General features: G+C 47.8%; 8 protein-coding genes and 1 long non-coding RNA gene across 11 annotated transcripts; 5 read left to right on the top strand and 4 right to left on the bottom strand.

The window, feature by feature from the left end:
* Positions 1 to 7,207: 7,207 nt before the first annotated feature.
* LOC122095735 (C-C chemokine receptor type 1-like) lies at positions 7,208 to 11,137 on the bottom strand. The gene is made up of 2 exons (XM_042666103.1): positions 10,969 to 11,137; positions 7,208 to 8,656 (listed from the first exon to the last, which is right to left on the bottom strand). The coding sequence occupies exon 2, from the start codon at positions 8,643 to 8,645 to the stop codon at positions 7,536 to 7,538; it is 1,110 nt and encodes a 369-aa protein (XP_042522037.1). The 5' UTR covers positions 8,646 to 8,656; positions 10,969 to 11,137; the 3' UTR covers positions 7,208 to 7,535.
* Positions 11,138 to 20,127: 8,990 nt separating this feature from the next.
* On the top strand, positions 20,128 to 24,560 carry Ccr3 (C-C motif chemokine receptor 3). Its single transcript, XM_042666011.1, has 2 exons — positions 20,128 to 20,192; positions 23,218 to 24,560. The coding sequence occupies exon 2, from the start codon at positions 23,229 to 23,231 to the stop codon at positions 24,306 to 24,308; it is 1,080 nt and encodes a 359-aa protein (XP_042521945.1). The 5' UTR covers positions 20,128 to 20,192; positions 23,218 to 23,228; the 3' UTR covers positions 24,309 to 24,560.
* A 10,696-nt stretch (positions 24,561 to 35,256) lies between these two features.
* On the top strand, positions 35,257 to 40,452 carry LOC122095629 (C-C chemokine receptor type 2-like). Its single transcript, XM_042665952.1, has 2 exons — positions 35,257 to 35,420; positions 39,202 to 40,452. Exon 2 carries the CDS (start codon positions 39,229 to 39,231, stop codon positions 40,330 to 40,332), a length of 1,104 nt encoding a protein of 367 aa, XP_042521886.1. The 5' UTR covers positions 35,257 to 35,420; positions 39,202 to 39,228; the 3' UTR covers positions 40,333 to 40,452.
* LOC122095633 lies at positions 39,855 to 51,118 on the bottom strand. Its single transcript, XR_006145183.1, has 4 exons — positions 51,041 to 51,118; positions 43,569 to 43,572; positions 40,030 to 40,035; positions 39,855 to 39,879 (listed from the first exon to the last, which is right to left on the bottom strand). It is a non-coding gene; the product is annotated as an uncharacterized LOC122095633 (long non-coding RNA).
* Positions 47,494 to 51,585, top strand: LOC122095631 (C-C chemokine receptor type 5-like). The gene is made up of 2 exons (XM_042665953.1): positions 47,494 to 47,563; positions 50,405 to 51,585. The coding sequence occupies exon 2, from the start codon at positions 50,416 to 50,418 to the stop codon at positions 51,487 to 51,489; it is 1,074 nt and encodes a 357-aa protein (XP_042521887.1). The 5' UTR covers positions 47,494 to 47,563; positions 50,405 to 50,415; the 3' UTR covers positions 51,490 to 51,585.
* Positions 51,586 to 56,377: 4,792 nt separating this feature from the next.
* LOC122095632 (C-C chemokine receptor-like 2) lies at positions 56,378 to 60,721 on the top strand. Of its 3 annotated transcripts, none has more exons than XM_042665955.1 (2): positions 56,378 to 56,441; positions 58,915 to 60,721. In XM_042665955.1, the coding sequence occupies exon 2, from the start codon at positions 58,956 to 58,958 to the stop codon at positions 60,021 to 60,023; it is 1,068 nt and encodes a 355-aa protein (XP_042521889.1). In that variant the 5' UTR covers positions 56,378 to 56,441; positions 58,915 to 58,955; the 3' UTR covers positions 60,024 to 60,721. The 3 variants fall into 3 exon arrangements, with proteins under 3 accessions (XP_042521889.1, XP_042521890.1, XP_042521888.1); XM_042665956.1 differs by lacking the exon at positions 56,378 to 56,441 and adding an exon at positions 56,484 to 56,692 and having other exon boundaries at positions 58,943 to 60,721; XM_042665954.1 differs by lacking the exon at positions 56,378 to 56,441 and adding an exon at positions 56,484 to 56,692.
* On the bottom strand, positions 60,276 to 75,054 carry Ltf (lactotransferrin). Its single transcript, XM_042665951.1, has 17 exons — positions 74,990 to 75,054; positions 73,493 to 73,656; positions 72,823 to 72,931; positions 72,173 to 72,355; positions 71,438 to 71,585; positions 70,239 to 70,294; positions 69,822 to 70,000; positions 68,930 to 69,101; positions 67,864 to 68,018; positions 67,189 to 67,279; positions 66,859 to 66,906; positions 66,179 to 66,334; positions 64,790 to 64,931; positions 63,742 to 63,809; positions 62,267 to 62,451; positions 61,794 to 61,983; positions 60,276 to 60,451 (listed from the first exon to the last, which is right to left on the bottom strand). Exons 1-17 carry the CDS (start codon positions 75,030 to 75,032, stop codon positions 60,417 to 60,419), a joined length of 2,124 nt encoding a protein of 707 aa, XP_042521885.1. The 5' UTR covers positions 75,033 to 75,054; the 3' UTR covers positions 60,276 to 60,416.
* Positions 75,055 to 84,866: 9,812 nt separating this feature from the next.
* Positions 84,867 to 89,199, top strand: Rtp3 (receptor transporter protein 3). The gene is given in 4 exon segments (XM_042665901.1): positions 84,867 to 84,916; positions 86,269 to 86,529; positions 86,532 to 86,601; positions 88,737 to 89,199. Coding segments are annotated over 3 exon segments (696 nt in total). The 5' UTR covers positions 84,867 to 84,916; positions 86,269 to 86,366.
* Positions 89,200 to 91,394: 2,195 nt separating this feature from the next.
* Lrrc2 (leucine rich repeat containing 2) lies at positions 91,395 to 100,950 on the bottom strand. Its single transcript, XM_042666046.1, has 9 exons — positions 100,876 to 100,950; positions 98,580 to 98,723; positions 97,977 to 98,184; positions 96,960 to 97,116; positions 95,060 to 95,196; positions 94,338 to 94,483; positions 92,856 to 93,011; positions 91,985 to 92,121; positions 91,395 to 91,548 (listed from the first exon to the last, which is right to left on the bottom strand). Exons 2-9 carry the CDS (start codon positions 98,702 to 98,704, stop codon positions 91,499 to 91,501), a joined length of 1,116 nt encoding a protein of 371 aa, XP_042521980.1. The 5' UTR covers positions 98,705 to 98,723; positions 100,876 to 100,950; the 3' UTR covers positions 91,395 to 91,498.
* Positions 100,951 to 106,159: the final 5,209 nt, after the last annotated feature.

The following is a 106,159-nucleotide window of genomic DNA, read 5'->3' as shown; positions in this document are numbered from 1 at the left end:
CATTGGGGGTTGGGGGGCTGGAGGTGGTTGGAGCTGAAATGACAAGCCAGTGACTCACTTCTCTAAAGTGTTCCCATGATTCCACAGTGGTGGGGGGGAGAAAGGGCCCAGTCATGAGGTTCAGATTGGGGGCGGAGGGGGGGGGGGTGTTTCCTATGCATGAGTTGCAGTCTGACAGGGCTGCAGGAAAGAGCACCAGCCCAGGGGACAGGAGCATGCGCATAGGATGCCCAGGGAGTAGACCCTTCCCATCATTGGCTTGTTGCTTTGCATCCTGGGAGCTCCAGACCAAGAAAGGGCAAAGGGGGTTTTGGGGCCTATTTCTCAACCCTGAGTTCCTGGGTAAAGGGTGTGTGTGTGGTAGGGGTGGGGGGGGGTTGTGGCTTGGACTTTTGGGGTAACAGCAGCCATGTCATTAGACTGAGAACCACACCTCTGAATCCACACAGGATGAGGCCTCCGTTGGGGCTGGCTGCTGAGCATCTGGAAGGTTCCATGTGTTCGTTGCCTGTTGGATTTTATTATCTCTAGTCCTGTGGAAAAAAATGACCTTGGGGACCCAGGGGCATCCATAAGAAGGATTAATTCATTCGATGTATTTTGTTAGGCCTGGGGGCTTGAACTCAGGGCCTGGGCGCTGTCCCTGAGCTCTTCAGCTCAAGGCAGGTGCTCTACCACTTGAGCCACAGCGCCACTTCTGGTTTTCTGGCGGTGGTTCATTGGAGAGAAGAGTCTCTCGGACTTGCCTTTTCCTGACTGGCTTCGAACTGCGATCCTCAGATCTCAGCCTCCTGAGTAGCTAGGATGACAGGTGTGAGCCATCAGTGCCCAACTGGCTCATACTATTTTCTTTTTAATGGTGTGTGTGTGTGTGTGTGTGTGTGTGTGTGTGTGTGTGTGTGTGTGTGTGCAGGGGATTGAAGCCAGGGTCTTATGGCTGCTAGGTAAGCACTCTACCACTGAGCCACGCCCCCCTACCCGTTTGTCTATTGATGTTCTTATATGGTTAATACATCCCGAGCCTGTGGTCTTAGTTCAGAGAAACCTCTTGATCTCTATCTGTGTCTTCCACTCAGAGGAAGGCAGATTACATCGAAGCAGCCCCGGCTTTGTTTCCCTCATCAAGAGGCCTGATGTGGCAGATTCTCCTACCTCTCTTCTTCAGTTCAGGAGCCGGAGGATAGGAGCGGAGGTCTTTAAGATTCAGTTCTCCCATCCATAGAAGACACTTCCTATCCAAATGGTGCTGAGCTGGGAAGGTGGCTCGGTGGGTAGAGCGCTCGCCTCGCATGCATGAAGCCCCAGGTTCGATTCCTCAGGACCACAGACACAGAAAAAGCTGGACATGGCGCTGTGACTCAAGGGGTAGAGCTCAAAAAAAAAAAAGGCTCAGGGACAATGTCCAGGCCCTGAGTTCAAATCCCACTACTGACACAGAAGAAAACAAAAAACATGGTCCTCAGATCTCAGCCTCCTGAGTAGCGAGGATGAAAGGCGTGAGCCACTTAAAGGGTTGTTGGTGCTGCTTTTACTGTCATATGGAGACTTGAGTTCATGCCATAGGACTGTGACCTGCTCACATGCATACATGCGTATACACACACACACATATAGCTTGTTTATGGAATTGTGTTTGTATGTGTGTGTGTGTGTGTGTGCTAGGGTATAACCATTTAGTTAGGGCCTTCCATCTTCAAAACTCAACCCCAGAACGTGAGTAGAATAAGGGACAATCAAGTGATCTGGGATTGGTGATATAACTCCAGCATGGGTGTGTGTCACTTTGGGGAAGTGAAATTTTGAGGTTTCTCTGCTGGTACTTTTGTTCGGCTAGGACCATAATACCACACATAGAACTTCATAGATGAAAAGCGATCCTCTTCCAGCCAAGTCCTGTAGAGATGTTTGCACAGTGCTAGCTCCTGGTGCCGAATGAGCCACATCCCACGTTTCTAGCTCCTGGTGCTGAGTAAGCAACATCCCACGTTCACAGGTCACCTCTGGGTCTGAGGTGGCAGTTTTTGGCTGGGGTTACAAACTTTCAACATATTTCCTCCCTTGTTTGCAACACAGAAAGGTTGCTCATCCCTCTGCGGGCGGCCAGACAATCACAAGTTTCTTCTAGGGTTGAAGCAAAGGCCCCGGGGTAGACATTTTGACCTCAACTCAGGGTGTTAGGTTTGGAGCCTTTGTCTATGCTGCACACATGTGGATTTTTTTCCCCAGCAAGTTATTGTCATGCTGTTAGACAAACAGGGGATATGAAAGATGCCCAGATTTCGAGTAGAAATCTAGTCAGATCACTGGGCAGGATCCCAGCCTTTTCTTTATCATTTTTTGTTTTATTTTATTGTTCTTGTTTTTATTTTTGTGTCCATCCTGAGGCTTGAACTCAGGGCCTGGGTGCCGTTCCTTAGTTTGTTTGTTTGTTTTTTTGCTCAAGGCTAACACTCTACTACTTGAGCCACAGCACCACTTCTGGCTTTTTTCTGTGTAGGTGGTACTGAGGAATCAAACCCTGGGTTTCATGCATGCTAGGCAAGCACCCTACCACTAAGCCACATTCCCAACCCCCTTGCCTTTGAATTCTTAAAGCCAACTTTTCTCTATTCTCTCTCTCTCTCTCTCTCACACACACACACACACACACACACACACACACACACACACACGAATGGCTTGTTTTATAGAATTGTGTGTTGTGACAGCTTTCTTTCTTGCTTGGGGCTCTTCCACTGGAGCCACAGCTCTGCTTTTTTTTTTTTCATGATCCCTTGGAGATAAGAGTCTCACCCCGAGCTGGGCGCTGGTGGCTAATGCCTAAAATCCTAGCTTCTCAAGGAAGGCTGAGATCAGTGGATCATGGTTTGAAGCTAGCCTGGGCAGAAAAGTCCCCATGAGACTCTTAACTCCAATGAACCACTCGAAAACCAGAAGTGGTGCTGTAGCTCAACATGGTCAAGTGCCAGCCTTGAGCCAAAGGAGCTCAGGAACAGTGCCCAGGCCCTGAGTTCAAGTTTCATGACCAATGAAGGAGAAGGAGGAGGAAGAGGAACAACAGACTTTTCTACTCAGACTCTTGAGTAGAATGACAATGGGATTTAGAAAGTCTGCTGGACACATTTCTCTGGGTATGGCTGAGCAGCTCACGGATGCCTGAAACATGCTAGGCCCAGAATCAAGTTCATCATTGTACCCCCCTGACCCCAAGCTGGGTTTCTAGTCCCAGCAACACGCTCATCTAATCTGTCCATTTGGGTCTATCCTCACTTTCTCGGTCATTTTTTTTTTTAAATCCCTGAGAATCTACACTCTTCTGATTACTTTTTTTGGGGGGGGAGGGGGGTAGATCCAAGACCGGGACTCGAACCTACTACGTGCCACTTTCTGTGAGTGGCCAGCACTCTGTCAAACGGAACCATACCTCCAACCCCTACACTCTTCGGATTCAAAAACCAAACGGACTGCAGCTAGATGGAGCCTTCTAAATTTCACCTCTAAGGATGGGCTCACATGCCCTGCCCCAACTCCACCCATCCCTTCCCCAAATTTGACTCATTCGCTGACCAAGGAAAATGCAAACCTTCCCTAGAGCTTGCCTAGCTTCTTGTGGTCTGATCTCCACTAAACCACAGGAGCCTCCTCGTTCCTGCTCACCCCATCCGCACTCTGTGCTGTCCGTCTTCGTGGCTAACTTTCAGTTCCTACCAAGGGGTCCAGTTCTCTGGTATCACTTCCAGATCTGTGAATCTGCATCTGTGAAGCTTTTCTGCCTGGCACATCCCTTCTATTCCCTAACACCCCTCCCTCCACCCTGCTCCACCCTGCAACCTCAGGCCTCAGGATTCTGATTGAAATAGTGCCATCAAAAATGCAGTGCCAAGCTGGGAAGGTGGCTCAGTGGGAGAGTGCTTGTCATGTATACGTGAAGCCCTGGGTTCCATTCCTCAGGACCACCTACACAGGAAAAGCCAGAAGTGGTGCTGTGGCTCAAGTGGTAGAGTGTTAGCCTTGAGCAAAAAAGAAGCTCAGGGACAGCGCCCAGGCTCAAACCCCAGGACCGTTATACACACACACACACACCACACACACACACACACACACACGCACATGCACACGCACACACACAGAGCGCAGCTACTCTTGTGAGGTCCAGGGTAGTTCTATCACAGTGTCTGAGCTGGGTCTCCAAATTGCTTCCCTTCCCTCCCTCCTTCTCCCCTTCCTTCCCTCCTTTCCTCGATCCTTTCCCTCCTTCCTTCCTCCCCTACTTTCCTCCCTCCTTTTTGAATATCATCTGCAACAAGCTACCATCCACTCTGCCCTGTCTTTGTTGGGAGCATTTCCTTGTTTCTTTAACTCAACAGGATCTGAAGGAGGAGGAGGAGGAGGAGGAGGAGGAGGAGGAAAGGCAGACTCCTTTCCAAGGAATCAGATGCATTCTGGGGCTGGGAAGGTGGCTCAGTGGTAGAGCGCTTGCCTCGCATGCACAAGGCCCTGGGTTCGATTCCTCAGCACCACATAAGCAAAAAAAGCCAGAAGTGGCGCTGTGGCTCAACTGGTAGAGTGTTCGTCTTGAGCTGAAGAGCTGAGGGACAGCACCCAGGCCCCGAGTTCAAGCCCCAATGACTGTCAAAAATAAATAAATAAAATAAAACACAGAGAACACACTCAAAACTGACTTGCTAGGGGTCTTGTACAAGATACCTCAAAAGAGCTTAGGGTTATGTGTTCGTGTTTTTCTACACCTAGGTGTGCTTTCTACTCATTCATTCACTGTTTTTGTTGCTGTTGTTTTTTTTTTTTTTAGTGTTAGGCTTGGGATTTGAACTCAGGGCCTGGGTGCTGTCCCTGAGCTTTTGTGTTCAAGCCTAGCACTCTACCTCTTGAATCTCAGCTCCACTTCTGGCTTTTTTTGTTTGTCTCTTTGTTGGTTGGTGGTTTATTGGAGAGAAGAGTCTCGCAGGCTTTCCTACCCAGGCTGGCTTCGAACCACAGTTCTCAGATCTCATTCTCTTGCATAGCTATGATGACAGGTGTGAGCCACCGGCACCTGGCTATTTTTTTTTTTTTTTTTACTTATGATTCAATTTTAATGAACTTTTTCAGAATTTCAAGAGATTGGGCTGGGCTGGGGGTTACAGTTTAATGTGTTTAAGTGCCCGGGACTTCCTCTTCAGGATCAGCCCGCCATCATTCTCTCTATTCTGTCTTTCCAGACCCATTTCCCATTTTCCACTTCCTTTACCACATATGTATGTGGAAAATTCCTGCTATTTTTGTGTCCTAAGTTCTCTTTTCCATTCATCCACCCCTTCTCCTACCATCCTCATCTCCCCATGCCCCCCAAGTCTCATTTTACCTTCTGGTATTCGCCCTGTTCTTGGTTTGCTATACTGAACGCGTATGGCCTTTATCATGTGGGCGAAGGAGGAAATTTTACTTCAGAAATGAAGTCAGGAGGTAGTAGCGCGTGCCTGTAATCCATCCACTCGAGGGGCAAGCGATAAGAGAAGTTGCAGTTCTTGTACAGCCAAATGAATAAAAAATAAATTAATAGGGCTGGGAAGGTGGCTCAGTGGTAGAGCGCTTGCCTTGCAAGCATGAGGCCCTGGGTTCGATTCCTCAGCACCACATAAGCAGAAAAAGCCAGAAGTGGCACTGTGGCTCAAGTGGTAGAGTGCCATCCTTGAGCTGAAGAGCTGAGGGACAGCGCCCAGGCCCAGAGTTCAAGCCCCAGGGTACACACACACACACACACACACACACACACACACACACACACACACACACACACACACAGCTCAAATGATAGAACACTTGCCTTGCTTAGCAAACTCCAAGGGCTGGAGTTCAGACTCCCGTCCTAGAAAAGGGAGGAAGAGGAAGGGAAGGAGAAACAGTCCTCATGAAGAAATCATTGTGACTCAGGTATTGTTTTTATTTGTACCATCGTACCAGGCAAGTGTTTCTTAATGCAGTTAAGCCTTCTTCGCCCCACAGTGTAGCAAGAGAGCCTCGTACAAGGAACAGCTGACCTCCAGATGCCTGCCCATCCCCCCCATGCCGATTTCCTCCTACCCGTGTTGTGCACGGGCATTAGGGTCTTCAGTATACAAAAAGAACCATCAGCAGAGTACCAGTAGCTCACGCCTGTCATCCGAGTTACTCAGGAGGCTGAGATCTGAGGATCATGGTTCAAAGCCAGCCCGGGCAGGAAAATGGGTGAGACTCTGCTCTTCAATAAACGACTCAGAAAAAGCCAGAAGTGGTGCTGTGGCTCAAGCAGTAGAGAGCCAACTTTGAGCAAAAGAAACACAGGGATCCGGGGCCCTGAATTCAAACCCCAGGACTGGCAGGAAAAAAAGAAAATAAAAAGCTAAATAAGAGTGAAAGATCTTGAATTTAAGCCCCAGTACCAGCACAAAGAAAAATGGAATAAAATAAAAAGAATAATCAAGGGGCTGGGAAGGTGGCTCAGTGGTAGAGCGCTTGCCTCGCATGCATGAGGCCCTGGGTTCGACTCCTCAGCACCATATAAGCAGAAAAAGCTGGAAGTGGCGTTGTGGCTCAAGTGGTAGAGCGCTCGCCTTGTGCTGAAGAGCTGAGGGACAGCGCCCAGGCCCAGAGTTCAAGACCCACGACAGACCAAAAAAAAAAAAAAAAAAAAGAATACTCAATACCAAAGCAATACTTTGGAAATTTTTTTCTGTTATAAACAAAAATACAGGGGTAGGTGGAGGGTGGAGACACTAGATAAAAATTCATTGAAAAATAGCACGGTGGTTTTCTTTGGGTAGAGGGGGTATAGATGATTTCAATGTTTTTCTATTTCTTTGGTGGCTATAGGCTTTTTATTAGAGACAATGTTTGTTCTTAGGAAAAGAACTTTAAAAGAAATAGAGCTGAGTGCCGGTGTCTTGATTGTCATCCTAACTACTCAGGCAGGAAGCTGAGATCCGAGGATCACAGTTCAAAGCCAGCCTTGGCAGGAAAATCCACGAGACTCTTAGCTCCCGTGAGTCCACCAGAAAATCAGAAATGACACTGTGGCTCAAAGCACTAGAGTGCTAGCTTTGAGCAAAAGAACTCAGCGACAGAGCCCAGGCCCAGAGTTCAAGCCCCATGACTGACCGAAACCAAAAAAAAACCAACAAAAAAACCCAAGCCTGAAGTGGAGGGGTGGCTCAAGGGGTAGAGTACCAGCCTTGAACAAAAGCAAGCTCAGGGACAGAGCCTTGGCCCTGAGTTCAAACTCCTGGGGGTGGGGAATGGGTTTGCCAATACCAATGTGCTCAGTTCCAATATCCTATTAGGGGTCCAGAGCCTTTCCTGGCCCTGATTGGTTTTTGTCTCTAAAATGTCTCTTTGCAGTCACCTAGGACGAAGTTTCTGGAAAAGACTGACACTCACAGATGGCATCATTTCTTGCCTCTCTCTCCAGCCACGTCTTCGAGATCCCAGAATTCTCCCTTTGCCCTGGGAGTAGGGGACACCACCTGCCAAGGTCAAAGGTTAGCGTCTGGCACTCTGAGTCAGAACCCAGCCGAGAGCTCGTGCTCTCCCGTGGACGGTGACACCGAGCTGGCTCTGTCCAGCCGGTCCACGGAGATGAAGGGCAGCCAGTGAACCAGGTGCACGGCCACGTGCCTCTGGAACAGCTGGCGGAGGTACTTCCGGAAGCGCTCTCCCACGAAGACGTAGATGATGGGGTTAATGCAGCAGTGGCTGTAGGCGATCACTTCGGTCACCTGGATGGCCACGTCCAGCTGCCGACTCTGCTCGCACATCTGGGTGAACAGGGAGTCCTGAAACGCCGAGACAAACATGCACAGGTTGTAAGGGGCCCAGAAGAGGAAGAAGATGATCATGATGGCGAAGATCAGCCGCACGGCTTTGGCTTTCCTTTCGTTGGGTCTCCTCAGGAGGATACTGATGATGCCCGAGTAGCACACGATCATCACCACGAGGGGCAAAAGAAGGCCGAACAGGTTCATCTTCAGAGCCTGGAATCGCCGCCAGTGCCTCAGGCTCTCGGCTGGGAAGTGAAGGCTGCAGGTGCGATGCGTGAACTCTAGTTGGGTCCTGGAGAAATACAAGCCGGGGATGGAGGCCAGGAAAGCCACGACCCACGTGAGCATGCTGGTGATGAGGCCGAAAGTGACAGTCCGGGCCCTTAAGGCAAACACGGCGTGGACGATGGCCAGGTATCTGTCGATGGTGAGCAGGATGATAAAGAAGATCTCGCTGTACAGGCCCACGTAATAGAGCATGGAGAGGAGTTTGCACATGGCGTCCCCAAAGACCCAATCGTCCTTCCGCTTGTAATGGATCCAGAAGGGCAGCGTGAAGAGGAAGAGCAGGTCCGAGATGGCCAGGTTGAGGAGGTAGATGCTCGTCATGCTCCGGAGCCTCCTGTACTGCATCAGAACCAAGACGACCAGAACATTGCCCACCAGGCCGATGATAAACACCAGGGAATACAAAGGAGGGAGCAGCTGGGCCCCAAAATCTCTCACGGCTACCTTCAGACAGGGAGTGGTGTCTGAGTAGTCGAATTCCGTGGTTGTCTCATACTCCTTGGTGATCGTGGTCTTCTCCATCGTTGTGGTCATCATCTCCATTGTTGTCATTGTCATCTCCATCCTGGCTTCTCCTATGGATCAAGAACAAGAGGTCCGGAATTGAGTTTTGCTACAAAAGGGCCAAGAAAGACAAGACAGGGACGCCTCTAGTCCTAGTTATTCAAGGGGGAAGCTGGGCTAGGGGGATCTGAATCCCAGAGACTCTCATCTCCAATGAACCAGCACGAACAACATCACCAACAACAAAAAAAGCTGGAGATGGAGCTGTGGTTCAAGTGGTAGAGCGCTAGCCTTAAGCAAAAGAAGCTCAGGAACGGAGTCCAGGCTCTGAGGTTCCAACTTCAGGACTGGAATGCTTGTGCATGCACACACACACACACACACACACACACACACACACACACACACGATCAACAGCAGACAGGACTCAGCCTGATGGTCGATGAACATTTTTGGAAGCTCTTCATTCTCCTGGGAAATCTGCAACCTTCTAAGACCCTCCAACCTAAGAGAGAAACTGAAGTAGCCACACACAGCCAAGTCCCATGATCTGTAGCGCTAAATTCTAATTTGCAGTTTTGTGCCTAGGATAGAATGCATCCCTAAGGTCATCTGACCAGATTTTGGTACCAGATGGATAGAATCTGATCTACGCTGGCTTGGAGAATCCTCATTTCTAATTATCATTAAGACATGAAGCCTATAACCCTAGCTACTCAGAAGGCTGAGATCTGAGAATCATGGTTCAAAGCCAGCCCAAGCAGTCAAGTCAATAAGACTCTTATTACCAATTATCCAGCAAAAACAGCTGGAAGTAGAATTGTGGCTCAAGTGATAGAGCACCTGTCTTAAAAAAAAAAAAAAAAAAGGCGCTTGCCTTGCACGCATGAGGCCCTGGGTTCGATTCCTCAGCACCACATAAACAAAAAGAAAAAAGCCGGAAGTGGTGCTGTGGCTCAAGTGGTAGAGCGCTAGCCTTGAGCTGAAGAGCTGAGGGACAGCGCCCAGGCCCAGAGTTCAGGCCCCACGACTGGACCCCCCCCCCAAAAAAAAACAAAATAGCCCAAAAAACAAAAAGCAAAAAAATCTCAGGAACAGCACTCAGGCCCTGAGTTCAAGCCCCAGTACTAGTGTGTGTGTGTGTGTGTGTGTGTGTGTACACACATGCAAAGATTCCTGTAAATCATCTTGACATCTGCAATGCTCTTTTTTTTCTAGTAAATATTTCTCTCTTGTCACATTTTTCTTCACACCACATAATTGATTCTTTTTTTTTTCTCCTTTGTGTGGGAAAATTTGGCAAGTCATTGCTTTATTTCAATGAATTTTCCACAAAGAGCGCCTTGTGTCTCTTCAAATTGGCTCACTTTCTTGTATGTTTCAATGCTAGGGCTTGAACTCAGGACAGCTGGGAGCTGTCCCTTAACTTTTTGCATACAAAGCTGGCACTCTACCACTTGAACCATAGCTCCACTTCCAGCTTTTTTCTATTAGTTTACTGGACTTTCCTGCCCAGGCTGGCTTTAAACTGGGATCCTCAGCTCTCAGCTTCCTTGAGCAGCTAGGATGAAACCGGCAGCCGACATTACCATTTCTTTATTTTTTTGCTAGTCTTGGGGCTTGAACTCAGGGCCTGGGCGCTGTCCCTGAGCTTCTTTTGCTCAAGGCTAGCACTCTACCACTTGAGCCACAGCGCCCCTTCTGGTTTTTTCAGAGGATGTGGTATTGAGGAATCGAACCCAGGGCTTCCTGCATGCTAGGCAAGCACTCTACCCACTGAGCCACCTTCCCAGCCTGGGTGGGAGACTTTGGCAAATCATTTCTTTAGTTCAATTAGCTGTCTCCAGAAGACACCTTCTGTAAGATTGACTTTATTTTTTGCATTTTAAACTTGTTATTATTGAACAATTGGCACATTTAATCAGTCACCAACAACCAATCATTCAAGAATGCATTTCTGGGGCTGGGAAGGTGGCTCAGTGGTAGAGCGCTTGCCTTGCATGCCTGAGGCCCTGGGTTCGATTCCTCAGCACCACATAAACAAAAAGAAAAAAGTCGGAAGTGGTGCTGTGGCTCAAGTGGTAGAGCGCTAGCCTTGAGCTGAAGAGCTGAGGGACAGCGCCCAGGCCCAGAATTCAGGCCCCACAACTGGACCCAAAAACAAAACAAAACAAAGAATGCATTTCTTTGAAGCAAAAACAACCCAACAGAAAACAAAACTATTTAATACCTGACCCCCCCCCCCCACACCCCAACCTTACAAATCGCCCAGTGTTCTTAGCATTGCTCCACTCACGATTGCTTTATAGATAAAAATCTTTAAGCAAGAACTAGTCCACCGCAGTGATAACTGACAACACAGAACAGACAAAATGCCCCTTACCTGCTCAGGGCTATTCTCTGTCCTTTGTTTTCTGAGACTTTTGAAAAGGCTTGATGAATTTCAAGATTCAAGGTACTGAGCAAGAAGGAAGTATTGACTTCCTGTTAGATGAAGTAAATCTGGACTCTGAACAACTGTGGGACCTACGGGGTGGGAGGAGGTGAAGTTCTCTTTTTGTACGGTCGGCTGCCTACTAATGGCTACACTCAGTCACCCATGATCTGGTTCTGGAGTTCAAGTTCACCGGCAGGAGTGTCACTCACACGCAGATCCCTATCAGAGCAACTTGACTTCTGTGATGATCGATCAATGTGTCTCTCTTGCTCCGATGATCTCCTCCAATGTTCTTGCTCCAATGTTGGCTTCTCTCCAGGAACCCTGTCCTCAGGGGCTGGGCAGGATGCTATGAGGTTGCACTTGAGTCAGGATAGGTCCAATGAGCTGTTCGTATAACTCATGGAACAATGCCATGGGTAAGTGTCATGTGCAGGCAGGGCACAGAATTCTGCAGAATTCTGGTGATTAGTAGGAACACATTTTTTTTTTTTTTTTTCAGTCCTGGGGCCTGAACTCTGGGCCTGGATACTATCCCAACAGCTCATCAGCTCAAGGCGAGTGCTCCACTTGAGCCACAGCGCCACTTCGGGTTTTCTGGTGGTTCATTGGAGAGAAGAGTCTCACAGACTTAACTGAGAGGGTTGGCTTTGAACCGCGATCCTCAGATCTCAGCCTCCTCAGTAGCTAGGATGACAGTGTGAGCCATGGGCTCAGGACTCACTGGCTCTTCTTCCATTTTTTATTTTTGGAAGTGGTGGGGTTTGAACTCGGGGCCTGGGTGCTGTCCTTGAGCTGAGCTCAGGATTCAAAGCTAGCATTCTACCATGTTGGGCCACAATAACTTAAAATCTGAGCTCATGCCTGTCATCCTAGCTACACAAGAGGCTGAGATCTGAGGATCGTAGTTCAAAGCCAGCCCGGACAAGAAAGTTTGTGAGACTCTCATCTCCCTATGAGCCAGCACAAAAGCCCGAAGTGGAGCTGTGATCCAAGTGGTAGAGCACCACCAGCCTTGAGTTAGGGGAGAAAAAAAAAAAGCTAAGAAACAGCACACCAGGCCCTGAGTTCAAGCCCCAGGACCGGCACAAAAATAAAACAAACAAAATAAAACAAACAACAACAGAAAGCTACTGGCCTGAATGTTTCCTCCTCAGATATTATGATTTGTTTAGATGAGAGTGCAGCCTGGACATTGAAACTGTAATGTAGGGAGGGAAAAAAAAAAAGAGAGAAAGAGAGGTTGGAAACGTGTCTCAAGCAGTAGAGTGACAGCCAAAGTGTGAAAGCATTGGATACCGAGTTCAAGTTCCAGAATGAAATCTAAGAAGAAAGGATTTGCCAGGCAGAGGTGGAGCCTAGCACCCCAAGAGCTGGAGCGCCCTCTTCTGGACATGCTGTGTCTACACTTACTAGGTGTGCAATTAACCGTGTTAAGAATTGATCATGGGAGCCAGGAGCTGGTGGCTCACATACCTGTCATCCCAACTACTCAGGAGGCTGAGAGCTGAGGATTGCAGTTTGAAGCCAAACCCAGAAAGAAGTGTTCCTGTGAGACTCTTAGTGCCAATAATATACTCAGAAAAAGCGGGAAGTAGCACTGTGGCTCAAGGGGTAGAATGCCCCCCTTGAGCACGAGGAGACTCACGGACAGCGCCCAGGCTCTGAATGGAAGCCCCAGGACCAGCAAAATAAACAAACAAACAAAACAAACCAGTTGATGGTGAACCAGGAGCTAGTGGCTCACAACCTGCAATCCTAGTGATTCAGGAGGCTGAGGTCTGAGGATCAAGGTTCAAAGCCAGCCTGGGCAGGAAAGTCCGTGAGACTCTTTTTTTTTTTTGGGTCCGGTCGTGGGGCCTGAACTCTGGGCCTGGGTGCTGTCCCTCAGCTCTTCAGCTCAAGGCTAGTGCTCTACCACTTGAGCCACAGCACCACCTCCGGCTTTTTTCTTTGTGCTTGTGTGGTGCTGAGGAATCGAACCCAGGGCCTCAGGCATGCAAGGCAAGCGCTCTACCACTGAGCCACCTTCCCAGCCCCCGTGAGACTCTTCAGGACCCCTCTTCCCTACTTTAGCTCCTGGGTGGGAATTGGTGATGGGGAGACAGGGACTCGGTCACTCGAGGGAAGTCAGGAGTCCCCTGGAGGGCAGAGCTTTGCAGGTTTCTGGGAGATGCACAAAGCAGCCGCTAGGGGGCAGGATTTGAACCCCTATCTATAAATTTCAAAAGAGCTCACAGTGGTGGGCTCCAAGCCTCCTTCCTGCCTTTCCCTTGTTCTAAATCTGCCTGACTATGGTTGTGCCTTTTGTTCTAGCCACTGTCAGAAAGTACAGCCGTGGAGCCCATGAACCCTCAGAGCAGCTCGCCCAGAGTTGCTGAGGAGGGGAGGCAGGCAGGAATGGAGGAGCCTGTAATGATCTTTTTTGCACAGCAAGCCTATGCTAGAGTGACAGGTGCATCCCAGTCTTAATCACTCTGTGTGTGTGTGTGTGTGTGTGTGTACACTGGGGCTTGAACTCAGGGCCTGGGCACTGTCCCTGAGCTTCTTCTGCTCAGGGCTGGCACTCTACTACTTGAGCCACAGCGCCCCTTCTGGCTTTTTCTGTGGATGTGGTACTGAGGAATCGAACCCAGGGCTTCATGCATGCTAAGCAAGCACTCTACCACTAAGCCATGTTCCAGCCTATTCATTATTATTATTATTATTATTTATTTTGAGTAGTCTCATGGACTTTCCTGCCCTCGCTAGCTTTGAACTGCAGTCCTCAGAGCTCAGCTTCCTAAGTAGCAAGGATTACAAATGTGAGCCACTGATGCCCTACTGCAATTGTTATTATTATTATCTTTAAGCAGTTTTACAAAGGGATTTTATAAACATGTCAGTTTACAAGTACCATACCATATCCAGCAGCCATGATTTGGAAAGTTATCAGAGCTCCTGGGATCATGAGAGAGAGAGAGAGAGAGAGAGAGAGAGAGAGAGAGAGATCAAATTCCATCTGTCACAGATACAGAAATACTAGGTCCCATTGACTCATGCCTGTCATTCTACCTACTCAGAAGGCTGAACATCAGAGGATCATGGTTCGAAGCCAGCCTGGACAGGAAAGTCTGTGAGACTCTTCATGTCAACAAGTCCCCAAAAAGCCAGAAGTGGGAGCAATGGGCTCAAGTGGTAGAACACAAAACTAGCCTTGAGCACACAAGCTTGGGGACAGCACCCAGGCCCTGAATTCAAACCTCGGAACTAGCATTAAAAAAAAGAAAAAAAAAGCGGGGGGGGGAGAGCTGGAACATCTTGCACGGGGAACTGCTGGGTAGTTTCCTCTCAGACCCAGTAACCCTTGCTCTGAATGAGACAGGAAGGCCGGGCACTGGAGAATTCACGGTCCCAATTGGTCCCAATTCCCACCACGGCGTGCAGCCAGCCAATTAGAAGAGTTCTGGGCCTTCTAGCAGACTTCCTATCTCCCACAAGGAACTTCAAATGACCATGAATGTTCTGGGCAAGAAAACTCCATTTCTTTTGCGCATAGGGGTCTGTTTTCCCTTACTGGGAGTGGGGTTGGGGGGAATAAAGGTAAGGGGGTACCTCTCTCCTTGTCTGCTGCAATTGTCATTGGGGGTTGAAGAAGAACAAAAGATTTCCTCATTTTAGCCAGGTGCTGATGGCTCACACCTGTCATCCACGCTACTCAGGAGGCTGAGATCTGAGGATCCTGGTTCGAAGCCAGCCCCAGGCAGGAAAGTGCATCAGACTCTTCTGTCCAATGAACCCCCAGAAAACCCAGAAGTGGTGCTGTGGCTCAAATTGGTAGAGTGCTAGGCTTGAGCAAAAAAGCTCAGGGACAGTGCTCAGGCCCTGAGTTCAAGTCCCACGACTGACCCGCCCTCCCCCCTTCCCCCATATCATTTCACCCCTGACCTACCTTGCTGAATTGGGGAACAGACATTCATTCTCACATTAGTTCCTTATCATTCGAGAGTGCTCTCCTACTCTTCTGGTGTTGAGCTATCTGGTGGTAGAGACGGTCAAGAAACCCATATGATTTTAAGTAAGGGAGGGAAGAGTATTTTAAGGAAGTGTTGGACAAAGTTCCCTTCATGATCTACTCTGGGTTATGGTACTGCATGCCCTGTTTTAAAACTCTTAGATTGCAACTAGATTTGTGGACTAGTTGATGGATAGTGTTTTATTGTATGGGGTCATCTATGTCAAGATCTTTTCTGTCTTACTAGATGCTAAGCTTCTGGCCAGCAGGAACAGTTACTAGTGCTTGTTTTTGTGTGTGGAATACTTAGTTCTGCTCAGCACTGAAGAGAATGGATAAGTAATAGTTCATGTAAGCACTTGCTAGTTGAAGTAAATGTGTGTGTGTGTGTGTGTGAGAGAGAGAGAGAGAGAGAGGGGCACAGAAAAAGACAGAGAGAAAGAACTAGAAAAAGAGACATAGAGAAAGGCAGAGAAGCCAGATACCAGTGGCTCACCCCTGTCATCCTAGCTACTCAGGGGGCTGAGATCTGAGGATCATGGTTCAAAACCAGCCCAGGTAGGAAAGGCTATGAGACTCTATTGCCAATGAACCACTCAAAACCCAGAAATGGAGCTGTGGCTCAAAGTGGTAGAGCACTAGGCTTGAGCAAAAGTGCTAAGGGTAGCATCCAGGCCCTGAGTTCAAGACCCATGACACACTCTCTCTCTCTCTCTCTCTCTCTCTCTCTCTCTCTCTCTCTCTCTCATGCACACACACACACAAAGAAAGAGACAGAGAGCAAAAGAGAGAGAAAGAGCACACAGGTGAGTCCATTTAGACTTCTTTTGATTAGAATGCTGTTCCTGAGCTTTTGTGCTCAAGGTTAGTGCTGTACCACTTGAGCCACACCTCCGAGTTTAGCTTTTGGCTGGTTCCTTGGGGATAAGAATCTCATGGCCTTTCCTGCCCAGGTGACTTTGAACTCTGATTCTCAGGTCTCAGCCTCCTGAGTAGCTAAGATGATTATGGGTGTGAGCCACTGGTACACAGCTTCAAAATATCTTAAGAAACAAAAACAGCCGGGTGCTGGTAGCAGGAGGCTTAGATCGAAGGATTGTGGTTTGAAGCCAGCCTGGGCAGAAAAGTCCCCGTGAGCTATGCTTCTCTTCAATAAACTACACCCCCAAAAAAGCCAAAAATGGTACTGTGGCTCAAGCGATAGAGTGTTAGCCTTGAGCACAAACAGGCTCAGGGACAGCGCCCAGGTCCTAAGTTCAAGCCCTGGGACCAGAAAAACAAAACCAAACCACAACATCCGCCCCCTTCCAAGAAAAAAACCAAGAGACAACAAACCCACAACATGTCTTCCTTACCTTCTCGAATTCTTTCTCACCTGTAGCCTAGTTTTTCAGTTTCTCTCTTTGTTTTCAAAAGAATGGGGTGCCAGCTTCATTTTTCTCCTGGAATAGCATGCCAACCCCACTCTCTTGATCTGTTTTCTTAAACAGAGACTGTCTCTCTCCAATTTTTAAATTGCTCTCTGTCCATAAGGTCATCGTTTCTCTTAAGATTAATGCCTACTTAGAAAGCAGAGAATACAGTAAGTAAGGAAATAACTTTTATCTCCTAGGGCTGACTTAAACCCTCCCCTCCTAGCTATCTACCCTGAGGTTTTAGAGTCGAAGTTTACCATCTGGCAACAATGCCAGGCACTGGTGGCTCCTGCCTGTCATCCTAGCTACTCAGGAGGCTGAGATCTGAGGATCCAGGTTCAAAGCCAGCCCGGGGGAGAGAAGTCTGGGAGACTCCTATCTCCAATGAACCATCCAAAAAAGCTGCAAGTGGAGCTGTGGCTCAAGCTGGTAGACCATGAGTCTTGATCAAAGAAAGCTAAGGGACAGCACGCAGGCCCTGAGTTGAAGCCCCGTTGTTAATGGCCAAATAAAGTAAGCGGCTGAGTTTTGGACTCTCAGGATGTAATGGAAGTTTAAAGTTGATTCCCCAAAACCCTCAGGCCAGGTGGATGTTCCCAGGCTAGAAAACACATAGTTAGGTGAGGGGCTGGAGAGGAGAATCTGATAACGTTTTGGGTCCAGGAAGGGTGTTGCTGTTTTCTTCTGTGATTGTGGGCTGTTTGCTTAACCCTTTGCCTCAGTTCCTCTGATAAGGGTTAAAACACAACACACACACACACACACACACACACACACACACACACACACACACACACACACACACACACACACGTTCTACAGGATTACTGAAAGGTTTCAGCAAAACAGGACATGCACTATGGGGGCAGAAGTCTGGTAAATAAACCTCTTTTCCTGCCTGAATAGCGTATGGCCTACTCTAGCAGGTACCTCATGAAACCTAGTATATTTCGTTTCCCTTACATATGATGCAGTGACTCAGATGAAAATGATCAGTTTCCATGTGTTCAGGTTTTCTTTGTCTGATCTGTGTCTTGCTAAGTCCTTCACCTCTACTTCCCAGACCTCTCTTCTAGAAAAGTAACTTTCCTTGTCTTATAATCTCTCTTTCTCTCTGTCTTTCCTTGAGAGCGCCCACAATCTGTTAGAGGGTGCCCCTTCCTTTCCGCTTCTTTGTCTGCTTGTCTGCTTGCTTGCTTCCTCAGTAAAGCTCCACCAAGTTTGAGTCTACGGCCCATTACTCATTTTTTTTCAATTTTTTTATTGTGATTAAGTGGTTACATAATTTCCCAAATTGCACAGTATTGTGGGAGAGTGATGCTCAGTTAAAGTCACAAACACATTGTAACTTTCCTGGAGCAAATTGTCTATCATGGTCTATACATTTATGAGTTCTATGAGCTTTGCGATACAGTTATTTCTTCCACATTGGGTGATATGTACATTTCTTTTGTTTTGCATAACATCAGCTGTTTCCTCTTTCCCTCTTGTTCCCTCCCTCCCATCGCTGCCATTGAGTTGCTTAGTTCATTTTGATCAATGTCCAGTGCAGCTGATGGGTCCCGCTGTTGTATGTTTTTCCCTGATTCCCTCTAGTTCTGTGTCATCCTCCTGGTTTCCCTCCGGTGTGCAAGTATGTACCATATATGTGATCAGCAGCATGGGGGTTATTTAGTAGTGATTCGACCAGATGAGTGGAAGTCCTTTGTTTCTTAAGTCCTGTTAATTTTGTGATATCACCTAACATTTTGGATTTAACATCCACTTATCAGGGAGACCATATGCTGTTTGTCTCTTTGCTCATGGCTTACCTTGCTCCACATGATTCCTTCTAGATCCATCCATTTTTCCCGGCAAATACCATTATTTTGTCCTTTCTGATGGCTGCGTAATATTCCATTGTGTGTAGATACCACAATTTTTGGATCCATTCATCTGTGGTGGGGCATCTGGGTTGTTTCCATACCCTGGCTATTGTGAACAGTGCTGCAATAAACATGGAGGTGCACGTGTCCTTGTATATTGGTTCCTGTTGTTCAGGATAGATGTCTAGAAGTGGTATGACCGGGTCATAAGGGAGGTCACATTACTCATTTTTGTGCACGGTAAAACTTAACGTGCACAGTTTGTGTATGCGCACGTGCGCACCTATGTATGCATGTCAGTGTCTGTGTAAACTTGTTATCTGGCATTGCAATCAAGTGACTTGGCTTCAATGGTCTGAGATTCCTGAAGTGTGTTCAGTTTGGATTCGTAGTTCTGTGCCAGCCAGTCTCCATGTAGACCAGATCCAGTCCATCTCTTCCAATCTGGAAGACAGGTCTTACTCCTGCCTAGACCATTCTGACTACCTCCACCATGGTTAAAAAAAAAAAAAAAAGACTAGACTCTAGCTTGACTCTATTACAGGCAGCTGATTCTTGGTGAAAGATTGCTTTGGATTTGCAAACACTAAGACTCTGGTGTGACATTCTTTTTGTAGTATTAGATTTGCAATCTGACCCAGCCTGACCTGGAAAAGGCTGGTTATGTTATGCTAGTGAAACAGATGTAGTTTAGGAGAGCTTCTTGTAAACTTTGGTTGATTTAGGCATTGTTAGGATCACCAGAAATCAATACTATATCTGTGCTAAAACTTAGCCCATCACATCTACCGAGTTTTGTCATTGCAGAATATTTGTTGGTTAATTCTTGACAAGGCGCAGGTAAGCTCTGCTTACTTCTATTTGATCTCCTTGTTGCTTGGAAATAATAAAGGGTTTTTAGGGCCAAGATTGCAGTTCAAAGCCAGCCCCGGGCAGAAAAATCCCTGAGCCCTCCATCTTCCAACTAAACCAGCAAAAAAGCCAGTCTGGAAGCATGGATCAAGAGATGCTTATCTCTGATTAACTTGCCAAACACTGGAAATGATGCTGTAACTCAACGTGCTAGCCTGGAACAGAAGTTCTCTGGGACAATGCCCAGGCTTTGAGTTCAAAACTCCAGGAATACCAACTGGGATGAGTCACCCCAGCAATAAGCATCTAGATCCCTGGGACTCAGCTAGTCTGGGGAACAAGGGACCATGGAGAGGAGTAAGAGGAGATGATGTCACATCAGCCGAAAGTCAACAGAAGTTAAGTAGCCTGCCCATCTTCACTTGTCTACATTCTTGTCTTTGTTACCTGACCCTATAAGAACTAGCCGATCTACCCCAGTCATCCAATTTTTTAATTTTCTGTCCAGACCTTGTCCACCAAGAGACAGTAGCTGCCTGCTGCTTCCTCCCAGAGGAGATCACATCTCCACCTTTTACCTCTGACATCCAAGGAGGAATCTGCGCTCTTTCTCATAGTGATCAAAAGGCTGGAATGTTAAGGTCTGCCCCGGGCCATGTAGTCCCTGTGTGTAGACACCTCTGTAGCTCTTGCCTAACTTTCTGCCCTGTATCTGTGTTACCTAGGTAACTGGCACACCTGGAAGCAATCTCCTCCCTCTCCTGCTAGGTCACATCTTTTAGCCGTCTCTGGTTACTTCCTGGTAAAATGGGAAGTGGTGTTATTTACTCCCTAGGTTGTGTTCTTCATTATTAGCCGTGAGAACTTATCTACCAATGGTTACCCACGGTTATCTTCCGTTTCACGAGTGATAAGAGCTCATCTACCACTGACTGCAGAATCAACTTTTCTAGATCCGGTACTACTTGTCTTCTTTTCCTTCTCCTTCAGAAAAGGAGAGAGGAAAAGGCTGCAGAGGTGGTTTAGTTAGAAGATTATTTCCAGGTAGGCTGGGAAGTTACCTGTTTAAAAAGGGAATCAATCAGTGTTGCTACCGATGCCCATTTTCCTCTTTGCTTTCTTCTGATTTTCTTGTTCCTTTTTCCTGCCTGCATTAGAACATGCTTGCTTGTCACCCTCATCTGAATTTGGCTTTTCTGTGTGTGTGTGTGTGTGTGTGTGTGTGTGTGTGTGTGTGCATTCTGGTACTAGAGCTTGAACTCAGGGGCTTGCACGCATCTCTTGCTTAGCTTTTTATACTCAAGGCTGGTGCTCTACCACTTGAGCCACAGCTCCCCTGGCCAGCTTTTCCCCGATTACATTGGAGATAAGAGTCTCATGGATTCTTCTGCTTGGGCTGGATTTGAAATGTGATCTTCAGAGCTCAGCCTCTTGAGTAGCTAGGATTCTAGTGCTGGGCTTGAACTTGGCTTATTTATTTGTTTATTGAACTTGGTTTTTTGAAACTGTTCAACTTCCATAAATTCTCCAAATATTAAGATCATAACCACTTCAAAAAGGTTACTGCTAAGTCATTTGTGTTTGTTGATATTGATTTTTAAGAACTTTAGTGAAGGGCTTGAGAAGGTGGCTTAGTGGTAGAGTGCTTTCCTAGCATGCATGAAGCCCTGGGTTTGATTCCTCAGTACCACATACACAGAAAAAATCGGAAGTGGTGCTGTGGCTCAAGTGGTAGAGCACTAGCCTTGAGCAAAAGAAGCTCAGGGACAGTGCTCAGGCCCTGAGTTCAAGCCCGAAGACTGACAAAAAAAAAAAAAAAAAGGAAGAAATTCAGTGAAAATATAATTTATATTTTAGTATGCATGTATATTCGTGTATATGTATATACAGATCTACATTTTTATGTGAGCAATAAATAGAGATGTGTACCAATATATGTTTTTGTTTACTTTTCTGCTAGTTCTGGGGCTTGAACTCAGAACCTGGTGGCTTCCCCTGACCTTTTTTTGTTGTTCAAGGTTAGCACTCTACCCCTTGAGCTATGGCTCCATTTGTGACTTTTTTGGTGGTTTATTGAAATTAAATGTCTCCAGGACTTTCCTGCCTGGGCTGGCTTTGAACTGCAATCCTCAGATCTCAGCTTCCTGAGATAGAACCCCCTACAAACTCCTATGGAAACCCTTACTTTGTCTGAGGATGGAGGGGAGAGGGTATCGTTTGACGAGTATTCCATGAGAATGTGCTAGACTCGGGGGATCTTCTAGTGTATGCATGATGGGAGTTGGGGGTATACCTGCTGCTCAATTCCTAAGGTGGCCATTGACTCTCGCAAGCCGGGTTGTTTCTCTGAAGGGAAGTTTGAACCCTTTGTAGGACCCAATAAACAAAAGCAGATAAATTCAAGCTGGGCGACGGTGGCTCACGCCTGTCATCCTAGCTACTCAGGAAGCTGAGATCTGAGGTTCGCAGTTCAAAGCCAGCCCGGGCAGGAAAGTCCATGAGACTCTTATCTCCAAGGAACCACCAGAATACCAGAAGTGGTGCTGTGGCTCAAGTGGTAGAGCGCTCGCCTTGAGCTGAAGAGCTCAGGGACAGCGCCCAGGCCTAGAGTTCAAGCCCTACAACAGACAAAAAAAGAAAAAGCAGATAAATTCAGCAAAGGATGTTCACCCCCACAGGTGATCAACAGAAACAGAAATAGGAAAGGCCAATTATGTCAATGACAATCATCCTCAGGAATGAAATACATAATTCCCCCCAATGATGTCTCCCAGACCCATCTCCGTTGGCCAACTAAGATTTTTTCTCGTACATCTTTTCCATATTGATGGACTCTGTTGAAATGAGCCTGTTTCCTACAGTGTCAAGAATATATTTACCTTCCCACTTGGCTGAAAGAAATTTTGCAGAGTGGATTAAGAGCTTTAGAGATACAACACCTTGGATGATTTGCCCTTTGTATGATATTTGTTTTAGGCAAAGAGGGTTTTCTTTCTTTTTCTTTGCCATTTTTAGAGCCACAGCACCACTTCTGGTTTTCTGGTGGTTTTACTGGAGATAAGAGTCTCACAGACTTTCCTTGTGCGGACTGGCTTTGAACTACAATCCTCAGATCTCAACTTCCTACGATTATAGATGTGAGCTACTGGTGCCCAGAGCTATATTTTTTATAGAAATACTTGTATATCTATCTCTATAGATGTATACATTATAGATCTATAGCAATAGACGTAAATGGGTAGATATAGATAGGTGATAGGTATAGGTAGATTTATAAATATATAGACATACATATAGGTATAGATATATAAATGTATCAATAGATACTATATAAACATATGTATGATTATAGATTATATATAAATATATAGGTAATATATAGATAATATAATAATAGATAAATATATTGATCTAGATCTATAGTTATAGCTATATCTCTCTATATAGATAGATAAAGACAGACAGAACAAGTGTGTGTGTGTGTGTGTGTGTGTGTGTGTGTGTGTGTGTATGTGTGTGTAACTAGAACTCAAAGTTGATGCTCTATCACTTGAGCCAGGACTCCACTTCCAGCTTTTTGCTGGTTCATTGGAGGTAAGAGTCTCATGGACTTTCCTAGCCAGGCTGGCTTCAAACCTTGATCCTCAGATCTCAGCCTGCTGAGTAGCTATGGTTATAGGCATGAATCACTGGCTCCAGTTGCTGATACATCTTTGGAACTATATTCTAAGGGATCTCTAAAATGTACAGACAGCAGCTGGGAAGGTGGCTCAGTGGTAGAGTGCTTGCCTAGCATGCATGAAGCCCTGGGTTCGATTCCTCAGTACCACATCCACAGAAGAAGCTGGAAGTGGCGCTGTGGCTCAAAGTGGTAGAGAGCTAGCCTTGGGCAAAAGAAGCTCAGAGACCGTGCTCAGGCCCAGAGTTCAAGCTCCAGGACTGGAGGGAAAAAAAAAAAAGGCTAAACAGCTCAGCTCCTTTGCATCTGAGTAAGTACATCAACCACTGGAGTGTGTCATCGTGATTAATCCTGGCATTTGGTTTTGGTTTTGGTTTTCTTTGATTACAGGGCCAAGCAGAATGGAGACTCCTATAACCGAAGTGGAGACTTGGACCGGGGTGGTGGTTGGCACAACACCTTATGATTACAACTGGGCTTCGCCCTGTGAGAAAATCAGCATCAAGGAGCAGGGGGCTCGGTTCCTGCCCCCTCTGTATTCTGTGGTGTTCATCCTGGGCCTGCTGGGGAACACCATGGTCCTGGTGATTCTCATCAAATACAAGAGGCTCAGGATTCTGGCCAACATCTACCTGCTCAACTTGGCCATCTCCGACTTGCTCTTCCTCTGCACGCTTCCTTTCTGGATCCACTACGCCACGTGGGGTGAGTGGGTTTGGGGGAGCATCCTGTGCAAGTTCATCTCTGGATCTTATTACCTGGGCCTGTACAGCGAGATCTTCTTCATCATCCTGCTCACCGTCGACAGGTACCTGGCCATCGTCCATGCCGTGTTTGCCCTTCGAACCCGGACGGTGATGTTTGGTGTGATCACCAGCGGTGTCACCTGGGGTCTGGCTGGGCTGGCGGCCCTCCCTGAGTTCATCTTCCATGAGTTCCAAGAACACCTGAACGAGTCGATCTGCAGCCCTCTCTACCCAGAGGATGAAGAAGAGCGCTGGAAGTATTTCCACGTGCTGAGAATGAATATCTTGGGCCTGGCCCTGCCCCTTCTCTTCATGGTCATCTGCTACTCCAGGATCGTGAAGACGCTGCTTCGAGGCCCCGGGAAGAAAAAAATCAAGGCCATCCGCCTCATTTTCATCATTATGATGGTCTTTTTCCTGTTCTGGGCTCCTTACAACCTGGTGCTGCTCCTCTCGGTTTTCCAAGGCCTGGTGTTGGAGAGCAGCTGTGAGCAGAGTCGGCAGCTGGACGTGGCCATGCAGGTGACCGAAGTGATCGCCCACACCCACTGCTGCGTCAACCCGGTCATCTATGCCTTCGTGGGCGAGAGGTTCCGGAAATATCTACGCCATTTCTTCCAGAGGCACGTGCTCAGCTGCGTGGGGAACTACATGCCTTTCCTTCCCGGGGAGAAGCTGGAAAGGAGTTCCCTTTCGCCTTCCACGGGGGAGTTGGAACTCTCTGCTGTGTTTTAGATCCCTGGGTGCACAAAAAAAAAGATGGATTGGGAAGAGGAAATAAATGCACAGAGTCAACCCCGGGTGGCTACAGAACAAAAAGAAAGGATTTCTTTGTGCTTCTGAGCCACAGAAACATGCTACCTATTACACACACACACACACACACACACACATACATCCACACACACACAATTCAGAATCATGTGTGATCAGCAAAAGGTGAAGCTATTATAGCTATTCTTCACGCCTATCCAGACAGCCACCAGATAATGGAAGCTTTCCGCTATGAGTTTAATTCTTCAATATGGCACAAATGATTTGGCCTCATCCGATTTAAAAACGTTCGGGGCTGGGAAGGTGGCTCAGTGGTAGAGTGCTTGCCTAGCACACACGAAGCCCTGGGTTCGATTCCTCAGTACCAAATAAACAGAAAAAAGCCGGAAGTGATGTTGTTGGCTCAAATGCTAGAGCACTAGCCTTAAGCAAAAGCAGCTCGGGGACAGTGCCCAGGCGCTGAGTTCAAGCCCCAAGACTGGCAAAAAAAGAAAAATGAGATAGCTAGATGTTGATGGCTCACACCTGTCATCTTAGCTACTCAAGAGGCTGAGATCTGAGGATCTCCATTTGAAGCCAGTCCAGGAGGAGTAGAAAAAGTCTGACAGATTCCTCAATGAACATCAAAAAAGCTAGAAGTAGAGTTGTGGCTCCAAGTGGTAGAGCACCAGCTTGGAACATACAAGCTCAGGCACAGTACTGAGTTCAAGTCCCGGGATGGGCACAAATAAACAAACCAAAGATTAGGTTATTTCTGAGCCTCACTGCATCTCAAATAGACCGTTTGGGCGTTTGTTTTGGCTAAAATATTAGGGACTAGACAAAAAAAATGGGAAAAGAACAGTGGACATCACTATAGCACCATTTCCCATTGGCCCAAGACCTAGTATGTTGTCATTCAGCAAGGTATAAGCAAGCATCAACTTCTTATTCATTTATTTGCTCACAATTGTGTGTGTGTGTGTGTGTGTGTGTGTGTGTGTGTGTGTGCGTGCACGTGTGCACCTGTGCATGTGCATGCACTCCTGGGTGCTATCCCTTAGCTTTTTCATTCAAGACTAGTTGCACTCTACCACTTGAACCACTGCTCCCTTCCTGGTTTTTGATGGTTCATGGGAGATAAGAATCTCAGGGACTTTGGATGATATATAATCTTCAAATCTCACCCTCCTGAGTAGCCAGGTCATCTGGTCCCTCATCATTCATTCATTCATGTGTTCATTTAATATTTGCAAAGCACATTCTAGCTTCTCAGCTAACTCTTGAGGATATGAACTTGAACGTCTTACAAATGCTACTGCAGGGAACTCATCATCGGATCGAACTGGACAGATCTCCAAGCTACTTGCAACCAACACAAGACAAAGTCTCACCTTGATGTCAGAACATTTTTTTTTTAATATTTTCTCAGTCAAATGCTTGGCAAAGGGCCATCTACTCCATCCATCCTCAACTGCTTATGCCTGGCCCTCCATTTCCTCACCATCGTGTCTGCCTGAAAGTTGGGTTTAGGATGTAAACTCTGAAACATCCAAAACACAGAACGCTAATCTCAAGCTGGCTTGGAAACCTTAAAGCACTTTCTATCTTTCTCTGTGTCTCTGTGTCTGTCTGTCTGTCTCTCTCTCTCTCCCCTCTGTCTCTCTGTGCTTTAGTCAAAATGTACAATAAAACACCCTGTTTAAAAATAAAAGCTTTAAAAAATTGTCTTGGGTTCTCTCTTATCCTGTGAAGTGGTGTCTGTTAACCACAAATGCTGCTGGTGTACAGATAGTTGGGGTAGGGGTGGGTGAGGAGGGAAAACATAAGTGATTTTTTTTCTGGGTGGTACTAGAGATTGAACCTCAGGGTTTTATACTTGCTAGGCAAGAACTCTGCCTTTTGAACCACATCCCCTAGTCCTTTTTGTTTCTAGCTCTGTGTGTGTATGTGTGTGTGTGTGTGTGTGTGTGTGTGTGTGTGTGTGTGTGTGTGTGTGTGTGTGTGATTTCAGGACTCTCAGAAAAGCCAGTCTGGAGAAAGATCACAGAACAATTAGGTTTGGAACATTTTTTTTGGGGGGGGGCAGGGATTACTGCTGGGTCCATGGCAGATCAAATCAGAGCATTTTGGAAAACTGATGATAAGACCGGATGCCAGTGGCTCATGCTTGCAATCCTAGCTACCAGGAGGCTGAAATCTGAGGATCAAGGTTCAAAGCCACTGTGCGTAGGAAAGCTCATAAGACTTATCTCCAATTAACCAGCAAAAACTAGAAATGGAGCTCTGGCTCAAGTGGTAGAGTGTCAACCTTGAATGAAGAAGCTAAGAGACAGCACCTAGGCCCTGAGTCCAAGTCCTAAGACTGGCCGAGAGAGAAAGAGAGAGAGAGAGAGAGAGAGAGAGGCAGGCAGACAGACAGACAGACAGAGACAGAGACAGAGTTGCAAACTTGGCCACAGGCCTTTTTTTTAAAAAAAAGAAACTTATTTGATTTTGTTTACTTTATTTCACTTCATTTTACTCCAGACCCAACTCCACTTTATTTTATTTATTTTTGTCAGTCATGAGACTTGAACTCGGGGCCTGGGTGCTTCCCTGAGCTTCTTTTGCTCAAGGCTAAGCGCTCTACCACTTGAGCCACAGCGCCCCTTCTGGTCTCCCCAAGTCAAAAAAACAAACCAACCAACAAAGCCATATCTGTGTGGTTAATTGAAGAACGGTAGCCATTTTGGGAAATACACGAAACCTGACCATGCGTTTGTATGTTGTATTTCCTTTTTTGGTTACCTTTGAAGCACCAATACACTTTTTTTTTCCTTTGGTAGACATTTAGCTACATTGCCATCGTGAGACCAGATCGGAGTCTCAAGATGGAAATGGCTGAGGAGCAGAAGATGACCCACATTTCCCCTTTCTTCTGTCATCTCAAATCTCCATGGGAGGCTACTCCAACATCTCCTTGCTCAAGGAAATAAGTTCTCTCAATGGAGCCCCCAAAAGTGTTGCTTCGTTGGGTATGTGTGACCTTGTGCAATTGGAGAAATGCAGAGCGAGAGGAAGAGAAAGAAAAAGAGACAGGCAGATGGAGAGGGGGAAAACAGAGAGAAAGAGAAACAGAGAGATGGAAGGAGGAAGAGAGGAAGGGATGGAGGGAGGAAAGGAGGAAAGGAGGAAGGAAAGAAGGGAGGGAGGTTAAGTGACAACTTCCCAGTGAGTAATTCAGATTTAATTCTGTTCATCTGGCAACCCTCAACTCTCCACCACCAAGCTAATCCTGAATGGGGCCCAAGAAAACGATGGAGTAAGGCGGAGACACTGGGAGATGATGGCAGGAAATGAGTATGATAGAACAATGCTTAGACTTCATTACTTCTTCCTCAGTCTCTTGTAGACCCACCCTTCAAGACTTCATTATGTCCTTTCCCAATCTTTGTATCAGTACCCCCACCCTCCCCACCCTGTCCAAGACCCACATCCTGCCCCCAGCCCATATATGTATAGATACCCAAGCTGAACAGAGAAATGCATGACACCGTCAGCAGAGATGCCACTTCAAACCATATACCGAGCCACCCAGTACAGTCAGTTCATCCCCGCCTGCAGCCACCAAACCACAGCCTCGTGACTCACACACTTTTCCCTCACTGCTTCTTCCCATCTGGTTTCTGTCATTTCTGGGGTGAAGCTGTGGCTCGTGTGGCTGGTAGGTGGGCTCCCTAAGGTTCTAGAAGAATAAAGGGGCAGCAACAAGATGAGGAGAGAAAAGTTGCACAGGATTCTGAGTGGACTGGAATCTCCTTCACCCAGAGCTCTACTGAATGGCCATATCTAGCTGCAAGGGAGTCCAGTCAATGACTAGTAAGGAAGAAGGAAAGATGGCTTTGGGGCAGCCAGTCAGAAAGATCTAGTCCCTGTCAGAGGTACCCCTGAGCACATGGATTCAATACCAGGTGTCCCTAAACAGGTCACTTCTAGCCTTTTCTGAGTAGTTCATTGGAGATGAGAGTCTCATGAATTCTCCTGCTCCAGTGCTGGCTTTGAACCATGATCCTCAGAACTCAGCCTCCTGAGTAACTAGGATGACAGTAACTAGGAGTGAGCCACAAGCACCCAGCTTATTCCTTTCCCTTTCCTTCTACATCCAGAACATTCAAGAAACATGCAACAGGTTGATTCTCCCAGGGTTACAGAGAACCAATTACTTTTTCTTTTCTTTCCTTTTTCTTTTTTTGCTGGTCCTGGGGCTTGAACTCAGGACCTGAGCACTGTCCCTGAACCTCTTTGTGCTCAAGGCTAGTACTCTAGCACCTGAGCCACAGTGTCTCTTCTGGCTTTTTCTGAGTGGTTTATTGGAAATAAGAGTCTCAGACTTTTCTGCCTGGCTGGCTTTGAACCACGATCCTCAGATCTCAGCCTCCTGAATAGCTAGGATGACAGACGTGAGCCACTGGCACCCATTTTTTATTTTATTTTATTTTTCTCTTCAACTTCAGAGGGTATCTGCAGGGTACCAGCTGGGTCTGAGGAACTAGAGTTGGGGAAATGGGACTCATGTATTCCAACAGGAGCCAATTATCAACGCCCAGTTCCAAGGAGCTCACCTCTTGTGCAATGATGCTGGGGTGGGGGGGGAATCTGTGACTCAAGAGATGTAAAATAAAATAAGATCAACACAAGAAAACCACAGCTTCTCGAAGGAAGAAGTTGTTGGAAACCATTTGGACCAGGGAGACATTGTGAAATGTGAACAGATTTGTAACATGGGGCTAGACAGAGAGACACCTAGTCAAGACCAAGGTGAACATAGTTCTAGGCTATGTTCAGAGCACGGTTCATCTCTCAAAGTTGTAACTGTTGTCATTTATAAAAAGGGAAAAAGGCCTGGGAACTAGCAGCTCATGCTTGTATTACAAGCTACTTAGGAGGCTGAGATCTGAGGAGACAAGGAACTCAATTCAAAGCCATCCTGGGCAGGGAAGTCCATGAGACTCTTCAAAAAGCTTTAAGTGGTAAAACACTAGCCATGAGCAAAAGAAGTTCAGGGACAGTGCCCAGGCCCTAAATCAAGCCCCAGGACAACAAAACAATAAAAAGAAAGAAAGGGAAGGAATGACAGAGTGCTGGTTGCTCACACCTGTCATCCAAGCTACTCAGGAGGCTGAGATGTGAGGATCGTGGTTCAAAGCCAGCCCAGGCAGGAAAGTCTCCAATGAACTAGCAAAACCTGGAAGTGGAGCTGTGGCTCAAAGGGTAAGAGTGCTAGCCTTGAGTACAAAAGCCCAGCAACAGCGCCCAGACCCTGACTTCAATTCCTAGGACTAGAACCAAAAACTTAAAAAAAGGAAGTTGCAAGTCCAGCCCCCAAAATGGGTACCAACCATAAGGGCCTGTGTGGGATGCACCGCAAGGGCAGACAACAAACCAAATTAACAAGGGTCAAAAAGAGGAAGTGAGCTAAACCCAAACTGACACCCAAATGTGTGTATGCTCAAGCTGGGGCTTGAACTCAGGGAGCTAGGTGCTGTCCCTGAGCTTCTTTGCTCAAGACTAGCATTCGGCCACAGCAGCCCCATTTCTGGCTTTTTGTGGTAATTTCACAGACATTCCTGCCCAGGCTGGCTTTGAACCACAATCCTCAGCCTCCTGAGTATTGAGGATGACAAACTTGAGCCACCAGCACCTGGTTAAGGTGCATAATTCTTTAAGTGCATGATATATATATGCAATTTTTAAATATATATATATTACTTTGTTGAGTTGAAACCCCTTTATACAACGGTTTAAAGATCACTAAAAATAAATTAGATAAACAAATGAATAAGAATATAGGCTGATAAAACCTTGCCATTATGGAATAATTATGGCACCAAATGACTTCCAAATTAAAATTTTAGCCTTGCTAAGCACTGGTGGCTTTCGCCTGTCATCCCAGCTACTCAGGAGGCTGAGATCTGAGGATCGTGGTTCAAAGCCAGCCTAGGCAGGAAAGTCCATGCGACTTTTTTTTATTTTTGCCAGTCCTGGGGCTTGAACTCAGGGCCTGGGCACTGTCCCTGAGCTTCTTTTGCTCAAGGCTAGAGCTCTACCACTTGAATCACAGCGCCACTTCCAGCTTTTTCTGTGCATGTGATACTGAGGGATTGAACCAAGCATGCTAGGCAAGCACTCTACCACTAAGCACTTTTCCTGTCCCCCCCCCCCTTTTTTTGCTGGTCCTGGGGCTTGAACTCAGGGCCTACATGCTATCTTTGTGCTCAAGGCTAGTGTCCTACCATTTGAGCCACCATGCCCCTTTTGGCTTTTTCTGAGTAGTTTATTGGAGATGAATCACATGAACTTTTCTGCTCTGGCTGGCTTTGAACTATGATCTCAGATCTCAGTCTCCTGAGAAGCTAGGATGACAGGTGTGAGCTATTGGCACCTGGCTTCTCTGAGACTCATCACCAGTGAACTATTCAAAAACTGGCAGTGGTGCTGTGGCTCAAGTGGTAGAGCACTAGCCTTGAGCAAAAGAAGCTCAGGGACAGCGCCCAGGGCCTGAGTTCAAGCCTCACAATGGAAAACAAAACAAAGCAAAACAACACACACACACCACACACACACACACACACACACACACACACACATACACACATACACACACACACACACACACACAAAACCCTCCAGCCTCAATCCGGAGCTAAAACTCAACACCTTCCACCACACACGCTGAAAGGAGGAAAAAAGCACTTCGGAATTTATCTTGTCTCTTTCCTCAAAGGCTCTTAATTCTTAGGCACTGCTCTTAAAAGAGCCAGGCAAAGCGTACACTTGCCATTTCTGTTGGAAGATACCAAGTTGTTCTAAAAATTCAGGAGACGGAATTGAAAGAACTAGAAGAGTCAGGGTTCAAGAGTAAGAAACCAAAAGAGGAACGTAAAACTATGGTTACTATATTTTAAAAAAAAAGACACACACACACACACAAAAAGAGGAATGGAAATTGGATCATCTTACAAAAGAAATTCATAGTCTGCCTTCTCTTCCCTAAATACTCATCAAGAAAGATGAAGCCCGGGGCTGGTGGCTCACGCCTGTTCACCTAGCTACTCTGGAGGCTGAGATCTGAGGATCATGGTTCAAAGCCAGCCTGGGTAGAAAAGTCCGTGAGAATTTCATCTCCCATGAAGCACCGAAAACAAAACCAAACCTTGAAAGCGGCACTGAGGCCCAAATGATAGAGTGCTAACCTGGAGCACAAAAGCTCAGGGACAGTGTCCAGGCCCTCAGTTCAAGCCCAGGACTGGCACCAAAAAGAAAGGAAAAAGAAAAGAAAAACAAATTAAAGGAAAAAAGGGAAATAGTACAAGAGAAACAGATCTGAGAAAGAGAACTGCCCCAGTTACATCAGAATAGCTGGGATGGTAGGAATGAACTACCCTGCCCAGCCTGCCTTGCCCATTTTTATTTGCCTTTGGTGTGGAGATATCAATATTCTCTACATATTCTGGATAGTATGCCTTTATCAGATGCAAAATTTGCAAATATTTTGTCTCATTCTATAGATTTTTTTTCACTTTCTTGATAATGTCCTTTTTGTGCAGGAAAGATTTTTTTTAACTTAAAGTATGATTTATCATTTTCCCACCCATTGATTTCTTATGCATTTGGTGTCATATCTAAGAGTTAATAGACAAATCAAAAGCCATAAGGAGAGGCTGGGAAGGTGGCTCAGTGGTAGATTGCTTGCCTTGCCTGCATGAGGCCCTGGGTTCGATTCCTCAGCACCACATAAGCAGAAAAAGCCAGAAGTGGTGCAGTGGCTCTAGTGGTAGAGCGCTAGCCTTGAGCTGAAGAGCTGAGGGACAGTGCCCAGGCCCAGAGTTGAAGCCCCCTGACTGACAAAAATAACAGCCATAACGATTTGCCTTTATTTTATTTCTATTTTGGGGGTGCCAGTCCTGGGTCTTGAACTCAGGGTCTCAATACTGTCTCTGAGCTTCTTTTGCTCAAGGCTAGCGCTCTACCCCTTAAGCCACGACTCCACTTCAGTCTCTTTTTTTTGGTAATTTATCAGAGACAAGAACCTCACAGAGTTTCCTGCCCAGGCTGGCTTTGAACCACAATCCTCAGATCTCAGCCTCCCTGAGTATCTAGGATTATAAGCACGAGCCACTGGTACCTGGCTTTGCTTTCATATTTTCTTCTAAGAGTTTTATAATTTCAGCTCTTATATTTGGATCACGGATCCATGTTTAGCTAATCTTTGTAGGTGACATGATCATTGCTCTTAACCTGTGGACATCCTGTTACTTTCACCACAATTTGTTGCAAAGGATTCTTTCTCCTATTCCAAAGTCTTGGCGTGCTTGTTGAAAATTAACTCATAATAGATGTTCAGGTTTATTTCTAGACGCAGGAAGCTGAGATCTGAGGATTGTGGTTTGAAGCCATTCCATTCCATTGACTTATATGTCTATACAAATTCCATAGTTTTTAGTTCCATACTGTTTTGATGACTATATACATTCAGTATGTTTTAAAATCAGAAAGTAGGGCTGGGAATGTGGCTTTGTGGTAGGGTGCTTGCCTAGCATGCATGAATCCCTGGGTTGGATTCCTTAGTACCACATACACAGAAAAAGCTGGAAGTGGCCCTGTGGCTCAAGTGGTAGAGTGTTAGCCTTGAGCAAAAAGAAGCTCAGGGACAGTGCCCAGGCCCCGAGTTCAAGCCCCAGAATTTGCAAAGTAAAATAAAATCAGAAAGTATTCTGGGCACTGGTGGCTCAGGTCTGTAATCCTAGCTACTTGAGAGGCTGAGATCTAAGGATCACGGTTCAAAGCCAGCCCCAGCAGGAAAGCTCATGAGACTCTGATCTTCAAAGAACCACCAGAAAACCAGAAGTGGTGCTGTGGTTCAAAGCCGTAGAGCACACACCTTGAGCATAAAAGCTCAGAGACAGGGCCCAGGCAATGAGTTCAAGTCCCAGGACCGACCCCCCCACCCCACCCCCTAAAAAAAAATCAACTCTGGATGATGGTTAACTCTGCAGGTTAAACTCTCACATGTGACTTTTGGAGGATTTTATTCATTGGACTTCTGTTGTAGGGGAAGAGGGTTAACATCATTCAAACCGAAAGTTCAATTTGCTCTCAGCACCTGTGTGTGTACTATGGGCAGAAGATAAGTCTCATCCAACTAAAAACGTGGGGGACAGGAGGGTGGGAAACAGCGTGGAAAGAATTGTCCGTGAGACAAGAAGACAGAAAGACTTTTTAGTGACCTAAAGATAATTCTCCACCTCCCCCCCCCCCCTCCCCGGCTCTGTTTTCAGAAATGAAGTTGCTCAGGTAACAAAAATTCTTCCTCCCAACCATTTCACAGATGCTTCTGGGTTCACTGTGGTTTCTATCAGCTTCCTGTGGCCTACTAAACTAGAGCAGCGAGTTCTAGGATTCTAGAAAACCTCCAAGTTTGGATCAACTTGGTCTGGATGAAATCATACTCACATAAAACGGCAATCTTACTTGCTGTGGTCTTGGCTTCACAATATAAATAAATAAATAAATGACAGAAAGAGCCGGGCGCCAGTGGCTTGCACCTGTCACCCTAGCTACTCAGGAAGCTGCGATCTGAGGACCGAGGTTCAAAGCTAGCCCAAGTAGGTAAGCCTATGAGACTTCTCTCCAATGAACCACCAGAAAACCGGAAGTGGTGTTGTGGCTCAAGTAGTAGAGTGCTCACTTTATGCTGAAGAGCACAAGGACAGCCCGCAGGCCAGAGTTCAAGCCCCACAACCAACCAAATAATAAACAAACAAACAAACAAATAAATAAATAACAGAAAGGATCTCTGCTACCACCAAAGGCAGTAGGGTCACAAGTTCAAGACCAGCCTGGGGAAGAAAAAGGATTTTTTTTTCTACTCTGTTTGTGTGTGTGTGTGTGCACGCTAGTGCTTGGGCTTGAACTCAGGTCTCGGGGTGCAATTGCTTAGCTTTTTTGCTCAAGTCTGGTATTCAATCAATTGTGGTCCAACTCTACTTCTGGCTTTTGTGCTGGCTCATTGGAAATAAGAGTGCTTACGGGCTTTTCTGGGTTGCTGGTTGTCTGGGTTGCTTTTGAATCGTGATCCGAGTTCAGCTTCCTGAGTAGCTAGGATGACAGGTGTGAGCTACTGGGTAATTCTTGCTACTTTCACACCGGTGATAACACAGCAGGGCAGAGTCAGAATGAGAAAAGCCGACACTGCAAACGATTCTTGGAAAGAAAAGGTCAAGCTGCAGACAGCAAATATGAATTTCCCCCCTGGCTTCAGAATTCACAACCGCGTCCAGGCAAACCAAGATAGGCAAGCCTGTGTGATCAAACACTACAATGAGCACCAGACACCGGTGGCTCACGCCTGTCATCCTAGCTACTCAGGAGGCTGAGATCTGAGGATGGCGGTTCGAAAGCAACCTAAGCAGGAAAGAAAAGCTCAGGGACAATGTCTTCTCCCTGAGCTCAAGCCCCTAGGACCAGCACACACACACACACACACACACACACACACACACACACACCCCTAGGCTGCTGAATCCCGAATTCTCCATTACAATAATCTCTTGCTGCATTTTCTTCCCCCCCCCTCCCCATCACCAACAACCCTGACAGCCTTTCTCTTCTAGGAAGTTATAGATTCAGATTTTAAGGTTATGCACATGGCAGAAAATAGAAGAACATCAGAATCCCCCCCCCAGAATCCGCACCCCGCCCCCCTACTCCCCCCCAAAAAAATCATAGATACAGGAGCCAAGAAATTGGAGCCGTCTGACTCATCCTTAAATTTACACAATCCAGATTGCAAAACCACCCCTTTTGTAGCTAACCTAAACACGTTTTTGGCAGAACCCAAAAAAAGAAGAAGAAGAAACTGTTGTTTTTTGGTGTTCTTTTTTTTTTTCCTTCTTCTTCTTTACCATTACTTGCCCTGCTATCTCCGCCTTCTCTTTTTGCAGGAAACTTTATTTCCTACTTCTGCACCCCTAAGTTTCTACCTCCGTATCTAGCTGCTTCAGTTGATGACAAGTCTGAAGGACGGTATCACCTGGAGGAGGGCAGCCATTGGTGAGTGGGGTTTTGGTTTTGGGGGGGATTTTGTGTGTGTGTGTGTGTGTTTTGTTTTCTGTCACTTTATGAATCAGAAGCTTCAAGCTTCTCCTAACTGGAAATGCAGAGATTGCTATAGAAAACCAATGCATTGTGCTGGTCCTGGGGCTTGAACTCAGGGCCTACGCGCTGTCCTGACCTTTGTCTGCTCTACCACTTTTGGCCACAGCTCCTCTTCTGGCTTTTTTTGGTGGTTCATTGGACAGACGCGTCTCACGGACTTTCCTGCTCAGGTTGACTTTGAACTGTGAGCCTCAGATCACAGCGTCCTGAGTCACTAGGATGACAGGTGTGAGCCACTGGTGGCGTTTGGCTACTAATTAGTACCATTTTTTTTTTTTTTTGGTGTTAGATCTATTTACCAAGATCTGGTGATATGACCAGAACTTGGTCTCAGAGCAACAAGCGTGGCCAGTTGCTGGTTCAGATATAAGAGAAGTTAGGAGACCAGAGAATTTAGGTACAAGGATGCAGATCAGGTTTCTTACAGAAGGGACATTTGAGCAGGAGGTATTGCAGGATGAATAGGAGCCCACCAGCTATTATAGATGAAGGGCCAAGTACATAGAACATCACTGAGGCTTGAAGGAAATGGAGAGTTGGGGTGGGGTGGAGAGAAGGTGGTTAAAGGTATACGAAATCACTGAAGACCAAGAGTAGAAAAGGGAATTAAACAAAGCCATGGTGAGCAGACCTGCCGGTATCTCTGAGGTCCTTTTACCCCCACCTCCCCACCCCCCAAAGCCGATTTAATTTCAACTTTTGGAAAAAGTAGGTGGAGAGGGAAACGCTAGGAGCAAAGGCAAGAGCAAGCCCCCTCCTCCCAGCCACCACCCACGAGCAACTGAGACAAGAAATAGGCAGTTGAAAGGCACCAAGGAGGGCTGGGAGGGTGGCTCAGTGGTAGAGCGCTCGCCTAGCATGCATGAAGCCCTGGGTTCGATTCCTCAGTGCCACACACACACAGAAAAAGCCACAGGAGGCTCTGTGGCTCAACTGGTAGAGTATTAGCCTTGAGGACAGTGCCCAGGCCCTGAGTTCAAGCCCCAGGACTGACAAAAAAAAAAAAAAGAACAAAGGCACCAAGAAGATAATGGAATTATTACTATTATTATTGTGGTGGTGGTGGTGGTGGTGGTAACGGTGGTTTATTCTAGACAATTTCCTTTTCATTATGCAGCCTAGGTAGGTTTTTTGTTTTGTTTTGCCTTTTTACATGTTGGTATAGCAACTTGAATTCAGTGCCTGAGCGCTGAACTTTTTTACTTGGAACTGGCATTCTTCCACCTGAGCCACGCGGTTAAGTCTGCCTTTTTTTGAGTTGTGGTTGTTGGTTAGTTGGAGATCAGCGTCTTCTATCCCGGCTGATTTTAAACTGTGATCTTCAGGTCTCCGTTTCCTGAGTAGCTAGGATGACAAGTGTGAGCCACTGGCGCCTGGCGTAATGAATATCGTACACTCAAACACACACACACACACACACACACACACACACCCCAACGCAGATACTTGGGAAAAAGTAATGGGTCTCCAACGTTTGGAGGCAGGATTTGAACCCAGGCCCCTTTGGCCCTCTAGGGTGGCTCTTGATTTCCAGAAGAGGAAGGGCTTCGGAGTAAGACCCAATTCTGCTTCGTAGGCAATACGGTAAGTGGTGATCATCAAGGAAAGCTATTGCACAAACTGGAGCTAGCTTCTCGGGGTGCTCAGATGGAGGTGGACTGGGCTGGTGGTAGCTTCATGGCAGCCATTCTGTTCCCTGCTTTATCCCTAGTATCCACAAGCAAGGACAGCATCCTAGTAGGTACCCGATAAATACTGCCGGCGTGGATTTGGAGAGATATTTACTGGACAAGGGAAACTTCCTCTCAGGTTTAGGAGAAAGGTGCATCTTGTAGACTGAGCTTTGAGTTGGCCGGGGGCAGGCAGGGCTGTCAGCAAAACCCTGGGATTACCTGACACAATTCTGGAAGCATTTGGAAGCAAGAATAAAGAAGTTAAAAAAAGAAAGAAAGAAAAGAAAAGGGCTGGGCTAGGGCGCCTGTGGTTCATGCCCGTAATCCTAGCTACTCGAGAGGCTGAGATCAGAGGATTGCTGTTCGAAGCCAGCCAAAGCAACGAAGTCTGTGAGCTTCTTAACTACTACTAGTAGTAGTAGTACTACTACAAAAAAGCCAGAAGTGGTGCTGTGGCTCAAGTGGTAGAGCACTAGCCTTGAGCAAAAAGAAGCTCAGGGACAGTGCCCAGGCCCTGAGTTCAAACTCTAGTAGTATTGGCACACACAAAAAAAGTAAGAAAGCAAGGAAAGAAGGAAGACAGAAAGAAAGATAGACAGGGAGGAAAGAAGGAAAGAAGGAAAGGAAGGAAGGAAGGAGGAAAGGAAGGAAGAAAGAAGGAAAGAAAGAAAGAGAAAGGGAAGGAAGGAAGGAAGGAAGGAAGGAAGGAAAGAAGGAAAGAAAAGGTGGAAAAGGTAAAAGTTGAGTCCAAGGCCTGAGGCCTCTTAGGGACTGGACAATGGGAAGAAGTAAGTGCCAAAAAAGAATATTCTAAGAAGCACTTCAGATGGGAGCTTCCTCTTGCAAACCCCCAAAGAGTTGAAAGTAGAGGAAGTTGGCAGGAAATCAAACACTCAATGAGAATGAATATATATATATATCAGCTCAAAGCTGAGACACTGAAATATTGTTGTAACCATGCGTTACTGCAGCCTGGACGTGGAGAAATCCAGGATGGCCAAAGAAAGCGTGGGGTTTTTTGGGGGGGGTCACTTCTAAGAATGTTTTGGGCTGCAAGTTAACAGAAGAGGTGATTCACAATAGCTTTTTTTTTTTAAACCCCATTTTCTCAAATAATAAGCCAGAAGAGGAGAAGTTCAAAGGTTGGTTTGTGACTTTCTAGGGCTTTTGTCTAATTTTTTCTGTGTCTTTCATTCATGATCAAGCACCAACCCTACACAAGATAATCTGTAGCTGAACACCAGTGGCTCATACCTGCCATCCCAGCTACCCAGGAGGCTGAGATCTGAGGATCTCGGTTCAAAGCCAACCTAGGCAGGAAAGCCGGTGAGACTCTTACCTTCAATTCACCACCAGAAAACCAGAAGTGGCTTAAAGTAGTAGTGCTAGCCTTGAGCAAAAGGAGTTCAGGGACAGCACCCAGGCCCTGAGTTCAAGCCCTGTGGCTGATTCCTCCTCCACCACCCCCCAAAAAAAAGATAATTTGCAAAGGTAGAAGAGGTAAGGCAGGATTTTTCCTGTGTGTGTCTCTTACACAGGAAGAACCTTGTAGAAACACCTCCCCCAAGTAGGTTGTGCTTTTATTTTCTAGGAATGAGTCACAGGCCCACACACAATCAGCAGAAGAGGTAGACATGCATTTTTTGGGGTGGGGTCAGTCATGGGGCTTGAACTCAGGGCCTGATCGCTGTCCTTCAGCTCTTCAGCTCAAAGCAAGAGCTCTACCACTTGAGCCACGGCGCCGCTTCTGGCTTTTTCTGCTTAGGTGGTGCTGAGGAATCGAACCCAGGGCCTCATGCATGCAAGGCAAGCAATTCCACCAGTGAGCCACCTTCCCAGCCCTAGACGTGGGTTTTTAACTGTAGAATAACTAATATTGGCCCTCACTAGGGAATCAAAGGGGAAAATGTTATGGTGGGAAGGGACAGCACCCCAAACTTTGGGAAGCTGTTTAGGGGGTGGGTGGTAATGTCATTATTATTATTATTGCTTTCTGCCCATAGAAGGCCCAAGAGAGAAGGTAAAGAACAATGGATGAGCACATGGCTTCCAACATGTCCTCCGAGACGCTTCCTTTGACAAGAAATGTCACCGAGAACCTTCAAGAAGCCACCACTGTGTATGACTACGACTATGGCGAACCTTGCTACAAAGTCAACGTGAGGCAGATCGGGGCTCAGCTCCTCCCTCCTCTCTACTCCCTGGTGTTCGTGTGCGGGTTCGTGGGTAACACCCTGGTAGTCCTTACCCTGATCTACTGCAAGAAGCTTCGGAGCATGACGGACATTTACCTGCTCAACTTGGCCATCTCCGACCTCCTCTTCCTCCTCACGCTACCTTTTTGGGCTCACTACGCCTCCAACCCGTGGATCTTTGGGGGTGTCCTCTGTAAGTTCCTCACGGGGATGTACTACGCTGGTTACTTCGGGGACATCTTCTTCGTCCTCCTCCTCACCATCGATCGGTATTTAGCCATCGTCCACGCCGTGTTGGCTTTAAAAGCAAGGACGGTCACCTTTGGAGTGGCCACCAGCGCGGTGACATGGATCCTTGTCTTGTTGGCTTCTCTGCCTGGGATCAGCTTCACGAAATCCCTGAAGGAAGAGACCGGTGACACCTGCGGCCCGTATTTCCCATTAGCATGGAAGAACTTCCACACCATCCTGAGGAACATCCTGAGTCTGATCTTACCCCTGCTGGTCATGGTGATCTGCTACTCCAGCATCCTGCACACCCTGCTCCGGTGTCGGAATGAGAAGAAGAGACACAGGGCCGTGAGGCTCATTTTTGTCATCATGATCGTCTACTTCCTCTTCTGGGCTCCCTATAACCTCGTCCTGCTCCTGACCACTTTCCAGGAATTCTTCGGCCTGAGTAACTGCAAGTCGGCCAGTCACCTAGACCAAGCCATGCAGGTGACCGAGACGCTGGGCATGACCCACTGTTGCATCAATCCCATCATCTACGCCTTCGTCGGGGAGAAGTTCCGGAGGTATCTGATCACCTTCTTCCGGAGACACATTGCCAAACGTCTCTGCAAACAGTGCCCGGTGTTCTACCGGGAGGCAGCCGATCGAGCCAGCTCAGCTTATACCCCTTCTACCGGGGAGCAGGAAGTGTCTGCAGGTTTGTAAAAATGAAGATGACTCACACCTATCCATCCTCAGCTACTCGTGGAGGCCGAGATTTGAGGATTGCAGGTGAAGGCCAGTCCTGTGGAAGGAAAGTCTGGGAGACTGCTTATCTCTAATGAACCAGCAAAAAAGAAAAAAAAAAACAAACAAACTCAGGGACATTGCCCAAGGCCTAAGTTCAAAACCCAGGATTGGCATGTACATACACACACACACACACACACACACACACACACACACACACACACACAATATACACATAAATAAACAAATGAATAAAAAGTAGCAATTTTCTTATCTTTTTTTAAAGGAAATGTGTGTGTGTGTGTGTGTGTGTGTATGTGTATTTTGAAGCCTCATGCCCAGCACTGGTAACACATACCTATAATCCTAGCTACTCAGGAGGCTGAGATCTGAGGATCTCTGTTCAAAGCCAGCCCAGGCAGGAAAGTCGGTGAGACTTTTATTTCCAATAAACCACCAGAAAACCGGAAGTGGAGCTGTGGCTCAAGTGGTAGAGCGCTTGCCTTGAGCTGAAGAGCTCAGGGACAGCACCCAGGCCCTGAGTTCAAGCCCCACCAACAACACCAAGACTTTTTGTTAGTAAAGAACACTCTTTTCAGGGGGGGGGTACAATACTGGGGTTTGAATTCAGGGCCACAATGGGCGCTGTCCCTTAGTTTTTCTACTTAAGACTAATGCTTTACCACTTGAACCATAGCTCCACTTCTGGCTTTTTGGTTGTTCATTGGACATGAACGTCTCATGGATTTATCTGCCCAGGCTGGCTTTGAGCCACGATCCTCAGATCTCAGCCTCCTAAGTAGCTAGGTTGACAGACAATGGTGTCTCTAATTTGACAGAAAGCCAGAATCATGAGCAGGAGACTTGGGAGTTGGAAGGGTGATCCCAGAAGGTCCTTAGGGCTGCAGAAGGTTCTAGAAAAAAAAGCTAGAGGCTCAGAAAGAATGTCACCTCCAAGCATCTTCACTCTTGTTTTGAGGCGACGTAAATATTGTTTCTACAACACCTATGATCGGGAAAATAATCTGCGGTCCCAGCTCGTGTGTTAGAAATAAGATCTGTGATGCCGCAGGGTGGCTGGCTGTTTTACTCACAATTTTACACATACCATCCGCCCGTGTACGACACACACCTAACCTTGAGGTTGACATGTGCACTTGGCCTCTACATCACGCTCCTTGTCCCGCCCACAGGAGCTGATCGCAAATCACATCAAAGCAGGGCATCAGAGAGACCACGCTGCCGCCCACCAGACCCTCCCAGTTCCCGCCCCTCAGCCCTGCACCCCGATGGCTGAGAAGACATCGGTAGCCACGGCCCTGAGTTCAAAGTAGACTGCCAGCCCAGTCACAGGGTCTCACCCTTATCATCCTAGTTACTAGTTAGGAGGCTGAGATTTGAGGATCCTGGTTCAAAGCCAGCCTGGGCAGGAAAGTCTGTGAGACTCTGATCTCCAATGAACCACCAGAAAACCACAAGTGGCGCTGTGGCTCAAGTGGAAGAGCTCCAACCTTGAGTAAAAAAGCTCAGGGACAGGGCCCAGGCCCTGAGTTCAAGCTGCAGGGCCCACATATACCCAGAGAAAGTCTTATTTTGTACCATTTCATATATGTATATAATACACACACATGCACACGTGCATTTCCCAATGTAATCCATTCCCAGTATGAAATGATTTTATTTTGTCTTCATTTCAGTGGGGTTTTTAGAGCACTGGCTTCTGGAAGGTTCTGCTGCAAAGAGCAATATGGTCTGCCTCCTCTACTCTCGGGCCTCCAGCCTTGACTTTTGTGTTCTCGCTCCTGGAGATTCTGTGTCTCCTCCATGTCTGGGCATGCGCTGGTACTGGGGAGAAGAGGAGAGGGCGGGGAAAGGGGAGCCTGTATCTTTCTCTGTGTTGATCAGGACGCCCCAGAAGGAAGAGCTTCATGTTGTTCTCCCTGCCAGAGGGGCCGAGAGCTGCTGAGACTGCTTTCGGCCACCTTGCAAGCCTGTGCCATTGCTCTTCAACTAGATTTCTTCCAGCTTTTCATTTCCTGAACATTGGGGTCACCTTGCACCCCCTCCCAGCAGCAGGATCTCACACGTCACCTGTAACCAGTGCTCTCTTGTGATAACCACATTAGCCATCTTCCACCCACCCCCCCCCACACACCCCCAACCTCCCTTTTCCAATGCTACACCTGGCCTGCCCTCTCTGTGGGAATCCTACTGGAGCAGGGAGGTGGGACTTCGTTTTGGCAAGCCCTCCCTTGATTGGTTCCCCATCCACGCACCTTTAACTGGGAAAGACTTGTAGCAGGAGGAGCTGAGGTGCTGGGTGGAACACAGGATGGATTCTGTCACCTCTGACACCTCCAAAGGGAGGTGTCTGACCCCGAAGTGTGGTGGTTTCCTTCGAAAGGCAGAAGATTTAACACTTCTTTGTCCTTGATCTTAGGTCAATAGGCAACCAATCTGGGGCCCCAGGGGAGTCTTAGGTAATATCCTGTTAGAGAGCTGTGACCCACTTAAGGTGACAGTGGGTCTGTGTGTGGCCTTGGGGGGTGGGGTGAGGCGCCGGGCAGTGACCCAACATGCTCTGTTGAGTGCATCAGCTGCACTGGGAGAAATATATGAAAAGAGAGGAAGGAAGGAAGGAAGGAAGGAAGGAAGGAAGAAGGGAGGGAAGGAAGGAGGGAGGGAGGGAGGAAGGAGGGAGGGAAAGAAGAGAAAGAAAGAAAGGCAGGAAGGAGGGAAGGAAGGAAGGAAGGAAAGAAAGGAAGAGAGAGAGAGAAAAAAGAAAGAAAGAAAGAAAGAAAGAAGGGCTGGGAAGGTGGCTCAGTGGTAGAGCGCTTGCCTTGCATGCCTGAGGCCCTGGGTTCGATTCCTCAGCACCATATAAGCAAAAAAGAAAAAAGCCAGAAAGTGGCGCTGTGGCTCAAGTGGTAGAGCGCTAGCCTTGAGCTGAAGAGCTGAGGGACAGCGCCCAGGCCCAGAGTTCAGGCCCCACAACCGGACCCAAAAAAAAAAAAGAAAGAAAGAGAAAGGAAGGAAGGAGAGGGGGAACGAGGGAGGGAGAGAAGGAGGGAGGAAAGAAGGGAGGAAGGGAAAGAAAAGAGAAAGAAAAGAAAGAAAGAAAGAGAAAGAAAGGAGAGAAGAATGGGAGAGAAAGAAAGGAAGGAAGGAAGAAAGAAAGGGAGAAAAGAAAGAAAGAGGGCTGAGAAGAGCACTTGCCTAGCATGCATGAGGCCCTGGGTTCAATTTCTCAGCATCACATAAGCAAAAGAAAAAAGCCAGAAGTGGTGCTGTGGCTCAAGTGGTAGAGCACTAACCTTGAGCTGAAGAGCTGAGGGACAGCGCCCAGGCCCAGAGTTCAGGACCCACGACGGACCCCCCTAAAAAAAAGAAAGAAAGAAACAAAATACATAGGCAGACTTGGAAACTGAGCTAAAGTACAACCACTAAGCCAGGTGCTGGTGACTCACGCCGGTCATCCTAGCTACTCAGGAGGCTGAGATCTGAGGATCACAGTTTGAAGCCAGTCTGGGCAGGAAAGTCTGTGAGACTTTTATCTCCAACTAATCACCAGAAAACCAGAAGTAGAGCTTTTCACTCTAAATGGTAGAACTCTAGCCTTGAGCAAAAGAGCTCAGGGACAGTGCCCAGGCCTTCCACAACCCACAATAAAAATAAATTTAAAAAACTAGCAAAGGGTAATGCTCTACTGCCATACCTTCATGGCTAGCTTTTTCTTCTGGGATGGTTCATTGGAGATCAGAGACTCACAGACTTTAAACCACAATTTTCACATCTTGGATGACAGGAGAGAGCCACTAGTGCCCAGTTCAATGGATCATTTCTTTGAAGAGTAGGAACACAATCCAGGTGAGAAGCACTCCAAGCACTGGAAGGTACAATGTAGAAAGACAGACAGAAATTAAAAAACAAAATACAACATCATGGCAAGATGAACGGCTACTTTGGGGTTCTCCTCATACCAGAACAAAGGCTTAATGTCTGGAGAACGTTCTGGAGATTCTCAGTTCCTTTTTACATCCTTCAGATGATCTAAGAATTGCCTGGACCACACCTCTGAACCAGAAATTCAAAACAGACAGACAGTTGAGTTTCCTTCCCGTTGATGAATGTTCATTTCATATCAGTGTGTACTTTTCAAACCAGGTGTGATGAGGTAGAGTTAAAGGAGAGATGAGCCGGGCACTGGTGTGGCTCACGCCTGTCATCCTAGCTACTCAGGAGGCTGAGATCTGAGGATCGAGGTTCAAAGCCAGCCTGGGCAGGAAAGTCTGTGAGACTCTGATCTCCAATGAACCGCTAGAAAACCAGAAGTGGCGCTGTGGCTCAAGTGGTAGAGCACTCGCCTTGAGCTGAAGAGCGGAGGGACAGCGCCCAGAGTTCAAGCCCCACAAATGACCAAAAAATATACAATAATAACAACAACATAGTAATAATAATAATAGTAATAATAATCGTAATAATAATGAGAGATGCCCCAAATCTACCGCATCACTTGACAGATGAGGAACTGGAAACTCGGGGAGAGGAGGCCTCTTGTCAACGGTGGCCTCTCCAGCCCTGGTGTGAATGACTCAGCCTCCTTCATTGCCCCACATTGCCCTCTGGGGGTGAGTGTGTGCTCACGTATCACCAGCGAGCCTGATGACAGTCACGCAGCACAAGGCCAAAAAAGCCCCAAAGAGCAAACCCTAGATCTAGCGAAGCATCTCTGGCTTGTGCCTGTCATTCTTACTTATTCAGGAGGCTGAAATCAGAAGATCATGGGTTCGATGTCAGACTGGGCAGGAAAGTCTGCAAGCCTCTCTCTCTCTCTCTCTCTCTCTCTCTCTCTCTCTGTCTTTCCCCACTCCTGGGGCTTGAACTCAGGGCCTGGGCACTGTCCCTGAGCTTCTTTTGCTCAAGGCTGGCACTCTACCACTTGAGCCACAACTCCACCTCTGGCATTTTTTTTTTTTTGGTACTTCATTGGAGATAAAGAGACTCACCAACTTTCCTGCTCAGACTGGCTTCAAACCACGATCTTCAGATCTCAGCCTCTTGAGTAGTGAAGATGTACTAGTGGCTCACACCTGTCATCCTAGCTACTCGGGAGGCTGAGATCAGAGGATCATGGTTCGAAGCCAGCCCAGGCAGGAAAGTCCCTGTGAGATTCATCTCCAACGAACCACTCAGAAACCAAAAGTAGCTCAAAGTGCTCAAAGAGCACTATCCTTGAGCACAAAGAGGCTCAGGAAGAGCTCCCAGGCCCTGAGTTCAAGCCCCAAGCCCAGCAAATAAAATAAAATAAAATAAAATAAAATGCAACAGGGGCTGGGAAGGTGGCTCAGTGGTAGAGCGCTTGCCTTGCATGCCTGAGGCCCTGGGTTTGATTCCTCAGCACCACATAAGCAAAAAGAAAAAAGCCGGAAGTGGTGCTGTGGCTCAAGTGGTTGAGCGCTGGCCTTGAGCTGAAGTGCTGAGGGACAGCGCCCAAGCCCAGAGTTCAGGCCTCACGACCGGACCCAAAAAAATAAAAATAAAAATAAAATGCAACAATAAAATGAAGTCTAAGAAAGGATTGCTGGATGATTCTCTGATGTGGCTGGTTTGGCTACTGTGGGTGTTGTGGGAGAATGGTATTGTTATCTAAGCCAGGTTTTAACATTTGCCACCAGGAAAATTTTGACTACCTAAGCATCAAATGCTTTTGGAAAATGAAAGTCCCCTAGGCTTTACCGAGAATCTTACTGACTGAGCAGGAAGCTAGCTAATATGTCAAGTTCCCTTTCTAGAGCTTTTCGGGAAGTAAGAACATTGGTGTGAGGGCCTAATAGAGATCCACACAGAAAGCAACCAAGGGCTTGAATTCAACAGTCTGGAGACCCTGAAGACAATAACCTGGAACTGTACGATCTGCCCAACGGACTCTGCCTGTATTCAGCCCTGTATGTAGATAGGAGGGCTGAGGGACAGAGATGGGCTACAAGCTGGGCTTTCTTGAGATAGATGAGGATGGCATCTGCCTGTCATCCTAGCTGCTCAGGAGGCTGAGATATGAGGATCCTGGTTCAAAGCCAGCCCAGGAAGGAAAGTTGGTGAGAGTCTTAGCTCCAGCGAACCACCCAAAAGCTACAAGTGGAGCTGTGGCTCAAGTGGTAGAACACCAGCCTTGAGCATACATGCCAAATAAGAACGCAAGGCCAAAAGGTAATAGCAACAACAACAACAACAATAATAATAATAGATATAATAATAAAAATGTTTCAAGGTTGACTTGAGCTGATTTTTTTTTTTTTTTTTTTGGTCTGTCAAGTCCCGGGGCTTGAACTCAGAGCCTGGGCGCTGTCCCTGAGCTCTTTTGCTCAAGGCTAATGCTCTACCACTTTGAGCCACAGCGCCACTTCTAATTTTCCAATAGTTCATGGGAGATCAGAGTCTCACGGACTTTTCTGCCCAGGCTGGCTTTGAACCTCGATCCTCAGATCTCAGCCTCCTGAGTAGCTAGGATGCCAGGCGTGAGCCACCGGTACCCAGCTTTTGAATTGACTTAGAGAGCAACGGTTGGAACATTCTTATTTTTTTCCCCTTAACATTGACACTAACCATTTCCCTTTTACACAGCAATTTCCCTCTTTCAGATGTAGTTTCCTGATGGGATATCACTCACTCTTCTTCTACCTCTATTTGTGTGTGTGTGTGTGTATGTGTGTGTGTGTATGTGTGTGTGTGTGTGTGTGTGTGTGTGTGTGTGTGTGTGCATGTGTGCATGTGTGCATGTACATGTTCTGGTCATAGGGCTTGAACTTAGGGCCTGAGCACTGTCCCTGAGCTTTTTAGCCTTCAAGGCTATACCACTTAAGCCCTACCTCTACTTGTGGCTTTTTTTTTTTTTTCTTGGTAAATTGGAGATGAGTCTTTTGAACTTTCCTGCCTGGGCTGGCTTTGAACTATGGTCCTCAGATCTCTGCTTCCTGAGTAGCTAGGATGACAGGCAGGCAGGTGCCACAGCACTGGGCTATATCTTAAACGTAACTTTAAAAGAAGAACTATTTTTGGATTTTTTTTTTCCTCTCCAGGGCCTTTAAACTCCACCCCTCTTTAAAGACACCCTGCTTCCTACTCTATCCTGCCTAATATGTTTGATTTGCACAGCGCAGCTAGTCAGACAAGCTGAGACATCCGTTCCCCAAACAGGAAACTGTCTCTGGTAAGTACATCATTCAGCTGTCCTGTTGGTTATATTAGCTCAGCTTCTGTGATGAAGAAAAGATCTGAGTAGAAAACTCCTGGGGGTAACGTATGCAAACACAAGACGTGCATTTAGGAAAAAAAAATATATATATATATATGTATATATATGAAAATATAATATTTAAGGAGAAGGTCAGACTTTACTATTATTTTTTTGTCAGTCATGGGGCTTGAACTCAGGGCCTGGGTGCTGTTCCTGAGGCTCTTGGTGCTTTGAGCCACTTCCAGTTTTTGAGTGGATCATTGGAGGTAAGAGTCTCACTGGGACTTTCCTGCCTTGGGGCTGGACTTCAAACCACAATCCTCAGATCGCAGCCTCCTGGGTTAGCTAGGATAACAGGATTAAGACCTCAGCACCTGGCAAGGTCAGACTTTAGAGTTTCCAAGATTGTAAATGAAAGATGGGCAGCAGAACAGAATGTGTGTGTGTGTGTGTGTGTGTGTGTCTGTGTGTCTGTCTGTCTGTAATGTCTGTATCTGTGTCTTTATCTGTCTGTCTGCCTGCCTGCCTGTCTGTCCTTGGGGCTCAAACGCCAGGACCTGGGTGCTGTTCCTGAGCTTCTTTTGCTCAAGGCTAACACTCTACCATTTGAGCCATAGCTCTACTGCTGGCTTTTGGCTGATTCATTGGAGATCAGAGTCTCATGGACTTTCCTGCCTGGGCTGGCTTTGAACCGTGATGCTCAGCTCTCAGCACCCAGCTCACAGTATTATCTTTAAAACAAGCAAACAATCCTCACCTCTCAAAACAATAAAACTAAAAGAGTCCTAGAGAGATGGATAAACCTTGGCCGAAATCTCAACAGAGATTGTCTTCCAGTGTCGGAGAGCTGAACTATCTCCACTAGGGGTGTCTCTAATCATGAGTACCCCAGAAGCTGAGAATAAGCCTGGTTCTCTTTTTTTTTCTCTCTCTCTCTCTCTCTGCCACACCCCACCAACAAAATGGGAAGCCTCAAAGTTATCCAGATGCTATATTATATCACAAACATCTGATCGGTTCTGCAATTAGTGTATCATTGTTTTTCTGGCTCAGAATTTGAAGGTGAGATTTCCCCCCACACACACCCCCGTCCCCCCCTCCCAAGCCCTGGGTGTTTCTCTAAACTGCTTCATATAAAGGATCAGAAGTTTGAGACCTACAAGGATCTTTTAAAATAGATAATTCTTGGTCTGAGGGACTGAGACAACTGGTCACAGCCAACTATAAAGCCAGCTATAAAGACTGCCACCCAAACTTTCTGGATGTGTACCTATAGAGGTAGATCAACTATGGAAGGGGGCCATTTGATTTGGAAGCGAGTTGTTTTTTTGTTGTTGTTGTCGCTAATCCTGAGGCTTGAACTCAGGCTCTCTGGCTGCTTGCTTTTCTCACGCAAGGCTGGTGCTCTACCACTTGAGCCATGCCTCTGCTTCTGGCTTTGTTTTTCTCCTTTTTAAACTGGTTCGTTGGAGAAAAGAATCTCATAAACTTTCCAGCCCGGCCTGGCTTTGAACTGTGATCCTCAAATCTCAGCCTCCTGAGTAACTAGGATGACAGGCGTGAGCTACCACGTACCCCATGGCATTTCTTGCTTGTAAGAGAGCTCTGAATGCATGCCAACTTAGGAAATTGGAACCACACACTTCAGGATGTGGGCACTTGTGTTTGATCATTAAAGTTGACGGAGGACTTGGGTATCTGTTCATTTCGTTCTGATTGCATGAAGGCACCAGTCTGCTTGCTGATCCGATTCCTTAGTTCTTTCTTTTCTTTTTGTTGGTCATGGGGCTTGAACTCAGGGCCTGGGTGCTGTCCCTGAGCTCTTTTACTCAAGGCTAGTTCTCTATCACTTTGAGCCACAGTTCTACTTCCAGCTTTTTTTTTTTTTTTTTTTGGTGTGTGTGTGGGGGTGTCATTAATTAAAGAATCTCACTGGCTTTCCTGCCCAGGCTGGCTTTGAACCATGATCCTCAGATCTCAGCCTCCTGAGTAGCTAGGATTGCAGGTGTGAACCACCGATGCCCAGTTTCTGTGCCTTAGTTCTGTTATCAGATGTGAGTCCTAAGAGCATAGCAGTTAACCGCAATAAGGTAACACTGGTTACCTCTTGGCTGGGTGTCTGAAGGCAAATTACTTACCCTCTCTGTGCTTGAGAGCTCTTGATGGTAAGAAACTAACACCATCTACCTTAAAAGGTCACCTGGAGGAGCTGAGGAATGAATAGGTGTGAAATTTAGAAGAGTGATTCGATTCAGGGGTTTTTGGGCTCTTGCTGGCTCTCTCCCACACTTTCCTCTCTTGTGGGGTGACCGCAGGGGACTGTAGCTTCTGTAAAGATAATGAACCAGTCATTAGCAAGCCAGCGCTTGATTTACCTCCATATTCCTATAGAAAATGAGAGTTCAAGCCAGGAGCTGGTGGCTCACGTCTGTCATCCTAGCTACTCAAAGGAGCCTAAGATCTGAAGATCGCGGTTCAAAGCCAGCCCAGGCAGGAAAGTCCGTGAGACTCTGATCTCCAATGAACCACTAGAAAATCAGAAGTGGCGCTGTGGCTCAAAGTGGTAGAGCGCTCTCCCCTGGAGTCGAAGAGCTCAGGGACAAGGCTCAGGCCCCTGAGCTCCAGCCCCAACACCAGCACACACACACACACACACACACACACACACACACACCAATAGATACACAGAAATCTATATACCAAATACAAGCCCTAAACACTTTTAAAGTAATTTTCCTTCAAGGAGGACCACGGACTTTCCCCTCCCCCCCTTTCTTTCAGTTAGATTACACATGACTCCTTCTCTATTCCCAGGGTTCGGCAAGATGGATGAGGAGACACCCAACGTGACCGAGGCGTACGATTACCTGGATTACATCTCATCCGAACCTTGCTACAAAGTCAACGTGAGGCAGATCGGAGCTCAGCTCCTCCCTCCACTCTACTCCCTGGTGTTCGTGTGCGGGTTCGTGGGTAACACCCTGGTGGTCCTCACCTTGATCCATTGCAAGAAGCTTCGGAGCATGACGGACATTTACCTGCTCAACTTGGCCGTCTCCGACCTCCTCTTCCTGCTCACGCTGCCCTTTTGGGCCCATTACGTGGCTTCCCAATGGACCTTTGGAAATGCCATCTGTCAGCTGCTGACGGGGCTCTATTCCCTCGGCTTCTTCTCCGGCATCTTCTTCATCCTCCTCCTCACCGTCGATCGGTACCTGGCTATCGTCCACGTGGTGTTTGCCCTCAAAGCCAGGACGGTCACCACCGGGGTGGCCACCAGCATGGCCACGTGGGTTGTCAGTATACTGCTGTCCCTTCCGAGTACCATCTTCTCCCGATCACAAAAGGAGCTTGCTCGATACACCTGCAGCCCGCATTTCCCCTCCACCCAGTACCACGTGTGGAAGTATTTCCAGACCTTGGTGATGGTCATTTTCGGTCTGATCTTACCCCTGCTGGTCATGGTGATCTGCTACTCCAGCATCCTGCACACCCTGCTCCGGTGTCGCAATGAGAAGAGGAGACACAGGGCCGTGCAGCTCATTTTTGCCATCGTGATCGTCTATTTCTTGTTCTGGGCTCCCTATAATCTCGTCCTGCTCCTGTATACGTTTCCCCATTTCTTTCACCTGGATAACTGCGAGAGCTCTAACAGACTGGACCAAGCCATGCAGGTAACAGAGACTCTGAGCATGACGCACTGTTGTATCAATCCCATCATCTACGCCTTTGTGGGGGAGAAATTCCGCAGGTACCTCTGGGTGTTCTTTCAAAAACACATTGCCAAACACCTCTGTAAGCACTGTTCCCTCTTCCAGAGATCTGATCTTCCCGAGCATGCAAGCTCAGTCTACACCCGATCGATTGGAGAGCAGCAGGAAATCTCCGCGGGTTTATGACCTGGATTCTGGCTGGCTTGTGATTTTTGTGACTGTGTTGTGTCTTTGAGTCAAAGTTGTTTGCTTTGTGTTTGGTTTTTGTCAGTCCTGGGGCTTGAACGTGGGGCCTGGGAGCTTTCCCTCTACCACTTTGAGCCACAGAGCTACTTCTGGTTTTCTGGTGGTTCATTGGAGATAAGAGTCTCATGGACTTTCCTGCCTGGCTTTGAATCATGATCCTCAGATCTCAGCCTCCTGAGGAGCTAGGATGACAGGTGTGAGCCACCAGCACCCCATTTGTTCTTTTTTTTTTTAATTTGATTTTAATAATTTTATTGTCTCAATGGAATTTGACACAGCCATTAGAAAGAATAAGATTATGTCATTTGTAGGGAAACGGGTGGATCTAGAACAAATCAAGCCAAGCTCAGAGAGACAAACGGCGCACAATATTTTCTCTCATCTGCTAGATCTCAAATAAATGGGGACATGTTAAATTATATAGGACTCTAGGCATGTACACACGGTGAGCCCAAAGTAGGCTACTCTTAAGAGAGGAACACAAAGGTGCCGTGTCTCTGTGCCTCTGATCATATAAAATATTATTTATTGAAATGAATTCCAGAAAATGGCAATAAGAGGGTTTAAAAAACTTTTTTTTTGTCTTGTTTGGTCACTTAGCTGTCTTTGGGATGGTAAGGGGGGGGCGCATAGAAATAGAAGAACAAAAGGTGAACAGATGCTCGGGGTACTCACCAGACACTATATGGAAAGTGAATTATACAACTTGTGGGTAGAGGGCTGGGAAGGTGGCTCAGTGGTAGAGCGCTTGCCTTGCATGCATGAGGCCCTGGGTTCGATTCCTCAGCACCACATAAGCAAAAAAGAAAAAAGCCGGAAGTGGTGCTGTGGCTCAAGTGGTAGAGCGCTAGCCTTGAGCTGAAGAGCTGAGGGACAGCGCCCAGGCCCAGAGTTCAGGCCCCGCGACCGGACCAAAAAGAAATAAAAATAAAAATAAATAATAAAATAAAATGAAAAACAATTTGTGGGTAGGGACAGGAGGGAAAAACTGGGAGAGAGCGAGGGAAGGGGTGACATTGTCCGAAAAGAAATGTACTCTTTGCCTGACTTAAGTAACTGTAACCTCTCTGTACATCACCTTTATAATAAAAATAACATATAACATTTTTTGGTATGATGAAGGTGTTGTGCAAAGAGACGACCATTTCTATGACTCAAATTTTATATGCAAGCTGGTTTGGAGATGATTCTTTTTCTTAAAAAAAATGGTGGGGGGGGCGGGTAGTGGGGCTGAAGTGTGGCTTAGTGGTAGAGCGCTTGCCTAGCATGCATGAAGCCCTGGGTTCGATTCCTCAGCACCACATAAAAGGAAAAGGCCAGAGGTGGTGCTGTGGCTCAAGTGGTAGAGCGCTCGCCTTGAGCAAAAGAAGCTCAGCGACAGTACCCAGGCCTTGAGTTCAAGCCCCAGGACTGGCAAATAATCATAACCATAATCATCATCATAATCATCTAGCCAGGAGCTGGTGGCTCACCCCTATAATCCTAGTTACTCAGGAGGCTGAGATCTGAGGATCACAACTCGAAGCCAGGCTTGGCAAGAAAAGCCTCCGAGACTCTTATCTCCAGTTAACCACAAAAAGCCAAAAGTGGAGCTGTGGCTCAAGTGGTAAAGCACTAACTCTGAGTACAAAACCTCAAAGATAGATAGAGCCTAGGCCCAAAGTTCAAGCCCCAAACTGGAACACAAAACAAAACAAAACACACACACACACCCAAGAAGAAGGAATCCACTAGCCAGGTTGCTCACACATGTAATCCCAACTTCCCAGGAGGCTGAGATCTGAGGATCATGGGTTTGAAGCCAAGCCCAGGCAGGAAAGTCCAGGAGATGCTCATGTCCAGTTGATCACCAAAAAGCCAGAAGTGGAGCTGCGACTCAAGTGGTAGACCTTAAGTGACAAAGGCCCAGGCCCTGCGTGTGAGACCCAGGACTAGCACCGAGGAAACAACAAAAGAAAAGAAAACACACAGCAGAGAGTCATGGAAGGGTTAAGATGTGTGTGTCTGGGTGGGAGGGGGGGGGCGGGGGGGGGGGAATGGGTTGCACATGTGATTTTTCTCACTTTGTGAATGTGAAACTAGAATGACTAGAGCAGCAGGAAGTGGGTGGACAGGAACTCAGCCTTCCCCCCTTTTCCCCCCCAAAAGGTGGAAAGTATAAGGTCTTGGGCATTCCAAAGGCGTTCAGAGCTGCCCCCCCCCAACACAAGTTCTCATGATATAGACCAAGCTGGCCTGGAACCTACCTCGGCCTCCCTAGGTCTGTGATTATAGGTGTGTACTACCAGCCTGCTCAGCCCTGCTTGGCTGTACTTGTATATTGAAAGCTACAAATGCTTTGGAAGATAATATGTTTGTATGTTTTCGTTGTTGTTGTGGGTGGTGGGTCTTGAATTCTGGGCCTGGGTGCTGTCCCTGAGTTCTTCAACTCAGGGCGAGTGCTCTACCACTTGAACCACAGTGCCACTTATGGTTTTCTGGAGGTAAGAGTCTCACCCACTTTCCTGCCCGAGCTGGCTTTAAACGATGATCCTCAGATCTCAGCCTCCTGAGTAGCTAGGATGACAGGTGTGAGCCACCAGTACCCCTATTTAAAAAGAACAACAAAACTTGTAAATATCATCACCTAGCCCGGCAACGGTAGCTCATGCCTGTTATCTGAGCTACTCAGGAGGCTGAGATCTGAGGATCGAGGTTCAAAGCCAGCCCAGGCAGGAAAGCCCGTGAGACTCTTATCACCAATAAACCACCAGAAAACTGGAGGTAGCGTTGTGGCTCAAGTGGTAGAGTGCTCACCTTGAGCTAAAGAGCTCAAGCACTCAGGCCCTGAGTTCAAGATTTAGGACCCAGTGGGTAGATCAAATGCTGAGAATCAAGTCAAAATAAAGTCATACTGAAAAGGGGAACTTTGGGTAATCCTGAATTTACAAAGCAATGGTTTGTAATTGTTGTTGTTGTTGCTGTCTTTGTTTTTTCCCCTTTTGGGAAAGTTTCCATTCATTCACATGACTCTGTGATGTGTGGAACCCCAGATGCTCAGTGTGACTTGATTCGACTACTTCTTCCAGGCCTGGACTAAACAATAGTGCAACTACATCCTCTCGCTCACTCACAGTGTCCTGGTATGACTCCAAGTCACCAGCTGGAGGAGGCAGAGAGATCTCAGGAGAAAGGCCGCTGCTTGACCCTGACCCTGGCCACCACGCCAGGCTGTGGCCACCACCCCCGGGCAGACAGGACTTCCCAGATCCTTCTCCATTCAAGAAAGGGCTCTCTCCCACACCCAGAAAAGGAAATGCTCTGGGAAGATGCAATAGGCCATGTTCCCAAGTACCACCCCCCACCTCCACCCCCATACACACACACACACACACACACACACACACACACACACACACACACACACACACACACATACACATTTCTCTTTTTTTACCCTGGTTGTCAGAATGCCCAATCACATATTTGCCTGTTTACTTTTCTCTTCAGAGTTCCCTTTTTTAACGTGTTGTTTTTGTTAATATATTTTTTTTGAGATCTTTGTTTCTATACTGGGGCTTTGATGATCTCCGGGTCCCATGCTCATGCCTGGATTTATCATTTAAAGCTGGCTGGCGCTCTGCCACTTGAGCCATACCTCCTCTTCCAGCTTAAAAAAAAAAAAAAGATCAGTCGTGAGGCTTGAACTCAGGGTCTGGGCACTGTTTCTCAGCATTTCAGCTCAAGGCGAGCGCTCTACCACTTGAGCCACAGCACCACTTCCCCATTTCTGGTGGTTTCTTGGAGATCAGAGTCTCACAGATTTTCTTGCATGCTGGCTTTGAACCATGATCCTCAGATCTCAGCCTCCTGAGGAGCTAGGATGACAGAGGTGAGCCACCTGCACCTGGTTTAGCTTTTCTTTTTATTTTCTGATTAATTGGATTAATTAAGAGCCTGATGGATTTTATTTTTGTTTTTCGGGGTGAGACCAGGCTTTGAACTTAATACCTGATGCTCAGGCCTCTAACCCAGGACAGTACAGTTCTCACAAGTACCTGCTCTGCCCCTCCTACCTCCTTCCCAACCAAACTCACTCCCAGACCCCACTTCTCAGCCAAAGTACATGGGGGGGGGGGTCAAAACCCAGCAAGAAGCTGGGCCCTGCTAGTTCAAGTCTGTCATCCTGGCTACTACAGGAGGCTGAGATCTGAGGATCAAAGGTTCCTAAGCTTGTGGGGTGGGGGGGGGGGAAGGGGGGAGCTGGAAAGCTCATGAGACTCTGATCCCCAATAAGGCACCAAAAAGAAACCAAAAAAATAAAAGCTGGAAGTGGAGCTGTGGTTCAAGTGGTAGAGCACTAGCCTTGAGAAGGAAGGAAAGAAAGAAAGAAAGAAAGAAAGAAAGGAAGGAAGGAAGGAAGGAAGGAAGGAAGGAAGGAAGGAAGGAAGGAAGGAAGGAAGGAAGGAAGAAAGGAAGGAAGGAAGAAAGAAAAGAAAGAGAGGGAGGGAGGGAGAGGGAGGGGGAAGAAGGGAGGGAGGGAGGGAGGGGGAAGCAGGGAGGGAGGGAGGGAGGGAGGGAGAGAGAAACTGACACTAAAACCCCATTCTATACCAATCCCTACAGTTCATCCTGCGGGTTACTGAGGCTTATCCTAATTCAGGAAATGAGCGGCAGCCAAAACTGGGGAGGTGTGTGGGGGGGGGGGAATTTAGGGGGGGTCAGTGCTTCGCGGTGTCTGTCAACACCTGACGTCACTCACTCCGGTGCTATCTCTCGGCATTCCCCGGGCAACCCCCTTATCTGGAGGGCCACAAGGGAAATCCAAGAGACACGGGGAGGAGCCATCCACTTCACTGTCGGTCTCAGAGAAAGGAAAGAAGAAGAGGAAAAGAAGACTCCAAGGGGGCAGGGTGAGGAGCAGGGGAGGGGAGGGGATCCTCTGAAGAACTTTCCACAGCATCTTTCTTTCAAGCGCTGGTGGCTGAGATCTGTACAGGAGGAAAACAGAAGCACGGGGAAATCTTAAAGAGGGCAGAGGGGTGAGGGGAGTCCCCCCTGCGTGTAGAGTGTGGGGTATGAAGATCAGGATCAGACCTTATAGTTATGAGCACCCCTTCCTTCTGGATGGTTAAGCCGAGAGTCTGGGATCAGCTTGCCAGAGGTGAGTCGGTCTGTCGGTCTGTCTGTCTCTCCTGGTTGGTTTCGCTTTAGAAAGCTTTTTCTTGACTGACCTTGAAGAGGAGAGGATCTCAGTTCCACGCAGGACCCGGCCGATGGCTGGTGAAACTCAAGGGAAATGATCTTTTGAGTTCTGTCTGATGGAATGTTTACCTAGATCGGGGCTCCCACTGGTGAGAATGGGGTGGGGTGGGGGGGTACAGGGGGAGGGAGGGGGGAGGAGATATTGCCAACCCTCCTTTAATTGCCTGTGGCACTCTGTCCCCAGAGAGACATGCACAGTCACGCTCCTCTGGGGAAGTGGAGACCTGTTTGGGGTTCTTTTCCGAACCTGGGGTGTGTGTCTGTGTGGTTGGGGGAAGGGTAGGAGGGATTCTCCCCTCCTGTAGCTCACGCCTGTAATCCCAGGTACTGAGGGAGGTTGAGATCTGTGGATGGAAGTTCCCAAGCAATCCTGGGCAGGAAAAGTCTATGAGACTCTTTTATTTGTTTAATCAGTGAACAAAAAGCCAGATGTGGAGGTGTGGCTTAAATGATCCAGCACCAGCCTGGAGAGAAAAAAAGTAAGGGGCAGTGCCCTGAGTTCAAGCCTCAGTATAGGAACACACACACACACACACACACACACACACACACACACACACACACACACACATAAATAAGAGGGAAGGGGAGGTTATTTTCAAGCTTCTGAGATGCAGATCTAGTCTGGTTAAAATTATGCATCAGCAGAGTTGGGGGTGTGGCTCTCAAGTGGCAGAGCATTGGCCTGGGCAAGCACAAGGCCCTGGGTTCTAATCTTAGTACCACCAAGGAATAAAAATAAAGCCAGGCCACCTGTGGCTCACCTCTGTCATCCTAGCTACTCAGGAAGCCAGGATCTGAGGATTACAGTTCCAGGTCAGACTGGATAGGAAAAATCCATGAGATTCTTACCTCCAATTCGCCACCAAAAAGCCAGAAGTAGAGCTCTAATTCAAATGGTTGAGCACCAGACTTGAGAGAAAAAGCCAAGAGAGAGTCCAGGCCCTGAGTTCAAGTGTCAGTACTGGACAAAAATATACTGATAATAGTAATAATAAAAATTGTTATATATTGTTATTAATATTATATTATATGTGACATATAATATAATTGTATAATTATACTGATATAATTATATTAATATATTATTAGTAGTGTATATTATTATGTTATACATAACATATAATTATAATATTATACTAATATAACTATAATAATATAAATATTATATATTATGTGTTATATATAACATATAGTATGTAATTATGTTATACTAATATAATTATAATAATATATTAGCATATATTATTATATGTTATATAGCATTAGTTTATATATAATATAATATAGTTATATTTATATTGTATTTTATATTTCATATTATATAATTTATTATATAATTATAATATTATATATTATATTATCTATATTTAATAGCATATTATACAATTATTACATTGTATTATATATTTATTATGTTATTATTGATATATTAATTATATACATTACATATATTATTAATTAACATTATGTATTCTATAATTATATAATAATAGAATATACTATATATTCTATTTTATATATTTTTGTAATTAAACTAGGTAATTATATTCTATAATTATATAATAATTTATATGTTTAATATATTATTTATATTTAATATGTTAATATAAATACTCTATAATTTAATATAGTTATATAATTGTAGTTATATATAGCATATAATTTCAATTATATAATTATATATAATATGGAATATAATTGTATATAGGATTAACATACTGTAATGTACTATTCTATTTATTATTCTATTATAATACGATGATGATGATGAAATGGAGCCTCAGTAGAGGGAAAATGTGGCCTTGAGAATCCAATTCTGTTTCTTTTCTTTTTTCCTGGTCCTAGGACTTGAACTCAGGGCCTGTGCGCTCGCTTTCCCTGAGCTTTCGTGCTCAAAGCTAGCATTCTACGACTTGAGCTACCATTCCCCTTCCAGCCTTTTTTTGTTTTGTTTTGTTTTTGATAGTTAATTAGAGCTCAGAGTCTCTCGGGGCTTTCCCACCCAGGCTGGCTTCGTTCGACCCACGATCCTCCAGATCTCAGCCTCCTGAGTAGCTAGGATGACAGGCGTGAGCCACCGGCCCTCAACCCAGTCCTGCTGCTTGTTTCCCCCTCCAGGATGATACAGCTTGTCACTTCCCCCTAGGGAAGGCCCCAGGATGGCTGATTACACGGTGACACCAGATGATGAGTATGATGTCCTCATCCAAGATGAGGTGGAGAATGAGACGGTTTGGCCAGAGTCTTGTGACCCGTATCCGGTCAGCATCCTCACGGCCCAGCAGATGCCCTGGCTCCTCTCTATCATCTGCGTGCTGGGTCTCCTGGACGGTGTGTTGATGGTGTTTCTCCTGGTAAAACACAAAGGCCTCAGACACCAGGGGAACGTCTATTTCCTCCAGTTGGCTGTCTCGAACTTCTGCTTCTGGCTTCCCCTGCCTTTCTGGGCTCACCCGATCTCCCAGCAGACAAATCTGGGGGATCTCACGTGTACCGTGGTCACCGGCTGCCACTCAGTGGCCGTGTACAGCAAGGTGGCTTTCCTGGTTGTGCTGATCCTGCAGAGGTATCAAGCATTCTTGCACGCGCGGTGGCTGACTCGGGGCCTGGAAACCACAGCTGGGAAAATCCTCACCAGCATTCTGGCTTGGGGATTGGCTGTGGGGGTGAATTTGCCCGAGTTGGCCTTATATCAACCTTCCCTGCGGAGTCAGACGTGGAAATGTGCTTGGAGCCAGCAGCCCTTTCCACCATCAGCCGAGCCCTCCTGGAAATACTTCCTGACCTTAAAAATGAACATTCTGCTCCTGGCAATCCCTCTGGCCGTGTGGTTATTCTGTGGCGTGCGGATGAGTTCCACGTTGACCTTGAGCACCCGGCAGGATGACCTTGCCCGGCTGGTTTTCCTGCTGATGCTGGTCTTCCTTCTCATGTGGGCACCGTACCAGGTCGCCCTGCTCCTCTCCACCATCCAGCCTCCCTCCACACCCCTGCAGGACTGCAAGATCAGGCGCAGGCTAGACACTGGTATCCAGATCACCAGACTCATCGCCATCACCCACTGTGGCATCAGTGCCAGCCTCTACTTGCTACTGGATGCGGTGTGTAGGAGCCGCGTCTGTAGGCGGCTTCTGGGCTGTGGCGATGGCTCTCTGGGGCTCCGTGACCAAAACACCTCTGCCTCAGTATCCCCAGGACAGCGCCAGGACCATTGCACTCACGTCTAAGGGAGCCTGTGTCAAAGGCAGGGCTGATGGCCATGCATGTGGGTCGCTTTGCGTGGTTTTGTGTGATTGTGTGTGGATGTGAACCAAGAGGTAGAGCATCCTCCTGGAAATAGGGTGCTTAAAGGCTAGCGTGCCCAGGCCCTGAGCTCAAGCCCTAGCCCCAATTACTTGCACACACACACAAACACACACACACACACACACACACACACACACACGATGATAAAAGACGCCTTAAGAAAGACAGACATCCAACAATGGCTCTCTGATTTTTATTTCTTTCCAAGTGACAACAGGAGATCGAGAAGGCCAGACAGGGGGTACTGGAGCCTAGTCCATGTAGGAATCGGGATGCAGGCTCCTGGGGAGTCTGGGTCATCTTCTTTTTGAGTTTTACTTCTCTAGGAAAGCACAGGCATCCAGGAGTGCTGCGGAATAAGTTCAGAAATGGAGGTCGGGGTAAATCAAGAGAAACCAATAGATCAAGAAGGCAAGCCAGATGCTGGAGACCAGGGCTCATGCTGCAGTCCCAGGCTGGCTGGGAACTCAGGATCTTCCTACCTCTGCCTTTGCTAGTGCTGGGATTATAGGCATGTATTACCCTGCTCGGTCCTGTTTAGCTTTGTCTGTCTAGTGAAAGTTATTACAAATCCTTCTGGAAGAAAATATGTATGTAATAAAAAAAATTCAAAAAGCAATTCTAAAAGTCATCATCTTCTTCTTTTTAATCCAGTATGTTTTTAATGAACAGTACATAAAACTGTCGAAGCAATTTTTTTTTAAGTGGCTGATTTTTGGAAAACATCTTCATTTAAAAGAATCCTTGTTGGGCGCTGGTGGCTCATGCCTGCATTCCTAGCTACTCAGGAGATCTGAGGATCGCGGTTCGAAGCCAGCCCAGTAAGAAAAGTCCATGAGACTCTTATCTCTAATAAATTATGGAGAAAAAGCCAGAAATGGCCCTGTGGCTCAAGTGGTAGAGCACTAGTCTTGAGCATAAAAAAGGCTCAGGGACAGCCCCTAGGCCTTGAGTACAAGCCCTGGGACTGGCAAAAAAAAAAAAAAAAAAAATCCTTAGTAGAAGAAAAAAAGAAAGAAAAATAAAATAAAAAAAGAATCCTTAGTTAAATATAGTCCTTAGTTCAAATAAGGGAGGGACAAGGTTATTTTTCCTGTTAAGCATTTTTTAAAGTTAAGTTCACAAGAAGACTTTGTATTTCAAAATATGACTTCTTTTTATAAAGTATTTTTATTTAACGACTTTTTGTTGTTGCTCTTGTGTCTGTGGTACCCAGGAATCGAACCCAGGGCCTCATGCATGCTAGGCAAACACTCTCCCACTAAACCACAATCCCAGCCCCCTCAAAAATCCTACTTCTGGGCACCGGTGGCTCATGCCTGTCATCCTAGCTACTCAAGAGGCTGAGATCTGAGGATCCTGGTTCATAAACCAACCCAGGCTGAGCAGTCTATGAAACTCTTATTCTCCAATGAACCACCACACACACAAAAAGCTAGAAGTGGAGCCGTGGCTCAAACAGTAGAGCGTCTTTTAAAGCCCAGGGACAGCATGAGGTCCTGAGTTCAAATCCCACCATGAGTACCAAAATATAAGAAGAAAATAAAATGATAAAGAAATAAATGGAATTAGAATCGAATATTTTCCTGACGGTGATGGATTTTCCCACAATGCAGCTGTACCCACACACGCACCCCTAGACTTTTACCCTGACCTTCATACCTGCTGCTACCCAGGGAAGCTTCACTTACGGGAGGTGGAGCATTGTGTCAGTGTAGTTGTGGCGGTGACGTACTGCTGTCCCAGGAACTTCACATAGGTTGTTTTGCCCTGGAGTCTGGCTAGACACTCGGTGTTGTCATTGAATAGGAGGTTTTTTGTGTCCGACTGGAATAGACAAAACTCGCCCGGACACTTCTGTCCAGTTCTTCCAAACAGAATCTGGGACAGAAAAACAGACAATAAAGGAAAACACCACGAAGACTGGAGGGTGTGCTGGAGGATCGCAGTTTGAGGCCAGCCCAGGCAAGAAAGTCCCGGTGAGACTCTTATCTCCAATGAACCACCAGAAAGTTGGAAGCGGCGCTGTGGCTCAAGTGGTAGAGCACCAGCCTTGAGCTGAAGAGCTCAGGGACAGCGCCCAGGCCCTGAGTTCAAGCCCCATGACCGACAAAAAAACGATAAAATAAAACAACAACACACCAGTGATCACGATGCTGCATACCTGTTGCTCCAGCAACACTTTTTCAACGACTTTTGCCTTCTCTGACCGAGATACCACAGCGTGGTTTGGGGCCATAGCCAGGTGACAGCTCCGAGCCTCAGTCACCGGCTTCCGAGAGCCATCCAGACACAACAGCTCATAGTCCTCAAGTTTTAAGTCTCTAGCCCATGCCTCTGTGTTCTTTCCTGGAAAGAGAAGGAAGGTGGCATCAACCCCGGAGGCCCTATTTGGTCCTGGAGTCCCAGGTAACGGTCCCATTGGGGCTTTCGTGAAGACAGAATGAATGAACCTTTATCCTGAATGAGCTATGTGGACTCTGACTATTCCTAACACTGGAGTTGTAGGCACGTGTTAACATGCTATTCAGGGAGAAAGCCAAGTGAATACCTGCTACCAAAGTTCTTTTTCTAACCTGGGGCCCAGTGGTTCATTCATGCCTGCGATCCCAACTGTAAATGAAGTGTAAAAATAGGAGGCTCACAGTCCCAGCCAGCCCAGATAGGAGACTCTATTCAAGAAAAATAAATAGGTAAAGGCAAGGCTGGGGGTCCTGGTGGCTCACGCCTGTCATCCTAGCTACTCAGGAGGCTGAGATCTGAGGATCATGGTTCAAAGCCCACCCAGGCAGGAAAGTATAGAAGACTCAGTCTTTGATTAACCACCAAAAAGGCAGAATGGCTCAAATGGTAGAACACTACCTTTAAGCAAAAAAGCATAGAGACAGTGCCCATGTTTTGGACTTAAGATTCTTCTTCTTCTTCTTCTTCTTCTTCTTCTTCTTCTTCTTCTTCTTCTTCTTCTTCTCCTTCTCCTTCTCCTTCTCCTTCTCCTTCTCCTTCTCCTTCTCCTCCTCCTCCTCCTCCTCCTCCTCCTCCTCCTCCTCCTCCTCCTCCTCCTCCTCCTCCTCCTCCTCCTCCTCCTTCTCCTTCTTCCTCTCTTTCCTCTCCTTCCTCTTCCTCCTCCTTCCTCTTCCTCCTCCTTCCTCTTCCTCCTCCTCCTCCTCCTCCTCCTCCTCCTCCTCCTCTTCCTCCTCCTCTTCCTCCTCCTCCTTCTCCTCCTCCTCTTCCTCCTCCTCCTCCTCCTTCTTCTCCTTCTCCTTCTTCCTCTCCTTCCTCTCCTTCCTCCACCTCCTCCTCCTCCTCCTCCTCCTTTTTCTTCTTCTGATTTTGAGAATTCTTGCATGCACATAATTAACTGAGCTAGCTTGGGGCCAGGACCCTAATCTAAGTGCAAAAATCATTCTGTTTCATATACAACTCCAGGAAGGAATTTTCCACCGTATAATCAGCTGACAGCGAGCTCAAGTGTGAAATTTTTATGGTGGCATCTACAGGGGTTGCCTGGGGAGGTGAAGATTTTTTTGAATTATTTTCATTCCAAGGATCTGATTTTATGGGAGTCTGACCTATTGTGACTTTTGAATATGAGGGTCTGCTGGGAAGAAAAAGAGCAAAAAGCTTGACAGTTCCCCCTACCCTCAGCATTCTGGAAGATGGTGGAATCTTTCACAAATGCAACGTCTCCTGACTTCTCCACCAGGCACCTAAAATATATCCACAAAAAAAAAAAGGAAAATAAAAATCACAAGACAAAGAGAATCTATTAGACTTCTGGTTAAAAAAAAGAAAAGTTTGCAAAGGAGGAGGCTGCAATGCTTGGTAAGAAATGTATGCATTATCCTGCCCATGTAATTGTAACCCCTCTGTACAGTATGTTCTCAAATAAAATTAAAAAAAAAAAAAAGTTTGTTAGATGCATTTCAGAAACTGTAACGTGTGAGTGAACCTAGAAATGATGAAAGTCTTTCCAGGAATTCAAAGCTTGCACAATAATAAGATTAGGGGCTGGGAAGGTGGCTTCGTGGTAGAGTGCTTGCCTAGCATGCATGAAGCCCTGGATTCCATTCCTCAGCACCACATACACAGAAAAAGCTGCAGGTGGCGCTGTGGCTCAAGTGGTAGAGTGCTAGACTTGAACAACAACAACAAAATCTCAGGGACAGTGCCCACATCCTGAGGTCAAGCCCCAGGACTGGCAAAAAAAAAACCCACCACCACTAACAACAAAAATTGGAAGTGGAGCTGTGCCTCAAGTGGTAGAAGATCAGCCTTTAGTAAAAAAAAAAGCTAAGGGACAGCACCCAGGCTCTGAGCTCAAGCCCTAGTACCAGAAACAAAGTCTGTTTAATTGTGTGTGTGTGTGCAAATCAGAGTAGTGAAAAATTTAATATCGCCAAGCTAAGAAGTAGACAAGCACACACACTCACATATACACACACAAACATGCATATATACACGTGTATATACACACATACACATGTATATATATATTATATATATAATTAATAATTATAATATGTGCTATATATTATATATTTTATGGTTTATGAGTTCTATATATTACACATTTATGTTTTATAGGTTTACAGCCTTAAAGAAAAATCCCTTAGCCCTACAGTACCCCCAATATTCTTCAAGATGAAGGCCGAGGCCTTGTACTGAGAACTTTCAGGTCTCGACTTACCTCAAAGCCCCAGTGTAGCCGAAATATCTCTCACTGCTGTTAGCTGCACATTTATGCTGGCCCATCTCATCCCCGACACACAGAGCACAGAGACTGGATGTCGGCTCAGACCCAGGGGCACAGCTTTGACTAAAGAATTCACCTGGAGGGAAGGAAACAATGAAGATAAAGGCCTGGCTAACCCAAGCCATGGGGCCTGTAGGTCCATCTGTGTCTGCAGGTGACGCAGATGGATTTCACTTCTGAAACCTACCAGACATCAGAAAGAGTTCAGATTCTAGACGTCCATGGGGCAAGCGAAGGCTAGAGAGAGTTGCAACTGTACAACTTCAGAGTCAGAGTCCTGACCTCCTCGGCCTAGTCCTACAGGCTCAATTGAGGACCATGTTGAGCTTCTACAGAAGAACATACTGCAAATCTACTCCAGGATCTGATTTCTCTGTCTGTCTATCTATCTATCTATCTATCTATCTATCTATCTATCTATCTATCTATCTATCTATCTATCTATCTACCTATCTATCTATTGGTGCCAGTCTTGGGCCTTCAACTCAGGAGCCTCGGCTCTGTCTCTAAGTTTTTGTTTTTGTTTTTTTTCTGCTCAAGACTAATGCCCTACCATCTGAGCCACAGGTCCATTTGCAGCTATTTTGGTGAATAACTAGAGATAAAGAGTCTCATGGAGTCAAGTGTTGGTGGCTCACGCCTGTCATCTACTCAGGAGGCTGAGATCTGAGGATCATGGTTCAAAGCCAGCCCAGGCAGGAAAATCTGTGAGACTCTTATTTCCAATAAACCACCAGGAAACCAGAAGTGACACTGTGGCTCAACGTAGTAGAACACTAGCTAGCCTTGAGCACAAAGATCTCAGGGACAGCGCCCAGGCCCCTAGTTCAAACCCCAGGACTGAGGGGGGGGGGGAATAAAAAAGATTTGGGGACTCTCCTGACTAGGCGGGCTTCGAACTGTGATCCTCAGATCTCAGCCTCCTGAGTAGCTGGCTAGGATAATACAGAGACTACTTGTTTTTTTTTGTTTTTTTTGGGTCCGGTTGTGGGGCCTGAACTTGGGGCCTGGGCGCTGTCCCTCAGCTCTTCAGCTCAAGGCTAGCACTCTACCACTTGAGCCACAGCGCCACTTCCGGCTTTTTTCTTTTTGCTTATGTGGTGCTGGGGAATCGAACCCAGGGCCTCACGCATGCAAGGCAAGTGCTCTACCACTGAGCCACCTTCCCAGCTCTAGAGACTACTTGTTTATATCTAAAGAGGACCCCCACCTCCACCCCACCTGTCTCCCCCATCCCCACCCTGGCAGCCTGCAAACCCTCTTCCTTCCAGAAGGTTCCACAGCACAGAATGGTCCTCCCTCCACACCCAGAGGCCTCCTTACCAAATTTGCACGAGCCTGTCTGGTTGAAGAGCAAGCCTATGGGAATGTTCCAGCCTGCAGTTCTGCCCACAGCGGTATGGCAGGACTTCTTGCCTTCTAGAGAGTTCCAGGTGATGTCTGCATTTTCTTTCATCACTAATGCCACAGCCAGGTAGCCTTGAGAAACAGACAACAGAAGAGCAAGTCAACCTCAGAGACATTTAGCATGTGGAAAATATAGCTGTGTCCAACTCAGGCCGAAACAGTTCTAGAAGCATCACCAAATAATGGGCCTCAAACGTTATATAGACCATAGACCAAAGGAGGGAAAAAAAGCTGCTGCTACTGTCCTGTATCACAGGAAGACCGTCCGGGGTTATGAAATCAAACTAATTACAAATGCTGACTATTTTTTTTCTTTCTTTTTCTTTTGGTCAGTTGTGGGACTTGAACTCAGGGCCTGGGCGCTGTCCCTCAGCTCTTTTGCTCAAGGCGAGCACTCTACCACTTGAGCCACAGCGCCACTTCTGGTTTTCTAGTGGTTGATTGGAGATCAGAGTCTCACGGAAATTCCTGCCCTGGGCTGGTTTTGAACCACGATCCTCAGATCTCAGCCTCCTGAGTAGCTAGGATGACAGGCGTGTGAGCCAACCGCACCCAATTTTTAAGAACTTATTCTTAACCAACTGATCCTAACTTACCTTCAGGCGGTCGGTTCACACAATCAGAACCATTACTCTTTGTGGATTCTGCAAAGAACAAAAGCAAGAGTAACATGGCATTCAATACTGAGATTTACTGAGACGCCTCAGCTTGTGTGTGTGTGTGTGTGTGTGTGGTGTGTGTGTGTGTGTGTGTGTGTGTGTGTATGTGTGTGTGAACATGGCTCCTTTTGTTTAATCCTTCCCTTGAGCCTCCTGTGTGAACAGATCTATCCATCTTAACATCTCCCCTGGGTCCCTAGCCCCTCCCCACCCCACCCCCATTATGCCAGCCTCCTGGAGAAGGGGAGGCAGGCCCATGCCACCTACTTTGATTCTCAGCCAGGACAGGTACTAAACCACATCTGCCGGCAGTGTAGATGAAGCCTCCGTCCAAACTCATGCCGTCCGACTCCGCTTTCTGTACAGATACAGCCGATTGTGTCTGTGAGTATCTCTTTCTCCCTCTCTTTCTCCCCCTCTCCCCCCCCCCCCCCCCCGTTTGGTGTTATGTTAATATCAAAACCTTGCCCACATCTTCCTATTTTCTACAATAATCCTCAATCATTGTCACAATAAAAGATACGGGGACCCCCTTCCTCTCCCTCCATCATAGTCTTTTTTTTGGGGGTGGGGCCAGTCCTGGGGTTTGAACTCAGGGCCTAATCCCCGTTCCTTTCGCTTTGTTACTCAAGGCTGGTGCTCCACCCCTTGAACCACAACTCCACTTCCAGTGGTTCGTCTTTTGGTTGATGTAATTGAAGAGAAGAGTCCCCTCTCCTCCCCCCCCTCTCCCACCGGGGCAGCCTTGGAACTCCAATCCTTGAGATTCCAGCCTCCTGAGTAGCTGGGATTACAGGCGTGAGCTACCACTCCCGGCCTAACAACACCTGCTTCTTGACCTAAACCCTCCACCTCTTTTGCACAAGGCCCCCTGGGCCTGGGTCCCTTGACCTCTCCCGCCCCCCCCCCACACACACATCTTGGGGCCACTGCCCAACCTACCAGGATAGCGGCAAGGCAGTCTTCCGTGGTGGAGGCCGCGGTGCAGATCACCTTGCCCTGGCTTAGGTGGCTCCAGCGCTCACACTTGCGCAGCTCATCACTCCCCACAGCGCACCAGGAAATCCGGGAACTTCTTGCTGCTACTTCTTCCTCACCTGAAGAGATAGACAAACCAATGGGTGAAGCAGGATGGTACCCAGTAGCTCACACGCCTGTCATCCTAGCTACTCAGTGGAGGCTGAGATCTGAGGATCGCGGTTCACGGCCAACGCGGGCAGAAAAGGCCGCTTGACTCTGATCTCCAATGAACCACCAGAAAACTGGAAGTGGTGCTGTGGCTCAAGTGGTAGAGCGCTCGCCTTGAGCTGAAGAGCTGAGGGACAGCGCCCAGGCCCGGAGTTTTAAGCCTCACAACCAATCAAAAAGAAGAATGACCTCATCTCCACAAACCAGCCAGGCATACTGGGACAAAACTATCTGCCTTTCAAGAAAGTGAGACCCATGGTTTTCCATTCCCACTTCTCCTCATCTTCTCAAATCTGTGTTTCATTTCTTTGCTTTGCTTTGCTTTTTTGTTTTTTTTGCCAGTCCTGGGGCTTGAACTCAGGGCCTGGGCACTGTCCCTGAACTTTTTGCTCAAGGCTAGCTCTCTACCCCTTGAGCCACAGCACCACTGCTGGCTTTTTCTGTGTATGTGGTACTGAGGAATCGAACCCAGGGCTTCATGCATGCAAGGCAAGCGCTCTACCACTGAGCCACTTTCCCAGCCCTTCGAATCTATGTTTCTAATTTCCAATTCTTTGAGGAGTTTCTCTGACTTCTAATCCTTGTCTCTGTAAACACAGAGTTCAGTCTCCACCCCAACAAATGGCCAAGGAGGGTTTGGACACAGTCTGTGTTTCTATGGGTCTGTGTAAGAGCGTGCACACACACACACACACACACACACACACACACACACACACACACCTGCCAGTCACCATGAGATAGAAGAGTCCTTCGAAAAGGATCCACTATTCAGAAGTTTCACCCACACATTGCCACCTGCCCAATGGGGTTCACTCACTTTCTTTCAGGTTCTGGAACGCAGTGATGTGTCTGGATCCCAGGTATAGCTTAGCGTCAATCTTGGGAGGCACCCTCAAAAACCCAATGGTGAAATCCTTGAACAGTAAATTCTTCTGTCCACCAGGGGAGCCAAAGAGCTTGAACTCTGATGACTGTTTTCCAAAGCTTTCCTAAGTTGAAATAGCAACAGGAACCCCAAAACTGATGTTAGAGAGAGGGGGGGGGTGGCTGGGAAGGTGGCTCAGTGGTAGAGCGCTTGCCTTGCATGCTCAAGGACAGTGCCCAGGCCCAGAGTTCAGGCCCCACGACCAGACCCCCCCCAAAAAAAAGAGAGAGAGAGGGAGAGGGAGGGCAGCGGGAGGGAGGGAGGGAGGGAGGGGGAGAGTGGCGGGGATACTGGGAATGTGGCTTAGTAGTAGAGTGCTTGCCTAGCATGCATGAAGCCCTGGGTTCCATTCCTCAGTACCACAGACACAGAAAAAGCTGGAGCTGTGGTTCAAGTGGTAGAGTGCTAGCCTTGTGTAAAAGAGGCTCAGGGACAGTGTTCAGGCCCTGAGTTCAAGCCCCAGGATTGGCAAAAAAAAAAAAAAAAGCCAGGCATCAGTAAGTGGTTCATGGGACTCAGGAGACTGAGATCTGAGGATAGTAGTTCAAGGTCACCATAGGCAGGAATAGTCCCTGAGTCTATCTCCAAAAAAAGCCAGAAGTGGAGCTGTGGCTCAAAGTGGTTGAGCGCTAGCCTTGAGCAAAAAAAAAAAAAGCTTAGGGACAGAGCCCAGGCCTTAAGTTCCAACGCCAGGATACACACAAAGCAGGACTGGATGCATGGTTCAAATGGTTGAGCACCCCAGACATTGAGTATGGATGGAAAGGGCCGTAGGTGGGGCTACCTGGGCCTGGCGGAGAACTTGCCAGATGGAATCTTCCCTGCCGTCCTCACTCCGGGCCACCACAGCGCGGGAAGGGACCCTGGACAGGTGACACTGCTTATATTCGTGTACAGGTTTCCAAGTGTTGTCGGGGCATAGTAATTTATACTGGTCTCTCTTGGCTGCATCGGTCAACACCTCTGGGGAAGGGAGAGAAGGAGAAGGCTGAGATCTGAAGATCGTGGTTCGAAGCCAGTCCAGGCAAGAGAGAAAATCCATGAGACTCTTCTCTCCAATCAGCAAGCATTAAGCTGGAAACGGAGCTGTGGCTCAAGTGGTAGAGCACCAGCCTCAAGCACACAAAGCTCAGGGACAGCGCTCGGGCCCTGAGTTCGAGCCCTGGGACCGGCATTAAAGGAAGAGGATAGCTGTTCTTACCAAGTAGGGTGCTATGCTGCATAAAAGCCACATCTCCAGCGCCGTCCCTCAGACATCTGTGAAATGAGGGTGTATGAGTTCCTCCCTCCCCAGGAACCCTTCACATGAGCTCCTGTGGACATCTGTACCCCACAAGACAACATGGTGGGATCCACTCCCTGTCCAACCTAAACAAGTTCGCAAACTGAAAAAAATCAATTTTTTTTCTAAATAAAGGAGTTTTGGTCAGCCTAGCCACTCAGGAGGCTGAGAGCTGAGGATCACGGTTCAAAGCCAGCCCAGGCAGGAAAGGCCATCAGACTCTCAGCTCTAATGTACTACCACCACCACCCTCCCCACACACACATACAATCTACATGTGCAGCTTGTGGCTCATGTGGTAGAAGGGCACCTTCAAGCTGAAGAAGCTCAGGGACAGCGCCCAGGCCCTGGGTTTAAGCCCAGGACCACATCAAAAGAGAAAAAAGAAAGGAAAGAAGGAAGGGAGGGAGGGAAGGAAGGAGGGAGGGATGAAGGAAAGAAGGAAGGAAAAGAAAAAGAAATAAAGAAAGAGAGGGAGGGATGAAGGGAGGAAGAAAAAGAAAAAGAAAGTCAGAAAGAAAGAAAGAAGGAAGGAAGGAAAGAAAAGAGAAAGAAAGAAGAAGGAAGGAAAGAAAGAAGGAAGGAAAAAAGAAAGAAAGAAAGAAAGAGAAAGAGAAAGAAAGAAGCAAGGAAGAAAAGTAAGAAAGAAAGAAGCAAGGAAGAAAGGAAAGAAAGAAGGAAGAAAGGGAGTCAGGGAGGGAGGAAGGGAGGAAGGAAGGAAGGGAGGGAGGAAGGAAAGAAGGAAGGAAAAGAGAAAGAAAAGAAAGACGCAAGGAAGAAGGGAAGGAAAGTAAGAAGGAAGGTAGGAAGGAAGGAAGGGAAGGAGGCAGGAAGGGAGAGAAGGAGGGAGAGAGGAAGGGTAGGAGGAAGGCAGAAAGGATGGGAGGGAAGGAGGGAAGTAGGAAGGAAGGAAAAAAGGAAGAAGCAAGGAAGAAAGGAAGGAAAAAGAATGAAAGAAGGGAAGGAAGGAAGGAAGGAAGGAGGGAAGGAGGGAAGGAAGGAAGGAGGGAAGGGAGAGGGAGGAAGGAAGGAAGGAAGAAGAGGAAGGAAAATCTGCCCTCTCCCCGCGTCTCCAGGAGGCCCAGCCTCCGCTGGGAGGGAGGGACTTGGTCACTCACTTGAAGGCCCCTCGGTTGCCAAAGTAGGGCTCCTGGGAGGAGAAGGCACACTTTTTGGTCCTTGTCCCAGCACACAGGTGACACAAATTGGGGAAGCGCGTCCTGTCGGCCCCCGGGACACAGCTGCTGGAGAAGAACTTGGCTACGGCTGTTGAACACAGAGACGGAGGTGTGTGTGGGGTGGGTATACGCAGAGAGGTGAACGGCCTGGACTGCATGAGCCACACCACTCCACCGCACGCACCCCCAAAATGGAGAGACCCCCCCCAACACACCCCATTTCTTCTTCTCTACTCCAGAGCAAAACTGGCAACTCCAGACATGTGGCCTTTCCTGAAAGCCTAAAGAGGCCCACAAGATCACCCCAAAATGGGCCTCCCCCCCCCACCTCGTACCCCCCCTGATCATCCATACCTGTGCCTATACCAGAAAGCCTGGCCTATAAGCCAGACACTGCTGGCTCCTGCCTGTCACCCTAGCTACTCAGGAGGCTGAGATCTGAGGATCACAGTTCAAAGCCAACCCCAGGGAGAGAAAGCCCGTGAGACTCTTATGTCCAATGAAGCACCAGAAAACCAGAAGTGGCGCTGTGGCTCAGGTGGTAGAGTACCCAGCCTTGAGCACAAAGAATTCAGGGACACAGCACCCAGGGACCTGAGTTCAAGCCCCAACCAAATAAAGAAAGAAGCCTTGCCTGGGTGTCATTCAGCCATGCCCCCCCCCATAACATCTTACCTGCTTCCAGGGGTTCTGGGGGGCCTTTCCAGTTCAGGGATAGACGGAGAAGACCTAGAGGAATCGTCCAGCCAGCGGCCTCGCCCAGGCCCGAGTGGCAGGACCTCGCACCTCGCAGCTGGTTCAGTTGTAATGAGCTGCTGCTTTTCACCACGGCCACAGCGTAAACGTGGGTCTGAGGTTCTGTAAGCAGAAGACAGAGAAGAGAAAGCCTTAGTCCGGACCAGGTCCTGGTGGCTCACGCCTATCATCCTAGCTACTCAGGAGGCTGAGATCTGAGGATCGTGGTTTGAAGCCAGCCCAGGCAGGAAAAGTCCGTGAGACTCTTCTCTCCAATAAACCACTCAGAAAACCAGGAGTGGTGCAGTGGCTCAAGAGGTAGAGCACCTACCTGCCTTGAGCAAAAGAGCTCAGGGACAGCGCCTAGGCTGAGTTCAAGCCCCACGGCAAGCTGGCCTCAAACCGTGATCCTCGGATCTCAGCCTCCTGAATAGCTAAGATGACAGGCGGGAGCCACCCACACCTGGCTGGCTCTGGTTAGGAGGTTCTTGTCTTTTTACCCAGGTGTTCACCACATGCCCGTCTACTTTGAGTCCTCTTCTCCTCCCACCCCCCGCCCCAGCACAGGCCTTGCCCAGGGGGGAACTCACGGGCTTCCGTTCCATAGACTTCTGCAGCTATGGGTCGAAGTTTGTAAGAGTCTAGCCCTGCCTCCAACAGCAAGCTGACATTGAGGGTCATGGCATCTGCCTTCTTCGCCTGGAAGAAAAGGGGCCCGATCAACTTCCAAAGGAAACCTACGTAGTCCAGAAAACTATGGGCCGTCAGGGTTTCAGCAAAGCATCCGGCCATGGTGGGAAGGGAATTTTAAAAGATCAGCTTTCAGCCGGGCACGGTGGCCTGTCATCCTAGCTACTCGGGAGACGGAGATCTGGAGGATGGTAGTTCAGAGCCAGCCCAGGCAAGAAAGTCTTTGAGACTCTTATCTCCAAGGACCCTGCCTGAAAGCTGGAAGTGGAGCTATGGTTCAAGTGGTAGAGCGCCAGCCCCTCCCTACCCCCCCAAAAAAAAGAATCTCATGGATTTTCCTTCCCAGGCTGGCTTCGAACCATGATCCTCAGCTCTCAGCCTCCTGAGTAGCTAGGATGACAGGCGTGAGCCTATCATTTCTTCTGCAAGAAGACTCTTCTCAATTTACAGATGCCCGGTCTGCAGAGTAGAGGGGGCTCCAGGGTCTGCCTACTTTCTGGAACATTCCATCCACCTGTCTCCTGCTTCCCTCCCCTCCTCCCCCATGGAGCCTGGTCCTCTCTGGCTTACCACAATGGCGTCCATGCACTGACGAGTGGATTTCTTCCTGACACAGCTGATGGAGGGACCTCCTATTTTTTCCATGTTCTTCTGCCACTTGGAGCATTTGGTGGCCTCGGGTTGGGAGATGGTGCACCATCGAACATTCTCTCTAGGTGCAGCCAAGCACAATCCTAGGAAAGAAAGAAGAAGAAGAGGAGGAGGAGGAAGAGGAACTCAAAAAAGGTTCAAGCCGGGCACCAGTGGCTCACACCTGTCATCCTAGCTACTCAGGAGGCTGAGATCTGAGGATCACGGTTCAAAGCCAGCCCAGGCAGGAAAGTCCATGAGACTCTTATCTCCAAGGAACCACCAGAAAACCAGAAGTGGTGCTGTGGCTCAAGGCGTAGAGCGCTCGCCTTGAGCTGAAGAGCTGAGGGACAGCGCCCAGGCCCAGAGTTCAAGACCCTCCACTACTGTCTAATGGCCACAACTGCATTTCCTCTGATAGGTGTGACCCACATTCTGGAAGCTTCGATCCCTTGATCCTTTTGTATATGCTGGCAAGGGGCCAGCCATTCTGCTCCAGGGAAGACATCTTGCTGGACTCCCAGACCTCAACCTTGGCCAGAGTTCTGTGATTTCTTGTTCTTTTTTTTTGGTTGGTCGTGGGGCTTGAACTCTGGCCCTGGGCGCTGTCCCTCAGCTCTTCAGCTCAAGGCAAGTGCTCTACCACTTGAGCCACAGCGCCACTTCTGGTTTTCCGGTGGTTCATGGGAGATAAGGGTCTCATGGATGTTCCTGCCCGGACTGGCTTTGAACCTTGATCCTCAGATCTCAGCCTCCTGAGTAGCTAGGATGACAGGCGTGAGCCACCAGTTCCCAGCCCCCATGTATGCTTACAAATGTGGAAATTTGGCTTTTAAGGAGACTCAGCAGTGGTGAGTGAACCTAAAATCTCTCTAGATTGTTCTTCAAAGAGAAGGCGTTGGGGTTTGGCAGCTGCCTGGTCCGTTAGCTTTGATTTGATCAGGGCTGTTTGTGAAATTGATTTGATTGTTAACTACTTTCTCTCACCATTGCCTACCATCCTCCAAGAGGAAGCTTCTAATCCCAGGCATATGCTTAAGACAGAAATCTGATCAGGCTGTCAGGCACTGGTGGCTCATGCCTGACATCCCACCTCCTCAGGAGGCTGAGATCTGAGGGTCGTGGTTCAAAGCCAGCCTGGGTAGGAAAATCCGTGACACTCTTATCTCCAACAAACCACCAGAAAACCAGAAGTGGTGCTGTGGCTCAAGTGGTAGAATGCCAGCCTTGAGCAAAAAAGAGCTCAGGGACAGTGCCCAGGCCCTGAGTTCAAGGCCCATCACACACACACACACACACACACACACACACACAGTGTATGGATTTCAAAGATCTTAGGAGACCCCCAAGAGAACACAATAGCAGCGAGGTAGGCTCAGAGCAGAGCCCTGAGCAGCCCAGACTCTCCCTGCTTCCTACCCCGACCCCTGTACTCACCCAAGGCCCCCAGGAACAGCAGGTTAAGGAAGAGGAATCTCATGCCTGCAGTGGTAGGTCCAAGACCTGAACAGAGCTGCCTCCTGCTGTCTTTCTGGGAGCCCCTTTATCCAGTCTTGGGGACCTCAAAGGGGACAGGCCCTATCCTGTTACCCAACAGGTCTCAGGTGCCCTTCCCACAGCCTGAGGGCAGGTTTGCTAGTTCCTTGATTCTTGGGTTCCAAGAGGGAGGGGTGAGGGGGGTGGGGGGAAGGGGGAGACCGGGTCACAGCAGCAACTACCAAAAAAAAAAAAAAAAACAACTAACCCTGTGTGCACCTCCCTTGTAAACCTGCTTGGGTTCTATAGAACCAGACCCAGGTGCCAGGCTGTGGTTTCTGTGTTTTCTAGAAGGGGGAATACAGATTAGTAGGGTTTGGGGGGGGGGGTGGGGGGCTGCAGGGAGAGGAGGAAAGTGTCTCTACTTTGTGGGTTTCTTTTTTCTTTTTGCCAGCCCTGGGGCTTGAACTCAGGGCCTGGGCACTGTCCCTGAGCCTCTCTAGGCTCAAGGCTGGCGCTCTACCACTTGAGCCACAGCGCCACTCCGGGCTTTTTCTGTGTATGGGGCACTGAGGAATGGAACCCAGGGCTTCATGCATGCTAGGCGAGCACTCTACCACAGAGCCACCTTCCCAGCCCTCACTTGTGGATTTCTAAGACTTGGCTTTTCCTGCCACGTAGCACCCTGGGTTCTAAAGAGGACCTTGTTTGGTTTAGTGTCAGGGACTCACGCCTGTCATCCAAGCATCTCAGGAGGCTGAGATCTGGAGGATGGCAGATCAAGGCCAACCCACAATGGGAAAGTCTATGAAACTCTTTATCTCCCGTGAGCCATCAAAAAGCCGGAAGTGGAGCTGTGGCTCAAGGGGTAGAGCATCAGCTTTGATTTAAAAAATAAAAAGGCCAAGGCCCTGAGTTCAAGTCCCCCCCACACACATACACAAAAGGAAAAAGAAAGAACATTATTGAATATCTCAATCCCAGCTCATGTCAAGGCACAAACATGGACTCTGATGCGGGGCGGGAGGGGGGGTCTCACACAAGATTGGGGTGTGGGTGTTGCCAGAAGGACTAGCTTGTTCTGGGGGCCACAGATTGGCCTCTGTTTGGAAAGATGAGATGGCCACATTAAAAGTTGCTTTCATCCATAATTGCAAGATGATATTTCAAAAACTGGTGAAGAAATCGAAAATTGACTAACGCTTATTGAGTGCTAAGTGTCTTTGGGCCCGAACGAGCCCCGAGGCTTTGCCTGTTCATGCTTCTAGAAGAATCAAGAAGCATAGCTGGGCACCGGTGGCTCACTCCTGTCATCCTAGCTCCTTAGGAGGCTGAAGATTGGAAGATTGTGGTTCAAAGCCAGCCCCAACTAGAAAGTCCATGAGACTCTTACCTCCAATGAGCCACCAGAAAACAGGAAGTGGCGCTGTGGCTCCAAGTGGTAGAGAGCACTAGTCTTGAGCAAAAGAGCTCAGGAGAGCACTCAGGCCCTGAGTTCAAGCCCCATGACCGACAAAAAGAAAAAAAAAAAAATAAGTGTACAGAAAGCCAGAGCTAGGGGAGAATGTTCTGGTAAGGAAAGTGGTGCCAAGAGGATGTCCATGGTTGGCTCAGGACCAGACATGAAAATTTCTTCCCAGAAGGAATAAAAGACTTAGGTTGGGGAAAACCCCAGGAAGAAAGTACCTGAGCCCAGAACCCATTTTTTTCTCTCTCTTTCCTTTGGGACTGCATTGTGTCCAGGGAGAGAGGTTATTCTTCAACCTGCAGTGAACCAGAAGCCTCCGTGCCTGCTTTTCATGTCCACAAGGACAAGGTCAAATGGGCCTTTTGCTGAGAAACCGCCTGAGATGAGCGTAGGCACGCAAGGAAGCCAGCACCTGGCATGGTAGCGCATGCCTGTAGTTCCGGCTACACAGGAGGCAGAAATAGGAAGGATCCCAGTTTGAGGCCCACCTGGGCCCACGTAAGAGACCCTACCTGGAAGACAAACTAGAGCAAAAAGGACTGGGGATGGGGTGGTTCTAGTAGAGTGTCTCACCTAGTCCGTGTGAGGACCTGAGTTCAAAACCCCAGAGCCACGCCATCCCCTGCAGAGTCTGTGAGAGAGATCGCTTTAGACAAAGAGCTTCAAGGAAGCATGCCTGCAGGAAGGGGGTGTTGGTTCAAGGCTTCCCATACACTTGGCTCCACCTTTAGAGCCTCGACCTTTATTCTTACTATATTCTTCTTTGCTGTACATTCGTTGCTTTTATTCTCGCTTTGGCTATTTTTCTATTGATCCGCAAACAGAGCATGTTGTTTCTTTCCAGCCCAAGAGAGACGGCTTCTCTGAATAATAAAGACTAGGACCAAAGATTAAATGTGGGCAATGCCCCAATCAATCTATCATCTGATGTGATGCTACCTCCAGAAGCTCCTACAACGTCACAAGCAGTTTTGCGGCTCACGCATAGTCAATACAGAAACTTAAAATTTCCAGATATGTTACAACAGGCAGAATTCATGAATTAAACTAAGCTAGAAGCTAGAAGGAGTTATCCCAGAAGCTCAGAGAGTTTTCGAAAAAGGAACCCCGATACTAAAAGGAAAAGAAAGATTCCCCCAACAGTTATGATTAAGTTTAGTCCGGCTTACGTTATAGGGAATGGTTTCCCACAAAATATAAAGTTAGTGACATCACATTTTCTGAACCAACCCATGAACCATTGCCTTATACAGGAGTTTATAAAGATGAAAATAGATGGATTAATATAAAAGGAAACAGGGTATTTTGGAACTCATTAGATTTTATGCACAGATTAGGTAGATCTAGACCATTATGGTGTTTATCATCAAAACAACAACAAGATGGTTTAAAATAACAATTAGAAATTTATGCGAACCAATATTGGGATTAAAATGATAGAAAACGGAGAATGCTTGACTCAACCTGGAAGTGGTTTTTAGGATGGTTTCAAAGGGACTTGAAAATATATGGAAACAATAAAAAGAGTACAACATAAGTACAGCCCTGTCTTAGGTTTGTTCATTATTAAACATAAAAAGGCTGAATAGATGATGCATTCAACTATATGCTAGACTTGTTTCGCACCACTTAGCTTAAACAGTTAGGATAGTCATCAATTTTCATATAATCCATCAATGCTTTGCTTTTCTTAAAAATTGATTACGTACTTAAATAAACCAAGAACCTATGTCACACTCACACACTGTATAAAAATGTTACTTCTCCTCAATAAAGATACACTCAGATGCAACTCTTTTGAGTCTGTGTCTGTTTGTCACTTGGCCAATTCCTTGCCCACCTATCCCGAGATCCCTGTCCCATCGGGTCCCAGTGCTCCGGCGGAGCTGGTCCGTTGCACCCCAATAACGCCCCAATCATTTTAAAAAGCAAGGAGTTGTGGTTATCCTTCATTTCTCTGGATGAGTCCAGACCAGGGCTCCTTCAATGCCTCCAGCTGAAGGATTAGCCTCTAGGGCTCATCCTCGGGCATCATCACCTCTTTATTATTTTTTGTTTTTTGCCAGTCCTGGGGCTTGAACTCAGAGCCTGGGCGCTGTCCCTGAGCTTCTTTTTGCTCAAGGCTAGCGCTCTACCCCTTGAGCCACAGCACCACTTCAGGTTTTTCCTGCATATGTGGTACCGAGGAATCGAACCCAGGGCCTCAGGCATGCTAGGCAAGCGCTCTACCACTAAGCCACCTTCCCAGCCCTCCTCTCATTATTTCTTCATGCCCTCCATTCATTTATTCATGGGACAGGATTTATGCATAAGACACCCAAACAGGCAAGGAATGCCAGAGGGGAGATAGAGTCAGAAATCCAGAGTTGGGAATGGATGCCAGTGTCGGTCTGAACTAACTCTTCCTAATTATCCCTCTGGACCTGAGCTAGTCCTTCTGGGTATCTAAGCCTCAGTTTCCCCCCTGGGGTTTAAAAAAAAGGACACACAAGTTACCAACTAAAGCCTGATAGTGAAAACCAAGCATCTGTAGCTCATACCTGTCATCCTAGCTACTCAGGAGGCTGAGATCTGAAGATGGTGGTTCAAAGCCAGCCCGGGCAGGAAAGTCCATGAGATTCTTTATCTCTACGAAACCACCAGAAAACTGGAAGTGGTGCTGTGGTTCAAGTGGTAAAGCACCCACCTGGAGCAAAAAAACAAAAAAACCCAAAACCCTCAAGAGCAATGCATGGCACTAATTAATTGATTGATTTTTGGAGTTACTTCCTCAGAATATTTGATAAAAGGGGGCGTGGTTTGGGGGTTTTAGGGGAAGCCCTGGTAACCGGAAGTTGGAGGGAGGGGTCCGGACAGCAACCGCTCTTAACCAACAATACCGTTACCCAATGTTACTCCATGTGTGAAAGAAATTCAGTAATCAAATTGCTTCTCTGACCAGTCCTTCCTAAATCTTTCCCTTGCATGATTCTCCTCCATTTCTAGATCTCTGCCCACCCCCTGCCACCCCCAGATCTCCTCTTCCTTCTCCTCACTTGAGGCTGGGGGGGGGGTCACTCTTAATCTCTCTAAACCAGTCCTTCCTCTGCCATCATGATTTATGTGTGTGACCTGGGGCCCTTCTGGAGAGTTCTGGAGTCTTCCTGCATCTCCTGCCTCTGATGTCTACCTGGTCCTCTCCAACCCACAAACCAGGACCTGGGCTGCTCCTGACTGAGATTTCTCCTCCACCCCTTTGTCTCTCTGTCTCTGTCTCTCTGTCTCTGTCTCTGTCTCTCTCTCTCTCTCTCTCTCTCTCTCTCTCTCTCTCGTCAGCCCTGGGCCTTGAACTCAAGGTAGGTCTGGAAGCTGTCCCTGAGCATTTGCACTCAAGGCTAACCCTCTAACCACTTGAGCCCAATTTCCACTTCTGGCTTTTTTGGTGGTTCATTGGAGAGAAGAGTCTCACAGACTTTCCTGCCCAAGCTGGTTTCAAACCACAAACCTCAGGAGTCCGCCTCCTGGGGTAGCTGGGATTACAGATGTGTGCACCTAGCTACCCAGCCCCTCCCCGGGGCCTCTCATCTGTCCCAGTGAATTTGATCCTTTAGGGCGTCTTTTCAAAACACAAAGCCAACTGGTCAGGAGGAACTCTTCCTCCTTTCTGTCTGTCTCTCAGGAATCTCCTCCTGCTTCTTCCTTTTGGATAAATACCCCCCTCTGTTCTAGAAAGAACTTTTCTGGACCTCGGAGAGGAGCCGCGAGGCATGCATGGAAGGAAAGCAACACGATCACCTTTATGAGCTATGGTTGGAGGCATGAAGGGCTCATCGCAATCAAAACGCTGGTGCCTAGTGCCTGCTAGCCTCGTTACACAAAGGGCTGAAATCTGAGGATCCCGGTTCAAAGCCAGGCTGGGGGAAGCAAAGTGCAGGAGATGCTTCTCCCCAGATGAACCAGCAAAAAGCTGGGAGCGGAGCTGTGGCTCAAAGGGTGGAGCACTAGCATTGAGTGAACACACACACACACACACACACACACAAAACAACAACAACAAAGGGACAGAGCCTAGGCCCTGAATTCAAGGACCAGACCTGGAACAAAAGAAAACAAAGCCAAAAGCACATCTGAAAAAATGATATAAACAAATGGCTAAAAGCTGGGCTGTGGTGGCTCACACCTGTCAGCCTAGCTACTCAGGAGGCTGAGATCTGAGGATCGTGGTTCAAAGCCCGCTGGGACAGGAGAATCCAGGAGACTCTGATCTCCAAGGAACGCACCAGAAAACCAGAAGTGGTGCTGTGGCTCAAGGGGTAGAGCGCTCGCCTTGAGCTGAAGAGCTCAGGGACAGTGTCCAGGCCCAGAGTTCAAGCCCCACGACTGACAAATATGGATGGCTGGAGAGAGCTGAACCATACTGTCTTACCATTCCAAAGCCCAGTGTTTCTAGCCAGCCTAATGGTACACTTGGCTGGACAGGCTTCTTCACAATTGCACAACTGCAGTGTGTCATTCCTGGTTGATTCTCTTGACGCCTCTGTGGGAGGAAACAAAACACACACAAATAAGGAAATGTTTGTCCTGGCTTTCTGGACCATGCGCCCTGACATTCCGGGAAAATATTTACGCTTCGCATTACAGGCCCTTCTGCATTGGCCGCAGGTGACAAAGAACAAGAAGACCTTTCCGGAACAGATGTGAGCGGTGAAATCTAAGCTTGAGGGCTGCAGAAGGAAGTAAAGAGACTTTGGCTCATGAAATAGTCCAGGGGGGACCTCCTCTTTCACCCCTTTCTGGCTGGGCTATGGGTACTGATGCATAAGGAGACAGACGTTCTGGCTGGGGGAGCAGAAAGGGGTGCTATTGTCTCTTCTGCCGCTGGTGATGGACTTCTCTGATCTGGTCTAATTCTTCCCTTACTCCAGTTCTCAGGACCATCTGTGTGTGTGTGTGTGTGTGTGTGTGTGTGTCAGAGAGAGAGAGACAGAGACAGAGTACTAGGACTTGAACTCAGAGCTATGTCCTTTAGCTTTGTTCACTCAGGGCTGGGTGCTCTACCACTTGAGCCACAGCTCCACTTCTGCCTTTTTTTTTTGGGGTGGGGGTTCACTGGAGCTAAGGGTCTCATGGATTTTTCTTTTCCCGAGCTGGCTTCAAATTGTGATCCTTAGATCTCAGCCTCCCAAGTAGCTAGGATGACAGGCATGAACCACTAGTGCCATATGATTTCTTTTTTTGCTTTTCTTTTCTTTCTTTTTTTCTTTTTTTTTGCCAGTCCTCGGGCTTGAACTCAGGGCCTGGATACTGTCCCTGAGCTTCTTTTGCTCAAGGCTAGCACTCTACTATTGGAGCCACAGCTCCACATACAGATTTCTGGTGGTTAATTAGAGATGAGTCTCACAGCTGGGTGCTGGTGGCTCACGCCTGTCATCCTAACTACTCCTGGGGCTGAGATCTGATGATGGTGGTTCGAAGCCCTCCTAAGCAGGAAACTTTGTGAGACTCTTATTTCCAATAAACTGTTCAAAAAAGCCAGAAGTGGTGCTGTGGCTCAAGTGGTAGAGCACTAAGTTTTGAGCAATAGAAACTCAGGGACAGTGTCCAGGACTGAAGTTCAAGCCCCAGGACCGGCAAAAAAGAAAGAAAGGAAGAGAGAGAGAGACAGAGACAGAGACAGAGACAGAGACAGAGAGACAGAGAGAGAGAGAAGAGTCTCATGGACTTTTCTGTCTGGGCTGGTTTTGAACCACAATTCTCAGATCTCAGCCTCCTGAGTAGCTAGGATGACAGGCGTGAGCCACCAGAGCCTGGCTTTTTAAAAAAATTTACATTATTGTTATTAGAAAGCTGATGTACAGAAGGGTTACAGTTATATAAGTCAAGTAATAAGTACATTTCCTTTCTTTCTTTTTTTTTTTTGGGTCCGGTCGTGGAGCCTGAACTCTGGGTCTGGGCGCTGTCCCTCAGCTCTTCAGCTCAAGGCGAGCGCTCTACCACTTGAGCCACAGCACCACTTCCAGCTTTTTTCTTTTTGCTTATGTGGTGCTGAGGAATCGAACCCGGGGCCTCATGCATTGCAAGGCAAGCGCTCTACCACTGAGCCACCTTCCCAGCCCCAGTACATTTCCTTTCATACAGTATCATCCTATCCCTTTCTGTCTCAGTTTTTCCCTCCAGTCCCCACCCACAAATCACATAGTTTACTTTCTTTCTTTCAGTCGTGGCTTTTGAACTCTGGGCCTGGGCGCTGTCCCTCAGCTCTTCAGCTCAAGCAGAGCGCTCCACCACTTGAGCCACAGCTCCACTTCCGGTTTTCTGGTGGCTCATTGGAGATCAAAGTCTCACGGGCTTTCCTGCCTGGGCTGGCTTTGAACCGTGATCCTCAGATCTCAACTTCCTGAGGAGCGTGAGCTACTGGTGCTCAGCATATAGTTCACTTTCAACACAGTATCTATTAAGTATCATGGCTACATTTGTGTTCCCCCCCACACACACACCAAGAAGTGAATAAATCATATCAAAGAAAAGAAAACGAAATGACCAAACAACAACAACAAAAACCCTCTTATTTTCATATCTTGGAGTTTGTTTATATATGTGTGTGTGTATACACACACACATAAACACATGTATGTATAATTGTATATAAATATAAATAGGTACATCATCATTGTGCCTTTGGATTCCCCCCCTAAGTCTCCTTCTTTGGTCTTACTGTGTGCAAATGCCTAGAGTCCTGTATAATTTATCATGTCCTAGAGTATTTTAGATCTAGCTTTTGCATAGAAAAGAAAGCATGGTGCCGCTTGTCTCTTTGAGTCCGGCTTACCTCACCTCACATGATTTGTTCTAGGTCCATCTGTTTTCCTGCAATCTAATGGTACCTGTGTACAATTCCATTGTGTACAGGTACCATATTTTATTTTTGGATCCACTCATCTATTGTAAGGCGTCTGGGCTGTTTCTGCAACTTGGCTTTTGGGACTAGTGCAGCAATGAACATGGGTGTGCTAGTGTCTTTACCATATCCTGGCTTGGGTTGTTCTGGGTAGATGCTCAGGAGCGGTATGGCTGGGTCATAGGAAAGATCTATGTTTAGTTTTCTGAAGAACCTCCGGACTGCAGTTCAGAGTGGTTACACTAGTTTACATTCCCACCAACAGTGCAACAGGGTTCCTTCTGCAACCACATCTCTGCCTGCATTTGTTTGAATTCACAATGTGTGGACCACAGGATTTTTTCCGCACCAACACTGCCCTCTTGTGATCAACACAGATAACTGCTGGAGTGCCTCTTCCCCTTGCAATGTCTCTCTTGACCCACACCACTCCTCCCCCATCCTGCATGGGGAGGGGAAGGCGAGGGTCTGAACCTCACACAATCAGAGAGCAGAAGCCTCAGGCTGGTGGCTCACGCCTGTCATCCTAGCTCTTCAGGAGGTTGAATCTGAGGATCGCAGTTCAAAGCCAGCCTGGGCAGGAAGGTCCAAGAGAATCTGCTCTCCAATGAACTACTCAGAAAACCGAAAGTGGTGCTGTGGCTCAAGTGGTAGAGCGCTTGCCTTAAGTAGAAGAGCTCAGGGACAGAGCCCGGGCTCTGAGTTCGAGCCCCATGGCTGACAAAAATAAAAACAAAAACGCTGTGGTCCTACGTGATTTGGCCTCCATTTCTACTTTCCTCAGGGAGCTACAGAACCTCGAGCCAGGATCAGCCTCTTGAAATGTCTTCCTGGGAGTGCCAGTGGAGCTGTGGCCTGGTCCTCCACCACTCAGGAGGCTACGATCTGAGGATCTCAGTTCAAAGCCAGCCCAGGCAGGGAAGTCTGTGAGACTCTTGTCTCCAATTAATCAGCTAAAAACAAACAAACAAAAAAAAAAATGGTCAGAAGTGGAGCTGTGGCTCTCAAGTGGGTAAAATGCCAGCCTTGAGCAAAACAAAAAAAAAGAGTTCAGGGACAAGTGTTCAAGTCTTGAGTTCAAGCCCCAGGACTGGCAAACAATCCAAAAAACAAAAAGCATCCAAAAGGAAGGAAAGAAAAAAAAATTTTTAAGTGAGCCGGCTTGCCCAAATCTAGTTAATTTATAACTGAACAAATAATATTGAGAAACTCCACTGGGGAGGTGGGGGGTGGGGTCAGGCTGGTCACCAGTGTCCTTGTTACCATCAACCCCCCCCCCCCCCAGCTCCCACCACCACCACCGCCAGCCTGGTGAAGATGCCCCCAGTGAAAGCCATCCAGAACTAAGGCAGGCCAGGCTTGGAACAGGAAGAGGAAGAAGAAGTCCCTCCTCTTCCTTTCCACCAGCCCCCCCCCCCCCCCTTTTCCTCCTCTTTCCTGATCTCCTGGCTGAGCTTGAGTGAGATTCTCTGCTTGAGAAACACCCAGATAAAGACAAACTCAAGAGATACGTGGCAAGTAGACCCGGCATGGCGGCCTTGTGGTATGCATTTCCCAGAATCTTTTCTGCCTTTCTGGGGAGGGGAGGTGTTACCCACTCTAGCATGGGATGGGGGTGGGGGGCTTAGTCTCCCAGCCCCCTTCCCACACCCCTTGGGGGAAGAAGGTGGCTTCTCCTTATACCCAGAGAAATTGCACACTCTTTTTTTTTTGGGGGGGGGGGGGGTGGGATCAGTCGTGGGACTTGAACTCAGGGCCTGGGCGCCATCCCTGAGCTCTTCAGCTCAAGGTGAGCGCTCTACCACTTGAGCCACAGCGCCACTTCTGGTTTTCTGGTGGTTCCTTGGAGATAAGAGTCTCACGGACTTTCCTGCCCTGGGGCTGGCTTTGAACCGCGATCCTCAGATCTCAGCCTCCTGAGTAGCTAGGATGACAGGCGTGAGCCACCAGCGCCTGGCTTGGATTTCTCCTTCTTTTGTACATGAACCAGCCCAGCAATGTCAGCGGTAAAGGATTTCCAAATGGCAAAGCGATGCAAAGCAACTGCAGTCTCTTTCCACCATGACAGGTTTATAAAAAATACATCAAGTTAAGGGTAAATAGGTGAAAACAGGCTCACGCCTGTCATCCTAGCTTCTCAGGAGGCTGAGATCTGAGGATCGCGGTTCAAAGCCAGCCCCGGCAAGAAAGCCCATGAAACTCTGATCTTTAATTAACCACCAAAATAAAACCAAAAACCTTGATTATTCAAGTTGATAGAGAGCTAGCCTTGAACAAAAAAAACAAAAAGCTTAGCTGGGCACCGGTGGCTCATGCTTGTCATCCTACCTACTCAGGAGGCTGAGATCTGAGGATCACGGTTCAAAGCCAGCCAGGGCAGGAAAGTTTGTGAGACTCTTATCTCCAATGAACCACCACAAAAACGGAAGTGGTGCTGTGGCTCAAGTGGTAGAGCGCTCACCTTGAGCTGAAGAGCTGAGGGACAGCCCCCAGGCCCAGAGTTCAAGCCCCACGACGAAAAGGAAAAGAAAAATAGCTTAGAGACAGAGCCCAGGACCTGGGTTCAAACGCCAGGACTGGCTGGCTCTCTCTCTCTCTCTCTCACACACACACACACACACACACACACACACACACACAGAGAGAAAAGGTAGACGGTGGTACCTGACTAAAATTCACCCCTAATTTTGATTCCAGAACTCTCTTCTTTGGAGAGACAGACAGACAGACAGACAGACAGACAGACAGACAGACAGACAGATAGATAGATAGATAGATAGAATAGATAGATAGATAGGATAGATAAAGATAAATATATATAGACACATATAGATATATATTGATATATTGATATATTTTTTTGGATCTGTGTCTTTTCATAACGCTTTCCGGAAGGGATGGTTAGCTCCTCTCTCCAAACTCAGAAACAAAACACACACTGACCTTTGATTTGGGGAGGGAAAGAGAGCCAACCTGCACCTTCCTACTCCAAAATGGATGAGCTCGCCTCCTGCTACGGATCTGCCAGGACCCTGGAGGACCCCGACCTACCCAGCAACACTGTGTCAGCTGCCAGGACCCAGGACATAGAAGTATGGAAACAAGTGTTCCAGGAACTGATACAGGAAGTCAAACCATGGCACAAATGGACCCTGAATGGGACAAGGACATTCTTCCTGACTCCCCAAAGCCCGGGTGGGTGAAGTGGCAGCAGAAGGCCTTTGCCAGGTAAGAGGGCAATGGGAGGATGCCAGGAAAACCCCTGCTTAGCTCCTTGTGTTTAGGCACATGCGTGTATGAGTGCCTGCCTGTGTATGTGTGGGTACCAGGGCTCGAACTCAGGGCCTGGGTGCTGTCCCTCAGCTCTTCAGCTCAAGGCGAGCGCTCTACCACTTGAGCCACGGCACCACTTCCAGTTTTCTGGTGGTTCACTGGAGATAAGAATCTCAGGAACTCTCCTGCCCAGGCTGGCTTTGAACCACGATCCTCAGATCTCAGTCTCCTGAGGAGCTGGGATGAACAGGCATGAGCCACGAGCACCTACCTAAGAATCTTTCTGAAAATAGGACTCACAGGTTGAAGTTGTGGCTCAGGTGATAGACTGCCGGCCAGTGAGTCAGATAGTGAGTTTCAGTATTGATCTCAGACAATAATAATAATAATAATAAGGAGAGGAAGAAGAAGAAGAAGACTCTCAGCAGGGCACTGGTGGCTCACGCCTGTCATCCTAGCTACTCAAGAGACAGATTTCAAGATCAAAGCCAGCCAGGGACAGAAAAGTCCATGAAACTCTGATCTCAAAGATACAAACAAAACACACACACACACACACACACACACACACACACAAACCTCACTACCAAAAAGCCAGAAGTGAAGCTGTGTGGCTCAAGTGGCAGAGCGCTAGCCTTGAACAAAAGAAGTAGTCCAGGGATAGCCCCCAAGCCCTGAGTTCAAGCCCCAAGACCAGTACTCCCCTTCCCCCTCCCAAATAAAATAAATAAATACATGAAACAGGACTCTCAGAAGGTCAAACAACCTTTCAACTCCTCCTTTCTCCGGCTGGGAAAGTGAAACCTAAAATTCTGGGCAGGAAGGCCTCTCACGAGACTCGACTGGCACAGAAGGTAGAGTCTAGTTGCTGTCTCCTTTACTCCAGTCTGACCAGAAAAGATAAGAGTTTTTCCAGGCGGGGCGCTGGCAGACGGCCCAGAGCAAAGTCTGTGTATTTGTAAGAGCGTAGAAATGCGAGGCTGGCGTGCTAGAAATGCAATCAGACCAGGACAGGAGAAAGGAGGTCAGGTCGGCCTAAACAGGCTCTTGTGCATGGTTCACTTACAGCAACTCCTGGCTAGTTCATCTCAAAAGGCCCCTGAGCTCCACGCACAAAGGTAGAGGAAGGCTGGGCACCGGTGTCTCGTGCCTATCATCCTAGCTACTCAGGAGGCTGAGATCTGAGAATCACGGTTCAAAGCCAGCCCGGGGAAGTCTGTGAGACTCCGATCTCCAGTGAAGCAGCAAAATGCCAGAAGTGATGCTGTGGCTCAAATAGTAGAGTGCCAGCCTTGCGTGAAGAGAAACTAGGGGAGAATGCCCTGGTCCTGAGTTTGAACCCCAAGTACAGGCCAAAAATGAGAGGGGTGGAGGAAGGAAAGGAAAGAAGAAGAGAGAAGAGGGGAGGGAAGGGAAGAAGGGAAGAGAAGGAAGGGGAAAGGAGGAAAGGGAGGGGAGGGGGAGGAAAGGGACCAGAAGGGGAGAGGAGAGGAGGGGAGAAGGGAGGGAAAGAAAGGGAAGGGGAAGGGAGAGGAGAAAGAGAAAATGAAAGAAAAAGGAAACACTTGTCTCTTAAGTGAGCTTGTATCTTTCAACTCAGACAGCTTGTGATGTTAATGGGTTTTGTTTTGTTTTATTGTTGACTTCAGTTTATTTATTTCGTTTGTTTTTTAGCCAGTCCTGGGTCTTGAACTCTAGGCCTGGGTGCTGTCCCTCAGCTCTTCAGCTCAAGGCAAGCGCTCTACCACTTGAGCCACAGCGCCACTTCCAGTTTTCTGGTGGGTCATTGGAGATCAGAGTCTCACAGACTTTCCTGCCCAGGCTGGCTTTGAACCACCATCCTCAGATCTCAGCCTCCCTGAGTAGCTAGGATGACAGGTGTGAGCCACCGGCTCCTGGCTGGCAGATTTTCCATCTTCATGGCCAATACCTATGGGCACAGATGGGCACAGGGCTGGATCCATGTCTTCTGCCTCTATTCTGATCCCGCCCACCTGAGTCACGTGACAGTGACTGACAGTTGCTCTCTCTGGCTGTAAGTGAAGGCTCCAAGTCATTCATTGACCTCGCTCATCTCTCTGTCTCCCCAGATTCCAATGCTCTTCTTGCTCTCGAACTTGGGCCTCTGGCCACATCCAGGTCCTGTTCTACATGCGTTGGAATAAGAAGAGGCACCAAGGGCAGGTGAAGATGAGGACGTTCGCCCAGAGGTGTAAGAAATGCCCTTCGTCTCCGTTTGAGGTCCCCGAGTTCACCCTGGAGAATATCTCCAGGATCTTGAACAACCTGGTGCTCCGAATCCTGCAGAAATGCTACAAGGAAGGATTTAAGCCGATGGAGGAGGTGTCTGTCATCAAAGACACGGAACTCGAAGGCCCCCATGACAGCACCAATTGCGAAGCCTGTCTTCAGGGCTTCTGTGCCCAGAGCTACGGGGGTCTGGCCACACAGCGGCCATCATCACCCCACCCCTGCGGGGAGACCGGGGTCCCAGCGTCATCGCGACTGGTATCAACATTCCCCAAGGAGACAAGGTCCTTCCATCCAGAGTGAACCCCAAAGATCCTATCCACCCCAAGGCTGACCCCAAGATCCGGCACACACCTCCTACACGACAAGTTCTGTCCACTTTGACAGTGGACCCCAAATCTCAACCTCCCAAGACTGACCCCAAGAGCCAGCCTACATCTCACACACAACAGGTTCTGCCTACTTTGGTGGTGAACCCCAAATCTAAACCTCCCAAGAGCCAGCCAACATCGCACACACAACATGATCTGTCTACTTTGATGGGGAACCCCAAATCTAACCCTCCCAAGACTGACCACAAGGTCAGCCATATGTCAAAGCCATCAACTGCTCTAACATCTCTCACATTCACAGTGAACCCCGAAGTTCCTATCTTCTCCAAGGCTGACCCCAAGCCCCAGTGCACCACCAAATCAACTACTCCAACACTGCCACAAGGGGCAACCACGGTGAACCCCCAGATCCCTAACCCCGGCAAGGATGACCTCATAGGCCACAAGATCTCAAAGTCATCCACATTTCCAAGGCTGCCACCAAGCCACTCACCGATCCCTGCTCTGGCCACGAGAATGGCTTCCCCAGAGAACATCTAGGTGGGAGATAGGAGATCAATGCTAGGAAGGACTCAGTTCCCATGCTCCCCGATCATTGAGCCCGTGCAAGACCCGAGGCCTTCCTGTTCTTGGAATTCAACAGCCAGCACTTCCCACGGGATAGCAACCTGCGTCGACATAGGCTCAGGGTGTGGAGAATGCTTGTGCCGAAGCGGAGCGTGTCTGTATGAGGCCTTGTGTAGCAGGTGTGGTTTCTTCATTCTGATCTTGGTGATTATTATTGTTGCGGTGAAATTTGTGGGCATCATCTGAACCCAGCACCGGTGGCTCACGCCTGTCATCCAAGCAACTTCGGAGGCTGAGATCTGAGGCTTGTGGTTCAAAGCCAACCCTGAGCTAGTGAAAGGCTGTGAGACTCTCATCTCCAATGAACCACGCAGAAAACCAGAAGTGGTGCTGTGGCTCAAGCGGTAGAGCGCTCACCTTGAGCTGAAGAGCTGAGGGACAGCGCCCAGGCCCAGAGTTCAAGCCCCACAACTAGCCAAAAAAAAAAAAAAAAAGAACTTTTAAAAAATTAGAATAAAATATACAGCCACAAAAAAAAAATAAATTAACCTAATGCAAAAATGAAAAATTAATGTCTAGCCTCCTTCCTTCCTTCCCTCCCTCCCTCCCTTCCTCCCTTCTTTCTTTCTTTCTTCTTTCTTTCCTTCTTCCTTCCTTCCTTCCTTTCTTTCTTTCTTTCTTTCTTTCTTTCTTTCTTTCTTTCTTTCTTTCTTTCTTTCTTTCTTTCTTTCTTTCTTTCTTTCTTTCTTTCTGTCTGTCTTTCCTTCTTTCTTTCGAACCACTTGAGCCACAGCACCACTTCTGGTTTTCTGGTGTTTCATTGGAGACAAGAATCTCACAGAGTTTCCTGCCCAGGCTGGCTTTGAACGTGATCCTCAGCTCTCAGCCTCCTGCGTAGTTAGGATGACAGGTGTGAGCCACCGGCACCGGGCTTGAATCACAACTATAGTAACAACTTAAATAATGTTTTTTTAAAAAGGAAGAGAAAGATGGAGCAAAAAAAATAAAACGTAACTTACTGAAATATAATTTCACAACTATAGAAACAGCTTATATAAACCTAAGGATCATTATTCCCAATAAAAGAAATACTGCTTAAAACAATTGCGTTTGTATGTTTATTTATTTTGTGGCTGTACTAGGGCTTGAACTCAGGGCCTGTGTACTGTCCCTTAGCTTTTTTGCTCCAAGCTAAGCACTGTACCACTTGAGTCTCAGCTCCACTCCTGGCTTTTTTTCCCCCCACTGGTTAATGGAAGAGAAGACTCCTAACAGACCTTCCTGTCTGGGTTTGCCTCCAATCTAGAACCTCAAGATGTCAACATCTTTATTTTGGTGTTTTTGTTTTTGTCAGTCGTGGGGCTTGAACTCTGGGCCTGGGCACTGTCCCTGAGCTCTTCAGCTCAAAGCTAGCACTCTACCACTTGAACCACAGTGCTACTTCCGGTTTCCTGAGTGGTTTGTCGAAGATAAGCATCTCACAGACTTTCCAGCCTGGGCTGGCTTTGAATCGCGATCCTCAGATCTCAGCCTCCTGAGTAGCTAGGATGACAGGCGTGAGCCACTGGTACCCAGCCTGCCTATTTGTTCTTGTGACAGTGATCTAGCTTTGGTCATGGTTTCTATATGACGTGCTGTACACACAAAGATTGCAAGCTCCAGATGACTCTGAGTGGTATGTTGTAGCTTTGTCGTAAGGGATGTCAAAGTTGAAGGCTGAAAGAGACTTTGGTAGTATAGCTAGGAACAGATTCTGCAAACGAAAGGAAAGAAAATACACTTAAGCAACCATTCACCCTTTTACGATGAAATGTGTCTACACGGCCACCACCTGTAAAACACTGAGGATTGCCACTTGATCTTTCCAATACAGAGATTATTTCTGGCTAATCAATAAAGCATTTATCAGCCTGAAGTGGCTCATGAGGCAGGGTGACTCATGCCTGTCATCCTAGCTACTCAGGAGGCTGAGATCTGAGGATCACAGTTGAAAGCCAGCCTGGGCAGGAAAGTCCATCAGACTCTTATCTTCAATGAACCACCAGAAAGCCGGAAGTGGAGCTGTGGCTCAAAGTGGTAGAGCACCTGCCTTGAGCTGAAAAGTTCAGGGACAGCACCCAGGCCCTGAGTTCGAGCCCCAACACCAACCAGTAACCAACCAATGAAACAAACAAGTACAAGCGACTCACCTCTTTCTCTAAGATCTTCAATATAGGCTCTCATAACTTCCTTATCAAAGTGTTGGCGATCCCGTTCACTTTCCATAATTTCACTGCCATCCTGGCATTGGGTTTTATCAATCGGATTATCCATAAGGCTGATGAATCTGCTCGAGAAATTACAGGACGTAAGTTTCAACGGTGTAAGTTTGACTACATGGTTCTTCCTAGAGGAAGCCAATTTGAGGGTGGGCACTGGTGGCTCACGCCTGTCATCCTAGCTATTCAGAAGGCCGAGATCTGAGGATCCCAGTTCAAGGCCAGCCCAGGCAGGAAAGTAGCACTAATTAACCACCTGAAAACTGGATGGGGAGCTTTGGTTCAAAGTGACCAAGCAGTAGCCTTGAGCCAAAGTGCTCAGGTACAGTGCCCAGGCTCTGAGTTCAAGCTCCAAGACTAGCACCAAAAAAACAAAAACAAAAAACAGGGGTGCAGTGGGAGGGGAAAAAATGAGAGTTATATAGACTTATCTAGCTATAGAGAGCCTCAGAGTATAATACCTACATTTAATCACTTTCCAATTTGTGCATGCATCATGCCAGTACTAGGACTTGAACTCAGGGCCTTAGCCCTGATCCTTATCTCAGGCTCCAGGATTACTAGCTCACCTCCAGTCGAATCACTTTATTTATTTATTTATTCAGCCAGTCCCAGGGCTTGAAATTAGGGCCTGGACACTGCCTTAAGCCTCTTTTGCTCAAGGCTAGCACTCTACCACTTGAGCCACAGCGCCACCTGCGGCTTTTTCTGTGTATGTGGTACTAAGGAATCGAACCCAGGGCTTCATGCATGCTAGGCAAGCACTCTACCACTGAGCCACCTTCCCAGCCCCTCTACTCACTTTAAAGGTGTCGAGGAATCACAAAGGGCGGTCGGGAACTCCACCAAATGGTCCCCACTGACCACCAGCAAGGCAAGCTTCTTCAGATTAAGCAAGGCGTGAGGAAGGTAGGTGAGTTTGTTCTTGTATAACAAGAAGCTGTGCAGTTCCTCCAGTCTGGGGAAAAGAGAACAGGGTCAGAACATGGACATTTCACTCCCTGGGAATTACAAATCACACTCCGTTGGGAAGTCCTGTTTAATCTACTTCACCTATGTCTCCTATTTTTATTTATATAAGAAGCAAACTTACAGGCTGGGAAGGTGGCTTAGCGGTAGAGTGCTTGCCTAGCATGCATGAAGCCCTGGGTTCGATTCCTCAGTACCACATACACAGAAAAAGCCAGAAGTGGTGCTGTGGTTCAAGTGGTAGGGCACCCAGGCCCAGAGTTCAAGCCCCATGACCGACAAAAATTTAAAAAAGTAAAAAGTAAATAAAATACAAAAGAAACAAAGCTTTGTGTTCAAAACCCTAGGACCAATACACACACACACACACACACACACACACACACACACACTCACACACAATACAATTGTTCACATTGATATTAAAACATAACAATATTTTCTATTGTAGAAGTAATAGCTTTTCTACTTTTGTGGTTCCATTTTATGAGAGAAAAAAGCAAGGCAAAGTTAGACAGTGGCGATGTTCTATTCAAATTCAGGAGCAAGGAGATACATGAGTCAGATTGTGTATTGTCTTATTCTTTCATTTCCCAGAAACTAGACATTCTGGAAAATTAGTTGTTTTCAGAGAATATTCATTTAATACACATCTTTTAAAATGCTGCTAGTGTCAGATACCAGTGGCTCATGCCTGTAATCCTAGCGACTCAGGAGACTGAGATCTGTTGGATCAAGGTCCAAAGGCAGCCCAGCTACCTTATCTCCAATTAACCAGCAAAGAGTGGAGCTGTGGCTCAAGTGGTAGAGCACCAGCCTTGAGCAAAATAAAGCTCAGGGACAGTACCCAGGCTCTGAGTTCAAGTCCTTGTACCAGCATATACAAACAACAACAACAACAAAAATTCACCAAGTCAGGCACCAGTGACTCACACCTATTCTCCTAGCTCTTCAGGAGGCTGAGATCTAAGGATCACGGTTCAAAGCCAGCCTAGGCAGGAAAGTCTGTGACACTCTGATCTCCAATGAACCACACCCAAAAAAGTAGTAGAGCACTAGCTTTGAGGGGAAAAAATAAAGTTCAGGGAAAACACCAAGGCCCTAAGTTCAAGCCCCAGGATTGGCACAAAAAAAGTAAAAACAAGGGCTGGGAAGGTAGCTTAGCGGTAGAGTGCTTGCCTGGGTAAGAAGCCCTGGGTTCCATTCCTCAGTACCACATACACAGAAAAAGCTGCAGGTGGCACTGTGGCTCAAGTGGTAGAGCGCTAGCCTTGAGCAAAGAGGCTTAAGGACCTCACCTTGAGCTCCCAAGTACCTGTCTATATCTTGAGGCAGGTCGCTCAGGCTGTTGCTGCTAATATCCAACCACTGCAAACTAGACATGCGCAGAACGCACACCGGGACACTAGAGAATTTGTTGTCTGAGAGATCCACAAAGGTAAGTTGCTTCAGGTTACTCAACTAGAAAGAAATAACACAACATCCCAATTACCTCTTTAAGCATGGGAGTGGAAGGCTGTGGATGTGGCTTCGTGGTAGAGTGCTTGCCTAGAATGCATGAAGCCCTGAGTTCGATTCCTCAGTACCACATACACAGAGTGAGTGGTGCTGTGGCGCAAGTGGTAGAGAGCTAGCCTTGAGCAAAAGAAGCTCAGGGACAGCACCCAGGCCCAGAGTTCAAGACCCACAACCGACCAAAAAGAAATTTGCAATTGATGGTTTCCCTTCAAAGACATCTCTCTGAACTTACACAAAACCAGATGTAGCCAAGTACTGGTGGCTCACACCTGTCATCCTAGCTAGCCAGGAACCTGAGATGTGAGGATCACAGTTTGAAACCAACCCAGGCAGAAAAGTTGGTGAAACTCTATGGCTAATGAATCAGTAAAGTGACAGGTTGGAAGGAAGCGTGGTTCAAGCGGTAGAGTACCTGCCTGGCAAGTATAAGGCTTTGAATTTGAATGTCAGTGCTGCCAGGAAATATGGGGGGGGCGGGGGGAGGAATTAAACCACAGTGCCTCATTGTGTTGTTCTTACTTCAAAGGGGAGCTCCATCAAGTCCAGGTTCCCAGAACAATCCAGTCTCTCCAGCTTTTCACAATCTCCCAGTTCTGGGGGAATGCTCTTCAGATGGTTGAAACTCACATTGAGTTCCTTCAGGTTCTTCAGACGACCTGGCATGGGGAAATATGGAAACTCCAATTGAGCAGGACCTTTTAAGAATAAAAGCAAAAGCCAGGCACTGGTGGCTTTTACCTGTCATCCTAGCTACTCGGGAGGCTGAGATTTCAAGACCATGGTTTGAAGCCTGTCCAGGCAGGAAAGTCTGTAAGACTCTTAGCTCCAATGAACCACCAAAAAGCCAGGACAGGAAGGAAGGAAGGAAGGAAGGAAGGAAGGAAGGAAGGGAGGGAGGGAGGAAGGGAGGGAGGGAGGGAGGGAGGGAGGGAGGGGCAGGGTCCTTGTTGCTCACACCTGTCATCCTAGCTACTCAAGAGGCTGAGATCTGAGGATTGAGGTTCAAAGCCAACCTGAGCAGGAAAGTCCCTGAGACGCTTATTTCCAGTGAACCACCAGAAAATCAGAAGTGGTGCTGTGGCTCAAAATGGTAGAGCACCAGCTTTGAGCAAAAGAGTTCAGGGTCAGCGCCTAGGCCAGGAGTTCAAGTCCTACAACCAACAAAGAGAGGGAAGAGAGAGCAAGAGAGAAAAAGAAAGCTCATTCTCCTCCCTCCCAACAACTCCAGCCTTCATTAATCACTCAGACCTGGCTCTCAATCAGGCTTTTATAACTTGAACTCTGGGGCTTGAACTCTGGGCCTGGGCGCTGTCCCTCAGCTCTTCAGCTCAAGGCAAGAACTCTACCACTTGAGCCACAGCGCCTCTTCCAGTTTTCTGGTGGTTCATTGGACATAGGAGACTCACAGACTTTCCTGCCCAGGCTGGCGTTGAACCGCGATCCTCAGATCTCAGCCTCCTGAGTAGCTAGGATGACAGGTCTGAGCCACCAGTGCCCAGCACCTTTGTCACTTTTTTTTTGGCCGTGTCACATGGACACATCAATGCATCTCACTCAGCCTCAGTGACCTCCTCTGTAAAATGTGCACATGCGCAGAGCATTATATGTAACTGTAGCTCTCTGGCTCTTGGCTTCTGGCCCCCGCTCTTGTTCAGGGCCAGGGCCTGCTAAGCCTCTCACATCATGGCCCCATTGGTGTCAGCCAGATGGAGATAAGCATGGGAACAATGCCTCCGGGTGCCAACAGCCCAGCCAGAGGCCGCTGCAGAGAACCAGGCTTGGATTGTGACCATGGTAGGTGCCAGGGGACACTTCAAAGGACACTCAACCGGCAGTGAAGGCTGAGAAGAGAAATGCGTGGCTGCCACGAATAGCCACGGGGAAAGGGAGAGAGAGGAGAGTGAGTCACAGAGTTGGCGCCATGAACAGAAGAAGATGGGGTCTGGGGCCTGGTCCCTTCGAATGAGAAAATCAACCCCATAGTTAACAAAAGTCACATTTGCCCAGCTGCCCCGCAGGACTCAGGTGATACACACCTGTCATCCTAGCTACTCAGGAGGCTGAGATCTGAGGATCAAGGTTCAAAGCCAGCCCGGGCAGGAAAGTCTGTGAGACTCTTATCTCCAATGAACCACCAAAAAAGCTCAAAGTGGCCGGGCACCCATGGCTCATGCCTGTCATCCTAGCTATTCAGGAGGCTGAGATCTGAGGATCATGGTTCTAAGCCAGCCCAGGCAGGAAAGTCCACGAGATTCTTATGTCCAATAAACCACCAGAAAACCGGAAGTGGCACTGTGGCGCTCACCTTGAGCTGAAGAGCTGAAGGACAGTGCCCAGGCCCAGAGTTCAAGACCCATGGCCAATAACAACAACAACAAGAAAAACAACCAGGCCTCAAGGCTCTTGATAAATGACATACCGATTTCAGCTGGGAGATGCAAGATGTGGTTTTTTGGTAGATCCAGAATTCTCATGGCCTGAAACAGTTCAATGTAGGTAGGAATGACTTGAATCAGGGTGCTGTGTATATGCCATTCTTCCAAGTGTGTCTGCTCCTTCAAAAAATCCGGGAGCTCCTACAACAAAGCGGATGATGACGACCAAAACCAGCTCCTAGCCGGGCAGTGGCTGACACCTGTCATCCACGCTCTTCAGATCTGAGGATCCTGGTTCAAAGCCAGCCTGGACAAGACAGTCCCTGTGAGACTCTTCTTTCCCATGAACCACTCAAACACCAAAGCGGTATTGTAGCTCAAAGTGGTAGCACGCTAGCCTTGAGCAAAAGCGTTCAGGGACAGCAATGCCCAGGCCCTGAGTTCAAGCCTTACAACCAGACAAGTTAAAAATAAGAAAGCAAAAACAAAATGCAGCTCCTTGTCAGGCAAAGTGTCTCATGCCTAAAATCTGGGCATTCAGAGGTTTTTTGTTGGTTATTTTTGGCAGTCCTGGGGCTTGAACTCAGGGCCTGGGCTCTGTCCCTGAGCCTCTCTATGCTCAAGCCTAGCACACACTACCACTTGAGCCACAGCACTTCCGGCTATTTCTGAGTAATTTATTGGAGATCAAAGTCTCACGAACTTTCCTGCCCGGGCTGGCTTTGAACCTCGATCCTCCAATCTTTGGCCTCCTGAGTAGCCAGGATGACAGGCATGAACCAATGGGTGCCTGGCTCTCATTCTGACTTCTTTGTGCAGCAAGGGGGGCCCAGCTCCGCCCACCTCAAGAGGGATCCAAATGGAATCCCCTGGCTCTTTCCAGGATGACACAGGGCTGCCTGGAAGAAGAAACAGGAGGATCACGTTCCACGCAGAGAACCAACAGGCCCCTCCTCAGCTTCTGAGAGAGCTCTCTTGGCCAAAGCCAAGGTGAGGGTTAGCAGCAGTCATCTAGCAGCTCCAACAATGCCCAGAGCCACCCCAGAGACAGCTGGACTCACTTTCCAGTGCTCGCCCGAAAGTTCAAACACAAATGGACAGCTCTGTTTGTCTCTGGCCTTGGTAAAGGTCCTCTGTCTCGTGAGTGAGTTCTTCTCCATTTTCTCCAGGAGCCTCCTGCTGGTGTCTACGATGCCATTCTTGCAGTACTGAGACTGGGGTATGCCTTTCTTCCTGCATTCTGCCACGAAGTTCCACTCCTCCTTTATCCTAAAGCAGAAGTAACAGGCCACGATTTATTTATTTGTTTGTTGGGTCAGTTATGGGGCTTGAACTCTGGGCCTAAGCGCTGTCCCTCAGCTCTTCAGCTCTACCACTTGAGCCACAGCGCCACTTCCGGTTTTCTGGTGGGGTCGTTGGAGAGAAGAGTCTCACAGATTTTTTCCTGCCCAGGCTGGCTTTGAACCGTGATCCTCAGATCTCAGCCTCCTGAGTAGCTAGGATGACAGGCGGGAGCCGCTGGCAACTGGCCAAGAGGTCTTGAGTTCAAGTCCCGCTTATTGGTGTACACACACACACACACACACACACACTCAGCATAACAGTGGCCTGCTCCAATCTCTGTAACTAAACACACTGGGAGAGACAGTACAAAACACACGTACTTTTCCAGGGCACTTTTCTCCAGCCTTTCTGCCTCTTTCTTCTGCCATGCCTTGTGTTTCTTGACCCGCGTTTCCCACAATGATCTCACCACAGAAATGTCAAACGTGACCACCTTATGTCCCATTTTGGGAACATGAAATTACCTAGTTAAAAACAACAACAACAACAATAATCATAATAAGGGCTGGGAAGGTGGATTGGTGGTACAGCGCTCACTTAGCATGCATGAAGCCCTGGGTTCAATTCCTCAGTCCCACATACTCAGAAAAAGCCAGAAGTGGTGCTGTGGTTCAGATGGTAGAGTGCTAGCCTTGAGCAAAAGAAGCTCAGGGACACAGTGCCCAGGCCCTGAGTTCAAGCTCCAGGACTGACAAAAAAAAAAAATGTGTGTGTATGTGTATTAATAGTAATACTATGCAGGTCAGCTTCATACACACAGAGGAGAAAATAACTTTCATGGGGGCCCAGGAGAATTAGTCCTGCCAATGAGACTCTCTGGGGACATCAAAATACAGGGAAGGCAGCTTTAATAACTCACAAATTCCATTCTGTCCCCACAAAACCAAGGGCTTGAGATTTCCCTGAAGTTGAAATGCAGTTACGTTTTCTCAAAGAAACAGCGAGGGGAACTCACTCTTCCCAGTAGCTCGTCCACATTCTATTTTTAAAACTTATTTTGAGTTTATTTTTATTGTATGTTCTTGTGTTTTTGTTTTTTGTACCAGTACTGAGGGCTTAAACTCAGGGCCTGTTCAGCTAGGTTTGCTCAAGGCTGGTATGTTCCTACCACTTGAGCCACAGCTCCACACTTCTGGCTTTCTTTTTGTTTTATTATTTTTTTTGCTGGTTCTTTGGAGATCAAGGGTCTCACAGACTTTCCTGCCCAGGCTGGCTTTGAACTGTGATCCTCAGATCTGCAGCCTCCTGAGTAGCTTTAGGATTGCAGGTGTGAGCCACTGGCATCCGGCCCTCAGTGGAGTTCTAAATTAAATTACGTTGGATGTAATATGATCTGTGACCCTGGGGACGCTGGATGATTTTTATAGTAATTTGTTAATCTTAGAAAATCGTGTCTGAGGAGGCTCAGGGCACAGATGGGATTAAGAGGCCGGATCTCAGTCAGATCGCCCAAGCTGGCATTCTGCCTGTCATCTCTTTCTCCCAAAGGACGTGGCCACCTCTGTTCTTACGTGGACACAGAGTTGGGGTGGGGGCGAGGGGGACAGCACCCCGTGATCATTTTAGAAGCAGGCGGGAGCAAAGAAAGCTCATTGGTTTTTGTTCCTTGGTTGGTTTGCCAGTCCTGGGGCTTGAACTCAGGGCCTGGACGCTGTCCCTGAGCTGCTTTTGCTCAAGGTCAGTGCTCTACCACTTGAGCCACAGCGCCACTTCCAGCCTTTTCTGTATATATGGTATTGAGGAATCGAACCCAGGGCTTCATGCATGCTTAAGCAAATGCTCCACCACTGAGCCACTTTCCCAGCTCAAACAAAAGCACAAAAAGCATCCAGGCCTTTCCCTCTCCGCCTAGAACAACGACAACAAAAACAAAACAAACAAACAGCCCTTGGGTACCATCCCCCACTCCCATTCCCCCTCCCCCCATCTGAGCCAGGAGGCTTTAAGACCCCCGGATGATTCTGTTCTGGATGATTTTTCAGATCCATTTTCCACGATCCACTCACTCCAGCCTCACCCAGTGCTGAGGGGAGGAGGGGAGCTTGTATGACCGCACTTTCTAGAACTTTCCCCCGCCCCCTCCCCCTTCCCCTTCCCTGCCAGTCTCCCATCCCTACCCCTGTCAGGTGTCTATACCACATTCTGCATGGGCCAGGAGAGCACACAAACAAAGTTGATTTATCACCACGTTGGCTCAGGACAGCACCTGAGAGCAACACAGAACCAAAACAAACACCCCCAAACCAAACCAAAACAACAACAACAACAACATAACCACACTGGGCCAGGACAAGCCGATTTGGGGGAACCCACGGATCACCCCCCTCAGGCCCCAGATTTGTGGGAATCAGGGGCTATCAGAGCTTGGACCTAACTGGACCCATTGGCCTCTGCACAGCTTCCCCCTCCCAATTCCATGGCTTTCTGGGATCAAAAATGACAGATCCAATAAATAGCTCTGGCTCAGGGCATCACAGGGCAACGCCCCCTCCCTTCCCACTTCTCCTTTAATTCCTCCTTGATAGCCAGCCCCCCACCCCCAAGCTGGCCTCCTGAGCCTCTCCCTTCCTCCCTCATGGCCTTGGAGACCCCCCTCCCCATACCCCAGCCCCTCACCTGCCCTGGCTGGGGTGGTCTCCGGCAAATCCCGGGGTGCCAGGAGGTTGATGTGGTTTCCCAAACTGTTTACACTCAGCTAGCACTGGGGCGTGTGCTCTGCTCCTGGCCTGTGTGCTCACCGAGCTATATTTGTAAAAGGAGAACATGATCTAGAGGACATGGGCTGATGGACTGTCTGTCTAGTCGATGTGACTCAGCCAGGCCCGAGGGACAGCCCAGATATCACAGGGAGGGAGCTCGGCTTCCTGGGGGGAGGAGCAGACTGCAGGATGGAGCCCCGGAGCCCAATGGGGCTGTGGAAAGCTGGCCTCTTTCCCTTCCTTCCATTCTTCCTTCTTTCCTTGCTTGCCTTCCTTCCTCCCCTCCTTTCTTTTCTTCATTCCATTCTCTTCTTTTTTCTGGGGGAGGGAGATCAGTCATGGGGTTTGAACTCTGGGCCTGGGTGCTGTCCCTCAGCTCTTCAGCTCAAGGTGAGTGCTCTACCACTTGAGCCATAGCACCACTACTGGTTTTCTGGTGGTTCATTGGAGATCAGAGTCTCATGGACTTTCCTGCCTGGGCTGGCTTTGAACCTCGATCCTCAGAGCTCAGCCTCCTGAGTAGCTAGGATGACAGGTGTGAGTCACTGACTTCTTTCTTTGCTTTCTTCTATTCTTTCTTTTCTTCCCACCCTCCCCCTTTCTTTTTTTTTTTGGCCAATCCTGGGGCTTGAACTCAGATCCTGGGCACTGTTCCTGAGCTTCTTTTGCTTAAGGCTAGGTCTCTACCACTTGAGCCACAACACTATTTCTGGCCTTTTCTGTGTATGTGGGACTGAGGAATCGAACCCAGGGCTTTATGCATGCTAGGCAAGCACTCGACCACTAAGCCACCTTCCCAGCCTTTTCTTCTTTCTTTCCTCCCCTTCCTTCTTTCTTTTCTTCCTTCCATCTTTATCTTTCTTTTTTTTTTTGTTCTTTTTTTTTTTCCTTCCTTCCTCCCCCTTTCTCCCTTTCTTTCATCTTGCAAATCTGATCCAGTGCTGAACTCAGTCAGCTAAAGGAACAGGAAAGGGTTCTTATGTTCTCGGTACTGTGTGCCTAAGAACTCAATAAGGAGCCGGGCGCTGGTGGCTCACGCCTGTAATCCTAGCTAATTAGGAGGCTGAGATCTGAGGATCACGGTTCAAAGCCAGCCCGGGCAGGAGAGACCGTGAGACTCCTATCTCCAATAAACCACCAGAAAACCGGAAGTGGCGCTGTAGCTCAAGTGGTAGAGCGCTCGCCTTGAGCTGAAGAGCTGAGGGACAGCGCCCAGGCCCAGAGTTCAAGCCCCACGGCCGACCAAAAAAAAAGAAGAACTCAATAAGGAGAGTGATTAGAAACAATTCTCACAGCCAGGGTCCCCAGTGGCTTATCCCTGTCACCCCAGCTACTCAGGAAGCTGAGATCTGAAGATCAGGGTTCAAAGCCAGTCAAGACAGGTAAGTCTGGGAGATTCTTGTCTTCAGTAAAGCTGGAGAGGGAATGCTGGCTCAAGCTGGTAGAGCACCAGGTTTGAGGGGAAACACTAAGGGACAGGGCCCAGGCCCTGAGTTCAAGCCATACGAGGACCTACAGAATAGAATATAAAGGGCTGGGAAGGTGGCTCAGTGGTAGAGCGCTTGCCTTGCATGCCTGAGGCCCTGGGTTCGATTCCTCAGTACCACATAAGCAAAAAAGAAAAAAGCTGGAAGTGGCGCTGTGGCTCAAGTGGTAGAGCGCTAGCCTTGAGCTGAAGAGCTGAGGGACAGCGCCCAGGCCCAGAGTTCAGGCCCCACGACCGGACCCCCCCCCCAAAAAAAGAGAGAATAGAATATAAAGTATATAAAGTATACACACACACACACACACACACACATCTCCATTGACTCCCAGCTTTCTTTCCTATTTTTTTCTTTTCTTTCCCATAGCATAGGTGAGTTGAGATTGTCTTTAGAGAGTTTGCTCACTAGGAAAATATGTCTCGCTGATAACCCAGCCTGGTGGCTAAGGCACCCTAAGCTATTAATAAGTGTTGGGGCTCCCTGTGGCTTTCTGGAACCCACCAATCCTGTTTGTCTCCCCCCCCCCCCCCCCCCCCCCGCCCCGCTCTTTACCAGTTAGCTTTGCTTTAAATCAGAAAAACACAACCAGGCGCTGACAGCTCAAGCCTGTCATGCTAGCTACTCAAGAGGTTGAGATCTGAGGATCAGAGTTCAAAGCCAGCCCGTGTAGGGAAGTCCATGAGACTCTTATGTCCAATGAACCACCCAAAACCAAAAGTGGCGCTAGCCTTGAGCTGAAGAGCTGAGGGACAGACAGCACCCGGGCCCAGAGAGTTCCAGCCCCAGGACTGACAAAAGGATTCCTGGGTAGGTGTTTCCTGGCTAGCCAGGGAAAGGGAACTGGCTTTTAGGCCTTAGGCAACCACCTACAGTGTAAACAACAGAACACTTAAGATTTGCATTTCTTAGTTAATTGGTGATAAGTATCTCCTAAGAGAAGAGGTTAGCTTCCGGCCGTTGCTGGCTTTGGGCCAGGATCCTCCGACCTCAGCCTTTCTGAGCCAGCCACTGATGATAGATGTGAGCCAGCGGTGCCCAGCTGTGGTATTTATTATTTATTGGTGCAGCAAAACAGGCTGACCCTGCCATACACGGGGGGGGGGGGGGGGGGGGGGGGAGTGGGGGGGGGGAGAGGCTGAGATTTCCGGGAAGATCCGGTTTCTGGACCTCCTGTGGTGTCTGGAATGAGACCAGGTTTAGGATCAGGAGGTGCAGGGTTAGTCCAAATCCTGAAAACAAGCCGTTTACCATTCAACGTGGACCAAAGCTGGTGAACTCTGGGGTGGATGGGCCCTGGGCCGCAGGAAATCCATTCTCCTGTCTCGGTTTAAAATCAATCACCAGCCGACCCCCCTGGTGGCTCACGCCTGTAACCCAAGCTACTCAGGAGGCTGAAATCCTGAGGATGGTGGTTCAAAGCCAGCTTGGGCAGGAAAGTCTGTGAGACTCTGTATCTTCAATGAACCACCAGAAAACTGGAAGTAGAGCTGCGGTTCAACGTGGTAGCACACTCAAGCACCCACGGCTCAGGGACAGCGCCCAGGCCTCGAGTTCGAGTCCCACCAGCACCATCAACAACAGAAAAAGCACTAATGGCATCATTGATCATCTATCTGTAATCGAAGGGAAAATGTTGCCTAATTCCTCAAGTTTGCACAAGGTTGGAGTCCAGCCACCCCCACAGAGCTGGCCGAAGAGGCGGCAGACGTGTGTCTACGCACGAATCTACCTTTCTCAGAACCTCGCCTGGAACACCACAGGCAAAGGGGAAGCAGTGAAAACAGAAAGCCATTAACTTGTTAATGGAGTCTTTGGGGGGGGGGCAGCCAACCCCAGCAAGATTGAGGATTGGAAGGGATTAGAGAGGGCCCGCCCACAGCTGGAAGTAGCTAGAAGGTGCGACTAGCCGGCCTAGAATCCTAGCCCCCCCCCCCCTGCTTTCCAGCTGAAGGTGAGAGGTTTGCTCAAGGTGAACATAAGCTGCCCTTGTGGCTTTTTGATCAAAGTTGGCTTTTCCCCAGATACCCTGTCATCGTGCTGAATAATAATAATAATAAAGAATAGCTTTTTGATTAACTTAATTTAATTGACCTAATTCTATAGGGCTAAAAACTAGCCCATGTGTGATTTGATCTTTCTCTCTTCCTCTCTTCTTCCTTCCTTCCTTCCTTCTTTTCCTCCTCCTCTCCCTTCCTTTCTTCCATGCCAGTCCCAGGGCTTGAACTCTGTGCCTGGACTCCGTCCACACATTTCTTTTCCTCAAGGCTGGTGCTCTACCACTTGAGCCACACCTCCCCTTCTGACTTTTTGATGGTTCATGGGAGATGAGAGTCTCATGGACTTTGCTGCCCAGGCTGGCTTCAAACCATGCTTTGTTTGAGAGACCCAAGATTTCACCAAGTTGGAATGACCAACTTGATAGAGTTCATTGATTGGCCTTAAAAAAATTTGTTTTCTCCTCTCTAAAGAGTAAATCTGGTCTTTTTTTTTTTAAACCAACTAAAAGACAATTTGGGGGGAGGCAGCTATTGTGGGCCTACCTGGATATCCCCACCCCAGGATTATTACTGAGCTCCTCCCTTTCCACAAATCCCTCACTCAAGGTCAAAGCATTCATTTAGGGGTCAAGATCCTCCTCCCTGCCCCCCCCCCCACAGCTCCTCCCCTCCCCCTAATTTTCCTGTATTTCTTGTCTCTGTGTTTCAACCAAAACCTGCTGGGGCCAAACGATTCCTCTCATCTGGATTCATCATCCTTTGATATTGTGCTTTTTTTTTTCCCACTTCAGGAAAATTAATATTTTCCTTGAGGTGTTTTGGCCCTGATTCTATGAATGAAAGGTACAGCGAGCAATCTTTATTCCCGTCTTCTCTGTTGAATTTCTAAGGAGCGGCGGCCCTGGGTTTGGAGAAGATGGCGACGTTCTCTTTCAGGTATGATCTTGAACTTGAACTCGTCTCCTCGTGACGGTCAGTGTGGAAAAGTGTGTCCTCTTACCTCTGTTCTTGTGTTTTGTTGTTTTTTTTTTTCCCTGAGAAATTTGCAACTTCACTGTGAATCCTCCTGGGTTATTGATTTTTTTTTTCAAATTATTTTCAATCATGTCTATGGCTGTATTTTTCTACTCTTGGATTAATAATATCAGAGTCACAGCCGACCCGAAAGAAAAAAGTCTGCTTTTGTAAAAGGTCAGACGTATTAGAGATTGCTTGGAGTTTACAAAATGTTTAAGAATCATGGTCCCCCAAAATGTTTTTTAATCTGAAAATGCTTTAAAAAGACAAGTTTAATTGCAATAGTTTAATAAAATGGGCTCCGTCGATTATCTAGCACGGCATGCAGCCATATTTTAATTTTTAGAATATCATTTTATTATCATTTTTCTTATTTGTATTTATTTACTTACTCTTGGCTGATCTAGGGCTTGACCTCAGGGTCTGGGCCTGAGCCTCTTAGTGCTCAAGGCTAGCCCTCTACCACTTAAACCACAACTCCACTTCCAATTTTTTCTGAGTAGACTTTACTGCCTGGGCTGGCTTTGAACCATGATCCTCAGATCTCAGGCTCCTGAGCTAGGATGACAAGCATGAACCACCAGTACCTAGCTATTACGATTATTAACATGTTGCTTAGAGAGATTACTGGTTCCTCAGTCAGATAATGAGTATATATGTAGAAATCTCTCTATGCTCAAGGCTAGTGCTCTACCACTTTTGA

This window comes from Dipodomys spectabilis, unplaced genomic scaffold (assembly GCF_019054845.1).
Source record: "Dipodomys spectabilis isolate Male_0828 unplaced genomic scaffold, ASM1905484v1 ptg000360l, whole genome shotgun sequence".
Classification (NCBI taxonomy): Eukaryota; Metazoa; Chordata; class Mammalia; order Rodentia; family Heteromyidae; genus Dipodomys; species Dipodomys spectabilis.
Note: the sequence above shows the minus strand (reverse complement) of the source record. Positions and strands in the feature narration are given on the sequence as shown.

Excerpts from the sequence above, each read along its gene's own strand:
- LOC122095735 (XM_042666103.1), bottom strand. The coding sequence starts at position 8,645 with ATGGAGATGACAATGACAACAATGGAGATGATGACCACAACGATGGAG.
- Ccr3 (XM_042666011.1), top strand. The coding sequence starts at position 23,229 with ATGGAGACTCCTATAACCGAAGTGGAGACTTGGACCGGGGTGGTGGTT.
- LOC122095629 (XM_042665952.1), top strand. The coding sequence starts at position 39,229 with ATGGATGAGCACATGGCTTCCAACATGTCCTCCGAGACGCTTCCTTTG.
- LOC122095631 (XM_042665953.1), top strand. The coding sequence starts at position 50,416 with ATGGATGAGGAGACACCCAACGTGACCGAGGCGTACGATTACCTGGAT.
- LOC122095632 (XM_042665955.1), top strand. The coding sequence starts at position 58,956 with ATGGCTGATTACACGGTGACACCAGATGATGAGTATGATGTCCTCATC.
- Ltf (XM_042665951.1), bottom strand. The coding sequence starts at position 75,032 with ATGAGATTCCTCTTCCTTAACCTGCTGTTCCTGGGGGCCTTGG. Across the intron at positions 73,657-74,989 it reads GCTGTTCCTGGGGGCCTTGG|GATTGTGCTTGGCTGCACCT; the intron begins GTGAGTACAGGG and ends TTTCTTTCCTAG. Across the intron at positions 64,932-66,178 it reads GACAGGCTCGTGCAAATTTG|GTGAATTCTTTAGTCAAAGC; the intron begins GTAAGGAGGCCT and ends CCTTCCCTCCAG.
- Lrrc2 (XM_042666046.1), bottom strand. The coding sequence starts at position 98,704 with ATGGGACATAAGGTGGTCACGTTTGACATTTCTGTGGTGAGATCATTG. Across the intron at positions 97,117-97,976 it reads TTTCGGGCGAGCACTGGAAA|GAGCTCCCGGATTTTTTGAA; the intron begins GTGAGTCCAGCT and ends GCTTTGTTGTAG. Across the intron at positions 91,549-91,984 it reads TGAAGATCTTAGAGAAAGAG|AATCTGTTCCTAGCTATACT; the intron begins GTGAGTCGCTTG and ends TTTCGTTTGCAG.